Here is a 143,405-nt window from a genome sequence, read left to right on the forward strand (position 1 = left end):
GGTGACCTTTTTGTTTGACCCCATTGTACTATGATGTGAATCCTGTTGGCTTTCACTGTTTTGTTTTTGTACCGCTCAGTTGTATGTTTCAATTTTTCTGTAAACCTGTGTAAGCTTCATTTGTTAAGGGAAAAAAAACAACCTGATCTAACATGGACGAATGGACGTTGCAATTAATTCTGTTCTTGCAGATCACTCAACGTTTCTAGGAAAACCTGTGGAGATTCAAAACCATACCAGATGCCTAGGCAACTAAAATTGACACCCAAAAACAGCAAAAACAAATAGATTTCAATGCTTTGTATTGATTTAAAAAAAAAATCCATCCATTAATATTATTTCCATTTGTAGTATTAATACATTACATACAAGAAGATACATACATTATCATACATATAGTTCATCCAGTTCAGAAGTCCACTGACTAAAATGAGATTGAATGTGAATGGCTCATTCCTGTCCAGTGTTAAATAAGTAAATAAATATAAGGGTGAACTCACTTTTTCATCCACATTAACTTAGATTAATCATAGAGGTTCATCCATCCATCTTCTGGACCACTTTTCCTCACCGGGATCATGAGCAAACTGGAGATTATCCCAGATGACTTCAGGCGAAAGTCGGGTTACACCCTTAGCTGGTCACCAGCCAATCGCAGATCAGAGATGGCAGTTTTTCTAATATACATCATACAGGTATTATACAATTATGCCACCTAGCCGTGACCTAGGAGTGCATGTTACTGTACATTTACTTTTTTATTTGACTTTTGTGCCGCACGAATTCAAGAGACAAATGACCGCACAAATGTGTGATGTACCCACATTTGAAGAATGTGACGTTGTACAAATGTTTTTACTCCCTATTTATAAACAGTTATTATAGAGCACAGTCACATTCGAATAAGTCCTTCTGTTTTGAAAAAGCAGGTGTCAATCTACTTGCGTTGGCAGGTTATACACATCATATTTACGGTCCCTCTCAGACCTCCATGAGACCCTGTGGCTCATCGGCAACTTGTGAAGGCCCAGACTGGAGGCGGCATATTGGCTTGTTGCACATAGGGCAGACACTACGGATCTCTAACCATTTCAGCAGACACCTGAGAAAAACAGATGACAAATCAAGTGTTAATCTGTATTATGTCATTTAGAGGATATTGACAGAGCGGGTAAAAATTGTCTAGATGTTTTTCTTCCAGATTAGGAACCCTCCACAAATTATATATTCCAGGGTGACGTATGTAAATAGTAAATTGAGTCCTACATACTTCACCCTGCAATATGTCCTTTGTAGACGGTCGCTATTCCTAACATAAAGTCGCTACGGTGCGGCTGAATGCGTCCTCATCATTGGCCACAGTTTCATCTTCACTTTCGGCTGGACTCAGATCTTCGGTGACTCCCCCATGGCTGTACTTCTTTTGAAGAAGTGATTCGTTGCTTATTCTCCCTTAATTCCAGCACACGTTACGTCACGATGATCTCGTGACTGTCCACAAATGGGCAGCTACTCTACCTAATTGCAAAAAATATCCCTAAAATATTTAGAAAAATGTACAAAAAGTACTATAAAATCCAAAACCGCTCAACATACATTGATGACTTTTTCACAGAAGAGCTGGTTAGTTTTAAAGAGGACTCACTGATCTGTATATATTACTGGATAGCCGATACAATCTGCTGAAGCCATAGGGCGGCCATCTTACTCCTCCCATCTCAGGAGCAGACTACTGTATAAACTGTATGTATACGTACAGATTAGACATATACAGCTCGTAGGCTCTTAGTATTAGGCTGGGGGGTCAGGTTGTCAGGGTGGTCACTATTTTTTTAACAAGTGGACGGTATGTGCTGCTTTGAAGACCCCCTTTTTCTTTTATCGCTCAGTTCCTTAGACCCCAATATTAGATTTGGCAGAGGCATCTTTTATTTAATTACAGGTATACTTCTTTAATAATACTAAAAAAATATATAAGTGTCCTCCTGTAAACATAATTAATTTATACATGTATTTAAGGCAAGTTATAAAATGTCTAAAGTCCTTTTGTTTATGTTTAACAAATTTAAAACATCATAAATCATGCTCTTTTTGTAAGAGAAGTGCTTGTTCATTTGTGTGTTGATGCTTAGCAACTACAGGACTTACTTCTTATGAAAAGCATGGGAACACGGGCACACTCCGAGCTCATCCCGGCTGCGAAACTCTTCTAAACACACCGCACATGTTTGCTGAAGGGGAAAAAAATAATAATAAATCATCAAATATGGCTTTGTTTATTGTATGGCATTATATTTGGCATAAATATTGGACACACTTTATCTCAGTGATCACAAGTTTTTGCAGGCTGTGAGTAGTACAAATATGTTACACACAATTGGTCATATTAGTGTTAAGATACAGGGGAACATTCAAGAAAAATATGCTTCCAAAGTCAAACACATACGAAGATTGAACAGTCTTAGTCTGAGTCGAGTCTGACCTCACAATAAATGTCAGCAAATCTCAATTCATGAGACTTTAGCTTACTGAGAAGCAAAATGATTCACTCTAAATGTGTGTTTTGGCAAAGCAGCATAATGTAGTGGTAAAGTTTCAACAATCAAAGAAAAATAATTTATTGTAACATATTAACACGCCTGGCTGTTTAGTTCAATATGAGCAACACAGTGCATGCTTAAGTATTTTATCCAGCAAATGCTAACATAAATAGCATGTAGCCAAAAGCATAATGAGAAATGAGTAGTATGAAAATGACCTGAAAAGCTTACCAGTAACATTGCACATTGCGTAGTGATGAAAATATGTATATTTTCTATTTCACAACCATATTAAGTATGAATTTCTTTGACATGCACACTGGCAAAGTACACAAACCACAAAGCTCAAGATACGTGTTGTTGTAGAGGTCTGCTGCTAGCGTGTGGCAAATTAGCAATACCTACAAATTGCCACAGGGGGGGCACTACCGATGTAAATGACACAATTCTGTTACTCTCAATTGTCACAGGTGAGTTCTATTTTTATTTTTATTCATATATTAGGAAAAAACGTTGAAAACTTGGAAGGCAACAAGCACCAAATAATGATTGTCTTTGACTGCACTGTACAGTAGTAGGAAGGGTCAAAGGGGCCACATTTTTTAATCTGACCAAGTGGATTTAAGATGACACCCTTTCACACCACACTGAACTTACCCCAAGAAGACTCAGTTTCTTCCCTGCTCCTTTTAGAACAACCTGTTGGCAAGCAGTAATGTCAAAATGCATTCTTTATAACGTAATAATAGTGTGGTTTAGTGCTGCAATTATATTACTGTTACCTCATTATAGCCATAATGTTCTCTTGCACCCTGTCGCCGAAGTCTGTCAAACACAATGACAATGGATTTTTAATCCAATTTTGTAGCAATTCATAGCCATAAAAATGACATAACACAAAAAACTCAATAGATGCATATCGGTCGTTATCCAAGCATGTCTAGTCATGTCTTGTGAATCAGCAGTGATAGTCCTTTAACAAGTCTTGGAATTCACACAATAGCCAATTCATGTAAGGGCCTGTCCAGCCAAGCTCACTTCATGTGACACCTTTCAGAATTGCCCTTCAAAAAAATGGTCAGAATAGATGTTAGAATTGAATGTTTGGTGTTAGATATTTCTAGGCTTAGAGCGCAAATAAACTTTTCATCTTCTCATACCGGTGGCCAGAGTGAAAAAGATTATGTAACAAAGCAGCTTTTTTCCAAAATATTTGGCTGGGAGAAAATAAACTTTGACAAGGAGTCCCCCCCCCCCCCACCACCAAAACCATGAATTAATCAGACTCTAATTCCTAAAGTTGTCTTCCTTTTGTCATTTGTGAACATAAAAAGTGTGTGTGATTGTTTGTCATGTGACTGGCAGGAGATCAGTCCATGGTGTACCCTGCTTGTCGCTCTAAATTGGCTGTGATGGGCTCCAGGCACGTCACCTTGAACAGAATAAGCTGTATATATATTAGATTTTAAATTAGTTGTATAGGAAAACATCTGTATTTGTTGTACAATCTTACCTATAATGCAGTTTAAATGTTTTTTTCCCCTGGTACTTCAGTATGACATATACCAATTGTAAGTTCGATGTGAGTGCTGCCTACTATTACATACCTGAACAGGTAGCAGCAGAAAATGAGGCTGAGCATTAGGATAAAAAGACCAATGCCCAGAATGATGATGTAGACATTGAATGGTAAATAGAAGAGCTCTTCGGATGTCATCTTGCAGGATGGGTCAGAGTTCTGCAATGCGAGGTCACACCGACACCCTGAAAAAAAAAAAAAAAAGAACAAGTATGCTAAATACTTGGATAAAAAAAAAATGTTATGAACACAGCAAAACAAAAACACTATAGACTATTCATAAAAAGTCTGATTCAGGACATTAATCAGAAGTTAAGCATTTATTTGAGAAATCCATCCATCCGTTTTCTTAACCGCTTAATCCTCACAAGGGCCACAGGGGGTGCTAGAGCCTACCCCAGCTGACATCGGAGTAAGAACAGCAACAACCGATTGAAAAGCTATATAATATGTGTAATAGTATAGACAATTACTTCTGTGGTATACTGTACATTTAAGTTCAAAATATTCTGAGACAGCACAGTTGCTGAAAGCCTTGGCCATGTGATGTGGCAAATACTATTATGAACCTAAACTGTAAGTGAAGGGGCATTGAGGTCACCGTATTATTCTCACTTTTTATTATAGATTTATGTGCACTACATTTGTTGGTGTTCTGCCACTATTCTGCAACACGTTTGAATTGAATTAAATTATTTACATTTTCACTGAGTCTCTTCCAAAATATTGATGCTACTCACATTAAAATCTCAGGGTCATTAAATCGATGCACAGTGCTTATCATAATGCCTCACAATTAATATCTTAGCTTCTTTTATAGATGTTGAATAATAATCCCTGAAAGTTTCAAGATTAGTTGCACTTATTTTAAACACTGAGTCACTGTGGATAGGTATTACAACAGAATAAACTGCATTGTAACTGGAACACAAAAAGTAATAACCACTGAATGATGTTCAACAAGAAAATAAAAACTCACCGTTACACCACTGGAAAGGTTGCATCAAATCTGATAGATGTACAGATCAGATGTCAAAAGTCTGAAAATTCTTTGGAGAGGTCCACCGCTGTAATCCTCCAAAGGATGTATTTCACAACTTGATTACTTCCACTTCTAAGGGTCACAATAATGTATCTCCCCAAAATAAGGGATGCACAATGAGTTGAATGTAGTCCAGAGGCAACCACTTTATCAATAGGTCACCATCAGAGTAACAAACTGCTTATTTGTACTCCAATTAGTCTGCCAGTGGTGATTCACCCAAAAATGTTGCACAAACATCCTCCTTAATTCTCATGGGATGGTTAAATCTCCTGCGTCACATTAACAAAGAGTCTTGAAGCTTGAAGGCATGTGGGAAAATGATGCCGATATGTGAATGCAAAAAAATATATTTAAAAAAAAATAAAAAATACTTCAATTCCCGTGCAGCACTGTGTTTGAAGCTTTAGTAAACAGTACCTGTGTTGTGCTTCGTCTCCCACTCAAAACATTATCACGAGGCTCTTTCCCTCCCTTCTTTCTGCTCCGCTTTACTGTCTTCTCTCCTGTTTTAGATATCCACGTCGCTTTCTTGTGAAAACCTGCCGTGGCCAATTATGGAGATACAAAAGGGAAGGGACATGGATGGCAGCAACACAGCCAGCCAAGCAAGCAACCTCGGTGTTCTTGTGGAAAGCAGCTCTTCATCTCTTCTCCTGCATTCCTGCTGTGAAGGCACAACGCAAAGGATGACTGTATGACACAACAGAAATCTTGAAAGTCAGGCTTCCGTCCTTCGTTTTGTTCTCCCACTTGTGTCGAACCTCACCCTCCTCGTCTCTCCTTTTTACTTCATGTCTATGGAGCGCTCAGTTTGTAAACAGATCCATGCTCATGTGATTCGCTCTCTGCATCGCAGCTCTGCTTTCACTACCCCCTCCCTCGTTCCTGCCCCCTCCTTCTCTCTCTCTCTCCCTTTCTCTCTCTCTCTCTCTCTCTCTCTCTCTCTCTCTCTCCCTATCTCTCTCTCTCTCTCTCTCTCTCTCTCTCTCTCTCTCTCTCTCTCTCTCTCTCTCTCTCTCTCTCCGCCTGCCTGCCACCCATTTTGGGCTTTTCCCTTCCCTCCCCCACTTCCTCCTCCTCCTTCCTTCGCAGCTGCAAGCTATTATTGAACATTGAAGAAGACAGATGTTGGAGCAGAACATGATCTAATCATTGCTACAAATATGCATAATCCTCAATCAAATCGGTAAACAATTGGAAAATGGCAATGGTCATCAATATCATTGGACAAAAACTTTTCATAAAGTTAGGCCTACTAGTTGGGTATCAGCTGCTTTGAGCAGTATTCTGGCTTAGTGACTTTTTATGGCATATTCCACGAAAAAAAAATCAAAGCTAATTTAGGCATGTTACAATTTATTCTTTTGCGGGTCAATCAAATAACCACTCCTGTTCAACATTATTTTCTCACGTGTAACTTTGTGGAGACAGTTTAATAAGATCATAGTTTTGAGAGATGTGCATTTGTTCCAACAAGGGAACAGAATCAAGCGAACAGAGTAGAACATTAATTTGAACATACAGTAACTACTGTAGAATTTATTTGGAAACTAATTGTGAACAAAATGAGTGATAAGTGGTTGTGCAATCCTTTTGTTGATGTTGTGCAATTTTGCTTTTTGCTTCTTTCTTTTTTTCAATACGGTTGTTGTCCACTATTTTACTCTGAGTTTAGGACTGGATCTTATTGCAAGGTTGTGGTGGAAAGTTGCATAATAAAAAATGCAGCAAGCACATGTTAAATTTCAGGGAAATGAGAAATGCTGGGAACTTGACATATTCCAGATGTCTTGAGCCAAACTAAATAACTTCTTTTTATTTTTTTTTAAACAGACTAGTTGGTTTATGAAGTTGTTTTTGCAAATAGCTTGTGCCCTTGCCACCCCCCCCCCCCCCAAAAAAAAAAGAGACACTACCAGGTAGTCATACAGTATGCTGCTAATCACAGTGTTGTGTTGTGGTACTCCATGCATGGTGACCCCAAAATCACTGCAGAAGGACAAAGGGGTCTTCCTAATAATATACTAAAATATTATAAAGCACATACAATGGAGTATCTGGAGTATTTGGATGCTTAAATTGTAATCTCGCGATCGCAGTGTGAATTACATCAATCTGTAGCTCTCATTCATTTTGTGTTGATTTGGGGCACATATTACTTCTTCTTGCCCCCATTTAATTAATTTTCTTTTAAAGAATGAAATAAATAAATGACAATGAAATGATGTGTTGCCTGAAAGCATCTTGTGTAGCAGGGATGTTTCCCAGTGATCTTGACCTCTGGATGAAAATGTTTTCTGTCTTTATTGACATCGAAGCGTTCACTTGTTCTGTCATAGATGAGCACAAAACACGTTCAAAAGAAAAATCACTCAACTCCTGTGACATCTGCAGCATTTTAGAGAAAGCATCCATATCCGTATGCACGCATGTATCCCATACAGTCTTTTTTTTACCACGACTACAGAATGAAGAAGTAGAAGGGCCAAATTTAGCAACCACGTTGTGAATAGCCAAATAACAGAATATAACATAACCCCTAAAGGTCAAGGCAATTCCCATACTATCACAACTTATTTAAAATGCTCAAGCAAGGTCAGTGGTCTTCAACCGATCCCAAAGGTGACCCATAAGAGTGACATCAGTATTACAATGGGTTTCTCATGGCCAGGAACATGGAAATAATATATTTAGTTTATATTTCTATCAGATTTAGATCTTAACATGGACGTCAATGACCTCTAGTTGACCTCAAATGTCAAACTCATAACAATGAAACATCTGAAATTAAAACTGATTCTGAGGCCATAAAGAACAAACCCTGAACGAGTGAACGCTTCATTCTTTACTACATTTTGTGCACAATGGTTACACTTAACACACCTATAGAAAATTTAAGCTTCAATGAACCTACCCATGCATGATTTTGGAATGTTCGGAGGAAGCCGGTTTAGCCTACATGAAGAAAAAGAAAACCCATGCAAGCACGCAGGGAGAACATGCAAACTCATGCCGAGATTTAAACCCCAAACCTGTAAACTGTAAATCACATCCTAAATTAATATCTCATATGAATAGCTCAACGTGTCTGATTTTATTACACTGATTTGCGTAGCTACTCTTTTTGTCCAGCAGAGGTCAGTCGAGGTTCACATTTATGAGCAACAAAGTCAAACACTGAAAAAGCACAAGATGGCGCTGCTTTTTGTTGATATTTTAGAAGTTGTCCTGTCTGAGTCTGAAAGCATGGACTGGAGTAGTGGCACCAGTCACGATCACAATTTCTTTTTTACAGCTACAAGTTACGGCAAAAGCATGTGAATAAAGATACATTCACAGAAATGAAAATACTGTAAACAATTTCACCATTTCTTTCTTTCTCTCTTTTTTTACATTCAGCCCTTGGTTTACATGGCAGCACAATATTGTTGTTTCTCAATACGATATTAAACCGATCTCCCTTTGGTGGTCAAGTAAACACATAATGTGTCGTAATAATATATGTAAATGAAGTGTCACGCTTCAACCAGACTAAACAAGCTATAACCAGCCTTCACCTGACTCTCCTCGCTCTCACCCGAACTTCGCACATGTGTAACAATACATTCCTACCCGTTTGCTTTGAGGGGAGCTCAATTTGTAAACAGAAAGAAAGCCCGAAGACAGCTGGGCTTTATTTATGTATTATTTAATCTAAATACTTCTAGAAATGGATTTACAAAAACAGCACTTTGTAATCATTAAATCGTAAGAAGAGCATTGATTTTATAAATTGTATCTTGATTTACAAGTGAACTTAACCATGTTTATAGTCTATACACACTTAAACGAACAGTGTTTAAGGAATTACACTCTATTTACTTATTTGTTTCTGTGAGGAAATCACAGCCACAAAAACAAACGTTTCAATGTGTCAAAACAGTCACCCACTTATTAATTCATAAAAAAATTGGAAACCTACGTTTCTTATTACAATTGTTTCATTTTTCTTGTTTTACCCTAACAAAAGGGAGTTCAAACAACGTGACAGCATGAAAGGCAAACTTAAATGTACTTATAAATGACACATGGATAATTGAAATAATTATTGTGAATTATACAGATTCTAATATATAGGCCAATTGTCTGGTACCTCTACAGCAAAACCAGTTCTACTGACAGCTCAGTGGAAATTAATCTTTGCTGTGGTAATAGTTAGAACATGTGTTATTAAATATTAATCAACAGAGATTGATCTGGTTGATCTTGCAATACAATAAACCAAACCAAACAAACGGAAAAACGAAAGGGGAACACCTGCTCATTATTTGTATTGACTATAAGCTATTCTTTTTTTTGTTGTCCAATACACTTGACATTAAATTTGGCTGTATTTGGCCTCTGAACAGCGTTTTTGACACCCCTGCACTACTACAGTGCACCTAATCGTTATTTCTGCATTAGTACTCAGTACTGTATCCTACAAATGCACCTGCTATGCTTGACGATGCATTTGTTTGCATGTCTAATGACAACCACGTTGCCACTAGAATGAATGACAGTGAACATCACGTTACATTTTTAGCAAATCATGCAATGTGAATATTGATCGACAGAATTTGAAATAAAGTGACTATATAGGGTAAATAACGTTACTCTGGAAAACTTCAAAAGACGCTACATTAAAACAAAAAAACAAACAAGCATGGTCGATTATGTAGCACTTAGGCATAAAACCGTTGTTGCTGGGTGAAGTCCGAGACGCCCTTAGGAAAAGCCTCCGTGAGTGACTTTGTACTAGGTTGTGTACTGTCTCTCCACTCAACACCAAATCCAGTATTTTTCCATCAAGTAGCGCGCTGGACCACGTGACCGCAGAGGGTGGGGGGTGCTGTCATGTTTGCATCCTCATTGACAGCAATGCCCCGAGTATGGCTCGGGACGGGCTAAATCCTGCAATGTTCCACTTCATGATCTATTTATGCTGCTACTGATGATCTTTGTATCTAAAGTCCACCTGTCATTTTCTACCGTTGCCCATTCTAGAAGCAAATTCTCCTCCAGGTCGTTTTTTGTAACCTCGTGCGTTCGTGATCGTGTAACCACTCCCACTCGTGGCTGGTGGAAAATTACCAGCTTACAAGCAACAGGCACATGAATGGTATATGCAGTGGATCTCATCTACAAACCAGCAGTGTATCTGCCGGAGGCATTTGCTGATCCTTTTCATTATGTTACATTTGAAAATAACTAAAAATTGCCGGTTTAAGTAGATATATTTATTAAACGGCGTCACTTTTTTTTTTTAAACTGCTTGTCGCGTACATGTTAATAATAACAAACTACGTAAATGGTAGTGTTTACTATTTTAAGACTCGATAACAGCGATTAAAGATGTTCGCTATTTCGACAGGGACTCATGAAGAAATCCATTCTACATAGGAGTCAGCCCTCTTTTTCTCTCCTGGCGGAGTGGTCGCGTGGGCGCTTGAGCCAATTGAAATTGATCGACGGGTTCGCCGTGCAATAAGAGCATAGCCGGGATTTCTCCGCCAAAGCTGCAGCCAATCACCGCGTGCAATGGGCGGAACTCCAGTCCAAACTTTACGCGGCGCCATCGGCTGAAAACTAAACCGAGATGGAATCTCCCAGTCTGAACCGGTTTCAACCGGTTGCGAGTTAGTTGCTTGAGAGAGGAAAGGAGGCGCAGGCACACAACCTCCATACAGCCCCGCTGGAAATTTATTAAGAGTAACGCATTTATTAGGTTGGTGATTCAACGTTTGTTTTGTTTCGTAAAATGTCTTGGAGTGACGGTTTGCTGCCTTTGCCTTGATAGTAGTTTGGGGATCCAATCAGTGGTTATTACCAGTCAGACATCCCTCGCTGCTGGAGCTGGAGATAGTCAACGCTGCAGAAATAGGAAACCTTTTCTTATCAACTGTGATTTTCAAGTGCTCAATATATCTTGTACGTTGTTTGGCTAACGCCGCACTTTTCAATCAGAGCCTCGGACTGTAGGTACGTAAACTGGAGTGAAGTGCAAAGCGCCAAGTTGTTGTTAGGCTGGCTGTATTGTACATGTGCGGGGCTTAGCTAGCGGATATTGTATTGTTTTATGTTATGTTTGCATAGCTATTGATTGTGCTCGCGAAACGGTTCTAAAATGACATTGATAACATACTTTGAAAGTAGCCACGCGCGGGACTAGCGTGTATTGGGTAGCAAATGTGGAAGTCATGCGTGTTGTCCGAATTGTGTTTGAAACCAACGTTGTGTGATTAAATCCACGCCTCTCCCAGTTCGCCAGCATCACTCGCGTACGTACGTGATGGAAGCGGATGTCAAGTTGGTGTTGCTAGGCACTCACTACGCTCGCCACTGTTAGCCTTCTCTTTGTCACGTGTCACGCGTACACAGCCAACCATCTTAAAAGCACAAACTGTAAACTCGGAGGTAACAGCAACCGAAAGCACCAAAACTGCCTTCACGTTGCGCTGAGCAAATCGATGGCGCTGAGAGTCTTGTGGTGGGAGGGGGTTGTACCACGCCATTGCTGGACCACATGGGAACTGTTAGCCACTCCACATCTTCACAAAATAGATCAATCTAATGTTTCGCATGGTGTGCGTGAAGTTGTGCAGAATGAATGCTGACATGGCTCCAACTGCTGCTCGACATTGTCAACGCGATCGTTAATTGCTCAGTTTTTTTTTAAGTTGGACTTTGGATGAGTTAGCTCGGTTGCTTTCTTCAAGATGTAAACAAAGTGACGTCGACTTTTTTTTTTAATCCGACATGTGGATCAATAAAATTGGATGCGTAACAACTATGTTCAAGTGACAGTTTTAATCTGGACGAAGTTTCTGTTTCCTGACATATTTTTTTTATAAGTTTTTCTTCACCTGACACTTTGATATCCTTTTTTGAATGGTTTCAGACATGTTGCCTGGTTGTTGACAGTTGGTGGATTGAGGGGTGGTTGTTGTTGTTTCATTGTCAGCTATTTGGAATAGTTTCAAAACACACGGTTCACATGACTTTGCCTGTTGAATGAGTTCGGTGCTTCCATGACCCCTCCTCTCTTTCCTGTCGTTGTTTCAGAGCTCTATGCCAGCAATTATGACAATGTTAGCCGACCATGCAGCACAGCAGCTGCTGGACTTCAACCAGAAACTGGATATCAACCTGCTGGATAATGTGGTGAACTGTTTATATCATGGGGTGGGACAACAGGTAAATTGTGTTGCAAATGGCATTAAAAAAAAAAAATCATTTCCATGATGTAATATTTTTCTTAATTTCAAAGACCTAGCTAGTCTCAATCGCTACACTTTTGTAACACAGGTTCTTTCCCCATATCTTGTAAATAGTCTTGAATGATTCTGTTGCAGCAAAGAATGGCACAAGAAGTGTTGACACACCTCAAAGAACATCCAGATGCATGGACAAGAGTGGACACCATCCTGGAGTTCTCCCAGAACATGAACACCAAAGTAAGCTGTGTTCAGTGATTATTTCATATGTGGAAATTAGATGTGCGCCGCCAGAGATCAAATTGGCGAGCAAAGAAAATACAGTACTGTACAGCGAAAGTATGACGTCAAACACAATCCGCTCGGATATACAGATTGACCTATGATTAGTTCAAAGGTCAAAGCCTTTTCCCAGAGAACTGTGAAAATGTAACTAATCAATTCTAGTGTCAAACTGTCACCCCCATAAAACGTTTAATAACTGTACAGGTCCAGAAGCACCTGTGAGTATTTGCAGCGTCTGTTTTGCTAAACTGGGCCTCTGTCCTCTCAGAAAACAAAAGGAATTAATCAGGTTTAGAATCCATCCCTCCATTTCTTTAACTCTTGTCCTCATTAGGGTCACGGATGAACTAGGGCCTATCCCAGCTAGGTGAGGTCCATCCTGGAATGGTCACCATTCATTTGCAAGGCACAAAGACGACCATTCACGCACACATGCATACCTATAGAAGCTAGAGGTCTTGGAGAAAACCTGTGCAAGCATAGGAGGACATCAGATCCAGTGGAAACATTTGCTCACTCTTCTTTGCAAAAAACAGCCCAGATCTTGTTTTTTGTTGTCAGATACTACTAAACATTGCCAGAATGCACTTATTTCAATACTGCGGTCTGCATTTTGGTGACCTCCCTGACCTCTTGTGTTCTAGTCTTCTCATCATTTTTGGAGGGACATCCATTTCTTGACATTGTCGCTGCTGTGCCATATTTTCTCCACTTGATGAAATGTCTTGGAAATTAGTTTGCACCCTTCTCCTGACTAATACCTTTGTGCACTGCTCCCTGTGGGCCAAGTCAGGAAAACCCTACTAGAAGTGTTGAACTTTGAGATTAATCAAATGAACTTTAAATGGTGGCAGGTTTTGTAGTCTTTCCCCCAGTGTTTTATCAGGCCTGCGGCCCACCAGTCAGTTTATAGAACATCGCTAGCACTGACGCTAAAGTGATTGGACAATCCCATTCAAATGCTAGTGAGAAATTAGCATTGACTTCAGGAGTGTTATTCCTTCAAATAACGAATATTCACACACAAACGCTGTGGAAACACAGGCAAAAAAAAAAATCCCCCTGATCTGTGAAAAATGAGATAAAATAGATGTTTTCTTCTGTCTCATAAGCGTGTACTCCATCCATGCACGGCACCACACTGCTCCCATGAGGCCAACACGCTCAGTAGTATAAAAAAAACACTTTTTTTTTTTAAAATTGCTATTATTTTAGTCTTACTTATTTAATTTCTCCTTTTCAGTTTAAGCTATATTTATAGTTTAATTTTAAAAGGATTCATTGAATATTATATTCCTCAAAATTCAAGGATATAAATATCCAAATATACTCGCACACATTTCCACATTTGCATGGCACAAAATACAATACCTTAGGTCCCAGGTTTGCCCACTAAGTCCCAAGAGTTGTGAACATAAGATAAAACAAGATATGGTGACGAAATAAGGGCAATGTAATGAGTGGAAAAAGCAAAAGGCTTGAATTATGGGGTAGGGTTAGCTCATCTTAAAATTTAGGAGCTGAACTTTGTAGTAGTTTGCGTAGAAAATGAACTTTCCCGACACTGAAGGTTACAAAGATGTTTGCAAACAGTTTACATTTAACTTCATAAAAGTTGTACTGGTGTGCATTTCATGATATAAGTTGTCAGTCTATTTCCTATACAGCATAATGTGTATTGCTTTTATTTATTATTTTTATTTTTTCTATGATACATTGATATCTCTAAATCCATCAGAGCTCATCTATGCGAAGGGTACAATAGCTGTTTTTTTTGTTTTTAATATATATTTCCACAAGCACAATTTAAAAGCTTTGTCACTGGTGTCAGTTTTGGTCCTACATACTGGAGCCAATTCCACTTGTGTTACAAACCGTTTGAAGTGCTCAACCCTCTGTCACCTTTGTTCAGCGTAGGATAAAGACACATTTAGTTTAGGTCTACATATAGGTGTACCTTTTTGCCCTTTAGAAATGCCCATTTTAATGCGTAGATTTATTTTTGCCTGGTCTGTAATGATTCTAGGAGAAACACTCTCATCTTATTTCACAGAATCCTGGAACATTTACATGAAATATCGGGTTCTGTCAAATTTTAAGATGGAAATACATTTACAGGCTTGTCCCATTTTTATCTTGTCTTGTTTTGTTCACCAAGTTTGCACAAAATGGCCATGTTTGCTTGATCCTAATGTGTCTCTCTTTGCTTGTTACAGTACTATGCCCTTCAGATCTTGGAAACGGTTATCAAAACAAGATGGAAAATTCTTCCCAGGAATCAATGCGAAGGTACATTTTTACAATATTTTGCCCATCATGCCCTCAAACCATTCTAAAAAAAACCTGCAGATTTGACATTGTATCATTCAAGTTGCATAGCCACTTAGCTTAGCCTGTTGTTGTCCGGATACTGAAGTACTTTACTCCAGGTTTCACTTTGGTGCAGTGATCCTTTTTCGTTCTCTTGTAGAAAAAGAGTTCCTAACGTGAAAAACAGGAGATTGTTGTCCTTTTTTTGTTTCAGTCTCAGAAGTCGAGCTCTAGGGATGGGTACCGAGTCCCAGTATTAAACTGGCCCCCGGGCTGAATTTTTAAAAACGGGCGTATCGATAAGCTCCACCCTTATAACGGTTCTCTTAACTGTCTTAGGGAAATGAATCACATTTATTTTCGATTTATTATTAAGACTATATGAACGTTATTTTGCACCTTTAACCTCTCTATTCTAATTTCTAGCTTCAATAAAATGAAGATCATTATCGGAGACGAGACGTCTTGTCCCACTCAGTCCTGCGTGAGAGCGATGATTGGCAGGCTCCGTGCCCTTCTTGTGCTCGTGTAGCGCCGTGCGCTCATATTACGACATGATTCGTACTATTAGATAAAAACGTCTATCATGCCATATAACTGTAAAGTATTTAATGTTTATGCTTGTGCGGAGTGCGTTTGGTTAGCCTTATTGCCGCCGTTGCATCCGAGCGCTTAAAATCTGCACAGCTCAACAAAACAAGCCGTAAACATTAAGTCTCACTGTCCAGACCTAAGCAATCGATTGACAGACGATCCAATAGTTACACTAATGTAATAGTTCGGTTCGTCGTGGGTCTACTAGTTGGCTCCATCCAACAGTTCGGAGAAGAGGACATGCAGGACAAAAAAAGCAACTTTCTCACGATACCTTTTGACATGCCTTTATCTTGGGCATGATCAGATGTCATTGTTATGATGTGTTTTAACAATGAAGGCAAAAGACTGCCGTAGAGCACGGCAGGCTTGGAGCTTTGCTGGATGCATCTAGTGTTAGTCTAATTTCAGTGGTTTTCTTACACTCCCCTCCATAATCTTCGCTATTATTCTCAGTTGAGGCAACCTCTCTGGGCTGTTCTGGTACAAGTAGTACAAGGACATTATTGTGTATGACACATTATCCATGTATCTCTTCTCAAAAGGCTCTTTAATGGCAAGTTTGAGGTGACGATTCAAGCAATGATTACATGTTAGCCCAGGTACATTATCCTTTCTCAAAAAGTGTGACCTCGCCCTTCTTACACCCTATATTCACTGCTGCAACATTTGCTCCCAATCCTACCAAATGACTGGTCAAATCTGAAATGCCGATCTCTCTGAAACTTAACTCAGTCAGTGATTTGAGACCCGCATCCAAAAACACTCTTCAGTCTTAGTATGCAAAATGAAAGGCTACTAATGAATTGTCCTTAGTGGATTCTGTGGAATAAATAAAGTTGTCTGAATCTGAAAAAGAGACTTGTACTCAATGTAATCACTGCTGTTAGTGTTAAAAAAATAGAACATGCATACGTTTCTTCTCTTCTACACCACTGTGTGCACTTCCATCATTGAGGACATTTTTCAAGTCCTAACTATTGTGACAACACATTTAGTCTCGTATCTGTTTCTAAGAGAAACCTTGTCTGGCTTTAATTTCAATGATGCCCTCAAAACCGGCCGGGTGATAGCAGAGACTATAAAAATGGGACCCATTTGCCTCCCTTATTGACACTCATAATTAAGGGTTGGAATTGGGGGGGGTTAGATCACCAAATGATTCCCGGGCGCGGTTCCTGCTGCTGCTCACCGCTCCCTTAAGGGATGGGTCAAATGCGGAGAAAGAATTGCGCCCCACTTAGGTGGGTGTGGCAATCAGTGGTCCTTTAACTTAAAACATGCAAAGGCGATGGGATGTCTTTCTTGGCTACTTGTAGACAATGTATATAAGCTTTGCAACTCTTTTCCAAGCAACAGCGGCTAAGTCTTTTCCTGAAAATACAAAAAATTAAACAGAAATAACCACTACAAATGAGATTCACTGGAAGTAGTTTATGCATATTATGAAAAAAAATCCGCTCGTCACTATTTTATTGTATTCTTAAGTTTTATTTAATATACTGTAAAATAAAATAAAATAAACTGGTCTATTCCTAGTGTACTTATTTAAGATTTATAAAAAATAATCACGAATGGTTATAGTATTAAATTAACGTAATAAAATATTAATTGTGATGGTAGCACATCTTCGGCTTTTTGTTTCAAATGAGTAAAGCAGTAATTGTTTCCCGGAAAAAAATAGACGATGATGCTGTGATCTGTAATTATTTAGCAGTAAAAATAAATGAAAAATATTCTAATTCATTTTCTTTCATTCAATTTAAACAAAAATATAACAATATAATGGTAATATAATGTAATAATTGTTTTCATGTATTTTTCTGTAGAGAACTTTTAGCTAATGTTGCATCCTTTTCAACGAACCCTGACGAGAAATCAACATCCGTTGCTTTGGCGAACACTCTCAAACATTCGGCCTAGGAACGTAACTGCAATTCATACTTTCAACATGAAGAGCAATGCACTTGGCCCTTGGAAAGCATTCCAGTTTTCCATGTGTTCCCTTAGCAAAAATATTGCCGAACCCCTAGCCTAAGGCTTCGGGTAAATGTGACCTTCGCAAGCTGAGCCCTGAGGCACTTTTGTTTTCAGCCGCCAGTATGTCAGTACAAGCCCCGTGAGATGGATAAGAACAGGTTCATTTTTCTACTAAATTTGTGTTCCACAAATGTGAAATGAATTAGACTTCCGTGTTTAGACTAGTGGGAAGTGCATAGGCCATATTATTGTAAATAAAATGTTTTATTTGATTTCCCCTTCCGGGTTTTTCCTGGCTCAAATTGAGGCACAGGTGGTATCATCCTGACTATGATGGGTGACTACCGATACAAGGTATCGGTAATACCAGTCTTATTTTAAGGTATCGGTACTCACGGCGGTGACCAATACTATTATCGGCCGCCCTCCTTACGATCAGGGACAAGAAATTATATGAATACAAAGTTGCCATTAACTTCATGCAATTTTAAGGAAAAATAATATATTGGGATATATATGTCTTTCTTTAAAATCGTCTTTAATTTATGGGTGGGGAATTATATTTGCTAGTGGTATCTATATTTGTTATCAGTAGCGGTGACTACTTAAGAGTTGTGTATCGGCCGGGAAAAAAGTGGTATCGAACATCCCTAATCCTCACTATGTGCCATGACGTGCATGTATTATGTAAATTCAGCTGTCTCGCTTTCTTTTTTTACAGGCAACATATAATAATTCCATGTTTCAATAATAAAAAAATAATAGTTCCAATAAGAATATGACTATTATCATGTTAAAGCATTCTTTCATTATCAGTCACTTAGGCTGGAGGTGGTGAGCAAATAAGATGGAGGTGGCCGCCTCTGAATTTTGTACACAGGAAAAACCCTGCCTCTAAAAAGCCAGCCACTGTTCTCTTCTAATATGACTAATAAGCTTTTTAGAGCTACTTAATATGGAGTTAAAACAACCCGTTTTATGATTTCACAGATATTGTTTAAGAAGAAAAGAAAATTGTGATCGGTGCACCCCTAAGGAGAAGCATAGTTTATACTGAAGTATAGAATAGATTGAAGAATGTCAGCAGCAGGCAATTTTCATGTCAGGGTATTTTTATGTCACATTTTATTGGAATAAGTTAACTTTGTCCCTGAACTTTTGTACCGTCTGTATTTTCCAGGGATAAAAAAGTATGTTGTTGGTCTCATTATTAAGACGTCATCTGATGCTGCAAATGTGGAGGTATGTAACATTTTTTTTTATGTTTCATGCATGTTATATAATATTTAAGTAGTGGAATTTACACTTAAACATTGCTTTTAGTCTAATAATCCTCAAATGTGATCATGAATACATTACGTCAACCTTTTTTTCCCCCTGTGTGTGTGTGTGAATACAGTGGTTTACTGCCTAGAAATGAGTTTAATTCATTCTGTTTGTAACTTAAAACACTTGTTTCTCGAGGTGCAGCGATTAATCAACAACTAATCGATTGTCAAATTATCAATTATTTTGATCATCGATAGATCGTGTAGAGACTTTGTTTATTAATTTAAAATTGTCAAAATCGTTGGAATTTCAACCACTCAACAGTAAATTTTCTCCGATTTCTGTTGTTCTTTGTGAAAGCAGTCTTTGACATATTGCAAACATCTGATTTTACTGTGGAAAACCGGGATCAACATTGTTACCGATTTTCTGATGTTATGTATCAACCAAAGCGGTAACCAAATGATAATTAATTTATATTTGTTGTATTTTCTACACTGTCAGTTTGAGATAATGTCCTGTTTTGGAGTAAAGGGATGGAATTGAAATTGTTTTTTTTTTTAGTGTGATTCGTCACATGATCAACATATTAATTGTATATTAAAATAAGAGTCACTTGCAGCCCTACTTCCCCTATAAAATTGCTAATAATCCGTTCCAACTTACCACAAAACAACTTATTTTTCACAAGGGAAACGTAGAACTTCATAATATTGTGCTTAGTAAAAAAAAAAACAATCAAATTAAAATAAAAAAAAACAATTCAGCTGTTTTTGCATCAATTTGATGGCCATTGTGCTCCTCCTTCTTGTGTGCCCACCTTGGCCTCTTGGCGGCAGTGTAAGATATAAGCATTGCGACATCTCATCTCCTCTCCCAGCTAATCAGTATGGCACTAATCCATTCTACAGAGAAGATAAAGAATATGACTGAGTACTGTTATGTCTGTCTACATGTTTTGCTGCACCGTTTGTTCAATTTGTTGCTTAAAGCCTCCTTTAAAAAAAGAACAAACAAAAAAGAGTTCACTCATTGTATCAGTCAAACTTGGAGCCTGTTATGAAATGAGTTGAGTCAATGCCACCAACAGCGCTCCTATCTCAGGTGTGGCCTCGTAAATCACCTCAAAACTCAACAAACCAAGGCACTGTATGCTCACAATGATAGTGTTTTGTTTTGTTTGTTGTCATTTTTTGACATCTTTCCACAACCTATTATAAATCATCTATCTTAGTGGCACTCACTCCTGAATTGTTAGTCACTACTGTTGCCTTTGAAACAAACCATCAGCTCATTTGTTTTGCATTTGATTTTTTTTAGAAAGAAAAGGTGTACATTGGAAAGCTGAACATGATTCTTGTCCAGGTAAGTCTTCAAAGAATATGTCTACTCAAAACGATGTGATGTGAGATAATGAGATGTGTGTGGCACTGGCAAGAAAATAGTCCCATAACATGTCTGTTTGAGGTGTAGTGGTTAAAGGAGCAAAACATCAGTAAGTATCTTTTGAAATTAGTCCAGAATGTTAAAGCTTTGGTTTCAGTATTTCATGATCTTTTTTTTTTGCTTTATTTGCTGTTAAATTGTTTTATCCCCATTTCCCCCCCTTTCCCTCAAGAGGGGTTGCCTCTTGTCAGGTCACAGTTGTAAATAAGAATCTGTTCTTGATCTGTTTTGCCTGCTTAAATAAAATAAAATGAAAATACTAAAATGCTTAGACAAGCTATAAAGAGAGCTGGGCAATCTTAAATCTTATCCGTACTCTTAAGTTGTTCACAACTTTTAGAACTGCTTTGATGATTTCCACACAAAATCAATAATATATTGAAATATTTAGGATAGCAGGACCATCTTCTTTAAAGCGAGGCACTAGAGTGTAAATACTTAATGGTTAGTTTTCAAAATCTTCTTTGACCTTTATGCAATTTAAGGCGGGTGGGGGTTAATAATCAACACATAATAATCATTTACATCAAGTGCTTAGTAGTGCAGTTGTGCATGCTATGATGGGCAGTGTGGGAGTAGATCATTCCACTCTTTCCTTTTATTTTGATTTTTTTTCTTCAATGGACTCATTTCCAAACGTGTTTTTTAGTTTGCAAAGACTTCAAAATGGGTCAAGCGGACAAGCAACTATTACATGTAAACATGCAAATCATCAAATATTTGTGACATATTAGCACTCACTCTTGGAGATTAGCAATATTATAGCATTTTTTTACAAGACGGCACTAGACTAATATTTTTGCACAGGTGTGCCCAACTTTTTTTTATTTTGTACACCAGCACAGGTGCATGCAAATTTCCGCCTGCATCGTGTTCAACGCAACAGTTTTATAGCTTCAGTCTTTACTTTAAACAAAATTACTACTAATTAATGCTAATGCTGTTTGTCTTTGTAGGCAATATTGACGAGTGAATAATTAACTAACAATCTGGTTATTATAAAGTGTATTTGCAGCACAGTTCTCCACAAGACGGGTAACTTACTCAAAAGTATTGGTGCTAGAAGTGCTCTGTGTATGAGTGTTGGTTGTGATTATTTTTATTTTTTTAAACATATCGGGCCTTAATTTAACTTTCAAAGAGGTATCACTCGTTCTTATCGTCTTATCATCCGTAGCTATTGCCACTCTATATCTGATGGGCGTAGGTCACTCAACCAACCTAAAGCTTGTCACAATAACACATTTTTTAGAACAATATATTTCCTATAAACCGATCAACCTTATTTGACCTTGTTTTTTTTATGATATTCTTAAATCAAGTATGTTCTTTTTAAGAGCCAATGTCGTTTCTTTCTCAAGAACGCTGTCATTGTTTTGTAGAACAATAAATACAATATCTTGGATCAATACAAGCGCTGTATTTAGGCTGCACCAATCACAAGTGATCCTGCATAATACATAAAGTAGACATTTGTGCCGACAGTAACGATTAAGCTACGCAGACGGTTTGTTTGTGACGTTAATGACGCAACATCAACTTTAGTGGACTTCTTGAGGAGCGCTAGCCTAATTTCCACCACCTGTCACTTCTCCCGTTTTGTTCCTCGATGTAAGTTTTGGATCTGATTGCGGCTTGCACGCACACAATTATCTGGACCATGGCCAATCAAAAGATGGTTACGCCCTTCACTCTTTCTGATTGGTTCAGACCATGATGTGCCTAATGTGTTGTAGTTGAACGCTAATGCAGGCTTTCAGAGACGCACAGACTTCCACCCCTACCTCTTGAAAAGGATAGTCGCACTTGTGCAGCCTCTTATTTATTTATTTATTTATTTATTTATTTATTAGGTGTACCGTTAAGAAATTTGGGCGCAATCTAGAGCACTGCGTGAGATATATTTTTGGAATGACGTAATGGTGACCACTTTTGCACGTTTTGCTTCTGAATATGTATTATAGCTTGAGATTTGAGTGATTAGCTAGCTCACGAGCTACATCACTATGCACTAATGTCAGTGAAAATCAGGCTTTATACGAGGCTTCCCCAGTCCTGGTCTTCGAGGGCCAGAGTTCTGTAGGTTTTAGATGTTTCTGTCCTCCAACACACCTGATTCTAAAGATCAGAATCATTAGCAGGCTTCTGCAGAGTTTGCTGATTATATGAATCAGGTGTGTTAGTTGGTGGAGACATCTCAAACTTGCAGGGCTCCGGCCCTTAAGAACCAGGATTGAGGAGGCCTGCTCAATACGAAACAAATTTTTGCGGCCAATAACCGATCAGCGAGTTTTAAGAAACCAATCATGAATCTGATCAAGATGGAGCAATATGTCTATTTATTGTAAATAGCTTGTTTATTTACTGTACATATTTGTATATAGTTTAAGTCTCAAGCGTTTCCCCCAAATGTTTAGCCATGCGCAAGAAAGGAAAATGAAATTGATGTAATTTGAAATTTGAATATAAAACATTTGTTCCTTAACGAACGGGCAGAACCACATTTTTAGTAAAAATTGTGCCTGCTTTCAAAACATCCAAAGTAGTGTGGAAAGTTAATACAGCGATTACATATGGACAAGTAATGACAGCATCTTATAGTGGTACTCAAAATTAGGGGCGCATTCTTGAATTGTTATTTTAAGGATGATTTATTTTTAGCAAGTGTCACAAATAGAAATTCACTCTTGCGTCCATAATTTCCATTGCATTTGTCGGTCGGTAGAAAATGTTTGAATCATTGTGCTGCCTGTTTGTGTGTGTGTGTGTGTGTGTGTGTGTGTGTGTGTGTGTGTGTGTGTGTGTGTAGATCTTGAAGCAGGAGTGGCCCAAACACTGGCCCACGTTCATCAGTGACATTGTAGGAGCAAGTCGAACCAGCGAGAGTCTTTGTCAAAACAACATGGTCATTCTCAAACTGCTTAGTGAGGAGGTCTTTGACTTCTCCAGTGGCCAGATGACCCAGGTGAAAGCCAAACATCTAAAAGACAGGTTAGTAGAGTACGGTACTTAAAAACACAACACTGTGTGCTGTGTGCTGTCTACAGCCCATAATATTTCCTTGTGTTTCTTTCAGTATGTGCAATGAATTCTCCCAGATATTCCAGCTTTGCCAATTTGTTATGGTATGTAAATCCCAGTCTATCACCATCGTTATTGTTGTTTGCAGTCTGTCGCTTTGAAATCTTATCATCTTGTATCTTAGGAAAATTCCCAGAATGCCCCCCTGGTTCACGCTACTCTGGAGACCCTCTTACGTTTCCTTAACTGGATTCCTTTGGGCTATATCTTTGAAACCAAGCTAATCAGCACATTAGTGTATAAGGTAAGGCATGCGCAGAGTGAGAGAGACGAAAGGTTCATATTATCAAACCGTTCTTATGCACTAAGTATCTCTTCTAATTGTTTTTAGTTCCTGAACGTCCCCATGTTCCGCAATGTGACACTGAAGTGTTTGACAGAAATTGCTGGTGTCAGCGTCAGCCAGTACGAGGAGCAGTTTGTCACACTCTTCACCCTGACAATGTGCCAGCTCAAGCAGGTGACTATCGTAGTCTAAGACTCTGATGAGCAAAAGCGAGTACGTCCTTTTGCCTTCTACAAAAAAACTATTCTAAACCCTATTTATACTTCATTTAGATGCTTCCCCTCAACACTAACATCCGGCTGGCCTACGCCAATGGGAAAGATGAGGAGCAGAACTTTATCCAGAACCTCAGTCTGTTCCTCTGTACTTTCTTGAAAGAGCACGGGACGCTCATTGAAACGCGACTTAACCTGAGGGAAACATTAATGGAGGTAAGTTGATGGTCAGGAGGCGAGTCAGGAACAACGTATTAGAATCAGAACATAATCTGGTCCCCTAATTGGATTTTTTTCGTCCCGCTTTAGGCGCTTCACTACATGCTGCTGGTGTCAGAAGTGGAAGAGACTGAAATCTTTAAAATTTGTCTGGAATATTGGAACCATCTGGCGGCCGAGCTCTACAGAGAGAGTCCCTTCTCCACATCCACGTCCCCGTTGCTGTCTGGCAACCAGCACTTTGACGTGCCGCCACGCAGGCAGCTGTACCTGCCCGTTCTGTCCAAGGTAACACCTGCTGATTCACTTTCATCCCTCAATCGATTGAAATGTTTACAAAATATATTGCCTAAACCCTTTCGGTCATTGATGGCAAACAAATTCACGATGAATGTGTATCTTGTTGTAGCATTGGGTTGAATTTATAGTTTGCAAATCAGAAATCATAATCGAATCTTTTCCTAAAATAAGTTATCTCTCAGCATTAGAAGTGCCAATTTGTAGCCATCTCATGATCGGGTTTGAGTGACATTCCAAGGATACAATTTGTTCATTGATGCACTTTCCACGCGCATAAATCTGAGGAGTGCCAGGTCCTACCTGGTACAAGACAAGTGGTTAAAAGAAACCCGACAACTTTTTACATTTATGTATTTGTTTATTCTAACATAAGAGGTCTCCCTTAGCTCCCGACCTGTGGTTAAAGCTTGTCAATGTAGGAAATTGGATTTTTGAATCGCTACGTGTGGTCGGAAAATTAAACTGCACACTCCCTTCTTCACGTACACAATGCGAGCATGATGTCACATCTGCTGACAGAGGGTTGGAAATTCAAACGCGAATCCAGTCGGAAAACTATTAGCCAGAGGTTTGCAAGAGTAGCTATTGTGATCAACTAAGGTGTTAATCTGCTAATTAGAATATGTTTGAGTCTTAAATGGTCAAATACAACGGCTAATATAAATATATTTTTGGGCAAAATTCTACATTGAGTAGCTTTAAAGCAGTAAATAATATTGAATGCTTTTGGAGTGTGCCAAGTTGTGGATGATCTTTTTGCTCAAATGTTTTTTTTCTCTTACCACTTCCCAACAGGTGCGTCTGCTGATGGTGAGCAGGATGGCCAAACCAGAAGAAGTACTGGTGGTGGAGAATGACCAAGGGGAGGTGGTCAGAGAGTTCATGAAAGACACAGATTCCATAAACCTCTACAAGAACATGAGAGAAACACTTGGTGGGTCTCCAGTCGATCCCTATTCAGCACTCTTTTCAAAAAGATGTCTTAAGAGTAACCACAGATTTCATTAGAATTTGCTCTGATTTCTAATGCTTACAGTTTGACCGCTATCTTGTGAAGCTGCTGTATTTATTATAGCTGGCACATGTTTTCATCGTGCAATGTTTTCCCCCTCACTTGTCTGTGATGGTTTGGAAAGTTTTGAATAGGATCTAAATTAATTGTTTCATCCTATTTTGACCCATTTAATCAACTACATAAGGATGTGTTCCAGTGACAACTTGCGTCTCTGCTTCTCTGCAGTATACTTGACTCACTTGGACTATGCAGACACAGAGCGTATAATGACTGAGAAGCTTCACAACCAGGTGAATGGGACTGAGTGGTCCTGGAAGAATCTCAACACATTGTGCTGGGCCATTGGATCGATCAGTGGGGCAATGCACGAAGAGGATGAGAAGAGGTTCTTGGTCACGGTCATCAAGGTATTTTAGAATGTTGTAAAAGGGGAAAAAAAGACATAGTTTAAACAGTATAAGATGTAACTTTATTGTTATATTCTTTCACACTCAGTAGCTACAGATCCATGATTTCATGTTCGTGTGTTATATAGGGTAGCATTACCGACACTCAATGTGTGTTGCTGTGGTTTCTCGGTATCAATGCAATAGTCTAGTTTTGAAAGGACCGATTATCAGTTTGACGTTTACTGTGGGTTTTAAAAAGTCAAGGTTTTAATACTTCTAATACCGGAGCAAGATGAAAGAGACATTGCAACCACAGATGCCTTTATGCTCTTTTCATCATTTTCCAAAAATAAATAAATACAGTGGATTCTAGTTAGCCACAAGGACAACACGAGTAGCACACAGCTCTGTTCTAAAAATAGCTCAGCAATGATGGGACATAGTGACTTATTTAGAAGAATTAAAACAGAAGATGAATGTTAGCATTTATTTATTTACTTAAACTTAACATGGTACACGTTTGTTCTGTACCAAATATTCAATATTTTATTTAAAATAGATTGTTATCAATACAATTTTTAAAATTTATTTATTATTATTTAACCAAATACTAAGGACTTTTCAGAGCTGTAATTTTGAGCTCAAGCTTATTATACCCTCAGAATCTAATATAGGTCCATGCCTAGACGAGCTTTGGCCATCCCCGTGCAGCATATAATAATAATAATAAAAATAATAATACAAATTATCTATAGGCGCCTTTCTGGACACTCAAGGTCACCTTACAACAACAGTTAAAAACATACAAATACAATGTTAAAAAACAACATAAAATAAAATAGAATAAAATAAATAAATAAAAGACCATGCAGTTATGGACAGAGTGAGTACAGTTATTTCTGGACTGTAAGGTGCACCTGACTAAGCCGGGCTAGGTAAATTTGGGGAATACTGGAGTTTGGTAAACATATAAGCCGCACCCGACTATAAGCCGCAGGTGTTTTAATGTTCCCGCTACTTTCTTTTCCATAATGAGGGCACATATTGTCTCTCTCTCGTTCTCTCTCCTACTGTATTTTGGCTCACTTGGTTTGTTTTGCTCTGCCTGATGCTCTTGCGCCCCCTTGTGATATGATGGCTAAGCCGCACCTTTGTATTGGCCGCAGGGTCGAATGCAAGTGAGGAAAAGTAGCCTCTTATATAAACTTCAGCTGGTCCAAAACTCAGCCGAAGTTTCTGGAGGGTTTTTTGAGGGAGATCGACAGGAGGGAGTTGCAGTAATCAAGTCGGCAGGGGACGAGGCTGTGTACGAGTATAGCAGTGGATTGAGGGGTGAAAGAGGAGCAAAGCCGGTGGATCTTTCTGAGATGGTAGTATGCTGAGGGAGTGATGCGGTTGATGTGTGAGGTGAAGGAGAGTGTGCTATCGAGGATGACACCCAGACTCTTGACCTGAGGGGGGGGGAGTAGCTGTCAAAGGAAATGGAGACATTGTTTATTTTATTTAGGGTGGATTTGGTTTTGGATTTGGATTTGCAAGAAGTGATGATATGTAATCTTTGCACTGTAAATAAGTCCCCAAGCGGTTATGTTGAGTGATATTTGCAGGCCACGTGCAGAATACCTAATTGTCTTATCCAGCACGGTCCATCAGTCCTCACTGAGAAATCGCCTGACAGCGAGATGCCAGTGTGGCAGTACACAATATTTCTGAAAAAGGTCATCACCACCACGATCAGCAGCGACTCGTAGGAACAGCAATTGATTAGTATGTCCAGGTTACCAGTAACTGTTCATCCCGCAAAGAAGAAGCGTCCATTAAATGTTTAAAGAAATTAAGAATCTGTTAGAGTGAAATTAAAGAAGTATATGTCATTGACATGGAATATATTGACTCCATCTTTAAAATATTTGAATTTCTTTAGATAACGTTATAGAATCAGGGCGCGTTTTTGTGGATGCCCTGCATTAAAAACGGACTTTATGAAGAACGCACAAATAAAAGAATTTCAGTTAGTTTGCTTACGCTATGATTGGGTTAATTGTTAAAAATGTGATTTGTTTGTCCCAGGATCTGTTAGGTCTGTGTGAACAAAAGAGAGGAAAGGACAACAAGGCCATTATAGCCTCCAACATCATGTACATCGTCGGCCAGTATCCTCGCTTTCTCCGAGCCCACTGGAAGTTTCTCAAAACAGTGGTCAACAAACTGTTTGAGTTCATGCATGGTGAGATTTTCGAAAAGTGGACATTTTTGTTCATCTTGTTTTCACTTTAATAATATGAGCACAATTCAACGATCCTTTGTCATCAGAGACCCATGATGGAGTTCAAGACATGGCGTGTGACACATTCATCAAGATTGCTCAGAAATGCCGGCGCCACTTCATCCAGGTGCAGGTGGGAGAGGTGATGCCCTTTATCGACGAGATCCTCAACAACATCAACACCATCATCTGTGACCTACAGCCACAGCAGGTCAGTTCAGAGATGTGCTTCCGTTTTCGTAGGCGCAGTACACAAAGACTCATCCGCTCACCCCATCTCGTTTGTGTCCCAAGGTGCACACGTTCTACGAAGCCGTAGGTTATATGATCGGCGCTCAGACGGACCAGGCTGTACAGGAGCATCTTATCGAGAAATACATGTTGCTGCCTAATCAAGTGTGGGATAGTATCATCCAGCAGGCCACCAAGGTAACTCGTATACGTGTTCGAACTTTCACGGAATGTTTGAAGTCATCTTCAAAATATGGCCTCAGGGAATCATCTTTTGTCAATTGCTTATTTATTGCATTTGTTGAATCCAATCCAAATGTTCTGTGCTTTCTCCCGCCGCATCCGCCTTCAGAATGTGGACATTTTGAAGGACCCGGAGACTGTGAAGCAACTGGGCAGCATCCTAAAGACCAATGTCAGAGCCTGTAAGGCCGTAGGACACCCGTTTGTCATCCAACTGGGCCGGATTTACCTCGACATGCTCAATGTGTACAAGTGCCTCAGCGAGAACATATCTGCTGCCATTCAGACAAATGGTATGGGAGGTGTGTGTTCATTATGGCATTTACAGTATGTGAATTGGGACTTTGGAGATATTTGATGAGTATCCAAATTAAACATGGTCTCTTTTTTTCTTCTTTTTTTTTGAAGAGCTTATAAAGTGTGTATGAAATATTGCTTGTTCTCATTTTTGGAATAGTAATCAGACATTTAGTCTATAACTACAACCACTGCAGGGATTTCCTTCTCGTTTAAAAGTGGGGCAGGGTAGATGTGGGTATGCATGAACGGATTCCTGTTTGATTGATATATTTCCTTAACTTTTTACTCTTCTTTATAAAGTACTTGTAGCTTTAATAGCAACTCATTTAAAGGCAAGCTTGTTGGGATTGAAGTAATTACGCCCTCTGCTGGTTGTGCTTAATTTGTGAAATCCCTGAATGCCATCCTTGCTTCGAGATGGCATGACAAAATAAAAAGGGGGTTTTCCTATAAATTAAAAAAAAAAACTCCTATGAATTTTAATTTAAGTTTTACAAGGATGGGAGTATTCTACGAGAAAACAGTAACCACTTAAAGTAATGGAGGTTGAAGAGTGTTAAGCCGCTTTTCCATTGTACTGGTTCCACATTGAAATGGTCTCGCCCTGAGTGGTCACTATTTACAATGGAACCGCTTTTCTGTGTCTCACCCGAGGTGCTTCTAAAGCGCAGGCCGAGTAGAGCCGTGACATCACTGTCATTTGATTGCGGCCAAAAAAATACAGTACACCACACAATTGTACAATTTCATATGTACCAGTGGATGAAATGGTGAAGTTAAAAAAAAAAAAAGTGTGGAGGCGTGGCGTGTTGAGTTTATGCCATCCCAAACCCACCGGTATTGTAATGAACAAACCGGAGCTGGCCAAGCGAGGCTGTTCTGAAACATGTGATGGGAAAAACGGCTTTAGAAAGTCAGTAGTTTGGTGGAGCAACCAAAAGGCAAACTCGGGCACCAAAATCTTTTCTTCCTGAATTTGGGCATTTCGTGTGTTTGACATGTTGCTTTTGTGTGTGCGCAGGTGAGATGGTGACCAAGCAGCCTCTGATCAGGAGCATGAGGACTGTGAAGCGAGAGACCTTAAAACTGATCTCCGGCTGGGTCAGCCGATCTAACGACCCACAGATGGTAAGAAGCTGTCAGATGTGAAAATGAACATGCGTGACTTGACGCTGATTAGAAAGAAAATGAGGCTCCACTTTGGCCAAAAATCTTTTTTTTTCAAGTTGATATCATTTTGCTTGATGTTCCTTTTGTGAGTCTTTACTTAAAAATGACAATAAATAAAATATCTATTCTTGCTTATTGTAGTGCAAATTAGATTTTTTTTTTTGGGGGGGGGGGCTCTTAAAATTTATGGTTGATGAATCTTGTTGCAACTTCTCCATCCTGTTCTTTGCAGGTCGGGGAGAATTTTGTCCCCCCGCTGCTAGACGCCGTCCTCATCGACTATCAGCGCAACGTGCCGGCTGCCCGGGAGCCGGAGGTTCTCAGCACCATGGCGACTATCGTCAACAAGCTGGGGGGGCACATCACCACTGAAATCCCGCAAATCTTTGACGCGGTCTTTGAGTGCACTCTAAACATGATCAACAAGGTATGGCTGGACTTGTGATAGGTCATATTTGTCTGAAAACAGTTGATGTGGTTTAGTATCATTTGATGGATAGAATTCAAGTCTAAAGTCATCATCTGTAGGGTAAAGAAAGTTTCCTCGTTTGAATGAGAAACTGGAGGATAAGAAACGTCTTTACCTGGGAGCAATAGCTTCTTTAGCTGACTACAAGACTTTTAAATGTCTCTCAGACACAACATAATGGGGACGACTTGCAAGTAAAACAGACATGCCCTTTTTTTAAAGTCCCAGGTGAAAATATAACCAAACTAGGTCCTGCGCTGTCATTTTCACTCAGAAATGCAAATGTGCATGCCAGCATGCAATGGACTACTTTCTTATCCAAATGAGAAACTTCCTCGTCCTAATGAGAAGCATATTTTATCTTCCCTACCCCCCCCATGTCACTCTGGGGCCCTTTTGAGTTAATAATGAAAATTATGCATTGAATCATAATGATCATGATATTTAGAAAGACTAAGCCAGGTTTACATGGCGCCATGACGATCATGTGATCGCTGGTCGCGGGTCCCGCGGCTGTAACGGGGCTGATCTGATTAATAGGGATGTAACAATCTTGTAAATATCACAATATGAACCTCACGATGCAATAATTATCACGATATTGTGTGGGGAGGTTGGCGATATATATATATTTAAAAAAAACAAACAAAAAAAAAACACTATGTGTAAATAGATAAAATGTTATGTTGTTGTGGGAGGGGAAAGCACAATATTGTGTTTTTGTACATTATAACAGCAAAGCCGGCAAAATAGGCGTGGCCACTTCACTGTCATGTGCTCCTATTGGGTGAGCAGTGCAAAGCAAACATGGTCTATGTAAGTTCACAATGTTGTTTGGCTGGAGCAGGCCAAAAGCAAATGTTTTTTGACCCAGATGTTGAAACGTATTTGCTGGTATGACTGATTTATAGGAGGGATAACCGCCGCAGTGGCCAAAACATTCCTTATTCAAATTAAACTGCAAAAAAATGGGACGCTACCGCGCCTTTTTAACTTTAACTAGCTTTTAATAGCGTGACAAGACGACGAAGATATTGTGGCACTTTTAATAACCACGATATTGCCGTTATCGTTACATCCCTACTGATTAATACTGAGGAGCATGTAAACGACTCATCGGAATGGATGGTCACATATAAGCAGCCGACCACCGACCTTCAATCGGAATAACTAAAAAATCTCCACGTAAACTGGGCTCGTGTCAATCAGTGAACGAATGAAGCCCACGTTTGAAATGTTGAGTGTTTTTGTGCCGGCAGAACTTCGAAGAATATCCCGAGCACCGAACTCACTTCTTCTACCTGCTGCAAGCCGTCAACTCGCACTGCTTCCCCGCCTTCCTCGCCATCCCCCCGGCCCAGTTCAAACTGGTGCTGGACTCCATCATCTGGGCCTTCAAACACACCATGAGGAATGTTGCTGACACGGGTAAGGACCCCCCCACCCCCACCCCCCATGAAGCAAGAATGCCATCCGATAGCACTGACTGGTGCTTTTGCGCCGCTCAGGTCTGCAGATTCTCTACACGATGCTTCAGAACGTGGCCCAGGAGGAAGCGGCGGCTCAGAGCTTCTACCAGACGTATTTCTGTGATATCCTCCAACACATCTTCTCTGTGGTCACCGACACGTCTCACACTGCCGGTGAGCTTGCGCGCATCCTGGAACCGTGTACTCATCCATTGTGTGCTATCATGTAAAGTGTGAGTGACATTTGATGCCCTTTTTTTTGTCTTTCAGGTCTGACCATGCACGCGTCCATCCTGGCCTACATGTTCAACCTGGTGGAGGAGGGCAAGATCAGCACCGCACTGAACCCCGCCTCTCCCGCCAACAACCAGGTCTTCATTCAGGAGTACGTGGCCAACCTGCTCAAGACGGCCTTCCCTCACCTGCAGGAGTAAGTCGCGCCGCACCCGCGCGCCACCCGTCGCTCTGCTTCTCACATCTAACGTCAACCCGCGTGTTCTCCACAGTGCTCAGGTGAAGGTGTTTGTAACCGGACTGTTCAGCCTCAACCAGGACATTCCTGCCTTCAAGGAACATCTTAGGGACTTCCTGGTCCAGATTAAGGTGAGAAACCTGCGTAACCGGAAATGGATGGCGAGTGAGTGAGATGACGGTTTGACTAAGAGGAAACTACAACCACATCACACAATGGCAATAGTCAAATTGTATTCTTATTATATTTATTGAAGTATTAATATGTATACTTACCAGCATATTTACGGTTAAGCATTTGTAAAAAATAAAGTTGATTTGTTTTTGGAACCTATTTTATAATGCCACTAGTTTAACGTGCGATTAAGTGACCGCCCCTTATTTGGAAAGCCTGCACTGGGAGAATTTCAGTCGCAACGCACTAGACACGTCCACGTCCAAATTTTGCAGTAATAATAATGCTTATGTTTGTGGAGACTGAGGTCAAGTTGTATTTTACAATTTATTTTCACAAGTTACTTCATGTTAAAGATTAGATAGCTCTTAATATGAAAGTAAACCGTCTTACAAATGCAATTTTGCCATCTAGTGGCAGGAAAATGGCCTCAACACCAATCAATATCACTTTCTTTTTTTTTTACAGTACATCTTTTTAATTTTAACTCAATTTGATGAATTATAAAATTACTGTATCAATTACTCAAAGATGCAGCCATATTTCTATTATTTAAACATTTTTGCCACTTTTATGTTTATTAGAACAAATGTAAAATTTGCAATTAATTGTGAGTTAACTATTGAAGTAATGCGATTAATTACAATTTAAAAAAAATTAATCGCCTTACACCCCTAGTACGTTACATTACTTTTGTGGACTCTATAGTAGGGCTGAAAGTATGTGAAAAGTAATAAAATTTACGGTTGCAATTTAATATACAATAATATTTTTAGCACGCACAAAAGATAAATTAAAATTATATTACACAGGGATGTGATTTTTCCGCTAATTCGCGGAATTCCGCTTTTTTTTATCCCCCCCCAAAAAAAAATCAGATTTTTTTTTTTTTTTTTTAAGCGTAGTTCATTGTGTATGCACATGACTCCGACAGATAACATCTTCTGCTATAACAAAGACATTTGTGGTATGCTCTAATATGAGTTACTTTTCATTTGGTCATGATACAATTATTTGTTCATGAAATTTGAACTCTTCAACATTATTTATGTGTTAACTTAGTAATCACATTAGTTAGATATGATGATATTCTCAGTGATAGTTTTTAAAAGCAAAGGCAGTCCAATGTTTTTGAATGTGACTGATTTTGAGTTGACTAAAACTGCCATTTTATATGGGATAGTTCAATATACATTGAAAATTTATGCTGTTGTTTTGTCACGTTATTTCTTTGTCACGTGAGTGCATTGAAAGTAACACCCATGAGCTCCGGGGGGCTACGCCCCCCTTGTCCCCCCACCTAGCTGGGTGCCAGCGGCCCCCAGACCCCCGGCTAAATTTTCAGATAATTTCACTTTGGTCAAATCACATCCCTGATTACAGTAAAAAACAAAAACTAATTTTATTTACACAATATACATATGCAGAAAATGGATTGATGGATAATATAACAATAATAATAACGCATACAAATAATAAAATATACATGGTTTACAATTACCGATTCTATAAAAAAATTCATAAACACCCACCAATAGAAAATAAATTCAATTGCAATACCCTTTAAATTAAAACCAAAAGCACCATCTCGAGTAAAAAAAAATATCAGTGCTTCATTTTCCCATCGCAAAGGGTGAAAACCCAAATAACCGTCTCGTGATTTAAAAGCAATAAGTCTGTGTAGTAACCAGCTGGTGTTGTCACTCGACAGGAGTTTGCCGGCGAGGACACGACGGACCTGTTCCTGGAGGAGAGGGAAGCGTCGCTTCGTCAGGCTCAGGAAGAGAAACACAAAATCCAAATGTCGGTTCCAGGCATCCTCAACCCGCACGAGATCCCCGAGGAGATGTGCGACTGAGCCCCGCCCCGCCCCGCCCTGCCCCATCACCCGGCCGCCTCCGTCGAACTGTCCAACTAACTCAACTAACCGCAGCAAAGACAACAAAAGCCGAGAGGCACTTCAGCGTGACGACGGGAGACTCCGCCCCCCCCGGCCGAGTGGATGCTGGTCGTGCAAATCAACGCCAATAACGTGTAAATGAACTGTGGCCCCTTTTTCATAATCTACGTTTTGTATGGAGACTTTTTCCCCTCTAATCTCTTTCCACAAGTTGCGTTTTCAGTCCGGCCCGCCGCTGAACTGCATGAACAAGTCAACCATCTTGTTTTTGTTGTTTCTTCCACGTCCCTCACTTATTTCCTCCCCAGATATTTGTTGATATATAAATATATATATGTGTGATAAATATATATATATATATTTATATACAGTGAGATATTTTTGTTGATGATTTCAAGTTGGAAGGTCTTTTTCGAGGCACATAAGACCGCTTGGTGGGAGAACGAATGCAACGGCAATTGAATGAAGGCTTAAAAGATGTCAGCATCTTTTCATCGCGAGTTGTGCGGCACCTGACTTAAGTTGTTTGAACACTTTTCTAAGGAGCGCAACCATGTGCATATCATCCCAATTGTATAGCATCTTTAATACCATGGGAACATTTTTTTCTCTCTCTTATTCAGTTTTTTCTTTTGGTGTGCGTGCGTTTGCGTGCGTGTGTGTGTGTGTGTGGGTACTGTCGCGTAGTCGACATCAGGCTTTTGTTTTCCTCTAAGAGGATTGTTGCTCATTTGTGAGCCTCCATGGTTGGGACGTTTTAAAGAAGTGGCAGAGGTATTTATGGGTTCTTGGTTGCCGGCTTTCAACGTGTTCCGTTGTACTCATTTAGATTGTTTACCATGCAAGTAGTGCTTCAAGACACTACCTATAGAGCAAAACGACACACATAATCGGGTTTACATTTAATTTAGTATTTTTGCATTTTTCAGTCATACGTGTTGAGTTCTGTCCAAATAAACAATTAGGCTCAAGAATGTATAAATTCCTAATAAGTACCCGGTCTCTAATGGTAAATATCCCTTCGCAAGGTGTTACATTTGTTGTGAATTTTTTGAATTGATTAAAAAGTTTAGAGTTTTACAAGTGTCTTTACTTTGTTGGGTTCATAACACGTCAAAGTAGAGTAATAAAAATGGCTGCATAGAATAATTAAAAAAAAATACAGACCGATAAAGCAGTGTTGTTGCTGTTTTATTTCTGTTCAAAGCAGTCTAATAATGTAGATTTGCTAACTTGATAGTGCGATAAATCACAAATACTACACATTTCCTTTCCATGATACAAGGACTGCAGTGCAAGTGATGATGAAGATGGCACGCACACACTCATGCTTCATGCTCCTCACGCCAAAAGTGCGCTACTATGATGAGCTCTCATGTCCTTTTCAAAGCCCCTCCCTCCCCCGCACCCACTTGTCTGTAGTCCAAAAATAAATCCTCCAGAAAAACAGCAAGAGCGCCGTGCGCTTCCTCCTCCGAGCTGATCCGGGTCACAGGGAGCTCCTTGTTTTTCCAAGGACTGAGCACAGCTGCACAAACAAAACCGCAGAGCGTGCTGATCCCGACACGGTCACCTGAGTTTAGCAGAGGGGGGGCGCTCGGAGTGAAGTGTGGTGGTGGGTCGATGAATGGCCAGCAAGCGGACATGCCTGAAGCACGTTATTAATGTTACTGTGCTCAGCCATCACTTTTCTACGTTTGCCCGGATCTGAGCGTAGCGTATTTTAGGCCTGCAAGGGAACACCGAAACAAAAGATAACATTTTTTTTTTTTTCAATTTTCAACAAAACGGATTTACTTCCTATCTAGCCCACCTTGGTGTCTTGTCAAAGGCGTGTCTGCTTTGAGTGACACTCTTGAATTGCGCCTCCAGTCTGGAGTAGATTCCCCCCGCTGGCTGCGACGCACATATCAAATAAATTCAGGTGAACTCAAAAATGTTGCATGCATTGCGCACTCACTTCTTTTGTATCCTTGGATCTGTTTTGCTCCTGGTCCCCAAAGCGCATCTTGGTGAGGTAGTCGATCATCTCGCCCATGCGACGCTGGTCTGTTAGGAAACCGAATGAGGTGTCGTCATGGCAACGTGTTTAAAACGCAATCTTCACCCAAATCTGTTTACCTTCTTCTCTCTGAGCATCCTGGTTGTACCGCATGGATCGAGAACTGTCCCACTTACTTTTCTGGACGCTCACTCTTAAAGTGCACAAATAACAAATGATCACTCCGTTATTGAATGCAAGTATTTTATTTTTTTTTAATTTTATAGTTAATACAGATCAATTGCAGATTTATTTTCAAATACAATCACAGCTGACTTTTAGATGATAGGTTTGGTACACCCTGGACTGGTCAGCAGGTACATAATAGACAAACTACCATTCATACCAACAACACCAAATTTGAAGGGAAAAAAATCTCATATTTTATTTTTCAATAAAGAACGTTTCGGTGAATGTGCATAGGAAACCAACAAGGTTATGATTAAGAAACAGAGATATAATGTGCGTTTCATAAGATATTTTTGGACTAAAACAGGAAAATGTATCCAATAAGAATATAATAAGTTTTTGTTTCCACAGATAAACTCACATGAAAGGAGAGTTGTGTCTGCACTGTGACTGTAGAAAGAAAACATTTGCAAATCAACACAGTTTGAAATGTCAAACGTGTCAGGTACTGTTGTTAGAGTAAATAATACATTATAGTCACGTTCATAATGCGTATCCAAACTGTGACTCACTTTGTCCGGTTTGACTTTTCGCTGGAGGTTTGGCGAGGACATTTGTTTTTTAAGAACTCTGTTGTTCTTCTTGGCCCTTTTGGCAGCTGCGGACACACAAACAAGGACATGACGAGATACTTGAAGGCGCATCTGACGTCATCTGCTGGTCAAGGAAAGAAATAGGAAGTGATTGAACAGAATGTAAACGGGTGTTGTGCCAAAATATTTACAATACAACGCATGTTTTTGTTTGTTTGTCATAATAATTATTATTTTTTACCGTTTTAGAAACAAAGTTTTGTAACAAGAAAAAAAAAGTATTCATCGCGGAGAAGCAAAAGATTCTAGATGCGTTCAATGACCACGCACGTAGTAGGAAATCTCAGCGAAAAAAAAAATTACAATTTTTTTTTGCATTTGTTCCAGATGTTTGAAGTTTAAATACCTGTTTACAATGAACCCTTTTCAAAGAATCTCCACTTTTGTGTGGTAAAGGTTAAAAAAATAAATAATAAAATTTTACGGGGTTAAGTACTTTGGCACTACACCCGGAGATAATATTAAAAATGAATCCATCTGTCGGTTTTTGAGATGGCATTTCACTTATACTGCATCTTGCTTGATATTCAGAGTACATGCTGCACAAATGAATAAAGGGACTTCACCACATATCACATTCAATATCAAGTAAAAAATTAATTAATAAATAAAAGGAGAGGGGGCAGTCAAAGTTATCTTTGCACCTGCTTTAAATAGAAACGATAGGAATCTTAACAGTTAGGTGAGCTTCTATAAATAGGATTTCCTGTGCACGTCACTTCATTTACTGTATGCGTCACTGATAGGCTCACAAAATTCAATGAAAGTGTCCCGCCAACACTCCATCACTACCTGCACGAAAAGGATGTTAAGAAGAGGTCATGACCTTTACACAAAGTGAGAATTGACTGAAGTCAGAACACCCAACGTCCATCCAGCGGCCACGTTTTGACTTCAGGCTGCGTCTTCTTCATTTGTTGCTCTGCTCCGTCATCAGTCGGTCGGGTCAGCGTGCTCCCGCTAAGTGTTGCCTACAGCTAGCGCGTTGCCGTGGAAACACGGTCTTAAAATCGAGGTAGTCTGGCAAAAAGCATGGTAAACGTGCGTGCTTAATGTAAGTGGGGGAAATGGGGAGGCGATGCCATGTAAGACCTCAGGGAACTTTTTAGGGGCGGGGCATACTAGAATAAAGTGTAATTGCACATCCACAACAGTAGGTGGCAGTGGCGCTCTCATTGTCAGAGAGCAGAGTTGTATTGGCAACAATTTTATAGACAAATTAGGCTATTTATAGACGCGGCGGAGAGTTGGAGTGCACAAAATATATATTTTTCTTCTTGTGACTGATTTACAGGTAAAACGTAGACGATTGCATGTTTGCTCGATTGTAAAAGTATTTTAGGGATATTTGACAAAACTTTTTTTTCAGACCAGTACAAGTACTCAACTCTTGAGTAGTCACTGATAGTGATACCAAGAACCGATACCACTAGTACTTTTGATACAGTAAAAACAATGACAGATCATTTTAAAGATATGCCGATATAGCATTTTTCCTTAAAATTGCATTAAATTAATAGCAATTTTATATTATCTTTTTTCCATTTTTTTTAAATTAAATACACATCTGCTACATGAAAAACATTTGGCATTTTTTTTCTTTTTTTTTCTTCTTTTTTTACATTTTTATGTTTATGGGATGAAATTGAATGCAGACATCCCAAAAACATAAAAATGTAAAAAATAAAATAAAATATTGGCATAACTATTATCCACACAGCAGCAATGCAATAAAATCATTTTAAACAAACAAACAAATAAATAAATAAATATAATGAAACTAACAATTCAGTGTCCAGAAAAAGTCTCATGTGCCCCCAAAAACATATAAATACGTTCTATTTTAAATGTTTTACGTAACCCAAAGACATATTCATACGTTTTTATAAAAGAAGTTTTATATATAGAAGGCTTTGGTGCAGCTTCTCAACTCCAAAGAACGGTTGAAGAAATGGTAGTTATAACACAAACGGCCAGCAGGTGGCAGCAGAGCATAGAGAATGAACCAGGTTTCATGTTTTTATAGCAATACAACACAATATTCTGTGGGCCTTGCAAAATCCGTGAAAATCCAGTAAAACAGCCGGGAGTGAAGGGCATTGCTTCTGTGATAATAGCTGGGAGTGAATGAGTTAATGGACGTCAGGTCAAGTAAAGAAAAAAGAACAGCCACAGGAGGTAACCTGATACTGGTATCGGCCCCCGTCACGAGTACCGATAGCATAAAATAAGTCCGTGTATCGTCCCGATACCGATACCAGGTGGTACTGAGAAACAAATGCACTTTGTGTTTTGTGATTAATTAGCATGGGAGCATGCAGGTCACGAGGCAGATACGTCACCTTGCTTCTTGGACAACTCCTCTTCATCTCCCACCTCATCCTCCGTGACCTCCGACCCTGTGGTGTACTCCTCATCCTCTGACAGGAGAGACTGCTGCCTCTGGAGGGACATGTTCAGATTATGATTTTTTTCCCTGCGTATTTTAACTCATTCACTGCCATTGACGACTATAGACGTCAAAAATTCATTTGAACTATTTCTAGTTAGTTGTATTTTTTTCCGCTTTTGTTAACAAGAGTATGAAAACCTAGATTTTTTTTATTGTACATTTATAACATAAAATGTATGATTAATTGCGAGTTCATTATTGAAGTCATGCGATTAATTACAATTAAAAAAAATTTAATCGTCTGACGCCCCTAATTTTTAATGTATATTTTTTTATTAGGGGCCTCGGGCGGTTAATTTTTTTCATGTTAATTAATCACATGACTTCACTAGTTATAATATATTTTTTCTAGGTTTTCATACTCATGATAACAAAAGTGAGAAAAAAAAGTGAAACTAATAGAAAAAGTCCAAATTAATTTTTGACGTCTATAGCCGTCAATGGCAGTGAATGAGTTAATGATTCACAGAATAGTTCACATCTTGACTGATATCTTTAAACAGAACTTGTGTTGAGTTATTTTTCCATTTGTCTTGCAGGTAAAGTTTGACCCTAATATAAGAATATCAAACTAGTTCATAATAAAAGATCTCATCTTCAGTTTATTGGGTTAGCAGAATCTTCACAGACATAAAAAGGAAGCAGTCCTACCAGTTGCAGAGTCCAGTTTTTCAAAAGAGAAAACTGGTGCAAAGAGAAAGTGGCACGAGTCAGAAATGGGGGGGGGGAGAGAAAAAGAGAAGAACATAAAAAGAAAGAGAGAACGACTTACGGTGCTCAAATCTCCCCTCGCTGACTCCAAAAGGACATCACAGTCCCTTTCCATATCAGTCGGGCGTTCTTCAACTCTGATCCACACGCACACACATACACACACATACAGCGCACAATAGTTTTAAAGGGAGAGACAATCTCAATTTCAGCAGGTTAGCAAAACATCTCCACAAAGATGTCACCGTTTGACTGACGTAAGGCGACCACGCTCACCCATCGGCAGGCGGCGGGTTCGACACGCACACGGCGTCTCTGTGCAGCAGGAGGTCATTGAGGACTCGGGTCTGAGCCGAGGCGGCCTCGTCGCAGTCCTCCTCGTTCGGCACGTTCACGATGTGGTCTCGCATTCTGCAACCCTGAATGTAAACATTTGTCAACACGCTTTCATGACAAAGAAGTGAAAATGACGTGAAGGCATCCGAGTATCCGAGGACTAAAACTGCCAAAATAAATAAATAAATAAATAAGTACAAGTTAAAAAAAAAAAAAAAACGGATATAAAATATATAATTAAAAAATTAAATGCAAAAAAATAATATAAATGGAATTATTTATATATATATATATATATATATATAAATAATTCCATTTATATTATTTTATATATATATATATATATATATATATATATATATATATATATATATAATAAAAACGAGATTAAAAAATAAAAAGATAAATGTGTAAATAAATAAATATATATATATATATAATTTTTTTTTATTTACACATTTATTTTTATACTTATTTTTATTTTATTTTCTCTTATTTTTCTCTCTCATATATATATAAAATAAAAATAAGTATAAAAATAAATGTGTAAATAAAAAAAAAAATATATATATATATATATAGATTTGTTTATTTATTTACAGATTTATTTGTATTTTTTTAATCTCGTTTTTATTTTATATATATATATATATGTGTGTGTGTGTGTGTGTGTGTGTACGTACCTTGGGCGTCCCAGTGGGGTCAAAGCGCAGTACCGTCTGGTTGCAGCAGGGGTAGACCCCCGTCCCATTCCAGTTTTTGTCCACCCCCGTGCTAGGGTACATGACGCTTTCTGGGTGGTAGCGGCAACGGGTCAGCTCTGCGCATACAAATTCCTACACACAAACACACACACACTAAAAAAAAAAAAAATCCCATATGATGTTGCTTCTCCTTGTATTTGCAAACCTGTTGGCAACGAGAGCAAGTGAGACAGTTGATGGTCCCCCAGATTCTCCAGTAGACCAAAACCCACGATTTGAGCTCCTCGTACAGACTGCTAATGTATTCATTGGCATCCCAGTTTTTCTGTCTGCACACACGCAAAGATCACGTGATGGTGCGTCCATGGCGAGTTGGAGTCACGCATCCGTCATACCTTGAGTGCGTGTAGACAATCTCTCCACGAGAGTCGATGTTGATTTTGCCCGCCACGCACGAAATCTTCCTCTGTGTGGGATCAGTCAGCATCTTCAGGCACAGGCCACACCTGAATGTGGAGAAGGAAAATGTTCACAATTTTTGTACTTGTAATTATTTGACATTCTTTTTTTTTAATTTTTTTGTTTTAGTTGGTGATGTTATGGCATTCATTCATTTCCACTGCACATGGTAGCAGTTATCAAGAATAACTGGCAGGGGAGTCAAGATGGAATTTGAGTGTTTAAAAAAAAACACTTTTGAGTTGCAATTGTTGTACGAAAAGTTCTATAGGAATAAAGTTTGATATATTGATTGATAATGCCACACCTTCCCTAATTTAACAGCATTAATTAACAAAATGAATGTTTATGTTGGGATGTTCAATACCACTTTTTTTTCCAGATTGATATCAGTATGAGTGCTCAATATACCAATACCAAGTACCGATACCACTCATACTTTTTATTTATATATTTAACAATTTTTTTAACGTAATTTTGCCTAAAATGAACTGCAATTTTATATTAGCTTTTTTTCCATTCGTTCATAAAATACATATTTTTTTAAAATAGAAAACACATAAAAATACATTTAAATAAATAAATAAATAAAATGAAAATAATAATAATAATCCAATGATCAGAAAAAGTTGCATTTTAAATATGTGGTTGTTCATTTTATGGGCATTTGTCAGACATAAAATGCCCATCTATGTTTATGTAATTGTTAATATATAGTATGTAAAAGCTCGTAACAAAAACATTTTTTAAATGTCTAAAATACAATTACTGTTATCTACCAATTTCCAAATTTACTGCTTCACATAAAACATCGCTGAAAACGAAAAAAAATGATTCCTGTAAATTTAAAGTTCTATATTTGCATTTCTAAAAGGAAAATAGTAAGGATGCTTGATATTACTTTTTTCCATCCCCAGACTGATACCAGCATAAGTACTCAACTTTTGAGTAATCACTGATACCGATACCAAGCACAGGGATGTGATTTGACCAAAGTGAAATTATCTGAAAATTTAGCCGGGGGTCTGGGGGCCACTGGCACCCAGCTAGGTCCAGGGCAGAGCCCTGGTGGGGGGACAAGGGGGGCGCAGCCCCCCGGAGGTCATGGGTTTTCCGTGTTTTTAAGTACTTTCAATGCACTCACATGACAAAGAAATAGACAAAACAACAGCATAAATTTTCAATGTATATTGAACTATCCCATATAAAATGGCAGTTTTAGTCAACTCAAATTCAGTCACATTCAAAAACATTGGACTGCCTTTGCTTTTAAAAACTATCACAGAGAATATCATCATATCTAACTAATGTGATTACTAAGTTAACACATAAATAATGTTGAAGAGTTCAAATTTCATGAACAAATAATTGTATCATGACCAAATGAAAAGTAACTCATATTAGAGCATACCACAAATGTCTTTGTTATAGCAGAAGATGTTATCTGTCGGAGTCATGTGCATACACAATGAACTACAAAAAAAAAGAAAAAATCGGAATTTTTTTTTGGGGGGGAGATAAAAAAAGCGGAATTCCGCGAATTCGCGGAAAAATCACATCCCTGCAAGCATCGATACCATGAGTACTTTTGATACATTAAAAAAAACAATGACAGCTAATTTTAAAGAAAGACCTATAAAGCCTAACATAGCATTTTCCCTTAAAATTGCTTGAAATTAATGGCTTTTTTTTTATTATTCTTGATTGTATTGGCTACTGTCACTGTACTGATAACTTGAAATAAGGCTGATTTACTTGCCCATCCCTAGTTTATAGTGTTGCGCTTCAAAAATTTTGCACTTCAAGGAAGCCCAGTGAGCCATCTGAAACTTAATGGTGAATTCAGATTGAAATGATATGTTTAAAATGAGAAATCTAAAAGCACTTCATGATGTTGGCCACTCTATAATAGGTGGGCTAATACATTTGTTAAGCACCCTGTTTATAAAAAATAAAATATAAAAAATAATATGTTGCACATGAAAATGATAAAGTTTCTATTCTTGACCTGTAGAGAGTTGAGGCGTTTCTTGGGGAATCTCGGTTCTTGTAGTTCGGGTCAAAGAGAAGCTCAATCTTCTTTTGGAACAATTTGCTTTGTAAAGTGAGGGCAGAATAAGAGAAGGGTGTTAATCACTTCGGAGTAATTAGCAGGTGATCAATCCATAAGTTTCCAATATCTGTTGACCTCATGCTCCCCGATTGCACTTACCTCTTAAACTTATCTTTTTTGTCCCTGATGTCGTCCGCCTCATTGTGGTTAAAGAGCTCGGCGATCCGCGACACCAAGTTACTGTTGATGCAGTTCATGTTGCAGGGCGTGGCCACGATGGCGCTCATGTGTTTGTGACAATACTGGACACATTCTTCCACCTGTGCGTAGGTAGAGGGATAGCGGGAAGTTAGGGATGTTTCTCATTGTAGAATGAAGGTTATCTGCTGGCTGTTAATGACATGAGAATGTGGCAAAAGTATGTCAAAAGGTCGTGTTTAGATTAAGCCATCTGTTTTTATACAATTTATTCTCATTAGGGTTTGCGGGTGTTAATTTCCACATTGAGTCTTTCTACTTTTTTTTGTGTCATTTCCAGATACCTATTCAACAAATTCACTTTAGCAAAAAATGTGTCCAATGTCTAGCTCAAGGGTCTGCAACCTGCGGCTCTGAAAAAAATTATATATTTTTGTACATTTCTATTTTTAGATAAAATATTCTTTAAATGAATAAATGAATAATAAAATATTCAGAAAATAGAGTAAAAAATGTTAGGTAAAGAAAGCGAAAGAGACGAAGGGTAGAGGAAAAATACCTAAAAATGTCCAAAAAGTGGCCGTAAAAGGAAGCGAAAAAGCCAGAAATGACCATAAACAGTCTATGAAAAAAGCAGAAAAAAAATGTCCAAAAATGTCTCAACTCATTCACTCCCAGCCATTTTCATAGAAGTAATCCCCTTCGCTCCTGGATGTTTTACTGGATTTTGACAGATTTTGCAAGGCCCACAGAATATTGTGTTCTATTGCTATAAAACATGGATTAGAGTCTCTTTTTTCATCAGGAAAAAAAAAGTATGATTCTATTTAATTAGCATTAGAATATAGCTAAGTTTCATCATTATCCACATTATCTATTTAGAATTGTGAGTAATTGGGTTTTTTTTTCAACATGGCCCTGGTTGATCTCTTTTGCTCTGCTGCCATCTGCTGGCCGTTTGTGTAATAACTACCATTTCGTCAACCGTTCTTTGCCGTTAAGAGGCTGCATCAAAGCCTTCTATATGCTATAGTTTAGCATTAAAAAAAAAACAAAAAAAACGTATAAATGCGTCTTTGTGACACTTAAAACATTTAAAATAGAACATATTTATACGTTTTTGGGAGCAAATGAGTTAAAGAGGAAAATTACCATAATATGTCAAAAAATGCATGAAAATGAAGTATGAAAAATGAACACAAAAAAAAAAAACTGAAGTAATTAATGCTGCATATTTTTCTGTTATGATGCCGCTCTAATGAGCTCTTGGGTCGTCAGTACATTAGACTAATAATAACACACTGCTTCATTCATAACCATGTTCAAATGTTTTGCGGCTCCAGACAGGTTTGTGGTTAAATATTTGACCTCACGTGTCTCTTTTGACAGGAACGGTTGCCGACCGCTGGTCTAGCCTAATTATATCTACACTGCACACTTTTTACATCCAAGCAACAGAAGGACCTCTTGTTTTCTCAGAAAAATTATTCCTATATATATAGTTAAATGCAAAAACCGACCAAAGACAGAATTGGAACAGGGATGTGTTTAAAAATCAATTTGCTTATCATTTAGAATTTGGTTGGAGAAAAACAAGTCGCCCTCAAATCAACACCAACAATCCAGCGTTGCACATCACCACACTTACTAACGTGTCCATCTTCAAGAACTCGGAGGAGATCAGGATTGAGATGACATTGCTGGGCTCTGTAACCGACAAACACCATATGACCAACCAACAACACACGACACACACACAGCCAGTGATCCAGCAAAACAACAACAAAAAGTCAAGCCAGTTGACAAGTGACAGCTCAGATACCCCCAAGTGGATTTTACCGAGTCGAGGTTTGTCCTTGGATGAGTTTCTCCTGACGTAGTTCATGAGCCAGTCGAAGATTTGGACGTCGCAGTGAACCGAGATGTCCACTTCTTCCCATCTCTGCGAGTCCATGGATAAATACTCGGCAAAGTAGCGCATCTCTTTGACCAGAAGATCTCTGGGGCATGTGAAATCCTGTTTCAGGTTCTTGGTCTCGTCACACACGTGGATCACCATGTTGGGACTGTGTGGGGACAATTTTGCATCGTTTATGTGACATTATATATAAGAAATTATAATTATATAATATAATAATTATAAAATAGAATTATATATATACCATAAGATACTGACGAATCGATGCGAACTTACTCTCTTAGTTTTTGAGGTTTGTCAGCATCCTCGCTCAAGGCTCGTTTGTCTTTCTTCTCTAAAGTGCAATCACTTCCTGAGAGTGTTAATTTGCGCCCTGCGTGGACACAAGTTACAAAGAAGACTGGAGCCAATTGCGCCATCCTTTTGCTATTTGTTTTTAATGCATGGTTTGTATTGTAAAGTGATATTTTGAAGACACAAACTGAACTAAACAAAGTAAAGAAGTCCAGAAGTGGAAGGCATTAAGGAACTAAATTACCTGTACCTCTACAGGCATTGTGATTACTTCCTGTCCCCGCTGCTTGACCAGTGTCCAGTACAATTGACGCGCCATACGAGGGCACTCCTGTTGTGACCGCATTACACTGGTCATCCACGTGAGGAAGACCTCCACAACTTTTCAGCTCCTCAAAGCGAAGTGCACACTGTAACATCCAGTAAGTAGTTCTGTGTTACAAACCAGATGGCTGGTGAAAGGCAATCACGGGCAGATGGGCTGTTCATATATGTACCTCTTTGGGAGTGAAGCTTGGAACAAGCTTTGCCACGCTATCCCAGTCTATTGGTTGGGACAGACCCCAGAGGGACCCAAGCACCATGTCCAGAACCAGGACATTGTTGTCATAGGGAAAGTTGTTGTTGTCCAAGGAGCAGCGACTCATTTCTGACAAGAAAACAAGATCAACGTTGTTGCTATTTTCAAAATGTGAAAATGAAGGATTTTGACTAAACTTAATAAACACGAGAAAAATAATCTTATTAGGTTAGGATTAGATGGTTCCCCCTGCTACTAATGCAGACAAGTACCATTATTAAAAAGTTCATATTATTATGTATAACAGCTAAGAATTACGTGTCATCACATTCTAGGTGTTCCATTTTTTTCCTGCGCCATTTCATAACAAGGACCTTTAGACACGCTTGTAATGTTTATATCGTTACGCTGATGTTGGTGAGATGATGCTAACATAGGCCGAGCCCGTCTACTGTTCTGTAAGATGCCCTAACAAAATCACCATCTTCTTCACTAAATGAATAAAGATAGAAAATAGCAGACGCGTGAAACAACAGTTACATACTTACCTGCTGTCAAAGAGATATTTTTTTGCATCCTTTCATACAAAACTAGATCGACATGTGTTTTGTCATTGAGAACCGGTGATGCTGATGCTGAGACGTCCTGTCGGCGGCTAACGGCATTGCTAATGCTAGCTAACTTTGTCGGACACAATGTGGTGCCTTCATGGAATCCTCGAAATTTCGCCTTCTTTTAGCGGCATTGGAGACTCGGAGGTCATTGTATGGTTTTATACGCGGCTTTTGCGATTAACCTGCATGCATATGTTTATTTAAAGTTAAAAACCGATCTAAAAGGTTTTATGTTGTAATCAATCTTGGCAATACTGGACGCAAAGTAACAACGATTTGGTATTGTCAAATAATTTGTACCCTGAACGCTCCACCACATTTCACTTCAGTAGTTCGGTCATTCGCTTAGGGTAACCCACGCACACAAACTTAAAAACATAATTACCTAATTTGCGCAGAGAAAAGTCGTCAATGTGAAACCCAAGTTACGTCATAAATCATGCAAATGTTATGCGTGCTAGGTGATTTATTCGCTCCAGTTAAACCTAAACTGGAAACCTAGCGTCCTGTTGCTAGGAGACGACGGCTAGCCAATTCCCTCAAGCTAATGTGTTTATTAGAAGAAGAAAAAGTACGTTTATATTCACTTTCACTCAAACCATTAGGTTTTACTGATGTGAACAACAAATTAAACAACTTTTTTTTCAAGCATGCAAAACAGCATAACAGGGATTTTCCAAAGGATTTATTTGACAAAATAATTTGATCATGTAATTACACTACTATTTTGTATTTCGGGACGCGGTCAAACCCAGTTGCTTCTCATTATGAAAACACAAAACCAAACAAACACAAACCATTTTATATGTAAATTATTTAAATATAATTTAATAATTTGAACACCGTTTTGAAACAAAGAACAACATGTGTGTGTACTGACCATTAATGAAACATTTCCATAAACTACTTTTACTGTTAACCAATCAACATTTATAGTTGAACAGTGAACGTGAGTCATAAATGAACAAACTTGCATAAAGTTAAGTTCAAACTAGCAGAAAATTCACAGGTCAGTTTTCTCTGGCATGTTAACCACTGTGTTGGAACTGGAATTTGAAAGTCCTGCACTGGTGGAAGTTGGTGTTTCTTTGTACACAGACTCCAACAACTCCTCAGAGGAAGGATTCGCATTTTTAGCAAGCGCAGTCCGGGAGTCCCCTTGCTGCACCTGAGCCAGCCTCTCCATCTCGGCCTGCTTGTGGCCTCTCCGCTTGCCGAGTACCTTGACGTAATTGGCGGGGGCGAGGCCTGTCGTCTGCCCGTCCAGGCTGGCCAGCAGCCAGCCGCGCACACGGGGCTGTTGCTCTGAATATGACAGGAGAAAGAATGTGAAAAACACACTAAGCGTCAAAATGCGGTAGTGGGAGCTGTGGCGGGACTGACACAAAATAATAATAATAATCGCACGATTAAGATATAGTTTATAATTTTTTAGAAAAAGAGGAACATTACATAAATGTGTACATTTTTTTTCAATGTAGGACTTTGATTGTTTAAAAAATCTGCCTAATAAGTGCTGTGCTGAAACACCAGTTGGAGTGACACAGGGCAGCTTACGTCCAATCCTGATTGGCTCACTCCACCGTCTCAACTCAAATTGGACCAATGAGCCGCCCCTTCTAAGGGAATGGGTTGGGCATCTCCATTGATTGGTTCAGTTACAGTTACTTGTCAATATTGTGGCTAAATATATTATAATATTTTTTTGTTTGTAATTTTTTAGACATTTGTAGACTTTCCTGCCTTTCTGTTAAATTTCTGACATTTTTGGTAATTTTATGGCCATATGGTCATTTTCAGCCTCTCTTCTTCCAGTTTTTTAAGACATTTTTAAAAATGTTTCAGCCTTGTTTTAGTTTACTTCTGTTTACACTTGTTAGCCGTGAGGCAGATCTGCAATTTAAATTGTATTTACTGTACACTCCGCCTTCATTGCTACATTTAAGTTAAGCTCGCCTATTAACATGATGTAGGCGTGTTAAAATAGTAACGCGATGACGTTTTTGTGATGGCAACGGTTTGATGCTGGGTTTTGTAAAAGGAAAATAATTTAGAAATCAAACATGGTGGACCAGCATTCTAAAAATGAAGTGATGAACAAATACTTACCTATTCTAGAATATCTAAAATAAATAAATCTAAAAAGCACAAATGTTTGTTTCAAGCACTCCATTCAAATGTGATCTTCCCAAACTGAAAACACCAAAGAAAGTTAACTAGTTAAGAAGAAATACCGTCAGGCTTCCCTCTCCTCACCTTTGGGTGCGAGGTTGAGCATGTCGCCAGCCCGGAAAGAAACCTCCTCCTCGGATGAAGCTGCAAAGTCGTACTCAGCTCTCGCCACAACATGGTCGTCCTCTCCACTGGCCCAGTTAGTGGCTGCCAGACAACACAACCACACCCATTATAAATCACATATAAAATCTTCGATGTAAGAAAAATCGTACCTCTATCTTCAGAGCCGGTGGCAGAGCTCAGCAGTTTCCAAATGAGGTACGGTCCACCCAGGACCACAGCAAAAAACAGAAAAATTGGCCACGACTTCACCGTCTGATCGTCCATTCCGGCTCCGGGGTCTCTGGGTCCAGCCAGTGCGTCGCTTGCGCTGTCTGCCCATAAATCCTCAACTTCCGAGGCGGAACCCCGACCCAGCAATCTCTGTAAGCGTCGGTAGAGGTATCTCAAAGTGCGCACCAACGCAAATGCTGACAAAACCCTGGTAAGATGCGCACGCAACCGCGTCAGGTGGTTGGCCACGTCCAGCACGGCGCGAAAGCTGTTATAGACGGCTGAAAAGGTGGCGTCTAGCATCGTGCTAACAGAGGAAAAGGCCTGGACGATGCTTTCGATGGACTGGAAAGCGCCGCGGCTGCTTTCCTCCGCCTGCTGCACGAAGCGACTGGGAGCCGCATCCTCAGCGTGGGAGAAGCGACCGTAACCTCCGAGGCCGTAGCCGCCGCCGCCGCTGTAAGGGCTGTAGGGGCTGTAGCCTCCGTAGATGGAGTTCCCATAGGGGCTGTAAGAGGAGGTGAAGGAGCTGTAAGATGGACGGTAGGACTGCTGCACGGGACGTGGGGGCAGAGGAGGTGCAACTCTGGTCATGACGGGAGGTCCAATAGAGGGGCCTGCATGAGGTCCAAAGTCTGTAGACCTGTTTGGTGATAACAACAGATGCACTTAAGTAAACTTTATTTGCGTATTTTATCTAAACACCTTTTACTTGTATGCCCAACTAATTATCTGTACTTTCTACTCCTTAGTTGATATCAAGTAATCTGCCAAACTATATACTTTTTGATCTTTTTAGCTGTTTTCATTTGATAATTGAGCCCCTCCCCATCAGTTCGCAATGTATCATAACAACACGTTGTTTTGATAGCATGTCCAGTGATATATATATACTGTATATATATATATATATATTTTTTTAAATTGAGCCAAGTTATCAAATATTTTTGACCTTTGCACTTAACATTTCAGACTATGATTTTTTTTCTACTTTTATTCACTAAGATTGCAAAATTCTACTTTACAAGTCTTTTTGGATTGTGTACTTTCGCCACTTCTGCGTAGGTTATTATTCGTGTGCTAACACTTAAGTATTTGTAAGAAAAGTGGAAAATAGTAGTAAAACTCCTAACTTATTAGACTATGAACACAATGGCATCACGTTATTGAATATTGATGACAAATGATGAGATAAACAACAGAGAGTCTTACAGTTCACAAACACATTGGAAGGCCACCGTGTTAGGCCAGGCTACCGAGTTAGCAAAACAATACGACAACGTTTTCTTGCAATTTCTCCAGGTGGTGACAAGGCGTTTACACTTTAGATGAGTTGTATAATACTTCTTTATTAAAACCACGCGTTTACGTACGCCGAACTTTTTACGTACAGTCTATCGAACTCTGATTTTAGCATAGACAGTTAGCATATGTTGCTAACCAGCCCGATTTTGCGGAAGCAAATTTCCCCATTGGTTTACCTGTAATTTATAGGTGTACCAATGGTCCCGGGAATCCGCCGTTCCCACGGTTTTGTTGGCGGTTGCGAGTCCATTGCACAAAAATGACCCTCCGGACAGTGTCGAATATCCACAACCGTTTTCGACCCAATGCTCCTGAACGCCTCTCGTGATGCCTTTCCGTTCTCCTCGTAATTTTTTTAATTTAGCTTTTCGGCCCGTGTAAGGTTTAGAGAGGATGTATTAAATAGTATTTTATTTACAGTGGTCCGTATTTGAAGTCTCATTGCCACACGCTGTACAGTACTAGTAATGAGTTATTTGTGGTTCAGTTGGAAGAGAAAATGATGAGGATTGTAAGGTAGTGTCTCCATGACTGACATGGGTCCTTCAAAAATAGTCTTGGAATTTTAGTTTGCGGCATTATGGGGACCAAACTGTCGTTCTTTTTCACTGGGTGCGACAGTCCAAAATGTATAATGCCGAAAGATGAATTGCACTGCAACATTTCTTCCAACAGAGAGCGCTATTGTGACAGAAAATATTCAGGGGCCACAACAAATAGATGTGATTAAATGACTTGACTATACTTTTTTATTACTGTATCTGTATTAAGTCTGAATTTTGGGAATTTACATTAGTTTCTAAAGTATTTGAATAACAACATAGTTTCTCTCATTTTTACTTTGTACTACATTGAAATTAAACAAATAAATAAACATGTGGTTGTAATTGCTGACAGCTTTAATTTGCTTTGGAGTTACAGTCTTTTTTATAGAGTGCCTCATATCTTTAGGAGTCTTCTTTTTTAAATATATTAAAATACTATTTTAAAATTATTTGATGACGCAGATATGCAGATACAGTACCATCCAGTACCCAATTCAGTTGCTGGTCGTTAGAGGGCGCTAGGGTGCCGCCACACCAATTGCAGTGGGCAGCTTGATAGCGATTCATAAACCCATGAATGGATTGTTTTTTTTTTATCTTATTGTTTTCTTGAAATTTACAGTTCACATGAATTTAAAAGTATTTTCTGAAAAACCTGACTTATTGCACTTAAAGACAATTCGGAATATTTTCATTTATATTTGCAATTATTGAATTAGAATTATGAAATATTTTCATCTCATCCTTGCTGATGTCAATGTTTGTGTAAGCACTTAACTGATTATAACACGTGTTACTTTCGTTAATAAACTAAATCATTTCACCAGTTACTATCTCTGCAAAATTGAATTTGTAATTTAATGTTTGTGGAGTTTTTGTCCTTGATATTTCAGAATAATTGATGTTCCATAATTAATCAATAATTGAAAAAAATCTAAATCAGATCAAACTATTTGTTTTCCCACTTTTGTTAACAAGAGTATGAAAACCTAGAATTTTTTTTATTGTACATTTAGAACAGATATAAAATATGTGATTAATCGTGAGTTAACTAGTGAAGTCAGGGGATTAATTATAAAAAAAAGTAATTGACTGACGACCCAATTTTTTTATTATTATTTTTTTTAAAGAAAAGATTATTAAAAATAAAAAAATAAAACTTTTTTTTTTAAAGAAGAAAAGATGATTTAAAATGAGGGGCGCAGGCGATGAAATTTTTTCGTAATTAATCGCATGACTTCACTAGTTAACTCACAATTAATCACAAATGTTATATCTGTTCTAAATATACAATATTTTTTTTAGGTTTTGTTATGTTATGTTGTAATTTTACAACACATATCTATCATCTTTATTTCTGTAGTTCTATGTTCTATGTAGTTCAAATAGGCCTATAGTCCAATTACAGTACAAGTAGTGCAAAGTCAGTCATTTCATTCTCAATGTCAGGGCATTGAAAAGTAGCCTTTATCATTGACAGTGTGCTATACAATGATGAAATATGCACCCAGTGCATAAAATGTATGAAACTGTTGATAATTCCCATGCATAATTGTTCTACAGTGTAAAAAACAAAATCATAAAAAAATAAAAAATTAAAATTAAACAAAAACAAATGTCAGTATTTCTGCACCCTATATGTAGTTGATGAAATATTGTAGTGACATTATCGTGAAATTCCCCCATGATGCGGTGAATAGTAAAGCAAAGCGACAATGACATCGACACCTGATTGAGGCGTGTGAGGAGGCGGCTAATGCGGAGAGCTTCTCCTAAACACAAGCTTGCGAGTACATAAGTGTATATTGTGGTTTAACCAAACAAGCCGAGTGATGTCAATGCTGTGGGGCGGGGGTGCGAGCAGAGCCGTCACAGCAGCTTTGCCGTGGGGTGGGGACTGTAGAAAACACCTATGCAGTGTTACTAATGTAGGCGTGTGAACGTTTGGCTGCCATTTGTGTGATGATGCTGTCGTTATCCAGGGAATAGAAAGCATTGGCTTGTGATGTCAAAGTGTGTGTGGGAAGATGCTGGGGTTGACGGCGGACCTGCTATTTGGTGGTCGTGCAAACAGCCCCATGACCTTTGTAGTGATTTATGATGATTACTTGCATTTTACGACGTAATCCGATCCTCTATCAAGACTCTTATTATATTTAGTGCGTTACTTTAACTAGCATTTTTATTAGGGATAGGCGAGTACCGATACCAATGCAAGATATCATTGGTACTCTTATGGCCGTTTTACAAACAAGAACTAAAGGCAGACATATTTGACAGAGATGCCCATTAAAATGTACAACCATATATTTTGATTGGGACATTTCCAGTTTCATTTCATTTTTATTTATTTATGACAATTTATTATATTGTGTGTTCTATGCAAAATGTCTATTTTATGAAGAAACGGACAAAAGATAATAGAAAATTGCCATGAATTTCATGCAGTTTTGAGGGGAAAATGCTATTTCCATAGTTTGAATTGAAAATTTTCTTGAACAATTTGGCCTTTTTCTGTGTATGAGAATATAACTTTCTGTTTCTATTTACAGGTACTCAATTTAATTGGACAGGCAAGGTTAACTCATTCACTGCCATTGACGGCTATAAACGTCAAAAATTCATTTGAACTATTTCTATTAGTTCCCATTTTTTTCCACTTTTGTTAACAATTGTATAAAACCTAGATTTTTTTTAATTGTACATTTAGAACAAATATGAAATTTGTGATTAATCGCGAGTCATCTAGCGAAGAAGTCATGCGAGTCATGAGTTAATGAGCACTTTTTGTTTGTTTGTTTGTTTGTGTTTGTTACTGTGTCAATTAGAAAGCCCCAAGAATATTCCCAACCAGATGAAAAGTAGGCCAATACGACACAATACGAAAAGTCAAAACATTAATAACCAGACAATAAAATTGGCAAATATCAACAATAAACCGAAGAATTGAAAAATTTAACACAAAATGAATTGCTTTGGAACTGGGGAATCCTGATTTGGACAAATAAAAAGGCAAGTTGTTGGAGGGATGCTAGCCTGCTTCCTGACTATTGTCGAATATTATACTATACAGTCAAATTGTCTCATAGTGTTGATGGGTTTTTCCATTCTCTGTGTTACGAAAGGAATATTCTACCTCTTAAACTATAATTGCTATAATTAAAATGTGCTGCAGAAAGTTTGTCAGTGAGATTGTTATCTAAGTGAGGGTGGTGATGTGAAAGGTGACAGAAGGCCGACTGGGCCTCCTTCCATCAGTTAGATTACAAATAATTAAATCATAGCAGAATGTCATTTCTACTTTTGCCCTAACTTGTTGAGATGTTGCATAAAAGCTTCACAAATTACAATGCATTACAACGAAAATATTTGTCATATGTATATAATTGGATGGCTTTGTTGTACATAAAGACACGTGAAAAAATACATGAATTAAAAATCACATAAGACACATTTGAATCACTTGTACAAACGATGACAAACTCTCACGACAAAGTAGTTTTCCATCAAAAGGGCAAAACTTTAAGGACATGTCACATGCATCCTTTTACTATTGTAACCCTTAAGATGTTGTTTTGTTGTTGTTTCCGGAGGCTGGGTAAAAGGGCGGGTTACAAATAGTTTTCAAGTTTACGATGTTTTGTGGCGTCTTTCCTGCTAAATTAACCAGACACGACAGGACAGGATTTTAAGATCGTCTCTTTTTTTAATTTTTTTTATTATTGAACTCTCTTCTCGAACGAGGCTCGCTCGGCTACACCTCTCTCTCTTTTGCACTCATGACATGCGCAGTACAAAAATACTTCAGCATGTAAAACTAAAATCCAATACCAAAATGAGTACAAATATAGGTCAATTGCAAGTAAATCAAAACAATTTGTTAGACTATTGCAAGACGTTCGACATTGAATGGACACTTAACAAATCTTTTTTTTTTTTGAGTTTGCGTTTTACATATTCGGCAAATTAGTTTCAAATTTTCTTACTTGGCCACCCTAGAAACTCCATGAGACATGTACCTATAAAGTACTCAAATATTTTGTTACCCTGTTTAGAAAAAAAAAAAACAATCACATAGCTGCCCTGTACAGTATAATTAGATTAGATAACCTCCGTGTCGTAAGGTGCATGACATTGTCAGATTGCCATTTTGAGGGGAAGGCTGACAGGCTTCAGGAAAGAAAAAGGTGAGCAGCCCAAAGCCAGACGAGGCGCGGCTTGCCTGGAAATGGGTGGCCCAACTGGTCCAGCGTGTGCTTTCCAAAAAATGATGATGTTCATGACGACGTGATGTCAAACAATGTGTAGCAACGAGCGAGACTTTCTTTACAGTTGCATCCAAAGACATGAACATTAGCACGTGCAAGACCTGATTTTCATAGTTGTGGAGATACATTTTAGCATTACAGTTTGTTGACACATTTACGTCATTGGAGAAACAACAACAAAAATAACAACAAACCTGTTGTATAACGTAAAAATAGGCCAGCCGGACAATACAAGATAAACTCCTGCTCACAAATTACTGTTGGATAATCAAATGAATGGTACTTCTTTGTGTGGTAATCCAATTGTAGCAAACAAACAAGGCATGTCGTCATCATGTTACATCACATTCAAACGGTCTTTTATCAGCAGTGGATATGTTGTAAACAAAACAATACGTACTATCTACTAGAAATGGTAATTGAACATTTCTCAATGACACCGTAAAGAAATCCTGTATTGCAAATACAAGTCTAATGAATTTGTCCTAGCATGGTGGCTAGCATGTGGTTAGCTCAAATTCCTGAGGTTAATATAGCTGTGGTTAAAAATAAATAAATAATAATAATAACCAAATCACTTACATGATATGCTTGGCACAGGTTTGACAGCAGATGTCCTTCCTGACACAAATCACCCATTTAACATGTGGACTGACCACCCTGAGGGGTATTTGAACCTTGATCGTTTTGTCTAAAGTGATTGGTGTTACCCACTGAGCCATTTAGCCATCACCAACAATTTACTTTGACTTTAGTACACACACAACCCATCCAAAATGGTGTCTATAGCTGCTGGGTCAAGAAAAAACAAACAACTGTCTCTATTTACAGTACCACTATATTATTATTATTATTATTTTTGGTTTAGAGTGTTTAGTATTTAAAAGTGTTCATAATTTCCTCCCTCCACCTCGACTAAGGCCTCAGTTCCAGGCTTTTGGCCAAAATTTTTTTTCAACATTGGCTTCATTAGACCAGAAAAACATTTTCGCACATATGTGATGTGTGAGGGAGACATTTGAAAAATGTAGCCAGGCTTGGATGGTTTCCTTCTGTTATTATATTTAATGTATTGGAAATTATTTTGTCTTGTTGTCCTGACTGAACCCTCTGATGCCGTAGAAGCATTCTGTGGACAAAAAAAAAGAAAAAGGGGGGTGTGAGGGGTGGGATAGGAAAAAAGACCATCCTAGAACATCTGAACTTTATTTGAGGCTAATCAGAGATACTTTTAAGGGTGGTGGGTATGTACTGACTTAAATTTTTATTTTATTTTTTTATTATGAGTTGGAATGTGATTAGTTAATTTTATAACCACAAGAGGGTGTGCACACTTTTTTTTAAATTTCCCCTCTTGAAACATTTGAGTTGTTAATTCAAATCAATTTATCTTGATCTCATTTTTTCAACTGGCATTTACACATGATGAGGACTTTTTTATATCAACCGTACAGTAGATTTGCTACAAGACAAGTCAACCAAACAAGTTTTTGAACAACTATTGAGAATTCCTTTTTTGGGTTTGGTGTAATGTGGGGCATCATCTCATAGTTGTGGCTGGCACATTGTTCAGAGTTTCGGGGTCCAGTGTGGAGTTGATATATTCTTTCCAAGCTTGTGTGGGTTTTCTCCGTCATCCTCTTTCTTTGTAATAATAATAATAATAAGTCATTTAAATATCTAAAGTTAGTAAGTGACAACAAATCTTGAACAACATTTGTTTATTAAAAATTGATCTTGCTGCAAAACCCCTCAAAAGAACCCCCCAGAAAATATCCAAAGTCAACAATTCTTTGACGTACAAGTATAAAACATAATGAGCTACGCAAGCGGTGACAAAGCAGCATTGCGCAAGAGCAAGTGTTTGTCCTTAACTAGTCATATCTATATTTAAGAAAAAAAAGCCTGAGTTGAACAAAACAGCATCATATTTACATTTTAATCAGTCAAACATCTGTTTGCCTCTCTGACAATAACGCATGTGATCATTGGTGTGACATAGTCATTACTGAGGAAAGTCACAACTCTGTGTGCTTCCTCTAATTTCCTCATTGGGAATTTTAGTACCTTGTCAATTCATTAACCCTTTCAGCAAGCACTGAATTATGGCTAAAATGACAACCAATGCTGTTCGACAGAAGAAAAAAAAATCTTTACAAAGCAATTAAAAAGGCCACAGTAGCATGAAAATCCCCCACCTTTTCCCGCCAAGAATTAAGCCTCCAATAAAATATTGATATATTTGCCATACATTTATCATTCATAAACTACACCCACTCAATCACAGGACACAAATAGAGACAGACAAGCACTCATACTTACATTCGCACTGTCACTGAGTGGGAATTGAACCCACCAAAGTCAGCCAAGTGTACCACTAACCCACTTCTATATCCTCCTCAAACTTTCATCGTCTTCACATGCTCATGTTCCGGTTTACGTGTAAGAAATCTGACTCAATAACAGAAAGAAAGAAATTCGATTCGAAGTGCAGTAGTTTTGTGTGTGAAATGACGTAATGGAATATGATTAAAACTCTTTGACTGCCAAAAACGTTAAATAACATTTAGTAAAATCCAATGGAGGAGTGCCAAAGACGCTAAAAGACGTTTTTTTTCAAAACAGAGGTGAAACTAACCATTTTCTATTGTTGATTACTCAAAAACGGAATAAGGTAGAAACAAACTTTTTTTCTGATGAAAGATGACAGTCCAATCTTTCATTTGGTAGTGTGTGTGTTTCCATAGTCCAAACACATAATTTTCTGTGGACCTTGAAAGATCAGTCAAAATGCTTAAAATCGGCTGGCACCCACGGCATCCCTTTTCTGAAAACGTCTGGCAGTCAAAGAGTTAATTCATTATCAGGTGAAAATAATGAAATAGTAAAGATTTGCATGACCGATTACTCTGGTTAAATATTCCATGACAAAGCCAATGCCCAATTAGCATCCCAAGGAATCGCATCAGTTCCAGTTTTCAGGGATTCAATGCTAAATGCGACATGAGATGAATTCTTTGGATTTGAGCACCTGCTTTTGTTGATGTCATTCCTCGTCGTCACTGTTTTGAGGGGTGACTTATCTCGGCTTTGATCCAGTCCTCCAAAGTCGGAAAATGGCTCTCAGAAGTCGAGTAGGGGTCTTTGGGATTCGGGCGAGCGAGGTGTGCTTTTCTTCCGCCATCTTGCCTTAAAGCGTTCACGTTGCCGCCGTTGCTCATAGGACGAGGAAGAAGGTTGGTGTACGTGTTTGCATGAGGAAACGCCATCGCAGGCACGTTGGACTCTTGTTTGACCGAGATGTGAGCCTCTTGCTTCAGTTGGAATCCGGTCTGAGATTCTCTTTCTACTTGGTCCTTCAGAAACTCGTTCCTTTCCATCCCCTCCAAGAGCGGGAAAGACCCGATCCCCTGAGCGCCCTTTTCCGAACACGGAACGGCGCTCTCGAATGTGTTCTGAAATGGATTGAGGGCACTAAAATTGTTCCATACATTTTGGAAGCCCTGGTTCTGGTTGTGGACCTGGTTGTCGAATGGCCCCTGGTGCTGCGATTGGAAGTGCGCGTGGGACTCGGGCTGGCTCATAACAGGAACTTGAGGAACCGCATCCAAGCACTGCAAGTCCCTCATGGAGAGCTCAGGGAGGACATTGCTCTCACGAGGGAAAGCAGAGGCGTGGTTTTGGTGCGGCGGACGACTGCTTTTAGCTTGCTGGGGCGGATTGGTCATAACGGGAGAAGGGTTGATGGGGACCGTATCCGTCGGAAGCACCGGGTTGGGGTTTGTCCAGGAATGGCTGACATTTGCGCGGTAAAGTTGGTTGAACGCGGGGTGTTGCTGCATTGGACGTGGAGGCTGCCTCGGGTACATGTTGGGGTCTGGAATTTGAAAGTAACTTTTAGTACATAGAACTACAGAAATGAAGATGATAGATATGTGTTGTAACATAACATAACAAAACCTAAAAAAAATATTGTATATTTAGAACAGATATAAAATTTGCGATTAATCGTGAGTTAACTAGTGAAGTCATGCGATTAATTACGAAAAAATGTAATCGCCTGCGCCCCTCATTTTTAATCATCTTTTCTTCTTTTAAAAAAAGCATTTTTTTTTAAAATAATATTTTCTTTAAAAAAAAGAAAATATGAAAAATTTGGGTCGTCAGTCGATTACATTTTTTTAAATAATTAATCCCCTGACTTCACTAGTTAACTCACGATTAATCACAAATGTTATATCTGTTCTAAATGTACAATAAAAAAAATTCTAGGTTTTCATACTCTTGTTAACAAAAGTGGGAAAAAAATGGTTAAAATGAACTTTTGACGTCTATAGCCGTCAATGGCAGTGAATGAGTTAAGAGCATGTATTTTTCAGGTATGCATGTATTCTGTCCATAATTAAATTACATTTTTGTCTGGTTTGGAGTGCAGAATCTATGTGGCCACTTCCAGCATTCCAGTTGCCCTTTTCTATGTGTACGGGTATATTCGATTTTTTCATATTTCAGCTTCTATGCGCAGTTATGTCAATCAAAGAATACTTTTTTTTTTGTTTATGTCCTTGAGTCTATTGTAAGTCACTATATACAGTAGATAGAAGTTTTTTTGTGATTACTGTACCTTGCATGTGATTCCTGGTTTTCTGCGGCACTGCCATTTGCCTCCTCATAGTAAGGCCAGAAAACGGAACAGCTATAAAAATGCAGAAACATCTTTGTCACGTTCATGTATTCATGTAATCGCGCTGGATGTGAACATAATGTACACAGGCTAATGTTTAACCGATTGTATTCAGTGGAAAATCTTACCTGACAATCCTGACATCTTCGTTAAGTTATCTCTGCTGCGTTTTTTCTTATTATAGCCGTAAGGGTCTAAGAGAGAGAGAAAAAAAAAGTTATCCAACTGAGAGGCTGCAACCATCGGGTGCATTCTTTCCAGGCGCACGGCTAACCTTTATCATCGGGAAGATATCGGAAGTCCAGAGGCTCGCTGACTTCCCCGTCAGACGGTCGGCGTAGCTGCATGTGTACAGTGAACGACTCTGTTATGGAGGTGTTGCAGAAAGGCGGCGTCTTAAAGACGATGGCCACTTGGCGATGAACGTCGGCTTGGGAGAAGGAGCCTTTGCCCTCCCAGCCGTCAGAGGAAAAAAATACTTCAATGTCATCTAAAGGAAAGAGAGAGAGAAAACGGAATGAATTGTACTCAAGCAAGAGTACTGTTACTTTAGAATAACACAACTCAAGTGAAAGTAAAAAAAGTAGTGCTTCAAATGATTACTTGAGTAAGAGTAAGTATTTACTCTTAAAGTACTGCGTAACTGTTCTGTTTCATGTAAATGAGTCTCTTTGAAAACGTTGCTTTGTGGTGCTAGACAGTCATGTGACAAAGGGCTCTCTGACAAACAAAAACAAAGAGATGACGCAAGCAATAATACAAATAAAAAGTAGTGGACAGGATGTAATGGAGTAAAAGTAGCTTTTGTTAGCTGCATTAAAACTACTTTGACTAGTTCCTTAAATAAATGGTGTGCACCAAATGTAGCTCCCCACCTCTGCCTAGGACAGCGGTTCTTACCCTAGGTTCAATCGAACCTAGGGTAAGAACCGCTGATTGATGATGATATGCGCCGCTTGGCCATCATTGGCTACATTTCTTGGCCCCCGTCTGTGCAGCAGGGAATTTAGTGTGCTCAGTAGTCTCACTTGTGACTGTTGTGATGGTACGTCGTGTGATTTCTTTATTAATGTAATCCCTTCATACGAACTACGACGAGCCGGACAAATTTGTGTAACATGAATTCACATGGTGTTCCACAGAGTTCAATTCCGGGGCCTCTGCTGCTTTCGTTGTACCTGCTTGCCCCTGGATTCCATCTTAAGAAAACTTCAAGAGGTTGATTTGAGTGACTGCATGATTTGCAACGAGTTGAGCAATTCTAGTCCAGCAGAACTACTGTAGCTATCTCGCAAAACTAAAGGAACACTTCCTAAGCCGCATGGACATGGGGAATACAAGAAGAACACAACACTTGCTGAATCAATCAGTTGAACGGAATTAAGAAGACAGGAACCGAAACCAAATTGACACCAATGTACCTTTTTGCACTTTATCACAAAGCAGGAAGATCTCATCTCCTCCTTTCACAGAGCCGCTGTTGCTGTTGATCCGACAGATCCTCAGCTCGGCAGTGTTCGGGGCCCCTGTTGTTTTCAACATTGTGGCATGTCAGCTTGTAAGCACATTTTGTGTGTCAAAACAAACACGTTGTGGCTGAGCGGTAACATTCGAGTTGAAGCTTCACCAAGTTGTCTGTTGTCAGAAGAGGAAGTGCATCATGGTAACTCTCTTGTTTGAGGGTTTGTATGTGTACAGTATACAACTTCCCCTTTTTCAGTGTGTGTGTGTGTGTGGTCTTGTTTTTGTTACATAGTAGGGGCCAAAATTTCGGGATTTTACAGAGTTGTGGGCCCCCCCGTCTATGTGGGGCCATTTTTCTGGGCCCCACAAGTTTAAACCTCTTTTTGATGTTCAAGACTTGGTTTTAGAGTTTAGCTTTGAATTGGGTTATGGTTGAGGTTAGGGGAAGGCATTATGTCAATGAGATGGCCCCACAAAGATAGTAAAACAAACTTATGTGTGTGTGTGGTCTTGTTTTTGTGAAATAGTGGGGCCAACATTTCGGGATTTCACACAGTTGTGGGGTCCACCCGTCCATGTGGGGCCATTTTGCTGGGCCCCACAAGTTTAGACCTCTTTTTGATGGACTTGGTTTTAGAGTTTAGCTTTGAATTGGGTTATGGTTGAGGTTAGGGTAAGGAATAGGGGTAGGCACTCATTTTTGATGGTTGGGGTTAGGGGAAGGCATTATGTCAATGAGATGGCCCCACAAAGATGGTAAAACAAACTTCTGTGTGTGGTCTTGTTTTTGTGAAATAGTGGGGCCAACATTTCGGGATTTCACACAGTTGTGGGGCCCACCCGTCCATGTGGGGCCATTTTGCTGGGCCCCACAAGTTTAGACCTCTTTTTGATGGACTTGGTTTTAGAGTTTAGCTTTGAATTGGGTTATGGGTAAGGAATGGGGAGGGGGTAGGCAATCATTTTTGATGGTTGGGGCTAAGAAATGCATTATGTCAATGGGATGGCCCCACAAATATAGCAAAACAAACTTCTGTGTGTGTGTGTTTGTTTGTGTGTGTGATAAACACTAAATTAGGTCAGAAGTGACTGAAGCACCTGCAACCGTTTTGAGACACATACTACTGTATGCAATAATTCCTGCGGGTGTAAATGCACTTGAACAATAAACAGTGGGGTGTTTTCTACTGTTCCACAAATATTAGCATACTTGACTCTTAAGTCCCCGTGCTCCAAATGAGTTGTCTTTTCAAAGCACTCGCCCGATTAAATGTGTCTACTTGCAACATGTCACGTTACTTAACACTACAAAAAACCTGCGTCGCACGGTTGTGGGTGCCACTTCTCCAATCGCCCACGTCACATGCGCGGCCGACCACATCATCCGCAAGAGGAGATCTTGCAGTTTATTTGCTAATGTTACGCACGGATGCCAGCGAGTTTATTTTCTGTTTAGGCTACGTTCCATCCCATAATGGACAGGTGCACACACCCTGTTACGCCAAGTTCTACCTTTGCAAAGTCTATGAAAATAGCAAAAGAAAGAAAACTCCACCCATGCGCACAGTTAGACGGAACCCAAAATAAAGACCCAACCAGTAGGTTTCAATAGGGAAGAACATGAGAAAAGAATGAAATATACAGGAAGTTACATGAGGTTAACAAGCTCATTTGTTATCAGATATACATTTTAGTTGTATTATTTTTTGTTTTTTGTTTTACAGCGCTTTGATTCATTTTATGCTGGTGTGTCATTAAGAATGATCAAAAATTAGATGAGTAGGGCACATCTGCAAAGTGGCTGATTTGAGCGCAATGCATTTTATATTAATACTTTAACTATGAAGGACCAAAACTGCCAAAATACAAACAATAGGGCTGGGTTAAAAAAAAAATATATATAAATAATCAATATCTATTCTATTTCATAATTATTTTTGTATTAGACATTTTTTATTTCTATTTTTTTAAATTTGTTTTTATATTTGAATTCATTTTTTTACTTTGTATATATTTTGTTTTTATCTCCATTTATATTACTTTTTTAGTATTAAATTTTTTAATTATATATTTTTTATATTGTTTTTTATTTTCACTTTTATTTATTTATTCATTTATCTTTTGGCAGTTTTGGACCTGCATTTGAACAGTGGTTAAAGGATGACCAAGACACTAAAAACATTACCTATACAGGCACTACAGACTTTATTTAATCAATGTATTTATGCATTTAATAATTTTTCTATTGCTTCCTGCTGAAAAAAAAAAAAGTCACTCACGGTTGTCATAGATGGGGTTGCTGACGACAGGGTGGAGTACTCTAGTGTAGTGGCTGTTGTCGTCCTGCAGGAAGACCTGTATACACAAGCGCACCACGTTCAGGTCATACTCTTCTGTCTGCAGCAGCTGCTCTTGCGGCACTGTGGTCACACACATGCACGGACACACACACACACACACACAGATACACCAAGATGATTGTTATTATCAGACAGCAATTGCACAGCATATTTTGACATTGCAAGTGTGCACATATAACAAGCTCATTTGTGAACTGATGGCACATAAATCAAAGAAAAATCACAAAAGTAAGAGCAATTGATAGAATGCAGAAAAGACTCCTGATAATTTCTATATGAAGAATAACTTACAAATGATAAATATCTCAATCGGTGCAACAAGCCTGAGATACACCAAACAAACGTTTTCGCTCCCCACCTACAATTTGTCATCACAGTGACGCTGAGCAACGTCACAGCAGAGTGGAAAGCGCGCCGTGCGTGTGTGCGCCGCTGTGTGTATAACCGAGAGCTGAGACTGGCAACACAAATGCCCGAAATGGCTCGTGACGTGTGTGAAAGTAATGTAGTGGGGCCTGAAAGTGTGTGAGTGAATCTTTGTCTGCTATGCACGTGATGGAAACTCATTCATCTCAAACGTGTTGTGTAGCGTAAACATTGCAAATAGCTTGTAGGGTATTTTCCGTTGGGCGTCTGCGCTTACAGAATTAAAGTGAATGCATGCGTGAGATCTTTCTTTCTATCAATACATTGGATCTAGTTGCATAGATTTTTTTTTTTACTTTAATGCCCAATTATAGTTATTACCACTAAAACTGTTTCTATGTAAACCAGTGGTGTCCAAACTCGGTCCTCGAGGGCCGGTAGTCCTGCAGGTTTTTGAGGTTTCCCTGCTCCAACGCACCTGTTCCAATCAACAAGGTCGTTATCATGCTTATGCAGAGCTTGCTGATGAGCTTCAGCTGTGTTGGAGGAGAGAAATATCCAAAACCTGCGGGACTACCGGCCCCCGAGGACCGAGTTTGGACACCACTGATGTAAACAAACTAAATCCTCCTATCTTATACACATTTATATTTCTACAATGTACTTCTTACATTACAATACTGTCAATCTGAAAATATGTTGACGTATATTGCAAAGAAACTTGAGCACTGCCGCTAGGTCTACTGACAACAACAATCAAAGAATGCACTACATCGAATAGGTGGTGATCAAGTGACAACTAAACTAGCATTGCCTGTTAACAGATAACACACAGCTATTGGACACTTTCTCAGGTTCACAAGGCATGGATCTGACATGGGAGTTTGCTTGAGTGTGTTGGGATGAAAAGCGAGAGGAAGTAATGCAGTAAGAAGTCAAGTTTCAGAGCAGAAGTGAGCGAGAGAGAGAGAGAGAGAGAGAGAGAGAGAGAGGGCTAGCATTTTATTAGGTAGCTAGCCCCTCTCTCTCTCTCTCTCTCTCTCTCTCTCTCTCTCTCTCTCTCTCTCTCTCTCTCTCTCTCTCTCTCTCTCACTCACTTCTGCTCTGAAACTTGAATTTGAACTAATAAAATGCTAGCTAATGAAACGCTAGCTAGCTACCTAGCTCCCCTCTCTCTCTCTCTAGCTAGCTAGCATTTCATTAGCTATCGTTTCATTAGCTAGCTAGCTAGGTAGGTAGGGAAAGCGGCAAAGCCACTCGTGAAAAATCACCCCAAACCAAAGTTTGAAAAATATAGAGGCACCATTAAAGTGGATGTGGTTTCGCAACTTACTGCATATCATGCAAGTCAGATTTTTTTGTAATTACAGGCTGTCCTTGGCTCAGGAATTGTGAAGGGTGCCCACTTAGATACCGCCATAATTACTGTTGTTCATTTCATTGTTTTATTATATTTAGTGACAACTGTACATTTTCTGTTTGTCATACAAATATTTGCTGTAGTTGTGAAATTTTGAGGTTACTAACACCATGCAATGAGCTTATTTGCACAACAGCATAATGTTGTGAACTTGTGATACTCATTTACCACATTAACTCATTCACTGCCATTGACAGCTATAGACGTCAAAAATTTATTTCAACTTTTTCTATTTCTATTTTTTCCACTTTTGTTACAAGAGTATGAAAACCTAGAATCGTTTTTTTTACATTTAGAACAGATATAACATTTGTGATTAACTAGTGAAGTAATGCGATTAATTACGATTAAATTTTTTAATCGCCTCACGCCCCTAATTTTTAATAATATTTTCTCTTTTTTTATCGCGTCAGGCGATATTTTTGTTGTTGTTGTAATTAAGTGCATGACTTCAATAGTTAACTTACGATTAATCACACATTTTATACTAAATGTAAAAAAAAAATTCTAGGTTTTCATACTCTTGTTAACAAAAGTGAGAAAAAAAGTTAAACTAATAGAAATAGTTCAAATGAATTTTTTACGTCTATAGCCGTCAATGGCAGTGAATGAGTTAACTACCATTTGAATGTGGCCTAGGAGTGTTTTAATCCTTATTTACTACTGAGTAAACCCCCCACCCCACCCCACACAGCCCAGTCAACCCCTTCCCCCTTTAACGAATCCTACATTCCCAGCTCTCACGTGGCATTTTCCATGTGCTCAATTGAGCAACTGTGACCAAGAATGGGGAAGTAGCCTAACGCTTGTTTGCACCGCTGTTTGTCTGTCTGCACAGTGGCAAAGTGGAAAGAGGAGGGGAAATGGCATTTCATTTTGTATCTAAAATCAGACTTTTGGCCTGACGTGAGAAGAAATGGGTCAGGCTCTTTTGAAATGTTTCAACCACAGCAGCAGCAACAACAGGATAATAATGAGCTAAGTACTGACAATGACAATAATGTAATTAAAGGGGAAAAAATATTTACCAAATGCCAATCTCAAATAATTAGTCATTTTAAAAGTTGCTGAGACATGAACAGTCACACTACACCACTTTGATCCCAGTGAAAAGAAAAGCAAGATGTTATTAAATCACATATTGAGCAGGCAATCACATTCCTTCGGGGCATTTTGTTATCATATCTGATGTTAAGGATTAGAATACATTGTGATGCGTTAACCATGGTTATGTTCCCTGTTGCAACAACATATAAAACGCAACTTAGCAGAGGATTGCATTTGAATCTTTCAATCCATTTTCTATAACGCTTGACATCTGTAAGAAAGGTCACTGATGTGCTGGAGCCTAAACCCATGATTTATATGACTCAGCTTGAACGTGTTGAGAAATGGTAAAGCACTTGACTGCTTAAATGCCTTCAAGCACATGTTTACTAAACAGCTTTTGTGATTTGCAACATGTTAAAGGGTTTTTGTTTGCCATCAGCTTTTGCACCAACTATAATGCCAACTCCCAAACAGCCACTAATTTGCGGGATAGTGTTAGCTCGCGGGCTAACCATTTACCCACACGCTAACCCCAGGATAACTCCCAAATAGCTGCTAAAAAAACGGCGATTAGGTTAGCCCACGAGCTAACCGTTAGCTCACGGGCTAACCTAATAGCCGCTAATTCGCGAGCTAACGGTTAGCTCACCCACACGCTAACCCCAGGATAACTCCCAAATAGCTGCTAAAAAACGGCGATTAGGTTAGCCCGCGAGCTAACCGTTAGCTCACGGGCTAACCTAATAGCCGCTAATTCGCGAGCTAACGGTTAGCTCACCCACACGCTAACCCCAGGATAACTCCCAAATAGCTGCTAAAAAAACGGCGATTAGGTTAGCCCACGAGCTAACCGTTAGCTTACGGGCTCACCTAATAGCCGCTAATTCGCGAGCTAACGGTTAGCTCACCCACACGCTAACGCCAGGATAACTCCCAAATAGCTGCTAAAAAACGGCGATTAGGTTAGCCCACGAGCTAACCATTAGCTCACGGGCTAAACTAATAGCCGCTAATTCGCGAGCTAACGGTTAGCTCACCCACACGCTAACCCCAGGATAACTCCCAAATAGCTGCTAAAAAACGGCGATTAGATTAGCCCGCAAGCTAACCGTTAGCTCACGGGCTACCCTTATAGCCGTTAAATCGCGAGCTAGACGGTTAGCTCGCAGGCTAATAGTTGCTAATTTGCGAGCTAACCATTCACCCGCACGCTAACTCCCAAATAGCTGCTAATCCGCAAGATAGCCGTTAGCTTGCGGGCTAATGGCCGCTAATTGCTGCCTATTGGTTGTTAGCACTGCATGAGCAACAAATTAGATGGTGCTGTGGGCGGGCCAATGCTGCAGGGAGTCAACAACCGCTGACTCGAGCAGACAGGGGAGAAAAGCGTCCATCAGAGCAAAAATAACAGATTATCGGTCTATCCCTATTAATTGCATGGTTGTTTGTCTATATGTGCACGACTGACTCGCGATGAGTCCAGCGTGTATGCTGCCTCTCGTCAGCTAGGACAGGCTACAGGTCACTCGAGAACCAAATGAGGGCAAATGTTTTGAAACAGACGGTTGGAAGCTTTAACGTTGTCCCAAACTGAAGGTGGTATCAAATCGAACACACAATCCACTTTTATCACTTTGACTCCGTTATTGAAGTTGTCCTCAAATAGCAACGAAAATAACAAAACATAAGACAAAACAAAACAAAAGACTCACCATTGAAGGGGTTGATTCCTCTTTTAATCCTTTGTAAAATGGCATCTTTTACCTCCCGCTTCTTCACACACCGGATACCCAGATTCTGGAAACTGAGGGAATCACAACACACTACATGAGCACAACAACTGCAGAGGTACACTGTGGCACAAAACTGCAAACAATTAGTTAGCAGGCTGCTTCCTGTTTCTGGCGCTAAAGTGGGCTGTGGAGTCATGATTCTGTTGGTTCTGTACAGTGACTCAAAGAGTGAAAATAAATATCTATAAAATGTAATAAGCTCTTCATGCTCTTCCTTCCATGCACCACCACACTCTACTACTTGAACTCTATTTGTGTAATCTTGCTAACAGCATCTGTCCCATTTATTGTTTTACAGTATGTCAAAATGAGATAAGAAATGGTCACGCATTCACTCCCAGCCATTTTCCCGGCTGTTTTACTGGATATTGAGTGATTTAGCAAGGGCCACAGAATATTGTGTTCTATTGCTATAAAAACATACAAACGCCTACCAAAAAAAGATTAGAGTCTCTATTTTCATCAGGAAAAAAAAAGTACATTTTTTTTTATCTGTTTCCGTTTTGCAGCAATTGGCATTAGAATATAGCTAAGTTTCATCATTATTCACAAATCTGTTTAAAAAAGTGAGGGAAAGAGTTTTTTGCAACATGGCCCTGGTTGATCTCCTATACTCTGCTGCCACCTGCTGGCCGTTCTTGTAATAACTACCATTGCTGCAAGCACTCCCTTTCAGCTCAGAGGCTGCATCAAAGCCTTCTGTATGCGATAGCATTTAAAAAAAAACAAACAAAAAACGTATAAATACGTCTTTGGGACCAAACATATTTAAAATAGAAAGTATTTATATGTTTTTGTGAGTAAGTAAGGTAAAAACAACAAAGCAGGTTGTGGTAGTCTACAACATTTGCATGGTGCTTCATGAGATAATTACAAATTAGACACACTAAAACATTCTGACTCATTCACACATGCTCGAACAGTTTACACACACGCTCAGTTTTCCCTTTCTACCACACATACAGACTATATCTGTGATGCCATTCGGGGAATTCCCACGGTGCCATGCTTCGTTCGTTTATGTGTGTTTGTGAGCACATATGTTTGTTTATTTGTGATGCGTGACATATAGCGATAGTGACCAAAGTGAAAATGACTCAGCTACATGTCAGCAGAGGTCACATGGAACTCACGCGATTACTTTGCGATCTGGCCCAAACTCGGCCTCGTAGTAGCCATCTTTGCAGTCCTTGCCCACCAGATCATGAGGATGTGGCCTGTAAGGCTCATTCTTCGTCACCAAATAAACACACACTTTGCCCTTGCCGCAGTAATTCAGAATCTGCGCACAGAGACGAGCGAGTGGTTGGAAAAGTTTGTTACGGGCATATGCAAGGAAAGTCAGTTGACAAGTTCATTTGAGTGGCTATAAACACAGTGGTCACCTGCAGACTGGGGTAGGTCCTGTTGTTGTCCGTGCTATTCGCACCGGGGATGCTGCCAGCTGAGCGACCCTCACACTTGTACCGGAAGCGCATTCCTCGCGGCCTGGGTTGCTCAAAAATGCGGATCGCCGGCTCGCCCACTAGGGAGGGAAGATGGTGCGATAGTTATTCATTTGGTTGTTAATGCTCGTTTCATGTTATTGGTTATTGCAAGTTGTATCACAATTACTGCGCTACTGGTCACTTGTAAGGGGAAGTCAATACTTTTTTTTTTTAACAATAAAATGTTCTATGCAGCCCAAATAGTCTAAATATGGTATTCTGTTAGAGGAATATGAGTTAAGCAGTCAAATCCAGCTGTCTTTATCCATCTCGGGGGCGGCCATTTTGCCACTTGCTGTCGACGGAAGATGACATCAATGTTTCCCAGGTAACAGCCAATCACAGATTGATTGGTCGTTGCCTAAGCCCTGAGTAACTGTGATGTCATCTTCAGTCGACAGCAAGAGACAAAATGGCCGCCCCCGAGATGGATAAAAACGGCTGGATTTTGCTTCATAACTCATATTCCACAAATGTAATATTAATCAGAATGTCATGTTTAGACTCGTGAGGTCACATATTATTGTCAAGAAATGTTTAGGGTGGACTTCCACTTGAAATGAAACTGATCATTTTATCTTTGCTTGTTTGTTTTTACACACAGTACCTGGCCAATAAAGATAATTCTGGTTCTATGACTACTACAAACAATATGTGTAAAATCAGCTTATACTGCACTGTGCCGCCTTGTAGCACCCTATAATGTAATAATTTCCTGAAAATACAATAATGCCTAAAAGCGTAATGAAATTTGCACTTAACTCGATCAAAAATGTAATAATTTCACCCATAATGTGATTTTTTTTAAAAGTCCTGATGATATTGTATGTAATAGCAATTTTACCGTTAACGTTTATCATCCAACCACTACAGTATAATCAACACTTTCAGAGGTTGAGTTTTAGGAACACAAGTTTGCTAGCTTGTTGTGACACGAATGTGAAACCTCTTAAAATAGCTTGTTGCTTTTTTTTTGTTTTGTTTCATTTGTTTGAACATGTGTGAACATATAGGTTGAGAGATAGGAAAAGATTGACTTGACACAATAACTTGTTCCTTGAAAATATATTATGCCATTTTAATTTTCATCACTTTGCGGTTTTGGTCTTAATGCTAGCACTTAGTCGCAAATTTCCCGCTCTGTACAGTTGTTCATGTCGTGTCTTTAAACACAGTCAACATGTTGGAGTCGCTAGTAACAACTTGACTGTTGTCTTGACTTTTTACAAACAAACCATGGAAATACAGTTCCCCCTTTTCGACATCAACGCTTTCGCTCGCTTCCACTTTGTTATTTGCTCATTAATCTCTCTGCGCCTGCCATGTTGTTTACAGTCATGCTCCTCTAGCGCTCTCATCCCACAAAAAAACAATTCATACTCTGTAGGAGCGCATACACACTGCACAGACTGTTTATTGAACTCAACTCACACGTGAAATTGTTGAGTATCACATAGCAGTCACATCTTTAGCGCATCATCCCTAAGCACACTCTCCAGGCATCAACAATGAACGCTTAATCCAAATGTTGCATTTGATGTGGCTCTCCATTCCCACATCTGAGGGCATTCCAACAATAATGAACCATGATGCGCTTTGTGCAACATTTGAGGTCAATACTGTGTTTCTTACGACTCTTCCCCCAACTGTGCCTGTGTGAGAGGAACTAGAAGTGAACCAGGAAGTTTCATGCGATGTGGACAGAACTTGGATGTGGCAGGTGCCCCAACCAGACTTAGACGCTCGCTCACTCACACTCACATTGCAAGGGTGTCAGTATAAAACAAGCCCTGTCGCATTTCTGTCCCAACTGTGGGGTGTACCGTTGGAAAAAATGTGACGCTCACAGCATAGATTTGAGTGATAATGTCAGTCTCAATTTGTTGGAGTCCCACAAGCTCATAAAACAAATACCACTTGATTGTTTCCCTAACAAAAAAATGGGGAAGTGAAAGTACATTGATATGCATTTGTGATGTCGTTTTTTTTTTGGGGGGGGGAGGGGGGGGGGTCTTTGACCCTTGAATTGTACTTACCCTGGTGTGGGTCGTCTTCAAGCATGGAGGGGTAAAGAACTGGAAGAAAAGAAACACTATGACGTCAAACTGGGTTTATGCTTAAAGTTGGGCTCTGTGTTGCAAAATAGACATTTTCTGACATAATGCAAAAAGTAGGCACTGTTTAATAAATTGACACACAGACACAAAAAACGACAAGAAAAAAGTTGTCATTTTCGAGCTGTAGTACTCTACTGTACTATACTGTTGTCACCCTGGAGCCATATCCACCAATCACATGATACAACGTATTACTAATGTCATTTTTCAATTATTACAATGTATTATGTTCTAATACAGTAGTTTCTGTCCAATAAATACAAGGGGGATTGCTACTCACCATCCATGATGCACATGCAAACACACTGTTGGCTTGTCACAGGCTTCTGACTCGCACAGAATCAGTGACACAGGACTAGAATAGTGGAGTCGGTAAAGGAAGTGCCCGGGCGGAAATCCCCTCGCAAGAAAGGGCCAATCAGGAGCTTGTGAGTCACTCCAGAGATCTTACACACGACGAAGTTCATGTTTAGAACTTTTTTTTTTTTCATTATCTTGTTCATGTTTAGAACTGCTGAAGTCGCGATAAAATAATAATAATAATAATAATAATAAAATAACATCATGATTATTCTATAACGTTGGCGCCAATTAAATGTTCCTATGATGTAATATATATATATATATATATAAATAAACCTAACTTGTAACATTCAACGTTCCTTTCATTTTAATAGGAAAAAAAAATCTGCTACATTTCACCATTTTCTCTTACAGTGGATTGCAAGTGGCCAATCAGATTTTCCCAAATACTGCACGAAACCACCAATTGATACAACAAATGGATAATGAGATTATTGTTTGATCTGGATATGTGTGGGGCTAGAAGGCGCAATTGACAATTCACATCTGGGCATTTCTGATATTTCTACAATGCTACGTTTTATTAAACATAAAAAAAGGGGGGGGGGGGCAAGGAAAAAGTGCAGGTAGAAAATGAAAACCCAGTCCCCCACAAAAAATAAGAAGTGGGTTTGAAAAATGAGACTGGTCGTGAAGGTGCACCAGAGAAGTCCGTTGCTGATAGCTGCTTTACATCTCCTGTTAGATCAGTGCTTCGTAATTTTTTGTTATGCCCCCTCAGGAAGAAGAAAATATTTCGCGCCGCCTTTAACTCTCTGCGATGAGTACAAAGAGTATCACTTCATTAAAATTGTTGTAAGTACATTTCTGCAGAGGCACTAATATTCCTTGCTTACGGTGAGTGAGCACACCAGTGCCACCTACTGGAGTGGATGTGCAATTACAGTATACTGTATTCCGTTTTTTTTTTGTGGCCTCTGGCCCTCCGTTGGATACAAACCATCAATTGGCAGACAGCCAATAAGAGTAGAAACCTGAAACACTTATAAGGCAATCAATGGTACAACTGTCTTAAACGTACAGTGTTTTAACTGTATGGTATTTAGCCAACAGTGCTAAGGAAATTATTTGTCAAATGAGCCTCTCAAAAGATTAAGTTAAAACAAAAAAACGTTATGCTTTTACTATTTTTGAAGCACCCCAAACTTGGACAATTTGGAATCCAAATTGACGAATAAGTATGAATGTGTCCAAACTTTGGAGAAAACCGCAATCTTTGTCACCATTGTAAGGGAGGAGGTAATTTATAGCAAACACATTGAGACCACTGAATGTAGATGTATTGACTTGACTCATTGAGCCATTTTCAACAGAAAGATATTTTGTCTTATTTTTGTCAAGTGGCAAAATGTGTTTTTAAAAGTCTTAATTGTACATGAAAAACAATGAAGTTACCAAATTAGTTCTGGACTTTTGCTGCTAAAAATGACTCAATGAGTAAAGTATATCCGGAAACAAACAAACAAAAAACTTAAAGTGGAAATAATAAGATAATAATAAGATCTAATTAAGTACTGTCCAGTACAGTAGTCTACTTCTATTATATCAACTCCACATGCAAAATAAAAACTTCTTGTGCATTACCGCCACCTAGCGATAGACCAAAATACTGTAGTGCAAATAGCAATATGAGACGATTATGTAAAGTCACTATCATCAAAAATATCCATATCCACAAAATTTTAACTTGGGACCTAAATAGAAATAAGACAGAGACATTGGAATCATTTTTGGGGGTTTAATGGTTGTACAGATTCATTTAAATGACGTGGTAACACATACAAAAATACCCTTTCAATACATTTTAGAAACTAACATCTAAATGACCTTTTTTGTTAAATGTTTCTGAACAGCAAAAACAGTTGTCTGAAACAGAGTGGTGCAGTTTTTTTTTTGTTCAAAAAATACCTACCTAATATGAATTCCATTTAAAAAAAATCAAATGGTACAAATATGCAAATATAAATTAATTCTTAAGAAAAACCCCATTAATGAAGCATGTGATATTTTGTTGGGGGGAAAACAAAAAAAAAGCCTCTGTACATTCTGGGGAATGAGAATCTGATGCTGGAAAACGAGCCAGTGTCAAAGCAGTACTTGCTCCGAGGAAGAAGGCTCCTTGTTGGTTTACAAATGCAGCAGCACAAGTTATTCACATCACCTTTTATGCTGTAATTCACCCAGCGTAAGATTGTGATGGTGTGTTGGAAAGGGGGAAAGAAAAAAGAAAAAGTCTCCTGATGCCTTAAGAACCTCCACAGGAGGCGCAAAGGGTTATTACCCAAAACAAAGGGAATTTTGTCTCTGTCCAAAACAACCATAGATGCAAGCATACACGCACGCATGCACGTGCACGCACACAGTCAACCACACGCATGCACGCACACACACACACGCACAAATCTAGCACAACAAATCGCAAAGCTTTGAACCAGATTTCACCAAGCACCACAAACCTTTGCTTCACTGGCAAGGAAGTCAAAAGGTAGCTCCAGATCGGGGCGCTATGAAGCGGTTGAGTGTGTAGCCCTCCGAACGCCTAAAAGGCCAGCCAGGATGGTGACTGAGTGCAGTGCAGCGTTAGGAGCAACACAGTCACTTTGTTTTGTTTAGCGCACCATCAAACCTCAGGTTGAAGCAAACCATTAAAAAAAAAAATAATATATCTATATATAAGCAACTCATGTTTTTGTTCAGTTGGTGGCAAATGACAAACTGGCTACTCCCAGAGCTGAACAATTTCATCACCTCAGAAAGCTTGATTTTCCCGACTAACAAGCACTTTGAAAAGCACTGCTGGGCCCGTTTTTGGAAAACAACAATCGCACACTTAAAAGACTGATACAAACCTGGAATTCATTTCTGTGGTTCTTGTGGTCCAAAGAACTATGGTTGGGATTACTGTCAAATCCAAACAAACCTTCAAATAAATCATTGCCGCGTTATCTAAACTAGTGTTTGTGTCCCCCCCCCCCCCCCCCCCGAAAAAATCATTAGGGGCGGAATCAACGTTTGAACAAGCCACAAAGAAAAAAAACAAACCTTTTTTTTTTCCTTTCCTTTTTTTTTTTTTTTTTTTTTTTTAGATAAAACTATAATAGAAGCATCAAAAGACTTAACAGTGATCTTAGCTTTTTTTTTTTTCTTCCTTAAGACAAAGACGTTATGTACATCAACATTTACTGTACACATTTCTGTTTGGGACGAAGGAAATGAACGTAAATCAGCTGTGTGGTGAAGGTCGACAAATGTCTGGGGTATTTTTGTTTTAAAACATACCTCAAAATAAGAGAAGGAAAATGGGAGATGTTCGTTAAAAAAAAAAGGTGAAAAAAAACAGTTGCTTTCTGAGATCTCATTGAGTGTTGTGTAAAAAGCACTCTGGCTGCTGAGTGCGTGACAACCTCAACATTTACCAAATCACCCATTTCCTGGAGTTCTCTAACTGCCGGAGACCTGGAGGCGAGGTGTCTGTCCTTCGACGTGCCCGCCAATACTGGCCCATCTGAATGTGTGAAGTCAACCTGTGTGTTGGACCTGACTCACTACAAAGACCCCACCTGTGTGCATTCATGAATCCAGACGCGATTTCCGAGTTCACGCTATGTGGATTCTGGCCTTCTCCGTTTCTTTCAGCCTCTTGGCCTGCTCTTCCATGGAGGGCGAATGGGGTCGCTTGGAGGCGGCTCCGTTCAGAGGGTCTGCTACTCGGCTCACTAACGTGGGGATGGAGCTGCCAACCGAGTGGGTCGAGAGTTTGGACGACACGTGTTCTATAGAGGAAAATATGCACACAAAAAAGCAATCATGTTAATTCATGGGCTAGCGGATTAATTCCCTTCAGCATTGATTGCCAAATTAAACAAAAAAACTACCTCACGTTCCTACAGCGGTGACGTCAATTTGATTAGAACCCTACACTAACTCGGTAGTGAAGTCACAATTACAGTAAATATTCATCCATCCATTTTCTAAACCGCTTATTAAGAAAAACATTTCTACACAACATAAAGCAAATGGAAACGAAAAGTGTGACAGCATTTTCTTTACACTGCTGCACAATCAAATTTAAATCAAAATAAATAATACAAATAATTTCTTAAGTTCACAAAACTTGAGGCCAGCTAGTTCCAACAATGTTAATCCGACCGCTAACTAATATTGGCTAATTTACTAGCTGATAGCATGGAGCCATAGTAGCCACTTGTTGATATACTTTAATTGTCTGTCAAGTTGTTTTACATCAAAAAGATGAGAATTTTTTACGCGAAATAGTTTTAGATCCAAAATGTTGAACATTATCTGCTAACAAAAAATTAAAAAAAAAATACTGTGGTAAAATGATTATCCTGACTAAAAGTAGACTAAAGCGTTGACAGTTGTTATTGACGAATAAAAAAAAAAATTCTTAGACTAAAATGCTAGATTTATAGTCAGCTAAAAATGGACTAAATAAAAACAGAATGAGGTTGACGAACTATAATAAAAACTAACAAGCTTGATTTAAACTGGACTAAAACTGACACTAAATTTAAAACTGACAGATAAAATTAACTTCGTTTTAATGTCGACATTTTTAATAGTGGAAGAAGACAAAGAAGAAGAAAGTCTGGACAACATCCGGTTCCTTTTTTTTTTTTTACAAAGAAGGATCTAAAGGCTTATACATCCACCAAGATTGTAGCTTTTGGTGACATTGCAACACGAGATTTTATTTAAGGTAAACCGTGTGACGAACCGAACCAACTGTTAAAAAGAAAAACTTGAACATAGTTAATAACCGTCCTCGTCCGCTGCCGTGGTAAAGCGCTTGCGCGGTGCTTCGATCATATCTGAAGTCATATTTATACTGCACATTTTAACAATTCAATTTATTAAGTGTATCAAGTGTTTAGGATCATGTGGGCTGGTTCATAGAGTCGTAAATCCGCCCCAAAACGAAAGAAAAAGAAAAAAGTCAAACTCTTTTTTAGATTTCACTTATGTCGGGTAGTTTTTGGAACATATCCCCCCCGCGATAAACGAGGGAACAATGTATTCACATCTTCAGTGTTTAGTAGCGATGAAGGCGAAAAACTCACTGGAACCGATAACAGGAATGAGCATGCCCTTTTCTTGGCTGGCCGGAGGCACCTCGGGGGTTAGGGTGGTCTCAAACACTGGGGGCTTGGGAGGTGTGATGCTGCAAATCATCCAAAGAGACGAGACGCAAGTGGAGATGCCAAACATTATCAACCGTTTAATGTATTATTTTCATAGCTGACTGAATGGTGGTCTAAAACTCACTTGTGGCGGTTGAGGGCAAGTTTGATGGAATTTTTCACGACACGACAGCTGTTGCTGGCTGGCAGAGGTGAAGATGCGTCGGGCAACTCCATGCTGGGAAGCCTCTGATGGAGAGAGACAACTAGATTTATCTCAAGATCGTGCTTTTTTATAAAGCAAAGTCCCCAGAGAGCAGGCGTCACCTGTGTTCTTGCTGTATCTACGGTTGGAATGGGCTTAGCCTTTGATTCTGAGGGAGGAATCTAATTGTGAAAAGGCAAAACCATAATGTTAAATCTGCTGGGTAGGAAAAAAAAAAAAAGGCAAACGAGTAAAAATCTACCATCTGTTTTTCTCGAGGAGTGTCTGACGATGGTGGAAATGGTTCTTTGAATGTAGAATCATCCTTGGGCGCAACCTGCTATAGAAAACAACAACAACAACAACAACAAGAGTTAAGCTCAAAACACCAAATCACAACACGTATCCTCATGTAGCCTTACCTCCGCGTGCCTCTTGGCCACGTCTTCCTGCACAGGAGAATGTGGTCTCTTGGCGGCTCCATTGACAGAGTCCTCCAGGTTGTCCGATTCCTCCTTGGGGCTGCTTGCAGCATTGGGCGTCGTATTCTCACTTACCGTTGTGGAAACTGAGCTACTGGCTGGAAGAGGAGGAGCATTTGCTACGTCTGCTGGCTCTGAACGATGAACACACACACACACAGGTTTATTTAGATAAATGTGTGGACTGTACAATTATATTTTCATCATTTATATTCGCCAGAGAATAAGATATACTTGATTGGAAATATTAAGACTCACGAGAACCAAGAACAGGGGCGGACGTGGCCTCGTCGTTGGTAGCCGATGCAGAGCTGGCTGCAGGGGAAACCTCGAGGCATAGCTGCTTGGGAGAGCTGGCACTACAGAAGAAAAACGAGCAAGCACACGTCGAAGGCAATGAACAAGCAAAAAGAGGATTTTAAACAAATCCCAAAGATAACTTAAGGAATTTATTTTTTATTTTTTTTGCTCTGTTACCCGTCATCTGTGTCAGATGTAGGCTTGGAGGGTTTGCTGGTGGGGGAGTTGAAGGGAGTCCCCGAGTCCGTGTCTCTCGAGCTGTCCAGGTGACTGCTGTCCAGAGAGATCCTCTTTGAGCTCCCTCCGTTCGAGCTGCGATTCAATTCTCCTATGCTCTGGAGGAGGCAATCAAGTGAGTGAGCAACTAAGAATGGAAGAGGACACCTTGTCTTAAAAAAAAAGGCTCACCCTCTTCTTCTTCTGCACTAATTCAGCAGGAAGGTACTGATGGAGCTGCTTCTTTTTCACATGAGTCGCTTCGATCTTCATCCCATCTTTCAGCATGTTGATGTTGTTGGCTTGTCTGTACACTGGAGAAAACAGGGGCAGCAATTAGGTCACACGAAGGCCAATTCATGATAGGCCACCACCCAAAAAGTCTTATCGGAACCTGTTAAAGCTTCATCATTGCCATGCACAATTAAAATGAACAGTTATGGATTTCAAGGACAAGTGCAGAGGCCAAGTTGATGCAAACAAGATATGTTTGTGAGACTACCAACCAGTGTCTGTGAATGACTGGATATCGTATGTAAGGTCAATGTTGACACTTTCCGCATTCTCCACTTTCTTGAAAATGATCCCAATGAACCACATAGACACAAAGTCATTCCTGCAAGACATTTGTGGAAAAATAAACATCATTAAGGGGGTGGAGGTGGGGGATTTAAAATAAATAAATAAAAGCACTCACTCATTCCGGTTTTCTTTGGATCCGGGAAAGGACTGGGGATTGACATGTGCCAAAGTAATATACTCATTCCTCTCCAGGTTTCCCACCAAAACTCGAATTTTTGACTCAACGAGTCCAATCCTGCAGGAGAACAAATTTTGGTTTTGCTTTTAGGAAGGAAAAACGCGGAAGTGATAAAAAATGTGAGCAGCGCGCTGTGTTTACTGACAGAACCCAACCGCAAGTCAGTAGCTGACAAAATGATAGCGATGCTCTCTGATTGGTTAAATCACTAGATGTAGGAACTTTCTTGGAATACAACGCCGCAAAATGCTGGCAAATGGTGAAAATACAAAATTAACAACAACGCATAATAACAGGACTGCAAACGCAGAACCTGCAATAGATGGAGTTTTACTGCACAATTGTTTGATATTATTCTAAAAATGTGTTCAATGAATGAAGGCCTCCCCGCAACTGCAATTAAATAGGGCCTCCTGGACAATAAATGAAGAAGTGTCAGTATTCAATTTGTGCTAGACTTCAGTAATAAGATTTGACTGTAAATGGCATATAATATAATTTGTATAATCACGTTATTTCAAGGTACCCACTAAACTTTTAATGTGTACAAATGGCACTCACCATTCTAAATGATTTTCTTCTGTTGATGCACTGGCTGTCAACACGATGTAATGTCTGTGGAACAAATCACACAACATGTAGAGCTTAGCTAAAAACACACTAGATGCCTCAATGCCATTCTTATACAGCTTACACATTACATACAGCATAACTTTACCAACATGAAAAATAAAATATTTCATTAGCTCAGTTCCAGTTCAGAGGGAATGTATTTATTTACTCATTTTGGCACTAAGTGACAAATTTAAAAATGCATGCTATAAATTCTGATGTTCAGGACATGATGCTTTAAAGCTGCTCAATGTAGAAACGTGCCCAATAGATTAACACCTTATCTATTTCTTGCGTTGAGCAGCTTTAACTTCTCAATGAGGACCCTAATTGTAACTCAACACTTACTTGTATTTCTGGAAGAAGTTGGGTGGCTCAAAGAGCTTTGGCCATTCAGCTTTTCCCTGAAGGATCTCATCTGTGACGCTGAGACCTGATTGTATTAGAAGTAAATGACAAACCAGGATTATATAATGTATTAAAAAGGAAGCTTATGTGATCTTGTTATGAATTGCCACTGCGGATTACCATATTTAAACTCCTCGCTCATAATGGTTCGTGTTGATGTGGAGACATTGTATGTGGAGTTTTGCTGGGGGTAGGCTGGGGTGATGATTGGCATCAGGTGATACCTGTCAGATGGGTTCACCTAAAGAAGCAGGAAAAAAAAGAAAGCAGAGACCAACTACATTAATTTGTGGACTACAAGCTGCTACTTTTTTTCCCACTTTCATTCGACCCTGCGGGTAATGTAAAGGTGCGGCTTATCCATTAGATCACAAGGGGGCGCACTAAAAAGGAAGCGCAAGAGTGTCAGGCAGAGCAAAACAAATCAAGTGAGCCCAAATACAGTAGGAGAGACAGAACGAGAGCGAGATAATTTGCGCCATAATTTTGGAAAAGAAAGTAGCGGGAACATGAAAGCACCTGCGGCTTACAGTCGGGTGCGGCTTATATGTGTAACAAACACGAGTATTCCCCAAATATAGCTAGTGCGGCTTATAGTCCAGAAATTACTGTAATCAACAAGTGAATTTGGGAGGTGGAGGTGTTGGTGGTTACCATTATTTTATGCAGCCCCAGTGTGACATTTCTATTGTTACGCCCAATTCACACTGAATGCGGAACGGCCGCGGTCTGGCAGCCCCATCACTGACAACCTCCCACGATGTCTCGCGTGATCACGCGCGATAATGTGGCATTAAAAACAATGACAACACAGAAAGTCTGTGCTCAACAGAGAAGCAGTGGACTTCCTTTGATTGAACCTTTTTTTCCTGACTTTTTTTTTCTTTTACCACGCTAGTAATAACTCACTGTCCACTCCCATAGCTTCTGCTATGACGTTCCATCCAGCATCCTTTTTTAGGTTGTCCTTATAAAAAGGATGTGCCGTGTCACATAATTTTGTGGCTTTCCACCTCCATTCTAAATCTCTCCTCATCCATGTTTGCTGGTGTTTAAACCTTGAATAAGCACCTGGGTTGTTGACTCCAGGCATGACTCCGCCCATTATGACGTTTTGCTGACCTGATTGTGAAATATGATCTGGCGAGTGTTTTATTCTGAACAGTAACCGAAATTTGTTATTTTGAAATGTCAGTCTTCCTATCCCGCTCAATGTGCTAATTTGCAATTTGATGGATGCGGCATCTGACAAAAATAGAAAATAGGTCTATTCGTCCGGCGGGCTCCGGTACGACGGACCTGGTCCACAGTTGATCCACAGTGCATACGCAGCCAGTGCATTTTGAACAAGTTGATAGAATAGAAACGAATACAGGCTCAAATAAGTGGCAACACCATTCAAGAATTATACTCACTCTAGGATCCCATACAGGTAGGTTCAGATTGCTGTCCTCAGGTTGTTTCAAGAGGACAGGGTTTGGCCATTCCCTGCAAAATAAATAAACAAATACATAAATGATTTATACACATACAGTATCTCACACCTCAGTACACCTCTCACATTTCCGTAGATAATTCATGGTATTTTTTCATGGGACGACACTGAAGAAATGGCTGACAATGAAAAAGAGTACATCCTGATGTGAGAACGCCCAAAGCGTCAATATTTTGTGTGGCCGCCATTAGTCTCCAACGCTGCCTTAACTCACGTGGGCATGTGAATGTAATGTATTGTAGAGCGCAGCAGAACTTCTCCGGCTGGCAGGCACAATAAATAAATACTGGTACATTTGGTTCAGCAAGTTGGAACAGCTCTATGCAAATGGAAACAACAATAGTCTTACCATTTGGAGAAAACCAAGAAGAACTTGTGGACGAGGGTGGCAGCAACAGCATTAGGGTAGAGTTGGCAAGTCCTTGCTACAAGCATGGCCCATGACACTCCACCCAGAAAGCCCAGCATGTTGGAATAGATCCCACGACCTGTTGTATAAATTGTAAATTAAACTACTAATTTAGTGCTAAACCGATTCGGATGGGCCGATTATGATAATTTTGTCAATTATCGGCATCTATCCGTTTCCCCCCCGACGAATATTTAATTAGAAACTGGCTTAGTTTGGCTCTGGTGGCTGCAGCGTGCCTCCCTGTCTGCTGTGAGTGATTTTCACTCTCTCCAGCACTGACCCGCCCACAGCACCATCTGATTTGTTGCTTGTGCAGAGGGCAACAGCCAATCAGCAGTGAACGCTGCATGTTGCTCTGCTCTCTCTCCTCTTACACACATTGGGGAGAGGAGAAAAAGCACTGCCGAATGCAGACGATCCAGTGAGCAGATATGTTACAAAAAGGTAAGTCAAGGTTACAGACTTCACCGAAATTTTAATAAATCCCTGGTTGCGAGAGATTATAAAATGTAACTTGATCGCTTAGAAAGTTATTTATTTTATAACAAATAATGCATCATTGTTCATCAATCTATGCCAGCAATTTATAGTGACAGACTGAACAAATAGATTTGATGTTCTATTCGATGCCAGAAAATGTCATGAGATCAATCAAACTTAAAATGGGCACCTTGGCTCAATAAAGGTTGGGAATCACTGGTGTAAGGCATACCGAGTGAGTAACCTTGTGAATTAAATGTGTTATATAAATGAAGCTGCCTCTCCCCTGTCAGTAGACAACAGGGAGCGGTTTGCTCATAGGCTAACACCCCCACTAGCTGCTAGTTTGCTAAATCTGCTGATCTTGATCTTGATATTGAGAAATCTTTTACAAGTACGAAAGTGGGTGAGTGCATGTGCGTGTGTCACATGATAAACTGGTGCAGAAATGAAAAGAAAACAATCGCAAAGTTCAAATCCGATCTTGGGAAATTTTAGAGTCATCAATAATGGCTGTTTTACTACTTCTGCTGCCACAGAAAAACAATGTGGCGGTGATGGCAACTGCATATGGGACGCACAAGAATGACGCAACACCCACTAAAGGTAACGAAGAGAAGACCCATCGTAACACAGTGGTGTTGATGAGATTTTTATTTCTCTGCTGGCAAGTAGCTGTATAGGATGGACTTGTTTTAGAAACGTTAAAACAAAGATAAGTTAAAAGTGAAAAGTCAACATTTTTACTTTTTTGTATTTTTTTTTACTGTATTTACTGCAGTAAACTTTAAGGGAATTATTAATTGTTTAGGCTTTCATTTCACCTATTAAGATATGCTGCTGAGCCTGTGAGCTCCCTGCACTTTTTGTTAGAATTTCAAGTTTTAGTCTATTTTCTAAGGAAAGAAAACTTTTAACATGTTGGGAATCACAAGAGCTGTTTAATAAACATGTGCTTCAAGGCATTTAAACAAAGTCAAGTGTTTGGGAGTTTTTATTCAAAAGTTTGGTGCCAGTTTTCCCGCAAATGAATATCGCCTTCAAATATCTGTTATCGGCCTCCTTGACTACTAACTGGTATCAGAATCGGCCCTGAAAAAAGCATAGCAGTCTATCACTACTACTAATACAGAATTCAAGTGGTCAGCTCTACAATAGACAAAATGCATGCAATGGAGTAAAAATATGGCAAAGAATCTGGCATACAAATAAAGATTCCACAGACAACCTGACAATCCAATCTTACGTTTTGCCCAAAGTTTGATGGCTCGCAAGGTCAACCTGAAGTTTTCTTTGTTTGGCACTAAGTACAGTATTTCATCAGTCACTCGACAACCTGTAATCACAAAAGAGAAAAGAAATAGCTAAGTATAGGGGGCAGCAGATACCCATAAAAGCATTGTTTTAATAGTCGCTTCATCAGATAGAAAGAGAGAGGAGACGGACGCAGAGCGCGACAGAGACAGGCAGACAGAGAGAGAGAGAGACAAAGAGAGAGACAGAGGTGGGCGTTCCATCAATATTGACAGAAGGTTCGTCAATGACGGACGCCCATTTTGTTGATTGTCGATTGACAGGAAACTTTTGAAATTGATGAAGTAAGCATTGACGGAAGGGGGTTTTCGTTCGTCAATGTAATCGTCAATCCGTCCCCCATTTTTCTGATGGATTGACGAATGACGGCGCATTGACAAACGCCCACTTCAAATGACGGAAACATTGACAGACACTCATTTGGCTGAGCAATAACGAATGACGGAATGATGACTACAGTGCAATTGAGCTTGAAATATTGACGATGACGGAAGGGTGTCCCAACTACTGACAATTGCCAAATAATGGACACTCAAAATTCATTGACGTGCCTACCTCTGGAAAAGAGCATCGTTTTTAACCTGGATTGGAAAGTATTTTCAGTTTACTCGTATATATTTAATCTTTATTCATTTATATTTATTCACTCGGATAATACTGGTTAACAAACTTGTTTATTTTAGTGTATTTTGATGTTACTGAGTCTGAAAGTGCCATTGTTTTTTCCAAATTGGCTCAAGCTTCTGAGATACTCCATGTTTTTGCTTAACAAAAGTGCCCCAAAAAATACACAAATTTTGAAATTGGCTTCCTCTTTATGCTACAACTTTGAGGTTGGAACTGTCTGTTCAAGCATGTATCCTTTAATTTTTGATGCACTATATTACAATCAGGTGTGTGTTATCCACAGGATTTTACGATACATCAGAATTCAGCCAACGACAAAGGTTAATCAGGTTAATGGCTAAGCATATTCATGTGGTTTACCATTAAGACTTCGAATGCAACGAATGTCTAGATTTCTTAGGATGGAATCCCCCCGGAGGTCTAGGTTGTCTGGAATGGATTGCAACGCCAGTCTGGCAAAAAGCAGGTCAATCTGATAAGAAACAGAGAAAAGTAAAAAACAAAAGGGTATTAATGCACTGTACAAAAACACCCATAAACCTTATTTTTTTAATCGCCCAAATTCTAACCCTTCTAAAAGTTTTTGTGACTTCAAATACAGTTTTGTGTTGTGCAATATCCTTGATGACGCAGATATGAACAATATAAAATTTTATATTTAATGTCCCTTATTAACAAGAGTGAGTGACCATTTTCTCTCGCACACAATCATTCACGTCACGACGTGTTTGAGAGGGAGAGCAGCCGTATGTCAGAGTCCTGTGACGATGATTTAGTTCAGTACAGGCGAGTGACTGATGTCATCTATAACCACAGGTGGGCATCCAGAGCTGCCAATCAATTTGAAATGAATTTCCTCAACTATTTATCAGAATTTTCATATTTAAAAAAATTCTGTCAAGAACAAAAGAACAATACAGCAGGACACCAATATATATATATATATATATATATATATATATATATATATATATATATATAAATAAATAATATACATATATAAATAAATAATATACATATATAAATAAATAATATACATATATATATATATATATATATATACATAAATTATTAGTAGAATGTTCAAATTCAGTTTTACTTTTGTCTTTAAGTAACTTACCTCTATTCCATCAAATTTGAATTTTATAACAGGAACAAAAGCATCCTCGACAGCCTTAAAGAAACGACAAGAAAGTCATTATCACAAACTGATTCTAACAAAGTGCAAACATGGTACACTTGGCAATTAAGGAGTGCAACGGGTTCAGATTTTGGTGTACGATTATAGTATTGTAGAAAAAAACGCGGTTTTACGGTTAGTCCTATGGACATTAAAAAAATAATCACAATCATAATTTGAAAATGTTTATTTTAACAATAAATGGAAAAAGTTGTTAAACTGCACATGCGCCACACTGAGATGCATTATGCATCTCTAGTAGTAAATTGTATTTTCATAAGGTGCCATTGTGCAGCCCTGGTATGATTTTATTGTTGTAAATAGGAAATAAAAAGTGTAAAAAAAAAATAGTTTATTCTGTTAAATTAAAATGACAACACATTAACGATAAATCGTGTCTAGATGTGCCTTAAAGTTGGGGTACACACAAAGACAATCTTCATGCAAGTGGGGGAAGCCGACATCTCCTAATTTTGTGTGTGGGGTCTGACAAAGATTTTTTAATATATATATATATATATATATATATATATATATATATTTATATATTTTAAGATTTAAAAAATCCTTATGTGTGTACCTACCAGGCTTAAATCTAAATCCATCCCTGAGGTTGGTTAAAAAAAACACACCAAACATCATCCTCTGGTGCTCATTTGAGAACCATGCCAAAAATGTTTATGTGCACCCCTACATTTATCATTTGTGCATCAAATGATGTTTTACTGTTCTCTTGAAAAGAATACAAAATAAAACAATGTGCTTAATAAAAATTGTGTGAATCTGTGTAGATTCCAAGTCATCCAGGGCGAGATTTTTCCTTGTTTCCGAAACATTCAAACATTACTTAAGGCAATTGTGTTACTAGGCTAACACCAAGTACCATATAACAAACAAACATAAGGGTTAAGCCTGATAGCACTTGTGCATTTGCAGAATATGAGCCCACTGACATTACATTTGTAAAACAAAGACAAAATTCGGCAAGACTTACCCTCAAGTCCTTAATCTCTTCATGCTGCTTAAATTTCTCAAAGAAAGATTGAAAAAAGTCACTCCTTTCTACATGACGAGGAGCCACACACAGGGCATCAATATCAGCTCCTGCAATGAGCACCAATCTTTGATCAGTGCCATTTATTCCAAGTAATTTGTCAAAGGGATACTTGACTCAAGCTATTTCAACATTAAGAAGTAGGGGTGCACCGATCGATCGGCCGGCCGATATATCGGCCCCGATTTCCTTAGTTTTGGGGGATCGGTGATCGGCCGATCCCTTAAATATAAACCGATCTTATCCACCGATCTCATCTCCCTCCTCAGAGGTCTGAAAAAGTCAGCCACTGTCCTCTTCTGATGAATAGGATTTTCATTTTTATTTCAGAGAGCTACTTAATTTGCAGTTAAAACAAACCGTTTGTATTATTTCACGGATATTGTTTTCCAATAAAATAAGATTGGAACACTGAAGGTGTATGCAAAAATCGGGATTGGCAGGTGAGACTTTTTTAAAAGATCAGAGATCGGTAATTGGCCAGAAAATTTTGATTGGTGCACCCCTATTAAGAAGATAATATTTTGTCTAAAAAAACACATTTTCCCCACTTGCTGTCAACTGAAGATGACATCACCTGTGCTGAAGAAATAGGTCAACACCAATCACGGCTCACCTGTTTTCTGGGTTTGGTCTGGCAAACCAAGCCATGATTGGTCGTTACCTAATTCCTCAACAAGGGTGATGTTATCTTCAGTTGATAGCAAGTGGGAAAATATGTTTTTAAAGGTATTAATTGTACATGAAAAATGAATAATAAACGGTGTACATAAACATGCTCTTCTTAGTCTAAAATTTTAATTTTTAGCTACCAATGTGAATGTTTGTATATGTACATATGTAATGTGAAATATATATCTATAGAAGATTCTTAGCACATTGAAATGGTATTTACCTTCATTACAGATGTAGCAAAGCAGCCCCAGAACATAAATAAGCCCCCCCCCCATTTCCATGTAGGCACCATGCTCTTTTCCGTACATGTTTCATTTATCCAATGCCTTTGGCATACTATTTCTTTCTAAGCTTTATCTTTTTCTTCGGTGTTGTTTAAAAAAAAAGCAGCCAGTGACACATTTGTCTGTGCATGGCCCAATAATGACTGCTTTCCGCTTATTCCTCAAAGCATACCCAAAAAAAAAAAAGAAAAAAAGAAAAAAGTGAAAACTAAGCATGCTATAATGGGTGCGACTTGACATACCTTTCGTGTGCACTCCAAGACGATATGAACCAAATGTAAATATTTTGCCCCCAACGCTGCTTATAGCTGAGGGTGGAAGGTTCTGTTGAAAAAGACAACAGAAATTATTTTTCCTTTAACAGCAAAAATGTTTTCTGGAGCGCATTATGCCCACTGTACACCGAGTGACGTACGTCACTGAACTAGACTTAACTGGACAATCTCAAACAAATACCAGACTAATTACGGTACCATCACACACCTGCAGACGACAAACAAACAAAAAGATGAGACCTCTAGTATTCTTATCGGTAGGCATGGGCTGATATTAGATTCTGACAGTGTGATTACGGTGAATATTTGGTACAGGTCAAAAGTGTAGCGTGTTGAATTTAAAAAATATATGTAAACATTCTTCTTTGGATGTAAATCCTCTTGCTAAGTCACAGTATGCAATCACTGGTAAGCTATTTTTAAAAGAGGCCCTTGGTACTTATGTTGTCCTTGTGGCCAACTTGGTACTTTTTTTTTTTAAGACAATGCACATTAAATCACCAGAGCAAAAGAGGCATCCAACCCACCTTTAATTCGCTGATCTCTGCGATCCATTCTTTGACAAAGTTATTCAATTTTCCCAGAACAGCAAGTCTGAAAAGAGAATAAAATGTCATTATTAGGGATGCGAGATAATATCGGTGGTCGATAATTATCGTCAATTCTCGACCAATTTGATAGACCAGATAATAAAGAAATATGCCGATAATTATGGCCCCTCCCCTCTCCTATGGTAGTGTCGTAAATTTGTGACGTCATAATGAGCACGACCTCGTGTTCACAGAAGATGCATCATGGCGACATGGCAGTCGCCAGTGTGGGCTTTCTTTACTGTCCTGTTTGGAAAAATAACTATTTAACACGTATTAACATAACACGTTTATACTGTATTGTGGACACCTCTATTTTTTTTAAACAATGGGCTTTTCACTTTTTGTACATGAAGCAATATCGAAGTGACTTTGACTGATAAGCCTGCTTGAAATGGACTGCTTGCTTTCCCGTCTAGCTGACCCTCTCTTTCTCTTCCCAAAACTTATAGTAGGAGTTGAAAGTATAGTAAAGTAGTTAAGTTAATTTTGCAAACAATTATCGGCTTACTTATTGGTTACCAACTTCGGCACTTTCTGAATCATTGGTTTATCGTATGGGTTGAAAATAGCATTATCGTGCATCCCTAGTCATTATATTAAATTCTTTAGATCCAATTCCCCCATCCCATTGAATTGAACAGAGCAGCAACTCAAAAACAAGATGAACTCCGCAACAGATGGACTCTTACAAATAGAGATTCAAGAAATGTAAATAGAATGCATACCTGTGATTTAATTCCTCTTCATCTTCAAACACTCCAAATGGCTTCATAGCATCGCAGAGCTTCTTGGTGTACTGTTGGTCTATTTCTCTTGGGGGTGCAAGGCTAATGGCAGATGTAATGCCATAGTGCTTCTGCGGCTGCTGCCCTCCCGGCATATTGCTGCAAAGTAACATAAAGCAAATATTTCTATAAAAATACAACAAAAAACATTTAGCCAAATGATAAGAATAAGAATGTCTACATTATTCTAAGTCTCTGTATTTTCCATGGGTGTTGATGTCCTTGAACAGTAGCATATAAGCTACAGTGTTTCCCACACCATGTTAATACTTTTTTTTTGTCGCTTGTGACGAATCTGCAAACTGGAAAAACAAAAACGACTGGCCTGACATTGCTGAATCGAGAACTAGTTGATCTGGAAGCCAGTTGAATCATAACATGACTGCCTACACATCACGCTAAAATAACCAGGCAGTATTCACTACCAACCTACTCTAATCAAGGGAAAATATCGTTCATGGCAAACCAAGAATTCCTCACTCCGGCGATTGACTGATCAGAGCAATTCACGTCAACATAACACTAACAGGAAAGTTGTCGGTCACGTCAAAATAAACACTGACACAAACTAATATGATTTCCAATTTTAATGAATTGACAAAGTTGGAACGCAAGTGTAGTGTAGCACTTAAGACAAAACTATCTGCAGATAGATGAGTTTGTCGTAAAGCAGGGTTGATGAGGATAAGTGGTTATTTTTCCATTACCGTCAACTCGCCACCTAGCGCTATTTGACCGTAAATCACACAAGAACTACAAGTACAAACTCTTTACCAGTGAATGTGTTCCAATTTGTGGAATAGACGTTAGAGCTGTCAGCCCAAAAGTCTTGGGTCATGGGTTTGAATACCACTCAGTACTTTTGTTCCCAATACAATTTCTTGCAGCCAATCAGGATTTGTAAATGATTCATAAAGACACAAGTGGGGTGAAACGAGGCAGGAACCACCCCAGTGCATGACTCGGTCCGGCGATTTACCAATCAGAGCCGTTCACGGCAAAATAACGCCAGCAGGAGGGTTGCCGGTCCCGGCAAAATATCCACTGCCTATCATAAAACTTTCCTTTTACATGACACTTATATATGAGACGATACAACTAAACTATCACTCCAATGAAACAAGCACAGCTGATTAAACTCGCAGTTTACTATAAAACACATTAGGTGTATTTACAATTTCGCCAAGCTGCAGCACACTTTACGGTGAAGCAGCTATTAATGCCAAAATAATATGTACTATCCATAACGATACATTCAAACATCACGTATTCCAACGATGCTGAAAATTTCAAATTTACAATTCAGAAGTCGCTTTTGGCGAGCGAGCGTTAGCAAAGAGCTCGCTAACAGGTTGGAACGAGAGCGGGCTCGTTTAGCATGAGCATAAACGTTAGCTTCCTGTTACGGTGGAAATGACTTGTTAAGCACATTTCAGACAGATTCCAACAGTTGACATTTTGTCCAAGTAGGTTTTCAAGTGAAACCGCTTCACCGCGTTGCGCCATTAAAACAATAGTTAGATAAAACACAGTGTAACGGCCTAGCCAACAATCGATGGCTACAGGCCTTGTTATGACAGTTAGCTATGCTAACGCTAGCTTTTAGCCTATTCTTTTTTTTTACTGCTAGCACGAATAAAATGCGCACTACTGGGAGATAAGACTTCATAATTTGACTTACCTTGACATTTCTTTCATGACACTCAAAATAGATGCGCTCTATTCCTGCTGCGAAGCTGTGGGAAGTTAAGAAGGTCAGCAAGAAGAAATAATAACAGCCCCGACCTGATTACAACAATGGTCACTTTCCAGCGAGCGGTTCAAAACCTTCCCATCGAACCGGAATCACTCCTGATAAGTTACCATTTCCGTTTGAAACCATTAAAGATATCCCAATCTTACAAAACAAATCTTCCAAAAGTAATAGGAATTCCTCAAGGCTATTAACTTAACACGCGCCCAGGCGCTGTTAGGACCCTTTTATTGGAAACTACAACTCTGCAGGCGTTTGTGGGTATTACGTCGGCGTGCAATGCAGCGCGCTGCAACGTCTGTACGGCCAATGGATCACGTGACCCTGAGGCCCGCTACTTAGCACCGTGTGGTGTTGTTTACTGGATTTCAAGTGCACACATCTCATTTGACACACTAAACTCAAACGGATGCAAATGCAATCATGCTGTCGTCACAATAGTATTTAGTGTTGTAAAAAAAATAAAAATATATAAATATTTATATATACATATATATAAATATATAAATAATATATATATAAATATATAAATAATATATATATATATATATATATATATACAGTATATATATATATATTACACTATATATATATATATATATATATATATATACTACACCCTGGATTGGTCGCCACCCAGTCGCAGGGTAGGTAGATGTTCTCTTCCGGGTAAGCGGAAGAAAGTGGACCCCGGATAAGCGGAAGGAAATTGATGGTTTTATGGATGGAAAAAGGTCTCGTGTTGGATGACAAAATGGAAGAGAGTGGAGAAGGAGCTAAAGAGAGACGCAACTGTGAGATGGAAAGTGGAAAAAGATATCAAATGATGTATGGAGGAAAAGGAATTAAGTGATTATATGCATGGTCCATCCATCCCATTACTGTAATCCACATTAAATCCCAAAGAAGCAAGCCTTCTGGTAATCAATGAAAGCAGATCTATGTTGCCATCTGAGCAAAGGCCGTCAGGTGAGTAAATCCCACTCAGGAGTAGATTGACCTTTCTGGTTTGTTTCTGAATCATAACAATGACATGACAATGACAGCCTTTCTTTCTCTGTCTTACTCGCTGTCCAAAATCCAAAGGTAGACAACCTAGCATTATTATTTTTTTGTAATATCTAATAAAACATATAAACATACATTGATCCTACTCACATCATTCTAGAAGGATAGACCATTTAACACTACCTGAACTTGGCTCTTTTTTGACAAAAAAACAATCCAAGAGATTACCTGTCGGACTGTACACACATGTACGTGAACATGCGCACACAAACGTGCGAACACAAAACATGGTCAAAAGGGCATCAAGCCAAGGCAAAAAGGCAGGTGCTCGAGTGTTCCAGAGCTTATAAAAAGGACAAGGTCACCACCAAATGCACAGGACACATACAGGTAAGCCATGCTTGTTTCATACTCTCTGTATAATGTCAATGAGTACACGATGCCATGAAAATATTTCTGCTTGTTTCCTCCTAGCATTGGCCAGCACTGACTACCAATTAATTTTCTCATTAGGCATCTTACGACAGGTTAAGTGATTAACTATTACTGGCTGTCAATCAGTCCAGGGGTTTCCCCGCCTCTCGCCTAAAGTCAGCTGCAATCGGCTCCATCTCACCTTTGACCCGAATTAGGATAAATTGCCAAAAGTGGATGGATTATTGTCTTGTAGACTGTGTGGGTGACATTTGTTACAATGTGGTCTTGTTTGCTGTGTAGTTCTGTGGAGTCATGGCCCTTCAGATGCGGACCTTGTTTTTGGCCTTCTACGGTGTTTGGTGGATGCACCTTGCAGGTGTAGTCTTGTTTTGTATGGATTTTTGTGGTGTGTTGTGTTGTTTCATTGTGTAGGGTTGCGAGGGTTGTTACCCATTTTCTTACCCCTTTTTTCTTTAGGGTCCAACTTTTCCTCTATAAAGTGGCCCAGGGCCTATTTAAATATGAACACTGCACCGTACTGGATAAACTGATTTCACTTTGGCTTGATTTTTATTTAATAGCTAAATCCACTTACAGTTGAAATACTGTATTTTAAAATGATTTGCTTGTATGGATGATTTCAATTATTAAATACACAAATAAATAAATAAAAAAGTAAATATTAATACAAATACAAAAATTAACTAAATTAATACACCATCAGATAATTACTTAAACATTACATTATTTTTTTTTAAGTCAACCGAATATAAATAATATGATTTTGAGACTAATGTTGACCCAGACACATATTTACATACAGTAATTACAAATATAACTGTCATTGCTACTGTATGTTTAATAAATTAAAGGAAATATAAATATATATTTTTTTATTAGGCATATTAATAGCTCAAGCATCTATACAAACTTTGAACAAATCAAGGACTTTTTACAACCATACAGTAAGATTCATGTTGTCATCAGTGACACTTGGTTAACAAATGAAAGGGGTTTGGAATGAATTGGACTTTGAATTAAAGGGATATAACCTTAATATGATAAACAGTAACAATAAAAGAGGACCAGAATGATTTCTGCTGTAAAGTTGTCTACAATGGTATATGAGATTTAGAGAGTTTGACAATTGAAAATTATTCTACTAAATAATAAGAGTTTTTTTGTTTGTTTTGTTTGTATGTAGAAAGCCTTGTTCTTGTATTGATGCATTTGTTAATTTTATTTGTAATGTTTTGAGAAATGTATATGAGGAGAAACTGTTATTTGTTTGTGACAAATGAACATACTCTGACTTTCTTAACGTAGTGTTTAGTTTGGTCCTTTGGGCAACTTTTTAATAAGCCTATAGTGACTGACTACTTCTACTACTAAATGGGTTATATTTAATATAGTATTTATTGATCTGATTTAGGCATTTTAGGGTTGTGGGTAGACTAATGAAAGAAAAAAAAGAGAACCATTTTTGAGGCCCTCTTGGTGAAACTTGCAGGTCACCCTATCAATAATAGCCATGAGTGCGCTGTACAGCATTGTTGTGTTATTGTGTAATTCTGTTGGCATTATGTTTAGCATCCAATAAGCTGCCAGGATGTCACCTGGCCAGCAAAAACGTGAGTCTGGAGAAAGAAGGATGTCTTTCATGCCACCTTGTGGAAACGACCATTTGCTCTGGATACTGCGCCACTGAGGTAAGGCTCCCTGACGTTCCTCTCCATAGACAACTGCATAACTTAAAAATGTTGTATTGGTTCTCTTCCATGCAGTACCCTATCTTCTCCGCCTTCCCCAGCGAAGAGCCTCAAGTGTGTACGTATGCGCATGTGCGCCACCAACAGTTAGAGCTGTCTGACTGCCTTCCAGGCGTGGACCCCGTGGTCAAGTACCCCATTGCATTAAGCTGCAGTTGTGATGCCTGCTCCATCCTCACGTCCAACTGTAATGAGGATCCCAAGGAACTCACCGAACCGGAATTTTGTTCTCAAATTCCTGCCTAGTAGTATGTGACCTCTGTGTCACCTTTAAGCAACCTTCATATCAACTTTGTGTAACATTGTAGAATTGCTCATAATAAAGATAGTAATCTCATCAGAAACCATGAAGGTGGCATCTTTGCATGTTTACATCCAATTATTTACACTTTTGCAGGCCTGTTTAATTATAATAATCCTAACATCTGGTTACTCTGCCAAACAAAGTAATTGATTGGAGTAGATTCTTGTGAGCCCTGCTCACTGTAATGGGGAATTTGACAGGTAAAACAACAGGCAATAAGAGAGTCTTTGAGACTTTTCAATCAATGGCATGAACAAGGGATGCTGGAATGTGACAAGTTCAACTACGCACAATGACAAAGAGAGAAAACTTAATGAGAAACAATATTAAATGATTTGTTTTACTCTGTAAATTTAGGTCTATTTTTATTTATCTTACTGTCCTTTAGCTATAGCTCCTTTTTATCAATGTCTTTTAGCTGTTTATTTTGTTCCCTTTTATCTTTTTTCCTCCTTTTATTCTGTTGTCTTTTAGCTCTAGTGCTTCCTCACAAATATTATGAATTTCATTCTAATCTTTTGAGACTACAGTTATAACACGTCTACACAATGTAGGCCTACTCATAAATTTTTGTAACAATCAATCAGTTATGTTTTTTGGGGGAGATAAGGGACATAATGTTTTGTGTCTATGAGGCATCATGGGAGAACTAAAGTTAAGATGTGAATAGAATTAAAAATATATCTTGACTTTCATTCTAATAATTTCATATTATGATTAGTATGTTTTCACTCTGCACTTGTCATAAATTTTGAGGAGAATCCAACATGGTTTTCGTTATGAATGTCACCTTCATACTGTCTGTTTGTGTGACTGTCTGTCTATAGACACATATATCCTACAGCATTTTTTTATTTATAGCACAATAGACCAGTAAACAAGTCCAAAATTGACAGTGTCAGCATGCAACAGTGCAACACATCCCAGTGATGACGTGGACTGCACAAAAACGTCCAACGGACAATTCCAAGCTACAATGGCTGTCTTACTCGTTGAAAGGAAGCTCTCGACTTATTAAAAAGCATTTGACTTTGCAAAGATATGATTGTTGTAATTTGATTTGTGAGGATTCTTTTTTATTTGAAAATGTGATGAAATGTCGTTTGACTACTATAACAATCTGCCTAGTTTGTATGATAGTTACAGGCAAAAATAATACACCGTTTGTTTTCACCGTGTAAAGGAAGTGTTGCATTTGAGGAAATGCCCGGATGTTTGGTATTGGCGCCATACCATTTTGATACTTAATCGTTTTAAATCTTTGTTCAGTGAGTAGGATGCCATTGATATTTTGTTCATACACACTCCCTCATAGAATGATGGAAAAGGGATTTTGAGTAGTGCCCCCCCCCCTTTTGTTTTTTTTTAAACACAACGCGGAACTCGTGTAACTTCAAACGTAGTTGACCAGCCCGGAAAGAAAAATCAGGTCAACGGTGTGACGTCACAGCAAGGCGGGATTTCCGGTTAGACACAAGACGACAACGTACGCGTAAAATATGTATTTTCAAACACTTTTCACCCTGTTACGTGTACATGTTGTTCGGTTCATCATGCTCTTACCATGATAACACATCACATCGTTATTGGTGTCTCGTGGTGTGGTTATAGGTTATAAACGTTTCTGCTGGCTCGTTTAGCCGAGCTCCAGTGGCGCAATCGGTTAGCGCGCGGTACTTATATGACAGTACACTGTAGAGCAATGCCGAGGTTGTGAGTTCGAGCCTCACCTGGAGCAGAATTTTGCATAGTACGATATTCGTTTCTCGAGTATTTCTCGTCAACCTATCTTATGATATTCTTTGTTATCTTTGTATCATTGTGATTGAATAGGCCGTGGCAATAATACAGTCGGAGCGGCTTTGAAATCATGGAGTACAAGTGTGTTGGTTTTCCTGCCAGTAGGGAGCAGCATTTATCTAATTATATATCAAATATTTCAACAGCAAGTCTAATATAAATACATTTTAAAAAAATCCCTGACAACTCCCTGATTTTCCTGCATGAATTTAAGAGTCAATTCTACATTACCCAGAGACAATCTAGAGCCTTCAATTACAGGTCACTTTTCCATAGTGTGTAGCAATGATCTTGTGTTTATTTACACTTTCCTTGTGTACTTCACTTACAGTAACTGCTAAAAACTTATTAAGTTAAACAGTAGTGTGTAACCGGTTTAAACGTGTGGTTATGAAACGTGTGTATTTCCTATAGTAATATACGATGGTTTATATCCATGTATTGATAGTTTTTACATAGTAATTTTCATTCTTATGCATTTGTGTAGTGGTAAAATAAGACTATAGTTTCCCTCTCTTTCATTATCTATTTGTGACTTTGCTCCAGCCGAGCATTGTCTGATACTTTTCAGTTTAACCCGCAGGGGTCGCTGTTGTCCACAGTTTGCCTCAGTTGTATTTACTGACGCGTAGCAAACTGAACTGACTGCATGGACATGATTGGCTGTGTGTGCTGTTTGAATGAAAACAGTTGGCCCAGCAACTGTACCTCAAATATCTATCCATGTGTGCTTTTATTTTTATGTCCATATATCTCACAGACTGTAATCCAGGGGGACTGACAATGAAGAAACAATCTGCTTCTGACTACACAGACTATAAAAGAAAAAAAGGTAGGTTATATACACTGTATCTAAGTTTAAATAATTTTGGGTTGTTAGACTTCAGTACCATTAGATTACACAGTAATGAGACTTAACCAAGTTCAAAGTAAATGCAGAGTATTTTGCAACTCCACCAATAGTGGTTTGTATCTTTTCAAGAATTTATGTGGTCTTCCACTGCTGAATCTGAAGGCCGGGTGCAGAGTAAACACATATACAGCCTTTTACTATTATAATTAAATGTTATAATTATTATTATAGTTATTTTTTTAACTGACTTTGAAAGGACTAGATGGTCAATAGGTTAGGTTAGCATCCATCCATCCATTTTATACTACAATCCCAGCTGACATTGGGTGACAGGGAGGGTACACCGTGGACTGGTTGGCAGCCAATCACAGTGCACTTAAATGATCAATTTACAGATGTGAGACAGTGAGTCATATTTGGGATTTTATTAACATAATGTGAGCGTCTCAATACTTATGTCTCTGTTGGTTCCATGTTCTTGTTCAAACAACGCAAATCTGCACAAAACAATCATTGACAGGTTGACCAATAATTCTAATTATAATACACTTGGAGCCTTATGGTACATTTCAGTACATTTTAACACTTATATCCAAACCTTCCTCCGACACGCCACAAACCACAGAGCATGTGTCTTAAGTTTTTATTAAACATCTGTCTGTGATTACCAATGTATTTGCCCACAGTGTAGCAATATGACAGCTAAGTCCCAGCTGTAAAGGTGTAATCATCATTATTGTTTTGTCATTTTTTCCCCACCTTCTATTGCACCATCCAGCCAAGAGAAACTTCAGCGTTGCAGCATTTATCAAGTAGCCAAAAGGAAATGATGACATTCTGCTCGGCTGAACACCAACAATGAATGTGTGCGCGCATGTGTCTATTTGCTGCATTGGGGTAGACGTTAAGATGTTGACAGCAAAAATGACATACATACAACAATTTTGACATTAGAAGGGGTACCTTAACTTGCTTCCTGAAAGGCCAGGTGGCTGCTTTTTTGTTCTAAATCCATCCGGACTCCGGGCCCAAAACTCAAAACGACACTGTCCCGGTCAAACAGCAACATTTGGTCTCCCAATGTAGAACACTATAAAATATATAACACAAAAATGACCCCTACGGCGTAATGAATATGCCTTAAGAGCTAAACATCATAATTTTAAAGTTATGACACAGCGTTAATCTCATTGCTACTTGCAAATTATATCTCCAACTTTATTCTCTTGTATCGCCCACGTTATTTTTTCAGTGTATATAAAGGCTTGCAGTACTTCACCTTTATGGTCTCTGTGGTCAAATATAGAACATGTTATAGGATTACGTTACAGAGTGTATTGTAGCACACATGAACAGTATGTGCACTTTCCAATCTTTCTATTCCAATTACAACCATTTTATATGTTTTCAATAGAGGAAAAATATGTCTCATAACCCTCTCAAAACATTGGGCTGTATATACTGCTATAATGCATGGATATTTTTGGTACATTTGGAACCGAATGATTGATATTTATACCTTATTCTGTTTACCTTGCACATTTGAATTTACATTGCATTGTTATCACAGCTGTTTCTTTCAAGCAAAGACTGAAAGCAGCAGCAGTAACAGCAATATAAAACTCATGCTAGTCAAACTGGAGAAATACTGATATGGCTACCTTACTCCCTACAATTCTATTGTATCAACCTGAAATGTGACCATTCGGACGAGCAATCACATGTCTCGCTGCATCATTCATTAAGCCATCGTGGGCTGTTGAGGTGCTGTCAGGCAAAGGATGTGGGCTCTGTAGATAATTGGTGTAGGTTGTGGAAAGCTTAGTCTGATAAGGACAAGCTTCCATCCAATGTCGAAAGGGGTGGATTTCATAGCGGGAAACGGGCTGAAATTATAGCCACAAAATCTGAGCTTTTCAACAAACTAACGTCAGGAGTGCTCACAGACAGTACAGTATACAGAGCGTCTGAAAGTCACTGCACTGACTGTAGTTGGGATATATATATGCCATTTAGAAATATATATATCTTTTATTGTTTTTTTGTAAATTCATCGGTGAGTACTGAAGATTATAGTATCGGTCTAAAAAAAGTGGGAATGAACATCCCTACTAAATTTGACATTCTGATTAATGTTACATTTGTGGAATATGAGTTATGAAGCAAAATCCAGCCGTTTTTATTCATCTCAGGGGTCGGCCATTTTGCCACTTGCTGTCGACTGAAGATGACATCAATGTTGCTCAGGGCTCGGGCAACGGCCAATCACAGCTAAGCTGTTTTTTCAAGCTGAGCTGTGATTGGCTGTTACCTGAAACCTGAGCAACTGTGATGTCATTTTCACATAACAGCAAGTAGCAAAATGGCTGCTCCCTGAGATGGATAAAAACTGCTGGATTTTGCTACTTACCTCATATTCCACTAACACAATATTGATTAGAATACCATATTTAGACTAGTGGGGCTGAATAGATCATATTGTTGTCAAGAATCTTTTTTGGGGTGACTTGCCCTTTAAGGCAAAACAAAAACATACATGACTATTCTTCCAAGGTTGTTGATGTGTATTACTTTTAATCCTGTCCACCAGATACACCCTGAGTCTGGAATTTCAGCTTCACAGGACGCTGGTAAACCACATCCTCTTCAATGGGCCTGCTCCACCAAATTGATGTCACAAATAATGGAGGGAATTCTTCAGAGATTGTTTGATTTATGCATGTGCATGGCTCTCAGGAAGAGGAAAAGTGCGGGATCTTGATGGCAGGCAAGAATTCTTCCTCTGAGTCGAAGCCAAACGACATTCTTGGCTGTACTGACCTCAGCTCATCAGAGAAGCAGACAGAAGGGAAGACAGAAGACTTTTCATATGCTAATACCAAATGTGTGTTTGTCTTGGAATCGCAGTCTCTTTCAGAGTTACGCCTTTTCAGTTGAGCATCAATAGTCTGTGCAAATATATTCACATGAGCATCCCAAATGTCCATACTTGTAGCAGACAATACAATAAACACATAAGCCACCAGATATGATAAGATGTGTATTAGCTGCTTTGCTACATTAAATAACATTGAGATTTACATTTTAGCATAGGCCCTTAGACATACATTTTAGCATAGTATGGGAGACAATAATTTCATTATCTTTCATACTCACGTTGTAATTATATTACATCACAACATACGTACAAAAATATGACAATGGAGTGAATTGAAGCAATACAATGATTCGAACGACCTAGTTCACGGATTTTGTAAGGCTTGTAGCTCACTGGCCTTTGGAGTGTAATTGAATTGGTAGCGTGGTTGTGAAATGCCGGCGATGATAGCTGTCTTCTTTCCATTAGCACAAATGAATCAATTTGATATGAGTTTTTGAAAAAAATTTTTTTTAGCAAATAATGAATGAACCAACATATCAATGTTTTTTTTTCATTTTTATTTAATCCTATGGGACCTCAGGTGTGTTTTGTGGGGCCTTGGTTCTCATTGGCACCCACAGCATCATTGCACATTAGAACATGTTGTAGGTAATTCAAATTGAGAGAATATTTACAACTACATAACGTTTGAACGAACTAGCTTGCCTCGGCTGTGTGTTGAATTGAAAACAGGTTGAAAAGGATTTGCAAATCATTGTTTTCTGTTTTTAATTATATTTTACACAACGTCCCAACTTCATTGGAATTGGCTGTTATATTAGGGTCATCAATCTTGGTCCTTTTATATTTTTTTACGGACTAATTTGTACCCAATATATACACCATTATTTAACCAGATAAAACCCCATTGAGATCAAGATCTCTTTTACAAGGGTGACCCGGCCAAGAGGTCAACAGCACATGCCATTAAAACTGAGACTTACATACAATAAATTTAAATACATTTTACAAATGTATGATGTCTTAAAATAAAGTGCATAGACGTTAAAGGACAAATAACACATCATAAATTCAGGCACTGCTGAGTGGTCTCACACTGTTTATCAGTCAATATGGATCGAAAGGCTCCAAGTGTAATAAGCTCTGAGAGCTTTAGTTCAGAAAGATGGAGAATGTCACAGGACCGTAAAGCATAATGTCCTGAAGTTCTCTGTATAAAAGTCCTTAAATAAAATGGAGTCGTGCCATGAATAAATCAGCCAGTGAGTGTACCTACGTACACTTAAGGAAGGTAACCCAGATTTAATATACAAGTCACAATGATGTGTGAGGTCGACCATCACCAGTGACAAACCTTAAGGCACTGTGATAAACAGTGTTTAAAGACTGAAGACATTTCAGTGAAGCAACCATATACAGCACATCTCCATAGTCAATAAGTGGCAGAAATGCTGCAGACACAAGTAATTTACAACAAGATTTTAAAATAGCTCTACACCCTCAGCAGGGTCCTCGAGGGTGCGTGGGAATTCGCCCAACCAGTCCACATGTGCTTTGTGGACTTGGAGAAGGCGTTTGACCGTGTCCTTCGGGGAGTTCTGTGGGGGGTGCTTCGGGAGTATGGGTTACAGAGCCCCCTGATATGGGCTATTCGGTCCCTGTATGACCGATGTCAGAGTCTGGTCCGCATTGCCGGCAGTAAGTCGAATTTGTTTCCTGTGAGGGTTGGACTCCGCCAAGGTTGCCCTTTGTCACCGATTCTGTTCATAACTTTTATGGACAGAATTTCTAGGCGTAGCCGAGGCGTTGAGGGGGTCCGGTTTGGTGGCCTCAGCATTGCATCTCTGCTTTTTGCAGATGATGTGGTGCTGTTGGCTTCTTCAAGCCGTGACCTCCAGCTCTCACTGGAGCGGTTCGCAGCCGAGTGTGAAGCGGTTGGGATGAGGATCAGCACCTCCAAATCCGAGACCATGGTCCTCAGTCGGAAAAGGGTGCAGTGCCCTCTCCGGGTCGGGGAGGAGGTCCTGCCCCAAGTGGAGGAGTTCAAGTATCTTGGGGTCTTGTTCACGAGTGAGGGTAGGTTAGAGCGGGAGATCGACAGGCGGATCGGTGCAGCGTCTGCAGTGATGCGGACGCTGTATCGGTCCGTTGTGGTGAAGAAGGAGCTGAGCCGAAAGGCAAAGCTCTTGATTTACCGGTCGATCTACGAGCTGTGGGTCGTGACCGAAAGAACAAGATCCCGGATACAAGCGGCCGAAATGAGTTTCCTCCGCAGGGTAGCCGGGCTCTCCCTTAGAGATAGGGTGAGAAGCTCGGTCATCCGAGAGGGACTCAGCGTTGAGTCGCTGCTCCTCCACGTTGAGAGGAACCAGTTGAGGTGGCTCGGGCATCTGGTTCGGATGCCTCCTGGACGCCTCCCTGGGGAGGTGTTCCGGGCATGTCCTACCGGCAGGAGGCCCCGGGGACGACTCAGGACACGCTGGAGAGACTATGTCTCTCGGCTGTCCTGGGAACGCCTTGGGGTCCCGTCGGATGAGCTGACTGAAGTAAAGCTGCTGCCCCCGCGACCCGACCCCGGATAAGCGGAAGAAGACGGACGGACGGATTTTAAAACAAGATTTGTTGCGGTAAAATAACCCTAACTTCACTCACTTCAGTCTTTTCTGTGTTTAAAACCAATTTCAAACTCCTCAGGTGAGACTGAACAACATTAAAAGCAGCTTGTAAAAACTCAAAAGCCTGAATAAGTGAGGACGAACAGCAATAAACTATAGTGTCATCTGTATAAAAGTGATAAAAATGATATATTTTGAAAACAGAATGGGTCTCAGGACTGATCCCTGGGGCACACCTTTAGTGACATTTTGAACAGCAGAAGTGGATCCAGCCACATGCACACACTGTGTTCTGTTTGATAAATAGCCACTAAACCAATGAGTGGCAAATTTTCAAATGCCAATATTGTACAAGTTGTTGACCAGCAGTCTGTGATCCACTGTGTCAAAGGCTTTGGACAGATCAATAAAAAGAGCAACACAATATTTCTTACTGCCCAGAGCAAGACCGGCTGTAACATTGCTGTGTTGTTTTCTAAAACCAAATATTATTTGACTCTAAAAACTCCTTCAATTGATCACTAACTATCTGAAAAAATGCAGACTTCCAGATTTCTGGGCACATAACGGACATTTACTGTGTACACGTTTAGTACTACCCTCTTCCCTCTTTTCCGCGTCCATACACATGTCGAGAAATATTTTTTTGCACAAGCCAACCAACACGTGCGTGTGTTTGCTCATTAGTTGTGTGCTGTGTGGATCAGTTGGCGTTCAGCCTATCGCTCCCCGTGGGCACATGAAGGACGGTGTGGTGGCGGAGGCCAGGGAGCCGCTGACATGGCCGCCCAGTTCAAAGAGATGGTGCAGTAGATGTGGGCACACCGCGAACAGACCGGCCTTTATATTCACCCTCCCTGAGCCTGGGAAAACTTTGCAGTTCCACCCATAGTCGCCTGCGGTTACAGATGAGGAGGCAAGTGGACTTACAGGTGCTGTGGTATCAAACAATTTGATCTGTTGAATTTTTTTTTAAATACAAGTATTCCATCTATTTTAATGAAGGTAAATGCATTGATGAATGACAAATGCGCTAGTGTTGCACGTGAAAATCATACGTATTTGCAAATACTGTACGTTTGAATGTATTTGTAGGCTGAATGCAACATTTTTAAGAAGTGGTAATTAGGACAGCTGGTTGCATTCCTAGAATCCAATTGATGATTTCCTTGGCACAGATTGGTGGGTTAAGTCAGGAATGAGGGACAACAATCAGGAAGTAGCAAAGTATCAGCACACACAACAGTGACAATACAAGTTGACGGACACCAAATATGAGATGCATACTGTAACTCTCTTCCACTGATATTATTATTTTACCTTACTACCATTTGAATCTACTTTGTGTACAAGATGACCATTCTACTCAGACATGTTGACGCTGTTATAATTGAGCCTCTCTCATCTGGTTCTGGTTCAAAAACAAGAGAGGCAACTCTCCTTGAGTCCAACATAAAGTACCCTTCAAAGCTGTTTTTATTCTCGATATTTTTAAACTAATATGTTTTAAGACACCTTCCAGCAGGCTGATAATGATAACACTTGTTGGATCTGAATAAAGTGTAAATTGGCACTCGGCAGGTCCTTGCGGTTTTATTAATAGTGCTTTGCCTCTGCAGGCTCTGAATGTGACTACTGAGCTCTAGGAAGGAGGAAGGCTTAGTAAGCAAAGCATAAGAATCTTTATGTATGTGACTGGATACGTTAGTCTGGTATGTTTCGCCAGTGCCTGATGTGAGCAACTCAGGAGGTGTCAGTTCATCTTGTGGCCAGAAAGAAGGAGAGAGGCTGACATCATTCTTTCCAGTGGATAAGGCTGCCATTCAATTAATATTTTTGTCTAGAAGAGCTGAAGTTCTTGAACTACAACAAATATTTCTATGGAACTTGACAACACAACAACCTGTCATTTCCTACTTTAACCGCGCACGCGCACGCACGCTCACACACACACACACAACCATAAACATTTCTTGACAACAATACAGGGTGACAAAAAAACAGGAACTTTTTAACAATCCAATAAAACCAAGAGTGATGGAAGCAAAATATTTTATTTATAGCAATTGAAACCTTAAAACATGTCATTTAAAAAACAATGTAGGAATATTCATTTTGATATATATATATATATATATATATAATTTATTATTTATTATTATTTTTTTTTAATTACGTCCTGTATATGACAGCCTCCTGTACGAATCCATTGAAATATGCTGTTGAGATTCCTCATTGACCGCTCATTAATCTCACCTGATATAGCTGGGATTCCATCATTGTTTGATTGTAAAATGCATATTTTAAGGTTTCAATTACTATGAATTAAATATTTTTCTTCCATCACTCACATCAGTTTTTTGTGTCCCCTTGTATATGTGACCTCACTAGTCTAAACATAACATTCCGATTGATATTACATTTGTGGAATGTGAGTTATGAAGCAAAATGCAGCCGTTTTTATCCATCTCAGGTGGCGGCCATTTTGCTACTTGCTGTCTACTGAAGATGACATCACAGTTACTCAGGGCTCAGGCAACGACCAATCACAGCTCACCTATTTTCTCAAGCCGAGCTGTGATTGGTTGTTACCTGATACCTGAGCAACTGTAATGTCATTTTCACTCGACAGCAAGTGGCAAAATGGCCGCCTTCTAATATTGATAAAAACGGCTGGATTTTTCTGCTTAACTCATATTCCACTAATGCAATGCCGTTTTAAAATGTCAAAATCAATGATGTTGCTCTTTACAATGGTGTTTAGCTGGTGTTTGCTTTCTACATCTGGACGAGACAAACACAATGCTAACTAAAAAAAAGAAGTCCCAATCAGACAATAAATTATGTGAAGACTGAATAGTTAGCGCTTAAAGTATATGACTACCTTCTGTCTGCTTGTGTACGTGTGTCTGCACGTGTGTCTGGAGATTAGGTGTGGTATTAGCAGGATGTCACCTGCTGCATGCCCACTTTTCCCTCCCTCACATTCCACCGTCCCAAACATACACAATCACATCACAGCCTTATGTGACCCCCCCGCCTCGCTTCCCTGCCCTACTTCAACATCCCACTCATCCCCCTTTGGCAAAACTTCTCTCCTTCCCTCACCCTGCCTTACATTTGGACATCAGAGCAGGCAACCCCAATCCCTCTTTACCAGGCACCCAGACCTGTTAAATCAACAGACAGCCATGTCTATTGTCCCACAGCTTGATCTGGAGTGTGTGTGTTGGTTTGGCCTGGCTGGTAGGTCAGGATAAGGTTTGGACAGCACTGGATCCCCACAAATCCCACAAAAGCAGAGATAAAGCCGAGTCCGGGACCTCCGGCGCTTTGAGTACACCCTTCTCCACCTGCATACACACACTTGCATAGTGTTGTGATTATCATCCATATAATAAGTCCAAATACATATTCCAATGTTAAACTGGTAGTTTAAATTAAATTGACCATCTAATTGCATGTTGGCCCGGAGTTTGGTATTGCACTTACTTATACGGAAAGGTATATAAGAGAGTATGATTGGAGGTGTTTGCCATCATCAAACAGTCCAGTGGGGGAAAAACAAACAAACTCGATGACATTTCTGCACACTTATAGGACAACTTTGGCATTTTACAAGGGCAAGTAAATATTACTAGAAAGGAAAAAAATGCAATAGTTGACATCTGCGTACCATGTGTACTACTAGTGAAATGCAAGATGTTAACTAACAGAAATTTTCAAATTCACTAATGATAATAATTAGGGGTGTTGTACTTTTTCCTCAGACTGATACGAGTACGATGACTCAAATCTTGAATGTCACCAATATAACAGTACTGACACCCTTTTATACATTTTGTACTTTTATTTTCAATACTAAATAACATTTTCCCTTAAAATTACATGAAATTAATTAAATTTTTTCCTCTTTACCTAATTTCTAATTTCTTGTTCTTGACCCTAACAATACTTTAAAGCTTAAAATAAATAAATAGCAGGTGATTCACATCACTCACGGGTCACCAACAAAAAAACGACAGTCCTATCTTCAGTGTCACAACTTCTCCTTATACCCTTCATATCTTTGTTTTGAAAAAAAAAAGCAAAAAGTGCTAACTTCAACCTCTCTGCCAGCATTCATAATTGCTGAAGTTCTGTGAAATGTCTGTACATTCAGCCTAAGCTTTGATGAAGCTCCGTGTCTTCTTGACCTTCACCTCCTTAAAAATCGTCTGTGACTATTTCAGAGGAAAGAATTAAGCCGTTGGGTGTGAGTGTAATACACACCGCCCAAGTGAATTGACTTTAAAGGGGGGGGGGGGGAGAGAAAGAAAGTCAGAACATGGCAAAAGGTTTTGATTTATGGGGGTAGAACTATATTTGATATTCATTTCCGCAGCTGTGGCCAGCTAGAAAAACAGCCTGTATATAGACCCGTTCTGACAATGGTGCAGTGTAGCCTGCAAGAGAGAGAGAAGAGAGAGAGAGAGAGAGAGAGAGAGAGAGAGAGAGAGAGAGAGAGAGAGAGAGAGAGAGAGAGAGAGAGAGAGAGGCTGCATGCGTCACTCCTATTTTAGGAATGTTTTGGGGCTCTTTCACTCAAATTCACCACAGATGTTTCTGATTCGCTAAACACATATAATAAGTAATTATTGAAAACACCTTTCACTTGCCCAGGGTTGTGTAGTGCTTCATTTTGTGTAATCGAAACTGCGGTTTCTCATACAGGCACGGGATCCAAGACTTTATTGAAAGCCAGCTAAACTGCCCTGCAGTCAGAGTTTCCTGATACAAGATGAGAGAAAAGGGAGCTTAAAGAAAAATATTCCCCATCCCGCCTTGGTGAGAAGATGGAGTAAGCAAGGGGAGGTTTGCAGTTGGAGAGATGAAGAGGGAAAGATCAGCAGATTTCACAGCCGGCCAGGTGGAACGAGATGAAAAGATTGATGGTTAGAGATAGAGGAATGATGAGGTTGCTTATTCTTGGGAGGTATGCACAACTTGGACTGAAATATTCATGAGTTACTGTATTATATAAAAAAAATATTTATTATTATTATTTTTTTTACAATTGAATGCTCTAACAAGAGCACAGTCAGTGTTTATTTAAACAAGTATGTGAAAATGGGCAAGAAAAAAAAAAGAAGACAAAAATGGACCAATAAGCAAATGTATATTAAATGTGATTATACAACATTTTACACTTAACAAGGCAAATTTACCAAATGCAGTTACCGGTAATCCAGCAAGATTAAGGCAGCTAACAATGTACTTCCAGTTAACGCTCTTATTTTGAAACCAGTTGTCCCCACTTCTGGTGCACTACTAAGCTAACTGATGTTAGCTTTCCCATCATGCTTTGTTGCCGTTACTAGTAACACTTTGTGATTGTGTTATGCCTCTTTGATGTGTTATTTTTGTACAGACAAGGTTGAGTATAGTTACAGTGTTATTGTTTCTATTTGTGGTTTTGCTACTTTTAGTATGAAATTATTGTAACTTGGTTAGTAATAAAGGCAGTCAGTAAGTGTTATATATAATATAATGGACTATGTCAGAAGCAATTGAATTTCAGTTGATTGGCAATGAGAATCTTTTTATTTACCAATTTCAAAACAAAATGAAATAAATAGCGACCTCCGGCTGCCCGCCGGGAATTGTCCCACCACTCCAGATGGTCCAGGCTGGGCGTGACTGGCGATCGGTCTAGGACAGGGGTGGGCCGGAGTCCTGCAGGTTTCTCCCTCTTCCGACACAAGCTGATTCCAATCAACAGGATCGTTATCAGGCTTATGCAGAGCTTGCTGATGAGTTGATCATATACCAGCTGTGTTGGAGAAGGGAGACATCCAAAACCTGCAAGACTCCGGACCCTTGTGGGCCGAGTTTGCCTCCTACTGTTCTAGAATGTATTTTGCCCTGAACATGAAATGAAGGAAAAACGGGAATTTCTGTAGAAAATGGATGGATGTGGATGTATAGCCAAAGTAATAAGTAAAAGACGGACAATGACGGTACAGTCAGTTTGACAGTCGGGATGATAGAACTGGACACAAAGATCAAAGCAAAATAAAAGAACATGTGGCAATTTACTCAATGGATTCCTGTATGATTTACTTATCCGTCCGTCCGTCTTCTTTCGCTTATCCGGGGTCGGGTCGCGGGGGCAGCAGCTTTAGCAGGGAAGCCCAGACTTCCCTCTCCCCAGCCACTTCAGCCAGCTCCTCCAGCGTGTCCTGGGTCGTCCCCGGGGCCTCCCGCCGGTAGGGCTACTACCGGCGACTACTATTTACTTATCCAAGAAACAAAATCTATATCCATTCAATAAAAGGTTTGAATATATACTGAAACAGCTGTAGTATATAGATCTGCCAAGGATGGGCAACATTTTACACGATGCATACATAATAAATGGATAAATGAACTGTCAACGGTTCTTGCGAAGAAAAAACGAAAATGGCATTTTCAGCATCTCTGATCTGATCTCTAGCACAATAGCAACTGTTCTCTATGGTGGTCATCACTTGAATTGTTTGTTGTGGTACAGCATAACATGGAGCATTGTTTTGCTGTTTAAAAGCATAAATCTGAATGACAACTCCCACGAGTCAAATGTCTTCAAAATAAATTTATAGGAGAATTTGTGATGCGGCAAAATGCGGTTTGAATTGTTGATAGGCCTACTATGCGTAATGGAGAAGGGGGGGGGGGAAAACTTGAAAGTCTCCCGCTATAACATTTCGACACGATTGCCTCAGGGAGGACAACTTTTAAAAGTGCATCAAAATGAGTCATCAAACATCAGTCCTGTTGCCGAAATACAAAACCTGAGTCATTGCTTGCTCGTTGCTCATTTTTAGTTATTGCTTTGTTTATGGAACAATATTGAGCACATAGAACAGATTAGTCCATACATGAAGTCAGTGGGATGAATTCTTCTTCTCTCTCTTTGCACTGTACTTTTGATTTTCTCCAGTACAACTTTTTACAAGTCACCGCTGAGCTATGTTTGCCCGAGCTTACATTTCTACAAATTGGTGTCTGATTCTGTGGGGGTGTCTGGGTTCCTGCTCTCGATGTGGGTGTTTGTGTGCTTGTCGTGTGTTTTTTGTTCTTCGTGATGGGGAGTGAGGAAGGAAGAAAGAACGAGATGGGATGGGGGGATGACAAGCTGGATCTGATTATGGGTTGGAATGACTGGGAGGCTTTGCGGTGCGGTGCTTTCTCAATAGCACATTCCTGTGAGCAAGCCGGGGCAGGATCCAAAGCTCCAGACCAGCCCCTGCCAGAGGGATTGAAGGAAAAAGAAACGATCAGAATTTAGAGCCTAGATGGAAGCATGGGAGCCTGAGTAATGATTAATGAGTTTGCAGTCATATATCCAGGAGACGTTTTCTATTCTGCATCCAATTCAGATGGCCGCTAAATTGTCAACAGTGGGTCGCGACATTTGCAAAGGGACGCCGATTTAATAGAAGCTTGCCAATGTTTTTTGTGCATGTTGTGTGTTTGCCAGAGGGAAATGTCTGCTCAAATGAGCACTTTTAGAAAACTTTAAAGCAAACACGCTGAAGCGGCATTTAACTGTTATGCTGCGCAGAAATGTCAGCATGGGTGAAAATTCTTTTCAATCCAGGTTCAAGATTTTAAAAGCTTTTTTCCACATAAAGTTGATTAATTAAAAAATAAAATCTATTTCACAGTAGAATCTTACAACAGTAATTTTAGAAACCTACTTTTATGTCTTTACTTTTAAATGCTATGAATGTTTTTAAGCTCTTCTTTTAATGTGTTTAATAGGGGTTGGAATCTTTGAATGTCTCGTGATTCGATTCCATTCCGATTTTTGGGTCTGCGATTCGATTCAGAATCGATTTTCGATTAAGAATGATTTGATTGACAATTGTTTTTGCTTCAATCCATAGATGTGCAAGGAATTGTAATGATCTACTCCAGTCTGACTCGCTAATGCTAATTAGCGCGCTACTCGGTGCACTTTTATCACTCAAAAGAACGGCTCCACACTGCAAAAAAACAACTTTTATTGGAATAATTTGATTGTGACTTTTTCCTTCTACTCTCTAATGTGGCTACAACTTAACAGTGTATTAGACTGCATGGAATCACACTGCCCCTAAGAGGCCAAATCGGGTACAACATGAACAGCGCTCCAAATAAAGGCACACACAGACAAAGGCAAGACAGTATAAAGTAATTTAAATAAAATCGACATTGGGACATTTAAAATCGATTCTGAGATAAGCTGAGATAAACTGTTTGAGGGTCAAACTATCACCATCTAAATATGCTTATTGTCGAAGAGGGATTTTTTTGTAATAGTGTAAGAGTGAAAAAATACTTACGGCCTGATTTACGAAGATCAAAAATGGCGGGCGCTAACTTGTTTGTACATTCAAGCTAATAGATTATGGGTGCTGTTGGCAACGGATGAAAAAGTGGTGGAGAGTTTTACACTTTAGGCAGCGATGATGGTTTTTACCATGGAACATTTGGAAGAGCACTACAGGCGCCAAACAAAGTTTGAAGTGAAGTTGGAAGTGTTAATGGAAGACAAACAAACTGAGTTACAGAAAATAAATCTATTGCTCCGATAATTTGGGGGAACCCCGCGACCACATAAGAGCCATGTTTTGTTTGATTTAACTTGCCCCGAGTGAATGCCAATTGGACGTCTATGCCCAAACTGAGAAACATTACATTTAAATATTGGGACAGCACTCTCAAAAAACTGTCTTGGGAGACGCCACTACAAATTGTCATCGTGCAATGAAATGAAACAGACACAAGGAAATGCAGAGCTGAAAGGAGTTTTAACAAAAGTGATGTGGCATGACTCCTTCTTGCAATTGGCAAGTCAGTCCTTAAATCAACCAGAAGCACCAAAATTGCATTGCTGAAAAGACAATAGGTTGTGATCATTTTTTTGCCCAAGGCATTTCCAAAACGCTTACACAAGCTAAAAACAACTCTCAGACAAAGTATTTAAAGATGCAAAAATCGCACAAACACACGGTCACACACAAACACGCACACGGGCATAGGTTGACCCAAAACTGACATACTGACACGAGTCAGTGAAAACCAGACGTCCCCATAAGGAAAGCTGATAAGGAGGCCTTCCTCCCTCAGCTTACTCATCTCAGTGCCAGGAAATTCGTGTGTGTCGGGAGCTGGGGGAAGACGACGAGGGTTTTCCAGGTCCTTGCACAGCCCTTTGTTCCTTCAGCTACTCCCGCCACCATTGCTGATGACTGTAAACACCTCAACTCCCTTACAAAAGAATCCCCCACCTCGCCAATTTACCGGGAAGTCAGTGTGAAAGCGGCTTTTGATTTACTACAAGAAGGAAATAACATTGACTTGTCTATGCACTGCTTCACCCTCCCCTCCACACTTATTCTTTGTTTAAAGGTTTGTTTACTATTCTCTGTATGGAAAATCCTTCAGGAATGCGGAGGAAGTGGGAGTTTCCTCCCGGAGCAAGTTTTAATAGGTTTGGGTGGAGGGGAACAAGAGAAGAGGGAGGATGGGGCAACTATTCCAATATTCCAATATGCTTCAGGTGGCCACTGTTTGTGCATGTGTGTGTTTGTCTAAATGGCTTCAGGTTACGCAAGGCAGCAGCAATCATTCCTTGGGTTGCTTAATTAAAGTATTTTTTTAAAGATTTTTTTTAGACCATAAATACTCCCGAGTGCATGCCTGGAGACATACTATACAACCACTACTATTAACATTTGAAAGATATTATGTGATAATTACCATACAAATATAATAATAATAATAATAATAATAATAATAATAATAATAATAATAATAATAATAATAATAATAATAATAATAATAATAATAGATTTGATTTGCATTATAAAATAAATCTCAAAGTGCAAATATACAAATAGTATATTCAGAATAGTTCATATAATATGTATTGAGAATTTCTTACAAAATATACATACAACAATTAACTTAAGATTTTTTTTTTATTATGGTAAATTTAATTTTAATTCGATTAATTTTATGCTCAAATTAAATGTCAACACTTCCTTGTCCATATCACCCTGTGAAGATACTTGTGAAAAATAGTCCGGTAAAAGCAGAAATACTGGTTCAAAGTAAAAATAAATAAATAAATAAATAAGCAAAACCGGATTTTTATTTTCAAATATACACAATACCTGTTTTGATAACTAGGCACATTGGGAATTTTTTTTTCTTCCCCGCTGCACACAAAATAGTTCCCCTCTTCCATTCCATTTGTATTGTTCGTAGAAAGAAGAGAAGAAAAAAAAAAACGGGCAATTTTGCTAGAAGCTAAACTTTGTCAGGACAATCTGGACTGAATTGACACAAACTGTCATGATTGATGTTTTTCTAGATTAGATTTAGGTTTGTTTCTTGTTTTTTTTTGTCATGTGTTTTTTAGCATCTCTACCAATAATCCTTGTAGTTGATGTCATTGACCTCTTCAATGGGGCTTTCATAATCACGATGATCGGAAGTTGCCATGAGGCCAAAATATTTACGTGGTTGTTTCATTTCACACATGATTGGTTGTAAGGCCCTCTAGAGACCACTAGAACTCATTAAACGCGACTATTTTTGTCGAACATTAAGGGTTTGATCTACTTGTGTAAAAACAGGCGGAAACTTGATTGCACATGAAAACAGATGTGAAAGCTGATCCACTAACCAGGTGCAACCAAGATTATGTCTGCCGAACGTGCTAATTTGTGTGGCCTGCTCGGTCATCCCAGGACGACTCATTGCTTGTAAGAAGCCCGACTTGAAATCAACCTGAAAGGGGGAAAATAAAAACAAGGTCGTTGCACTTTTTTTTTTCCTTTTTTTTTTCCTTTTTTTTTTTTTCCCCGGAGAGCTCAGTATTGTTCATTCGGTAATTTTACCAATTTGAGATGTCATCACCATTGCTCTCCTTTTTTTTTAATATTTATTTTTATTTTTATTTTTTTGTATGTGGGTGAGTATGTGTATGTGCGTGCGTGCGTGCGAGTGTGAGTATTCATTAGTTCACCTAAAACCTATTAAAAAATCCCATACCGTTCACCTAAACCGAACACTTCCAGCCAGAGTCGTGAGGCCGTCAGGAGACCCGAGGAAGGACCAAAGAAAAGAAAGGAAAGTGAAATCCAGCACCTACCAGACACCGCCCACCAGGCCACCAACCAGAGTCCTTCACCAACCTCAGAGACATCTAAATTCCAACAAATCAGGGAGACCTCAAGAGACCAAAGGAAGTTATACTAATGTAGCAAATGAATGTAGTTTGCTGCTTCTTGTCTCGTGCTCGCTATTTGCCATCTTGCTAAAAGAGCGCAATCTTTAAAAATCACATGCACGCGCACCAGCATACACGATCTGATATAGTGAACGCAATTTAGCGCCCACTCTTTTTTTTATCTCAGCAAATTATGTGAACCAGAGCTCAATCATGTGAGTCAAGATTGCTCAGCTCTCAAATTCGTCCACACAAAACTCATCCAAGCATACCTTTTTGGAGATTGCTTTGTTGGCATTGGTCACAGAAAATGACCTTACTCAAACTTCCCATAGAGTTGTCAGAAAAAAAAAAAACCCTCACTAGCAGACCTGATTATATGCACACACACTAACTGAGGAAAACATGACTTTATTGGTAAGTGCAATAATATCATCAAAATTTTTACTTTTAAAACAGTTTCTAAATACTGGAGGTCACAACCTCTCCGTTTGTTAGTGATATTTTGTGGCTGCCCACACGCACGCGGACACGCACGCATACATACACAGCATGACCCCGTGAAAAGAGGCTGAATCATCTGCCTTAATAAGGGGCCTGTATTTCCATGCCTCTCCTATTCTGACTGTCTGCCTTGACCACCGAAGCGCCCGGGCTGCCCACAGAAATGCCGGCAGAGGGATGGATGCCTGCCTACTGAATCAATGCAGTTGTGTGTGCTTGTATGTGTGCTTGTCCAGCATGAAAAGAACATTTTGGACCACTTAGCTGACATTTAACCCCTAGGCGTTATTGTGACCATTTTTTGGCTTTTTGTTGGTTCTGACCAAGCCATTTCAAAATAAAATACTGCCCACGGGTTTTAAACAAACAAAAAACTAGGTATCAATATCGGGTCGATACTGAAGAGGAATAAAATTATTTGTCCTCTTTGCGTGTTCCAAAAATATGAAGACAGATTTAATGTAAGAAAAAACACCTTTGCAAAAATGATTTAATAAAAAACAGAGATCTCTGGACATCGTGACAGACTCCAAACATCACGTAACAGGTGGAATTTCAGAGTGCCGAATGTGTCTCTTCCGCGGGGAAGATGGCTTCTTATAGTTAAACAGACCGCCTCTCTTTCATTTGTAGACAAAACATACTCTCTGGGTACTTTTCCGTGAGCGATGGCGCAAACAGAGTCAGGGGTGTGTGTGTGTTCGAAGCAGATTCTGTTCTCAAGGACTAAATGTGTTTTCGCACAGAACACTGAGAAGAAATTTTTTAGACCAAACAATATGTTCCAGCTTAAGGTCAAATTATACTGAGTTCAACACTACCTCACATCTACAAAACATTTCGACATCGTTAATATAAAGAATTAAAATGTTAATAATGTATAACAATGGTTAATATATGAAATAAAGAATTTAAATGTTAATAATATCTAACAATACCCGGCTTTATCTCAAGGTAACAGTGCTCGCGATGGTGGTTTGGAGCCATTTTACAATCAGAAGTATACATTCCGAAATGGAAGAATTAAAAAAAAAAAAAAACTTTAAAAAAATGTCATTAATTTCATGTAATTTTAACCCCTTCAGACCCATAGATGGTCCCAGTGGACATGACATATTCTCGTGTGTAAACCAATAAAATGCATGATTTGGATGATGTCAAGACTTCTGGTTCATGATTGGATCTTACATAACCAATCACAATCGTAAGTTGATTTGCATGATATTCATGTGAGAAATATTACAGCCATATTATCCTGGCGTCCACTATAACAAATAAAAACATGAGATAACCTTTCAAAAAACATTTCCATGGGTTTCTTATGAGGGAAAAAGAGTCAAAATTAGAAAAAAAAAAAAACACATTTTGCCCAGCAGAAAAAAAATGCAGGCTATGGGAAAATGCTATATTGGAATATATAGGTCTTTTTTCAAATTATCTGTCTATCTGTATGATAAATGTACCCAAAATATAGTGGTGTCTGTACTTGGTATCAGTGACTACTCAAGAGTACTCGTACTCGTATCAGTTTGAAAAAAAAAAAAACTTTATCGAACATCCCTAACAGAATATTGTACAAAAATAATCCTTCACAATGCGTAGCTATTTCTGGAAAGGTCCACCCCAAGTCATTTTCTCCCCCTGCGTTAGCCATTGTGGGCATCAAAAAATTAAAATGTAGCATCCCATGCTAATCACTACAGACATGCTAGTGGAACTTGGCTGCAACAGTTTTGCTCGAACCCACCACTTAGCGGATGGAAAAATGCTGACGTTATTGTGGGCAAATTTGAAATCTGAACGCTGAAAGAAACAGTCCCATTGCTAATAGGCTATAGTTAAAGGTGCATAGGCTAGCCTCGGTGATTCTGAAGACCCCGATAACATGGCAGCACATAGGAGCCGAAATCTGATTGGAACATAACATTCACATACACACACACACACACCGAAAGCAGTGCAACCAAGAGAAATGTTATGAAATGAGAAGAAGCTGTTGGGAGTAAATGAATGACACTTAATTTAGAGTTGAGGTTGAAAATGTAGTAGAATGCTTGCGATGGTTCACCACTGCTGTATATACATACATGTATATAGTTGTAGTTTGTGATTGGACAGTGCCGTGCGAAATATTAACCCCGCCCCCCTTCAACTTTTTGACCTTTTGGCACTTTTCAGGCTTCAAACATAAAGACAAAAAAATTCGATTTTTTTGTGAAGAATCAACACCAAGTGGGACGATCGTGAAATTGAATTAACTTTATACAATATTTAATTATTTTTATTTTTTTTTACAAATTAAAAAAATTCATCTGCTTTTCTCTCAGCGCAGCTGCCAGAAATTCCCTGATGATTTCTGAATGAATCAATGTTGACTTTCTTATTTTCTTTGGCAAGGCACCGCATATAAGTATATTGCATTATATAAGGCATTTATGAAATACGTATCATTGATTAAGTGGTGCCTAAATATTACTACCACAATATTATTCTCTCTTACAGTGTGATAGCTGAACATAGCCTGCATTATTTTTTGCTCACTGTTGTCTTAATTATTATCAACATTCATTCTTAGAGCCGTTCTCGCACTTGTTATGTGTGTTTGTACACGCCAAGGGTGTGTGTGGGAAAGTCTAATAAAAGTGTCTGATTGACGTGTGTGCATGTCTTGTCTATCTTTGCAGGTGATGATCTGATCTCTGGTGTGTTTGTGTGTGAATGGGTTCGAGGAATTCCAACTCCCCCATCCACCAATCTGTTCATCTCTCAGCACTCTTGTAGCAGGAGATGAAAGTCTCGACCGGGTGATCACAGCACTGGTTTTTCAAAATTTTTTGGGAACCAGGCCTATCATACTGGTATGCAGCTTGTCTATTAACACTCAGTGGACTCGGATTGTTTTTGAATATTGTTTAGATAGCGAGATTCCACTCACCGATACTTGGAGGTTATTTAGTTGGTAGGATTTTTTGCAAAATGTGGCTAACTGATGTAATTTTCCCCTCATTTTCTCAAAAATAATACAAATATTTGTAATTTTAACACATTTTTATTAAGTGCAACCATTGTACATATTCGAATTAAGTAAATCCAAAAGATTTTTTTGGGCCAGTGTACAAAACATACATAACCAATTTAACTTAACAGAAGAAAAATAATACAGGTGTGGCTATGAGTATGTACATTCATTTTTGGAATTTTATCCCAACCTGAGAATGAATGAATGAATTAATGCATGAATGCATGAATGAATGCTTTGTTTTTGCTCGATACATATCACAGAAATAAAACACAGACATCCTTTCCAACAAATCAATTAACTGAAAAAAAAAGAATAGGCTGAAGTACTAGGAGTATTATTACCTATTATTATTTTTATGCTGTGAATAAAAATCATGGCTGGACAAAGAGATGAATGGCCAAATGGAACCAATACATTTAATAATAAACTGTAGAAATAAAAATATATGTGATATTAATATATCAATGGGATAGTCTACATTTTTTTTTCAATTTTTAACATTTTAACAAGAGTATGAATTTTTTTTTGTACATTTAGAACAGATATACAATTTGTGATTAATCGTGAGTTAACTAGTGAAGTCATGCGATTAATTACGACTACAAATTTTAATCGCCCCTAATTTTTTAATAATCTTTTCTTTTCTCATCTTTTAAATAAATTAAAAAAAATATATATTTTTTTTTTTATTTAAAAAATATTTTTTTCTTTTAAAGAAAAGATTATTAAAAATGAGTGCCGTCCGGCGATTACAATTTTTAATCGTAATTAATCGCATGACTTCACTAGTTAACTCACGATTAATCACAAATTTTATATCTGTTCTAATACAAGAAAAACAATCTAGGTTTTCATACTCTTGTTAACAAAAGTAGGAAAAAATGTTAAACGAATAGAAATAGTTCAAATGAATTTTTGACGTCTATAGCCGTCAATGGCAGTGAATGAGTTAAGTCTGTGAAACCAATTCACAATTGTTATTGCTTTTTAACTGATAGGTTGACATGCCAAAAGTGGAATTGACTTAGAGTAACCTCAGGCTGGCTGATCATGTGCTGTCTTGTTTTTGACTACGGAAGCATTTTTTAAATTTAGAAACACAGCAGGAACATTTCTCTCACTCAATTGATTCGGATTGTCCTTTAGAAAATTAACCATAATTCCTTTTACAGGCAAACCATTAACATTTTATCTTCCATCCAAGGGATGTTCTCAAAGCTCATGATGAGGCATTAACATTTTATTTGTTTCACTTCTAGGTCTTTTTTCAGTCCAATTTGGCTGCACTGGCATGTAAAAATAAATTCATAAACCGTGTACATTAAACAGCTGTAGATAACCACAGGAAAAAAATTCCACAGCCAATGGACTTTTCTTTTCAAACTCCAACCCAAACGCTGAATCAAGGATATCTCAGAGAAAGGCCTGATTTGGGATTGAGGTTGTCATCCTTAATAAATATCAAGTTGCCTGCGGAGGTGATTCAGTTCATGGACGCATACAATAAAAGGCTGCCTCGGTGTTTGTGGTCGATGCTGGAGATAACAACTGACAGGCTTAGGTGTGTTTTGCATCAATAGGATTAATCGACTCTCTCAGATGTACATGTTGAGCTCTCCCTGCTGAGCAGACCATACATGGCATAGTTGATGGAGTTATACGCATAGCACAGATCACATATAGCGATTAAAAACGTTGTTATGGAGACAAGAAATACAAAACTACCCATAATCTATTTTATAATACAAACATATTCATGAGTGTGTGAGGAAAATTTGCTAGCCTGTTTCAACAGCTTCGTCTTGCCACTTGAATGTTCACAAATTTGTCCCTCCAGTGTTTTTCCCTTATCAGATGAGCCTGTAATCTGATTTTGGAGGAGAGGAGTCCTGAGAGATACAGGGATGGGTGGTGGGGCGACCAAGGACACCCTACCTTAAAATCAGACATTACAAACGCACATTTCTGTATGTAAAAATTATCAAAAAAGTATAGTGCAAAGTCACACTCACATTCACATACATGTAAAATTGAAAGTCTTTAAAGGGAGATTTGGGAGAGAAAATGTCGGTGGTGAAGAAGTTACGAAAACATGCAAATATATTATGTACAGACGCTCCCCTACTTACGAACATTCGAGTTGCGAACAACGGTACATACGAACATTTCTGCGCGTACAGTATGTCGAAAAATGTTCGGAAAGAAATGCTGTAAGTTAGATTTTGTATGGCGCGTAGTGCTTCTTTCCGCCGCTAATACCGACGATTGGCGCTGTGAGAGCTCATTGGAGGCTGAGCAACGTGGTGAGGAGGAGGAGGAGGAAGAAACGCCGGTCCCCATGAAGCAGGAAATAACTTTTGAAGCCGATTCCAGCGACGACGAAGAATCTCTCATGATATAAAATCCTCCTCTTCCTCCTCCTCCATCATCTCCTTAAGCATCGTGTACATCTTCCAAAAGTAAGTTAAACTTCATTTTATTTATCTTATTACGTACATGTACATACTGTGTGTGTGTGTCTCGCTCTCTCTCTCTAACATACGTAGTACAGTACAGTACTGTACGTATTCTCTCCATTTTATTAAGTTTTTTTCAGTACAAACCAATGCAGGTTACTTGTACAAGCCTTAAACATACTTATATAAACCTTCAATATACTTATATAGGCTTTAAACATAAATTATAATACAAAATATAGCACTGAAGCAATTTACGAACAAATTCACCTTACGAACGATCGTCCGGAACGTAACTCGTTCGTAAGGTGGGGAGCGTCTGTATATGAGATTTCAAGGATAAAACCCAGACTCTTAACCTGAGTGGAAACGGTGGAGTTTTGGAGACAGTTGGTTTAGGACCTTGTGTCTGTTTTACCACTATTAAAAGGCTGTATATCATCACAAAAACACTCCATCATATTTGTTAAAACAATCTTTATGACTTTATGACTTTATAGTAGTACATGATAAGTATAAGCTGTGAAAAAAAAAGAAGCCGTTTCTGGCCCTGTTTTGTGCCTCTAGTTTGCTACTACTACCGCACCCGTGATACATTTAAGCCAGTGGGCGTGGCTTAAGAGGTGTTAATCATTTGTCACACTCATGGGCACACCTACCTAAGAAAAGCACCATATTAGTGATAAAGTGTGACTATAACAGAGAGGGCTCTATTTTCACGACTAGCACAAATTCAGCGCTACGCTTGGTGTGTCTGCGTGGAGGCGTGTTAGACCAGGTGTTGGTAATTTTGCAGATGCAAAAAAAAAAAAAAAAGAAGTCATTTGCGAGCCAATTCTTTTCACCGACAATCAAAGGGGCTGCTCTCATTCCCTTTTAAAATGTGACACACTCACAACTTGCATGCAGACATTTTTGTGCAGAAAAGCAAACAGCCATCGTGTTTGAGTTTGATGGCAACAAGAAGCGTAGCAGCTTCATTTGCACCCAACATTGAATAAAAAAAAAAATTCCAGAGCTACTAATTACTTGGCCTGAACTGACTAACATTGACAAGGCATATCTAATCTCTCCGCTTACACTCTGTCGCGTTGGCATTTACCCAAAATACATATCAGATTGTATCCACATTTGGAAGAGACCCGATTCTTATCTGAGCATATCCGAGCCGAGCCACATGGGATCAGAAACATTTGGAAGCGTTTTATAAAACAACATTTAATGGAGCAATCTGACCAAAGCAACTCAATCTGCGTTATTACCAATGTTGTGTAAAATAACATACCTGGCTGTATATATTGTATTGGATAGATTTTGGATAGATATTTTCTAGGATGTGTAAATATTAATAGGACCTGATTTATTCAAGGTTAGCACATGCAAACAGATGTTGAAGCTGATCTACTAACCGGTTGCAGTCAGGATTACGTCTGCCAAACATGCTGAATTGCACCATTGTTCATTTTGCGCGTCCTGGGAGAAGTAGATTCAAAAAGTTGAATTTAGCACTCACAATGTAACCTGCAGATAAATTGCGTTTGCATCTTCATATAGACTCGTGATCATTTTGTCTATGAAAAATTTTCACCATATTTTTCGTCATGAATTTTTTTGCAGACGAGAAGGAAGCAAAAACTAAAATAGAAGCCATTCATTGAAACAAAGACTATAACTAAATTGACTGACATTTTCGTCAATGACTAAAACGAAAACACAGTGACAAAAATTCACAAAATCCAATCAGAAGAAGGAATGAAACGCATGTAAACATGTTTACATTTATTGTGCAGTTGTAAAATTAATCCCAGGCAATTATGCCCGTTTATTTCTTTTTTTTTTTTTAAATTTAGGTGAAAACTAAGTCATATTATTGTCAGTTCAACAATGTTTCATTGAAACAAAGTTTAATAAAGACCCAGTTGTGTTAAATGTGTCTTGCGTGTTAAACTACAGTTACAAGTAGGTGTGTTATAATTTTCTGTATAAAAGTTGAAAGCTGAAGGAAAACATTGGCTAAATTGTCAATTTAGTCGACTAAAATTGCTCTTTATTTTCGTCGACTAAAATTGGATTAAAACATATCAGACGCCTAAATTATGATTACAACTTTAATTAAATTTGGTCAAAAGACTAGAACACAAACTACATTTAAATTTATTGTCAAAATGAAGTGAAATAGACAGATCCAAACGACACCACTTTGCATAACTGACAAAATATGAGGCGGAGGGGAGAACCGATGTTTAATTTCCACTCGTGTGAAATTTTTTGAAATGCCAGAAACAAACTTATTGCAACATATGAATGATCCAGTGACTGACTTGGATCCACTCACTTGCTGGCTTCACTAAACTAAGATGATCAGATTTACATTAAAAAATGCCTATTCTGTAATTCAGCAATATGTTTGTTTGTTTGTATGAAATTGTGGTCAATTGCTCCCTTTACAGCGCGACACGGGAGCTCCACAGTGTTTATTCCCTCTTCCTTGCACAGTCAACATTTTGTGTGAAATGTGTTTGTAGATGAGAGAGAAGAACATGATTAAAGTCTGCACTGACCAGTATGAGGGCGCCGAGATGCTAAAATTGTAATCTCGCGATCGCAGCGTACATGACGTCACTCGTGTTGGTTGCAGCAACTGATGGTTGAATGTAAACAAACAAATGCAGTTTTATAACAGCCATTAGTTTGTCTGTTTTCCATAATGATTTATTTATTTTAGGGATGTGAGGCGATTAGAAGTTTTTATTTTATTTATTTTTTATTTTTTTATGGAGAGCTCAGTATTGATCATTCGGTAATTTTACCGATTTGACATGTCATCATCATTGCTCTCCTTTTATTTTATATATATATTTTTTATATATATATATTTTTTTGTATTTTAATTTTTTTTTGTATGTGCGTGCGTGCATTCATTAGTTCACCTAAAACCTATAAAAAAAATCCCATACCATTTCCCTAAACCGAACACTTTCAGCCAGAGTCGTGATTAGAAGTTTTAATTGTAATTAATCGCATGACTTATATAATAGTTAACTCGCGATTAATCGCAAATTTTATATCTGTTCTAAATGTACAATAACATTTACAATAAAAATGTTTTTCTTCCTGTTTTTATACTCTTGTTAACATTTTAGTCATCGATAAAAAGTCATTTCATATTAATTAGTACAATTGAGTTAAAATTAAAAAGGTGAGTGTGATATTGATTTGTGTTGTCGTTGCCATTTTTCTTCCACTAGATGGCATGATTGCATTTGTAAGACGTCGGTGACAGCTCAGGGCTTTTTTTAATTTTCATATTAAGAGCTATCTAATCTTTAACATGAAGTAACTTGTAAAATTCTGCACATTTTTAAAATTGTCAAATATAACTTGACCCCAGTCTCCACAAATATGGCATCATTATTACTGCTAAATTTTGACAGGAGCGGTCATTAATGGCGTGTAATAAAAATAATTGTAAAAAAGGAATTTTGAATTAACGCACTCATTTTAGACCCCTAATTTATTTATTTATTTTTCTATTCGGGCAGAAAGGGCTTGAGCACCACTTCGGGTCTATTGATGCACATGGCTGATTGTATGCATACAACACTGAACTAACACAAAAGAACTTCATTACAAGTTGAACAATGACACATTGCTTTATCTCCACATGAGTGGCTCCTGAGAGATTTCAACGAAGGAATGTTTCCGTAATTATAAAAGACATTAAAAAGGGTGCCGATAACATAGTATGCAAAAGGTCAACACTTGATCACACCTGCCTTTGTCTTTGCTATCTCAACCGTGAACTGTTGTTGTGTGAGTGTGACGGCTGCCAGTCAAGTTCTCTCGAACCCAGCGTCTGCTCCCACTGTGCCCCACAATGCAGTGCTAATGTCAAGGGGACGTTTAATGGGGATTTGTGTGCTTGCTTCATTGTTTTTCAAAAGTGCCATGTCTACAATGGCATGAAAGACAACTTGCTGGCGAGGAGGAAACTAAAAGAGTGTTGGGTCATTTTCTCAGACATTTTTTTTTTCGTTTTGTTTTTACTTTAGTCCGGCCATATCATAACAAGAACAAGATAAATATACCTTGGATAACAATGGTTTTCATTAACTCAGCGTATTCTGACATCTCACATTCGTCTCAAACTTTTTTTTTAATTATTAATTTTTTTTTTCTGGAGAGCTCAGTATTGTTCATTCGGTAATTTTACCGATTTGACATGTCATCATCATTGCTCTCCTTTTTTTTTTTTTTTTTTTTGTAAATGGGTGATTATGTGTACGTGCGTGCGTGCGTGTGAGTGTGTGTATTCATTAGTTCACCTAAAACCTATTAAAAAAATCCCATACCGTTCACCTAAACCGAACATTTCCAGCCAGAGTCGTGAGGCCGTCAGGAGACCCGAGGAAGGACCAAAGAAAAGAAACTCAAATTTTCTGACGCAAAAGAGTATTATGTAGATTCAACTCTTTTACATTGAAAATTCATGACCTTCTCTAAAAAGCTATTCATGCATAGACCTTACATAATAAAACTGATTTTATACTGTTATCATTGGCCGGAAAATACTGTACGCATTCCCATAAAGACTGACATTACATTTGCGCTTGAAAGTTTAGCACAACTGTAAATGTAGAAAAATACAATGAATCGTCCCCAAAAATTCACATGCACATCTCTAACTTCACCCTCTGAAAATATCAAAATAATTGCCACAGTATTTTGGATTTTATGGGCATTAAGCCTTTTTTATAACAATTTTTATAATAATATATGATAATATTATATAACATAATTTTACATACCCCATACATCATGAATTGGCTTTATCACCAGATTAAGAGTATGCTAAAAAACAGCAGCTCAAAATCCCATTCAACTATTTTCTACACCGCTTGTCCTAATTAGACTCACGGGTGAGTTGGAGCCAATCCGATCTGACTTTGGACCCGAGGCAGGTCACACCCTGAACTGGATGCCAGCCAATTTTGGGGCACATTATGACAAGCCACCATTCAGCTCACATTGACACCTATGGGCAATTAAGTCGTCTTCAATTAAGCAAACATGCGTGTTTTTGGAATGTGGGAGGAAGCCACGGTACCTTGAAAAACCCACGCATGCACGATGAGAACACACGGGAATGCTCGAGCTGAGAACCCAACAGAGAACATTTTTGACCGTAAGTCAGACGTGCAAACCACTCCTGACTCAAAATAAATCACAGTATTAAAAAAAGAAGAAAAAAAAGTAAATCACGGCAGTGCAGGCTATAATTGGTGTGTTAGTCATTCTTTTTCTGCCAACCACATGTCTAATCAGTTGATAACCAGCAACCTTTCTTGAGAAAGCGTGTGTTCAATCAATGTTGATCTTGTCTTTACGAGCTCGCTCAAAAATCCCACCTCAACAAGAAAAAATAGAAATGATTCATTGACTGTACTTTTGTGGACTTGGCTCAACTTTACACATGATTTTCCTCCACATGTTAAATTCAGATTCATGGCTTCATATTAAAATACTTCCTTTGTCAGTGTAAGATGTTGTCAGCATTTCCCAACATATCTAATGACACAATATTCAGAACTTTCCCCATTTGAGGTGGCCATTTTTGGATGGAAATTTGGCACAGATTTTATGGACCTGACTCCATACCCGTCATATTTATCCGGGACCAGCACTGAGTTGGGCTGCCTAGAAGCCCCAAATGCTATTAATGACACAATCTTCTTGACATACACTCTCCTTATGGCATGCCGCGACTTTTATATTGCCTTAAGAAAATCCACTAATAAACTATTCTTATTCAAGTTTTTGTAGTCCATTTGTGATGTAAATCTTCTTGTTTTCTTTCACCTACAGCACCGCTCCACTATAGTGCTCCAACATCGATCATGTACTCTGTAACTGTAATGGCGCCATAGATGCAGGGAGGGCCTTACTGTGAGGGAGCTTTTAGAGAACTTCTAAAATGGTTAGAGTCGTGTGAGAGAAAAACTTGATGTCTGTTAGGGGCTCTCAAATTCCTTTAATCCCATCTAATTACTCAATTGGTTACTCAAAGGGGAAGTCAACCCTTTTTTTCTTTTTTCCTTTTTTGACAATAATATGTTCTATGCAGCCCCACTCATCTAAATACAGAATTTTGGTTAATATTTCTTTAGTGGAATATGAGTTAAGCAGCAAAATCCAGCAGTTTTTATAAGTTGAGTGAAAATGACATTTGATCAGCTTAAGAAAACAGGTGAGCTGTGATTGGTCATTGCCTGAGCAACTGTGAAGAGGCAAGAGGCAAAATGGCCGACCCTGAGATGGACAAAAACAGCTGGATTTTGCTACTTAACTCATATTCCACAAATGTAATATTAATCAGAATGTCATGTTTAGAGTAGTGAGGTCACATATAACATATTATTGTCAAAACATGTTTCAGGTTGACTTCCCCTTTAACTCATTCACCGCCATAAATTCATTAAAAAAAAGATGATTAAAAATGAGGGACGACAGGCATTTTTAATCATAATTAATCGCATGACTTCAGTAGTTAACTCACAATTAATCACAAATTTTATATCTGTTCTAAATGTACAATAAAAAATACTAGGTTTTCATACTCTTGTTAACAAAAGTGGAAAAAAAAGTTAAACTAATAGAAATAGTTGAAAATATTTTTGGACGTTTATAGCCGTCAATGGCAGTGAATGAATTAAAAAAAGAAAACATTATAAAAAATTTGGGGCGTCAGGCGATTAAAATTTATAATCATAATTAATCGAATGACTTCACTAGTTAACTCACAATTAATCACAAATTTTATATCTGTTCTAAATGTACATTAAAAAAATGGTAAGTTTTCATACTCTTGTTAACAAAAGCGGTTTAACAAAAAATGTTAAAAAAATTAAAAGAAATAGTTCAAATGAATTTTTGACTTCTATAGCCGTCAATGGCAGTGAATGAGTTAATTGAAGTATTGTGGGGTCTTTTCCTAGACTACAGTTGACACCCTTGTTAGAAGTGCCAGTGTGTTTTTAAATGTAGACATCTTTTTAGTTCACACTAATTCTACTCTATACGTAACTGTGTCGATGTGTGCAAATGTGTTTGCTGCAAATGGAGAGGATGGCTTGAGCCCCAGACAGAAAAAAGCATCAGGATGACATCAGAGGCCAAAATGTACTCATAATAATATTGGTTTCCATGGCTACGGGTTCCTGCTTCGACCTCCTCCCCAGAATTAGCTCTTCTTCTCCAATCTGGTCCCATCATCATCATCATCATCATCATCATCATTGTCCTCATCATCAACACTGCATCAAAAGGGAAGTTGATTTCATTTTGTCTGTCTTGACCGCCATACAGACTGCAAACTCTACTTCTCATACTGGTTTCCTTATCTTTGTTTTGGTTGCCCGTTAACTTTTTTCCATTCACCCATTTGACGCTTCATTCCTGTCTGTTTCTCTTTTGCTTTCCACTTTGATGACTGTTTTCCTTGGCGCTCTAGTGGGTTTATTTCCAGTGACAAAGCAAATTTCCCAACATTTTTTCCCCTTTCTTTTCTTCACGAGTTATTCTTGGCCAACGGCTCCGTCGTGTCCACAGGTGTTTCTCTCTGAATAATTTGCTCACATTTTTATTCCATTTCACTACATCACACCATCTGAACATATTCATTTCCTCCTCCCTTGTGTGTAAAAAGTGTTTTCTTAGACACATCCTTTTGATTCCGTCTTTTGCGAGTGAGCATCCAGTCAAGACGTGTACGCTTGTTTGTATCCTTCCAGAATCTCCTGATTTAGGAAAGCCTGGCACGGTTTCCAGTGTTCCATGGTGAGCGAGGCAAGTGTTATGTAATTAGACCTAGTTCTATCGATGCTGCAGATGTGTGTTTGAGCCGTGCGTACGTGTATGGGTGGGTGGGTGTTATGGTAAGCTCTCCATCTCCAGGGCATCTGCTCTCCATTATGGCTTAATGGATGTCAGATAAGAACATGACAAACAGATTTGGAGAGACTGCGAGTCGCCCGCCTCTGCACACCCGCTGGGGGAGCTCGAGACTCACTGCAGAAAGGATCCATTTGTCCTCCTTGCTTCTCATCAAGGCCACAAAAACTCATGGTCAAATGATTTTTTGCTGATAATTTGAGGTGTATCAGCTTGTATGCCTGATGCGTTGGATTTGTCCTGAACAATACAATGAGTTCCAGATGATAAGAACATCATTAAAAAGTTTGCTTGTTGAACTTCATTCTCACTTTTTTGGTGGGTTGGCTGCATTTACCTGCCAGAAGTCATGGACATAAAGCATATTCGTACTATAAATCTACCCCTGTAGTATACCTCGGAGAGTAAAGATACATGATCCTCTCTTCTGTTCTCTTGCACTTTTCCCCAAATATTTTTTAGATCTGGTTTATTTTACTTGGACGAAAAGCAATAATGCAGTGGTTGCTTAGCCCATTTGAGAACATTTTAGCATTGTACCTTTCCACAAAATGTTTATGTACAGCAAAGTGGTGACCATCTAGTAGGGTTTGCAGTTATCTAAATCATGGATGCTAACACATATTGGGAGTTAACAATTGAACTTGCAGTGAAACCTGATAACATGTTTCTCACAACTAAACTACAACGTTAATTCACTCTTACATGCGGTTCTTCATGGATCCCGAATAAATTGGCCGGTCTTGTTACGTATGTAGTGCATAAAGTTATGACTGTGTTTTGAGTTGATTCATGGGTCATTGTGTTGTTAAGATTATGATGATGATGATGACATTGTCAGTTGCAATGCAGTTGCTATGTCCTTTGTGATATTTGTAGTTGCTATATCCCTTGTGATGATGTTGTCAGTTGCTATGTAGTTGTTATGTCCCTTGTGATATTTGCAGTTGTTATGCATTTCTATATCCCTTGTGATGATAACGTTGTTGGTTGCTATGCAGTTGCTATGTCCCTTATGGTATTTGTAGTTGCTATATCCCTTGTGGTGATGTTGTCAGATGCTATGCAGTTGTTATGCATTTTCTATAGCCCTTGTGATGATAAAGTTGTCAGTTGCTATGTAGTTGCTATGTCCTTTGAGATATTTGTAGTTGCTATATCCCTTGTGACGATGTTGTCAGTTGCTATGTAGTTGCTATGTCCCTTGTGATATTTTCAGTTGCTATATCCCTTGTGATGATGTTGTCAGATGCTATGCAGTTGCTATGTCCCTTGTGCTATTTGCAGTTGCTATGCATTTTATATATCCCTTGTGATGATAAAGTTGTCGGTTGCTATGCAGTTGCTATGTCCCTTATGATATTTGTAGTTGCTATATCCCTTGTGATGATGTTGTCAGTTGCTATACAGTTGCTATGTCCCTTATGATATTTGTAGTTGCTATATCCCTTGTGATGATGAAGTTGTCAGTTGCTATGCAGCCACTATGTTCCTGTAATTGTCACTGTTACGTCCTGTATTTAAGGTTTTTAAGTTTGTGATTCTAATTTTGTCATATAAGCCTTTTTTCTGTCATATAGAATTGTCACTGAATGACACTTTTGACACATGGCTTTGGAGTCTGCTGCTCCACGTCTTTAGACGGTAGAAACTTTTAAAAAAGGACTCAACACTTTCCTTTTTAACAAAGCATTTCCTGGTTGAGTTTTGGTTGATTTCTATTTTGATTTTTAGTCTTGATTTTTTTTACTGTGATTTTTAATTAACTGTTTTTAATTTACTATGTGCTTCTTTTGATTTTATTGTTGCCTGTACTGTGCACTTTGAGATGCATTTTTATAAATGTAAGGTGCGTTACAAATAAAATGTATTCCAGTATTATAATCTATTACTTTTGTCAGTATGCCGAGGTTCCTGAGCCAAGGTTTCAAGTTTCCCATCCACAAAAATTTCTGCCATGCAAGCTGTTGGTCCAAGTGTTCTGGTTTCAGCTCGCTCAAGGTTCTTAGTCAAGGTTTCTCCCGTCAAGTGTTTTCTCCAAGGCCAATCTGAATCCAGCCCCGCTCTCTGTTGTTACTTTGCGATTTTGCATATAAAGACTCCCGTGCCTAATTCCACACCTCATGTGACATTTCTGTCTGTTTTCTGTGCCGCTGTGCTGTCTTCATTCACTTTATTGTGTTTTGGCCTCACATTGCAGTTTGATTTATTCACATTTGGAAAACAGTCTAGGTATCGTCAATGTGAATCTGTGCAAATCCATGCATGTAGACCTGAATGCTTACTGTACCTATATGAGATAATGTTTGCCAGATGTGCAGAAAAGGCACTTATTCATCCCTTGGAGTCCAGTTACTGTGTTAGTGTGTTAATAGTGATTGCAACACTTGTGACAGGCCCGGACGTGAAGATGTCATGGCAGTTATCTGTGTGCATTAATTAGTCACAGCCAGGATGGGAAATGCAGAAGGTGGGGAGAGACCTCATACTCAAGTACAGACCTGTTTGGACGACAGCTAGAGACACAGGTGATAATTTGTCACTTTATTGTCAACACACTCAAACTTGATTTTGCTGCTACTAACTCACCTTGTTTAATGTACTAATGACAGACATATATCTATGCCTAAACATGCTAGTTATAGCTTCACTAAAATGTACATGACTGAAAATGTATCCTTTATTCTGTTAATCTGACAGATGTAATGTGTTATACAGCAATTTCTGTATTGTAAAACCCGAGATATGGAAACAAAGAAACCAGTTCATGTTTCAAGTTTAAGCACTTTCGTTAAGTAACCGGTTGTCATTCTTATGTTGAGGGAGCAAAGGGCGGAAATTGGTAAAAAAATAACTAAGTTACTTTTTAAGTAACATGGTTACTTTGGCAATAAAGTAATCAGCAAGGTAACTGGATTACCTTTTTGAGGAGTAATCAGCAATCACATTACTTTTTCAAGTCATCCTTTACAACACTGCTCATTAGCATACGGCAGTTCTGCAACCAGAAAAACCCTGGTAAAAATACTGATATAATGTTTTTCTTCCTTTCTTTCTTTCTTTCTTTCTTTCTTTCTTTCTTTCTTTCTTTCTTTCTTTCTTTCTTTCTTTCTTTCTTTCTTTCTTTCTTTCTTTCTTTCTTCCTTCCTTCTTTCTTTCTTTCTTTCTTTCTTTCTTTCTTTCTTTCTTTCTTCCTTTCTTTCTTTCTTCTTTCTTTCTTTCTTTCTTTCTTTCTTTCTTTCTTTCTTTCTTCTTTCTTCCTTTCTTCCTTCCTTCCTCTTCCTTCCTTTCTTTCTTCCTTCCTTCTTTTCTTTCTTTCTTTCGTCCTTCCTTCCTTCCTTTCTTTCTTTCTTTCTTTCTTTCTTTCTTCTTTCTTTCTTTCTTTCTTTCTTTCTTTCTTTCTTTCTTCCTTCCTTCCTTCCCTCCCTCCCTCTCTTTCTTTCTTTCTTTCTTCCTTCCTTCCTTCCTTCCTTCCTTCCTTCCTTTCTTTCTTCCTTCCTTATTTTCTTTCTTTCTTTCTTTCGTCCTTCCTTCCTTTCTTTCTTTCTTTCTTACTTCCTTTCTTTCTTTTAAAATTACACAGTCGCTAAAATGACAAGAGCTGGCTGCCTTTGAGTCTGCCTGTCGGTCTTATTCTTTAGTGGTCAGTGTTCTGTACGTCTTGTCGACGGTGGTTGGCGAATCAGAGCTGTGTGGATCTGAGGTAACACATGAGGTAAACATTTTGGAGCGTTTCAATAGAACAACAGTCATTTATGGAGGCCTATATGGGATTGCCAATAGACTGGCTTCATTAATAAATGAAGGCTTGTTGAGGCCTGTTTTTAGGCAAAGGGAGGGGAACTTTACAGGAGTGCTTGCGGGTTCAAATAATCGCACATGCATACAGTACATACGTCAGCTTTGTTGCTTTCGTGGTATGAAACCTGCTGCAGCATTTCACTTGCCTTCCATCGATAGGCACGTTGGTACATCCAACAACCGATTAGTGGAAAGTCCATTGGCAGCCTCGAGAGCACACGCATGCATTTCCATCTGTTAGATATCATGGGCTCCCCATTCTACAGGGAATGATCGCTTGGTGCTTGAAAAACAGACAGCGGCAATCACCATCTGACAGGATGAAAAGCATCTGAGCGTGTAAAGATGGGGAAAGAATGAGAATGGAAAAAAAACAAAACAGTTTCAGATCTTACTTTAACCGTTTGTTACTGGCCTATTCCACAATTAAAGAATAGCTTAGACTGATATATTTAATATGAATATATTAGTTGCTGATTACAAAATGGCTAACATTTCGCTTTAGTACCTCTTTAAAGGAGCTAATTTCTGTGATGCAATTTGCCCAAATACTCAAAACAAAAAGGTACTCAAAACATTCTGACTGAGAAAAATCACAGATGGACGCTTTTGGTGCGTAAATAAACAGCGGATTTATCCGAGAGTAAGTAAGAGGACGTCTGGTCAACCAAATGAACACACACGAGCTCACACGCTGTCACGTACTGATAACTCTCAGCTGGTCTGGATTACAAGCAGCACAGTCTACTCGTAATGCAAACAAACTCCGAACGTGTTCAGTCGTATCACAATTAACTCTTTTACAGTCGCCCTCAAATGCACACCAGCATGTATACGCACGCACGCGTGCATAAACACGCAGCCCTAGCTGATACCTTGGAGCAGTTTACAGTTTGGGTTTGGTTCTTTTGTGACCATATTGTTGTCTTTCACCCAAGACAGCAATCTGGGAAAAGTCAGTATGAAAGAGGCCACAGTGTGTAACCACCATGTATCCTCCCACATCATCCAACCGATAATGATATGTTGTGCAAACCTATAAAAAAAATATGTTACAGCAAATTTGATTAAAAATTTTAATGGTTGAATATTTTAACAAGGGAGTTTTGGTGCAGCTTTTTTGGTTTCTTTTCCCCCCTCAGACCACCCAATGCCAGTGCAAGTACTCTTGATACCTAACCCACCCCAAAAAAAAGATGACAAATAATGTTAAACAAAGACCTATGTATCCCAATATAGCATTTTCCTTAAAAAGCATGAGATGAATGTCAGTTTTCTATTCTTCTAATTTCGAATGTCTAATTCCTGATTGTAAAACGCCACAAATCTTGGAACCTTGGAAATCGGCCCGATACTCACACTGGTATCTGAAAATATGTGCAATTGAACATCCCTAAACTCAATGAGGACAAGCGGTGTCAAAAATGGACTGATGTCAAACAGTTTCTGAAAAATGAAGCTACTGTCTTGTCATATCTGGTTTTTAGTTCTCTGATTCTCTCGCAATTAACAGACTTTTTCATCGTGATTACAGTCTCTATCAACAGCTCATAATTAGTCTAAGATTATCATCAGTCCATGTTCTCCACCCAGCTCTCGCATCTCCCTTAAAAGAATGCGTGTTTATCTTTGACCCCGCTCCAGATAGGTCAAGAACAAAGATGCTTTTTGTGCTTTTGTTTGTGCATGTGACACTAAAGTGTGTGCAAGGATGAGTGATTGTGGAGCAGAAAGTGGGTGAAATATCACTGACGGAGGAACTGGTTTGGAACAGATGCAAACTGTCAGTGGTTTGGAACCTGCACTCACTCGGTGTGACTTTCACAAGAATACAATCTTTCATGTTTGAGCATGATTTTGCGCTCTTTAAAAGCCGCACTCCGACTTGCTCCTGTCGGAATTCTCTCTCATGCGTTTGCTTGAATTTTTTTCATTTTATTTCAACAGACAAGTTACATGCAACCACTCGCGTTTCTATATGCACACAAATTCAAAGCAGAGCACACACAAATGCTTATAAATTTGCAGTAATTTTTTTTTTTTAACTGCATATAAAAAAAGCAGAAAACAGTAAAAAAAATAAAAATCCCTGTTCACACTCACATAAATGCAAAATCAACGGAATACACTAATGCGATGTTAGGGGCGGGAATCTTTTAATGTCTCACGGTTCGATTCGATTCCGATTTTGGGGTGTGCGATTCAGAATCGATTTTCGATTAAGAACGATTTTTGATTAAAAATGATTTGATTGACAGTGATTTTTGCTTCAATTTAAAGATGTTCAAGGAATCGTAATGATCTACTCCAGTCTGACTCGCTAATGCTAATTTGCGCGCTACTCGCGGCACTTTTATCTCTCAAAAGAACGGCTCCACGCTGCAAAAAACAACAACTTTTACTGGAATAACTTGATCGTGACTTTTTCCTTCTACTCTCTAATGTGGCTACAACTCAATAGTGTATCAGACCGCGTGGAACCACACTGCCCCTAAGTGGCCAAAATCGGGTACAACATAAACAGCGCTCCCAATAAAGGCACACACAAAGGGAAGACAGTATAAAATAATTTTAATAAAATCAAGCATTTAAAATCGATTCTGAATCGTACTAAATGAGAATCGCAATCGATTTTTTGCCACACCCCTATGCGATATGCATCAATGCTTCAATTTAAAGATGTTCAAGGAATCGTAATGATCTAATGATATGCATGTAGCTGCGGAAGGAACCATGCAGAATTTTTTTTCTTTATTATTTATTTGTTGGAGAAGACATTACCAAATTAAGAGTCCAAACTTTTGCAATTAAGACTGAAAGTTCACACTGTTATCTTGTCATGATGTGTTTATAAGAAATCCATTGTATTGCTGTTTGAAGGCAAAATCCTAAAACATGGAAGTCAACCCCCCCAAAATTTCTTACCAATAATATGTTTTATGCAACCCCTCTAATTTAAATATGGCATTCTGGTTAATATTGTGGTAGTGGAATATGAGTTAAGTAGCAAAATCCAGCAGTTTTTTATCAATATCAAAAGGCGGCCATTTTGCCAATTGCTGTCGAGTGAAAATGACATCACATATGCTCAGGTCTCAGCTAACAACCAATCACAGCTCAGCTTCAGAAAACAGGTGAGCTGTGATTGGTTGTTGCCTGAGCCCTGAGCAACTGTGATGTCATCTTCAGTCGACAGCAAGTGGCAAAATGGCTGCCCCCTTTGATTGGATAAAAACGGCTGAATTTTGCTGCATAACTCATATTCCACAAATGTAATATCATGTTTGGACTAGAGAGGTCACATATAAGGTTGGCTTCCCCTTTTAAGGATAGGCGGTGAATCACATAAAACACTACCTTGTTGTTCACAAGTGAAAAATAAAAGCGCTAACCTAGCCAAAAGAAACAGTAATGCAGTTGATCTCTTTCACTTCCTGCTTCTCTTTCTTGTCCAACACTACAAACAAGCTCAAATCCAACAAACTGTAGCCAAACTCCAAATACTTGTCGGAGAACTTTCGGGGTGTTCGAACTTCGAAGATGTGTTTTCAAGTAGCACAAACCGTGTATGAATGAACAGTACCATCCATGATTTATACTGCTTATCAAAGGCTTGTGGTAAAGTTGATCTCACGCCAGTTCAGCTTTGACTTCACTCCAGAGAAATGCATTGTGACAAGACCTCAACACAACACGGACCATTGAACAGTTAACCAAAATGACTCGACGCATCCAAGAAGAGGACTCGTGTGGAAGTAGCCAACAAAGGAGGTTTTCTGTTCAGAAGCAGTGATGTCACTCACACTCTGTTTGCGACATACACTTGAGTATATTTGACGCAAGAAGAAGCTTTTTTTTTTTAAAGGCTGGAATAGAAACAAAAAACAGACACTGTTTTATGCTCTTTGAATGATGTTACTGTAAGTAAGAAAATAGTGTATGCTAGGCTACACAGTTATTTTAGCATGTGTGTTTCTTATCCATTAATGACACATTGTTCATTACAGCAAGGATAACCAATAAAAGACCAATGGGCCATTTTGTGTTACGCACAGTACATCTTGACAGATATCGATGAACATCAAATTTAGCCAGATGCACGAAAAGGCTGTGCAGTTCTCAATACGGAGGGAGGGGGGCGGCGGGAAGGGAGGGGGATTGATGAGTTGAAATAAGAAACAGCTGGTTGCTCTGAGTTGCTGGCCTCTTGTCAAACTTCATGAGAAGAGGAGTTGCAATTACCAAAGTCAAATGTTGTAGCATGGATAGATTTCAGTGTGCTAGCATGATACTGCAATAATTGCCTGATTGATATATTAAGGCTCAAGGACACTTGAATTGATTCCCAGCGCCTCCTAAAATGTGGGAGAAGCTAGAAAAGTGGCTTTTGGCACTGATTCCCAAAGTGCCCCTTTATTTATTTATTTATTTATTTATTAATGTATTATTTGGTTTGTGAAAGTAATTTTGTTGCCTTTTAAAACCAAAATTCAACAACATAATTTACATTAAACTAATTATTATTATCACTATGCTATCCTTGGATGACGTCAACTTCCATTGGGACAGTCATGTGATGCGTTTAAGGTAAGCAGAATATGTTGGAATTTATATCTCCTGCTCAGAATTTTAGCAAACCCCCTTCCTGAAGACTCCAACTCAGCAATGCAGACGTAGAATTGTTGCTATTTGCTATTGATGTAAACACATTACATGTTTTGTTATACTTTTTCTATTTCTACTGTATATCCACTAGGGGTGTGCAAAAAAAAATCGATTCTCATAAAAATCGCGATTCTCATTTAATATGATTCAGAATCTATTTGAAATGTCCCAAAATCGATTTTATTAAAAAAAAAAAATTATACTGTCTTCTCTTTGTTTGTGTGTGCCTTTATTTGGAGCGCTGTTCATATTGTACCCGATTTGGCCACTTAGGGGCAGTGTGGTTTCACGCGGTCTGATACACTGTTAAGTTGTAGCCACATTAGAGAGTAGAAGGAAAAAGTCACGATCCAATTATTCCAATAAAAGTTGTTTTTTTGCAGTGTGGTGCCGTTCTTTTGAGTGATGAAAGTGCCGCGAGTAGCGCGCTAATTAGCCTTAGCGAGTCAGACTGGAGTAGATCATTACAATTCCTTGCACATCTATGGATTGAAGCAAAAACAATTGTCAATCAAATCATTTTGAATCAAAAATCATTCTGAATCGAATAGCAGACCCAAAAATCGGAATGGAATCGAATCATGAGACATTCAAAGATTCCAACCCCTACTAAACACATTAAAAGAAGAGCTTAAAAACATTCATAGCATTTAAAAGTAAAGACATAAAAGTAGGTTTCTAAAATTACTGTTGTAAGATTCTACTGTGAAATTGATTTTATTTTTTAATTAATCAACTTTATGTGGAAAAAAGCTTTTAAAATCTTGCACATCTATATCATTCATCATTTCATTATTTTGAATCAAAAATCGTTCTTAATCGAAAATCTATTATGAATCGAATCGGTGACCCAAAAATCGGAAATCGAATCGTGAGACATTCAAAGATTCCCACCCCGAATATCCACTGTTGTGTAAATGTAAAGGATCAATACTAGCTCTTTTCATTTCCCATACACTTTAAGTGCATATTAATAATATTGTTGTTTTCACACTGCAGCCACACGTTGTGCAATCACTTCCAGAACAATGTCTGACATTTTAAATGAGTCAGATTAAGCAACAAGCCGCAGTCTGATATCAATTAACGCAACAATGGTTAGTACGTAATATTACCCTAAAATAACAGCTAATTTCATGGGAAACTCAAACGACAACAATACTCTGATGAAATCGCCAGACACAAATCACACAAACAAATCCAAGAAAAGTAAAGCAGACTATATTTATTTGGCATGATGCAAAAGATAACTGAAGTTGTCACACACTTCCTTTTTGAATATTACGAAGAAATAAAATCTCTTGCATCATTAGTGTTGTGAATATGCGAATCTCATCTATCATTTTGTCTCTTTGTTTGATTCATTATGACGGATGAACACCGCAGACGGAAAAAAAATTGCACGTGTACGAAAGGTTCATTAGAAGAATAAACATGAGTCTCCTTCAGGGACTACGAATCGCAGTGCGAGAAGCACCGTAAGGAATTAAACAAATGATGGCACTGCAAGATTCTCGGATTTCGAGCGCAATTGTGGGGTTGACCCTTAACCCCTCACAAATCATACAAGCATGTTACTTTCGTCCCATTAGCGGTCAAAACGAGACTCAGCCTTTACATCCCTCATTTATTCTGGAGACCCGCATGCTTTACAATCATCCTAAAGCTGCCTCTTTCGCAACCCTATAATTGTTAGTGGGGGAAAAAAAAAATATCTGTGGCTGTTATTTTTATGGAATTCCCAATAACTTTACCAAGATTACAGTTAAGTGGAGCAGGCTGGGATTCGTGCCTCCAGTACGAGGGCCAATCTGAGGCCAGTGGGAATCTGGTGCCAAGCGGGGAGGTGGAAAGGTCAATGGATGCTTTTTTTTCTCCCAAATTTTTTATTTTTACACGGCGTAGGGGAAAACAAGGCAGCGCTGCCAGGTTTAAAGCCACAACTGGCCACTAATAAACAGACTTCATCCATTGGGAGTTGTAACATAGTTTCACGCTTTTGCACGAATTTGTGTGAGAGCCAGAATGCATGTGAACTGCTATAGAATGCGTGTGTTTATATTTTACAGTGCGACCGCTATTGTGACTCAAAACTTCATATCCTCTTCCATAAATTTTCACGGTACCTCACTGATTTGTTCTGCAACTGTTGTTTTTGCTGTGCTGCAGTTGCAAAATGATGGCTCCATAATTATCGATTATGAATGGAGAGCACACTTTTTCATTCCTGGAACAAAAATGTTGTTATTTAAATCCTGACTTTCAATGTTTATAATCCTTTTGCTTTGTAATTTTTATTTATTTATTTTTCATTTATTTATTTATTTATTACTTTTTTTCTTTTCTTTTTTTTTCTTTCTGGAGAATTTTTATTTTAAGTTTGCAGATATTAGGTTAATAAAAGATTCTAAATTTCCCATAGGCGCGAATGTGAGTGGCCAGTCTACAAAGTATCCAACCTCTCATCTTAAGTTTCACCCTCACAAAGAAACTTTACATTGGATACATTATTCATTAGGAGTGTGCTTAAAAAAAAAATCAATTCTCATTTGGAACGATTCAGAATCGATTTTAAATGTGCCAAAATCGATTTTAGTTCAATTATTTGATACTGTCTTGCCCTTGTTTGTGTGTGAGGCTGTTTATTGGGAGAGCGCTGTTCATGTTGTACACCATTTGGCCACTTAAGGGCAGTGTGGTTCCGATACACTGTTACGCCACATTAGAGAGTAGAAGAAAAAAGTCACGATGAAGTTATTTCAATAAAATTTGTGTTTTTTGCAGCGTATGAAAAAGCATATGCCGGTGAGTAATGTTAAGATGCTTCTCTGTATACATTCTTGAAGCATTTTGTATGAATAGCCGTTCTTTTGAGTAATAAAGGTGCCACGAGTAGCGCGCTAATTAGCATTAGCGAGTCAGACTGGAGTGGATCATGAGAGTTCTTTGCGCATCTATTTATTGAAGCAGAAATCATTGTCAATCAAATCATTTTGAATCAAAAATCATTCTGAATCGAAATTCAACGATTGTAAATATAAGTTAAAAAGATTATGAGTTGTCTTATAAATCAGGTGTTTCATAAATTTAAGAAAATACTGTAAACAGTCAATTTCAAGAACACGGTAAGATAAAAATTGGCATGTAAAATTACATTTTCTTATGAATTTATGGGGAAAAGAGATACTGTATTGAAATAATCGAATCCTGGTTTTATGAATCGATATCAAGCTTGAAAAGCAAAATCGATTCGATATCAATTATTCAATTTTTTTTTTAACCCAGCCATAACTGATAACGTGCTTTTTTTTTGTTTTGTTTAAAATGTTATTTTTAGGAGCGAGAAGCAAGGGAAAACAACTAGGCTAGTCATTATGCTACATTGGTTTGTATATATTATGTCTTCTGACTTCAAGTGTGTGCATGAGTGTGTGTCTGTGTTTGTGTGTGCATGTGTGTGGTAAATGTGTTCTGGTCAGTGTAACTCAATTTAAGCGTCAAACTGTGTCGTGAAATCAGGCCTGCTGTATATTTTACCCCTCTGCTCTGCAACGTCGGGGATACCACAACACTTTTTCAATTTTATGTACACACACACGCACTCTTGCACGCGCACACCAATGCAGCGGTTTGCCCAGCTCGCCCCAGAGAGCAGGTTTTGGTTACAGACTTAAGTGAATGGCAGCGGTGACACGGCTGACACTTGACTCTACCGCTGTGGGCAGTTTGGAGTTATGAGGGCCTCCACTGACTGCCCACCACATTCATTCCCGGATAAAACGTTGTGTCTGAGATGTTAGTGTGTCTGGATACAGTGCTTAAAGTAAAAAAATAAATAAATCCTGAGCCTGAACTTTTTCCGGTGAGCGGTGGTGCAGTGTTTAACCAACGTACTTCTAGATAATCAACTTATTTTTATTTTATTTATTTTTGGACCTAAATTTAAATTGTGCTTAACAGCACATTATTTTCCTCTCTAAAAAGTTTGGGAGATTTTAGAGAAATCGCTCCCAATGGATTTTGGAATGACCTTCCGTTAAATATTAGGCAACCTCCCTCTCTACCATTTCTCTTAAAACACATCTTTGTTATTTGGCGTTTGACTCGGCATGAGACTCATCATTGTTTCAACGTTTTATGGTGCTTGCTGTATTTTGTTATCAATTTATTTATTTTATTCACTTACCTACTTGTGTTATTTTATTGACTTGTTCATTTACCCGCTTAAGATAATTATTATTTTATTAATTTTTTTTGTTTTGCCCGTCTTTATTCTATGACTGATTTTTATTCCATGTACAGCACTTTGTTAGAATTTTTTTTTCGAGTTGAGTAGTTTTTGGTCCGTGAGACAAAGTGACGTCAGAACCGCAGTTTTGTGATTTTGCCGAGCGTCAACTGCACATTTGACTGAGCACGGTTTATTAAACTGATCTCTAGAAACGGCAACTGTGTGCAAATCATCCCGTCGATTAGACTGCCTTTGAAAAGTAGTCCAATAGCTACAGCCGCTAGTACCGTTAGCACGCTAACACTGTAGGCGCCCGAAACACTGACAACAGGCACCGTGCAATACAATGTCAGCGTAATTCATTCTTCTTTTAGTGGCCTTAATTGGCGATCGAACGTGATTTCTGATCTCGCAATAGTTTATGGTGGCAGGCACGACTGGCAAAACGCTCCCGGGAAAACTTCAAAATAAAATTGTTTCTTGGCATTACTTTGTATAGGAAGTCGGCCTTCTCTTCGCATTGCCATTTTTTTTTTGCCAGACAATATTCCCCACATGTAAACGGTTTCCTTCGCTGGATTTGTCATTGCGCTGGTGGCTCTCACGCCGGAAATCCGGCACCGTGCCGGAGTCCTTTAAGCCCTGTGGATATGATGTCTGTGTGTGTCCTTGAGTAAGAGCTTCAGTTCCCAGGATCGCCATCTCGCCCGTGTGTACCCCACAGCTGTCCTCTGTGGTCCTTTGACTATTCCTATTGCAGTTGTTGTGACCTCTGGAGCGACCTTCCCACACTCATCACGCCTGACGTATCTTACCTCTGTTATACTTTGAATACATTTACTATTGGTTACTATGATGATTACTTGATCTTAAAAGTAACTTAGATACTTTATGGATTACTTGATTTGAAAAGTAACTCAGTTACTTTACAGATTGCTTGATTTTAAAAGTAAGTTGTTACATTACCGATTACGTGGTCCTTAAAAGTAACATAGTTACTGCACTCATCACTTGATTTTAAAAGTAACTTAGTTACTTAAACCACTGGTTCTCAGCCCCGGTCCTCGAGTACCCCTATCCAGCCTGTTTTCCATGTTTCCCCAGCCAACACAGCTGAGGATTGTTATCAGGCCTCATGCAGAGCTTGCTGATTAACTGATCGTTTGAAACACCTGTGTTGCTTGTGGGAGACATGGAAAACAGGATAGGGGTACTCGAGGACCACTGACTTAAACGATTAGTTAAAAGTATCTTGTTACATTACCAATTACTTGATTTTAAACATAACTTGTTACATTACCAATTACTTGATTTTAAACGTAACTTGTTACATTACCAATTACTTGATTTTAAAAGTAACTTGTTACATTACCGATTACTTGGTCCTTAAAAGTAACATATTTACTTTACCCATTACTTGATTTTAAAAGTAACTTAGTTACTTAAACCACCGGTCCTCGAGTACCCCTATCCAGCCTGTTTTCCATGTTTCCCCAGCCAACACAGCTGAGGATTGTTATCAGGCCTCATGCAGAGCTG

At 38.8% G+C, this 143,405-nt stretch overlaps 7 protein-coding genes, 1 long non-coding RNA gene and 1 other non-coding gene across 23 annotated transcripts; 4 read left to right on the plus strand and 5 right to left on the minus strand.

Annotated features, from left to right (window-relative positions):
* Positions 1–285: 285 nt before the first annotated feature.
* LOC144061957 (RING finger protein 122-like) lies at positions 286–6,031 on the minus strand. Its single transcript, XM_077582920.1, has 6 exons — positions 5,099–6,031; positions 4,148–4,304; positions 3,323–3,365; positions 3,198–3,239; positions 2,149–2,231; positions 286–1,102 (listed from the first exon to the last, which is right to left on the minus strand). Exons 1-6 carry the CDS (start codon positions 5,121–5,123, stop codon positions 982–984), a joined length of 471 nt encoding a protein of 156 aa, XP_077439046.1. The 5' UTR covers positions 5,124–6,031; the 3' UTR covers positions 286–981.
* A 4,277-nt stretch (positions 6,032–10,308) lies between these two features.
* On the plus strand, positions 10,309–35,565 carry xpo1b (exportin 1 (CRM1 homolog, yeast) b). Of its 3 annotated transcripts, none has more exons than XM_077581366.1 (25): positions 10,309–11,164; positions 12,248–12,379; positions 12,538–12,639; positions 14,901–14,973; positions 18,749–18,810; positions 20,158–20,202; positions 23,093–23,274; positions 23,360–23,408; positions 23,489–23,608; positions 23,696–23,824; positions 23,923–24,081; positions 24,175–24,372; positions 25,180–25,318; positions 25,625–25,806; positions 27,859–28,015; positions 28,102–28,265; positions 28,349–28,483; positions 28,638–28,830; positions 29,850–29,956; positions 30,231–30,425; positions 31,727–31,895; positions 31,976–32,110; positions 32,207–32,366; positions 32,443–32,539; positions 34,294–35,565. In XM_077581366.1, exons 2-25 carry the CDS (start codon positions 12,254–12,256, stop codon positions 34,438–34,440), a joined length of 3,225 nt encoding a protein of 1,074 aa, XP_077437492.1. In that variant the 5' UTR covers positions 10,309–11,164; positions 12,248–12,253; the 3' UTR covers positions 34,441–35,565. The 3 variants fall into 3 exon arrangements, with proteins under 3 accessions (XP_077437492.1, XP_077437491.1, XP_077437493.1); XM_077581365.1 differs by having other exon boundaries at positions 10,309–10,910; XM_077581367.1 differs by having other exon boundaries at positions 10,309–10,910; positions 28,638–28,821.
* A 92-nt stretch (positions 35,566–35,657) lies between these two features.
* Positions 35,658–47,619, minus strand: sanbr (SANT and BTB domain regulator of CSR). Of its 9 annotated transcripts, none has more exons than XM_077581370.1 (21): positions 47,499–47,619; positions 46,928–47,079; positions 46,675–46,840; positions 46,413–46,509; positions 46,058–46,284; positions 45,867–45,925; positions 44,180–44,340; positions 43,976–44,062; positions 41,904–42,014; positions 41,714–41,837; positions 41,488–41,640; positions 40,745–40,887; positions 40,530–40,605; positions 40,409–40,441; positions 39,648–39,747; positions 37,225–37,310; positions 37,074–37,102; positions 36,604–36,677; positions 36,443–36,531; positions 36,296–36,374; positions 35,658–36,211 (listed from the first exon to the last, which is right to left on the minus strand). In XM_077581370.1, the coding sequence occupies exons 1-21, from the start codon at positions 47,524–47,526 to the stop codon at positions 36,174–36,176; spliced, it is 2,112 nt and encodes a 703-aa protein (XP_077437496.1). In that variant the 5' UTR covers positions 47,527–47,619; the 3' UTR covers positions 35,658–36,173. The 9 variants fall into 9 exon arrangements, 4 of the variants coding, with proteins under 4 accessions (XP_077437496.1, XP_077437495.1, XP_077437497.1 ...); XM_077581369.1 differs by having other exon boundaries at positions 36,296–36,378; XR_013296108.1 differs by lacking the exons at positions 35,658–36,211; positions 36,296–36,374 and having other exon boundaries at positions 36,457–36,531; positions 37,225–37,366.
* Positions 47,620–48,227: 608 nt separating this feature from the next.
* On the minus strand, positions 48,228–51,709 carry pex13 (peroxisomal biogenesis factor 13). The gene is made up of 4 exons (XM_077581975.1): positions 51,554–51,709; positions 50,012–50,715; positions 49,821–49,943; positions 48,228–48,869 (listed from the first exon to the last, which is right to left on the minus strand). Exons 1-4 carry the CDS (start codon positions 51,625–51,627, stop codon positions 48,568–48,570), a joined length of 1,203 nt encoding a protein of 400 aa, XP_077438101.1. The 5' UTR covers positions 51,628–51,709; the 3' UTR covers positions 48,228–48,567.
* Positions 51,710–57,894: 6,185 nt separating this feature from the next.
* On the minus strand, positions 57,895–73,312 carry rel (v-rel avian reticuloendotheliosis viral oncogene homolog). Its single transcript, XM_077582925.1, has 11 exons — positions 73,212–73,312; positions 72,851–72,889; positions 70,713–70,852; positions 70,461–70,609; positions 69,247–69,338; positions 64,618–64,758; positions 62,296–62,400; positions 61,149–61,364; positions 61,003–61,068; positions 60,815–60,886; positions 57,895–60,067 (listed from the first exon to the last, which is right to left on the minus strand). Exons 1-11 carry the CDS (start codon positions 73,225–73,227, stop codon positions 59,250–59,252), a joined length of 1,854 nt encoding a protein of 617 aa, XP_077439051.1. The 5' UTR covers positions 73,228–73,312; the 3' UTR covers positions 57,895–59,249.
* A 3,104-nt stretch (positions 73,313–76,416) lies between these two features.
* On the minus strand, positions 76,417–92,608 carry papolg (poly(A) polymerase gamma). Of its 4 annotated transcripts, none has more exons than XM_077582357.1 (24): positions 92,274–92,608; positions 90,533–90,691; positions 89,742–89,808; positions 89,182–89,263; positions 87,921–88,030; positions 86,867–86,920; positions 86,107–86,218; positions 85,052–85,141; positions 83,263–83,401; positions 82,834–82,906; positions 81,539–81,659; positions 81,359–81,443; positions 80,960–81,013; positions 80,336–80,455; positions 80,145–80,254; positions 79,831–79,952; positions 79,600–79,757; positions 79,381–79,481; positions 79,063–79,256; positions 78,903–78,977; positions 78,763–78,822; positions 78,581–78,684; positions 78,376–78,476; positions 76,417–77,067 (listed from the first exon to the last, which is right to left on the minus strand). In XM_077582357.1, exons 1-24 carry the CDS (start codon positions 92,288–92,290, stop codon positions 76,892–76,894), a joined length of 2,484 nt encoding a protein of 827 aa, XP_077438483.1. In that variant the 5' UTR covers positions 92,291–92,608; the 3' UTR covers positions 76,417–76,891. The 4 variants fall into 4 exon arrangements, with proteins under 4 accessions (XP_077438483.1, XP_077438482.1, XP_077438484.1 ...); XM_077582356.1 differs by having other exon boundaries at positions 78,903–78,980; XM_077582358.1 differs by lacking the exons at positions 76,417–77,067; positions 78,376–78,476; positions 78,581–78,684; ... (10 more) ...; positions 81,539–81,659; positions 82,834–82,906 and having other exon boundaries at positions 83,259–83,401.
* Positions 92,609–94,077: 1,469 nt separating this feature from the next.
* Positions 94,078–95,802, plus strand: LOC144061348 (gonadotropin subunit beta-2-like). Its single transcript, XM_077581716.1, has 3 exons — positions 94,078–94,146; positions 95,361–95,479; positions 95,555–95,802. Exons 1-3 carry the CDS (start codon positions 94,083–94,085, stop codon positions 95,783–95,785), a joined length of 414 nt encoding a protein of 137 aa, XP_077437842.1. The 5' UTR covers positions 94,078–94,082; the 3' UTR covers positions 95,786–95,802.
* Positions 95,803–97,311: 1,509 nt separating this feature from the next.
* On the plus strand, positions 97,312–101,521 carry LOC144061349 (uncharacterized). Of its 2 annotated transcripts, XR_013296170.1 has the most exons (3): positions 97,312–97,329; positions 98,404–98,475; positions 101,087–101,521. It is a non-coding gene; the product is annotated as an uncharacterized LOC144061349 (long non-coding RNA). The 2 variants fall into 2 exon arrangements; XR_013296169.1 differs by lacking the exon at positions 97,312–97,329 and having other exon boundaries at positions 98,198–98,475.
* trnai-uau (transfer RNA isoleucine (anticodon UAU)) lies at positions 97,488–97,581 on the plus strand. The gene is made up of 2 exons: positions 97,488–97,525; positions 97,546–97,581. It is a non-coding gene; the product is annotated as a tRNA-Ile (tRNA).
* Positions 101,522–143,405: the final 41,884 nt, after the last annotated feature.

The sequence above is a fragment of the Vanacampus margaritifer genome, chromosome 12, assembly GCF_051991255.1.
Source record: "Vanacampus margaritifer isolate UIUO_Vmar chromosome 12, RoL_Vmar_1.0, whole genome shotgun sequence".
Classification (NCBI taxonomy): domain Eukaryota; kingdom Metazoa; phylum Chordata; class Actinopteri; order Syngnathiformes; family Syngnathidae; genus Vanacampus; species Vanacampus margaritifer.

What these genes read in the sequence shown, in the direction of transcription:
- sanbr (XM_077581369.1), bottom strand. Translation starts at nt 47,526, where the DNA reads ATGCAAAAAAATATCTCTTTGACAGCAG. An exon ending in AAACCTCAAAAACTAAGAGA is followed by an intron (nt 46,285 to 46,412) that starts GTAAGTTCGCAT and finishes GTCCCCACACAG; the next exon opens with TCCCAACATGGTGATCCACG. An exon ending in CAAGGACAAACCTCGACTCG is followed by an intron (nt 45,926 to 46,057) that starts GTAAAATCCACT and finishes TGTCGGTTACAG; the next exon opens with AGCCCAGCAATGTCATCTCA.
- xpo1b (XM_077581366.1), top strand. Translation starts at nt 12,254, where the DNA reads ATGCCAGCAATTATGACAATGTTAGCCGACCATGCAGCACAGCAGCTG. An exon ending in TCTTGGTCACGGTCATCAAG is followed by an intron (nt 25,807 to 27,858) that starts GTATTTTAGAAT and finishes TGTTTGTCCCAG; the next exon opens with GATCTGTTAGGTCTGTGTGA. An exon ending in CGACACGTCTCACACTGCCG is followed by an intron (nt 32,111 to 32,206) that starts GTGAGCTTGCGC and finishes TTTGTCTTTCAG; the next exon opens with GTCTGACCATGCACGCGTCC.
- rel (XM_077582925.1), bottom strand. An exon ending in CCAGATCGCAAAGTAATCGC is followed by an intron (nt 69,339 to 70,460) that starts GTGAGTTCCATG and finishes TGATTCCCTCAG; the next exon opens with TTTCCAGAATCTGGGTATCC. An exon ending in TTGTGATAAAGTGCAAAAAG is followed by an intron (nt 61,365 to 62,295) that starts GTACATTGGTGT and finishes TCTTTCCTTTAG; the next exon opens with ATGACATTGAAGTATTTTTT.
- pex13 (XM_077581975.1), bottom strand. Translation starts at nt 51,627, where the DNA reads ATGGACTCGCAACCGCCAACAAAACCGTGGGAACGGCGGATTCCCGGG. An exon ending in GGTACACCTATAAATTACAG is followed by an intron (nt 50,716 to 51,553) that starts GTAAACCAATGG and finishes ATCACCAAACAG; the next exon opens with GTCTACAGACTTTGGACCTC. An exon ending in CACCGGCTCTGAAGATAGAG is followed by an intron (nt 49,944 to 50,011) that starts GTACGATTTTTC and finishes GTTGTCTGGCAG; the next exon opens with CCACTAACTGGGCCAGTGGA.
- LOC144061957 (XM_077582920.1), bottom strand. Translation starts at nt 5,123, where the DNA reads ATGCAACCTTTCCAGTGGTGTAACG. An exon ending in TTCTGCTGCTACCTGTTCAG is followed by an intron (nt 3,366 to 4,147) that starts GTATGTAATAGT and finishes TGTGTTTGACAG; the next exon opens with ACTTCGGCGACAGGGTGCAA. An exon ending in AGAAACTGAGTCTTCTTGGG is followed by an intron (nt 2,232 to 3,197) that starts GTAAGTTCAGTG and finishes TTTCCCCTTCAG; the next exon opens with CAAACATGTGCGGTGTGTTT.
- LOC144061348 (XM_077581716.1), top strand. Translation starts at nt 94,083, where the DNA reads ATGGCCCTTCAGATGCGGACCTTGTTTTTGGCCTTCTACGGTGTTTGG. An exon ending in TTGGTGGATGCACCTTGCAG is followed by an intron (nt 94,147 to 95,360) that starts GTGTAGTCTTGT and finishes CATTATGTTTAG; the next exon opens with CATCCAATAAGCTGCCAGGA. An exon ending in CTGGATACTGCGCCACTGAG is followed by an intron (nt 95,480 to 95,554) that starts GTAAGGCTCCCT and finishes TCTTCCATGCAG; the next exon opens with TACCCTATCTTCTCCGCCTT.
- papolg (XM_077582356.1), bottom strand. An exon ending in GAAGAGGAATTAAATCACAG is followed by an intron (nt 89,809 to 90,532) that starts GTATGCATTCTA and finishes TTCTCTTTTCAG; the next exon opens with ACTTGCTGTTCTGGGAAAAT. An exon ending in AAGAGATTAAGGACTTGAGG is followed by an intron (nt 86,921 to 87,920) that starts GTAAGTCTTGCC and finishes CGTTTCTTTAAG; the next exon opens with GCTGTCGAGGATGCTTTTGT.